A 144,179-nucleotide genomic window follows, 5' to 3' on the forward strand; every position below is an offset into this window, starting at 1 on the left:
GTCACCTGGAGGCCCCGGATTCGATTCCCAGCTGGGTCAGGGGTTTTTAATTGTATATGATTAATATCCCTGGCCTGGGGACTGGGTGTTTGTGTCATCCTTAACATTCCTTCCTCACATTCAACACTTTACACTTCCACCATTTACAAAATACACTCAGGTTCCTCACATATGGTGCAAGTAGGGACAAAAGATCTTTCTAGGTCGACGCCCCAAACAAATAGAAAAAAAAACCTTCTTAAAATAGTTCATAATACTGTTGTACATTTGCGTCACTAGTGCTGAACTCTGCTGATACACAGCAACTATTGCACTCACCGATAATAAAAACAAAGTGTGGCTGGTTCTTAGTTCAAATGTTCTCACTGTATAATAGGATTAATTTATTAAGAGAGTGGAAACAATCTTTTCCTGAGTAGTGTGCATATATGCGATTTTTCTTTCTGATGTTTGGAGAAAGAAATTTGTGCAGAATACTCACGTATATATGGTATATCAATATGCTGTACAGTAGAAAATATACCAATATCCTATGACTTGTTTGTCCCAAAAATGCTTTTATTACATTAACTCTCAAACATATTTTATTGTCTCCCAAACACATCACACTTTGAATTACAATATAATTCACAAAATGTAAACTATGGAAGCATCCATTACCAAGTGTTTTTTCCTCATCTTACACCAGGGCGCATTTCAAGTGCTCCATGTACTCGAAATCTATAGACACATGTATATTCATGGTTCCCATGATTTGAATGAAACTTCACTTCAACATATGGATGAGGAACTTTGGTTTCATGCTGTAAACAAACATTTTAAGAATTGAGTTGTAGGTATAAATGTTTTGAATGATACATCAACATATGAAGTACTTGGTGGAGATAGTTTGAACAGAACTACCTTATAAACAACCCATCCCAAAACTACATGTAAAAGCACTAGACAGTTATTTTACATTATGTGAGAGTTCAAAGTTTAAAATATACAACTATATAACACAAAATATTGGCACTAAAATTAACTGTATTTATCAGAACATGAGAGTTGGAATTGATAAGATTTCTAGAGATATACTAAAGGCAATGGGTTGGTGTACAGCACCATAAGTAGTTACTTGATTACTATTTGCATTAAGGAGCTATGTCTAATGAATGGGAAGTTGCTCTAGAAGCTCCAGTGTACAAAGGAAAGGTGATAAACATCAAGTGGATAATTACAGGTCAGTCAACTCTCATCATCATCATCATCATCATCATCATCATCATCATCATCATCATCATCATCATCATCAACAACAACAACAACAACAACAACAACAACAACAACAACAACAACAACAACAACAACAACAACAACAACAACAACAACAACAACAACAACAACAACAACAACAACAACAACAACAACAACAACAACAACAACAACAACAACAACAACAACAACAACAACAACAACAACAACAACAACAACAACAACAACAACAACAACAACAACAACAACAACAACAACAACAACAACAACAACAACAACAACAACAACAACAACAACAGTTCTGAATTGAGTAAGAGCTAGGCATAGGAGTGGAGGCCCTCAATCCCGATACGGTGTGTCCCAATGACTGATAGATTAAGTTCCTGTAGATATGCAGGACAGATGTGAATAAGGCATAGCCAAATTAGCACCCGTGAATCAACTGAGGTATAGGGAAAATGGTCAATGGCCTTGAAGGCAGAAGACGACCTATCCCAACGGCAGAGAGGACAGAAAAACCAATTCAAATCCACTTCATGTCTGACTTGCAGCAAGCGGCAGAGTGGTCAGTGTCTGATCACCAGAGGTGCGGCTGGAAATTCATGTTCTGGAACTAATCACTCCAGTCCTAAAACTGCATCTTGGTCCAAACATGTGATATTCAAGTACCATGAGGCATGGCAGAAATCAAACTTTTACCCCAGGTGGTAATCAATCCACTAGTATCAAGAACAGTACATCCAGGCTGTTGGATTCTAGGGAGTCTGGACTGACACGTAAATAGAGGGAGTCGGAGACCTCTAGTCAATTTCGCCCAAACAGCAAAACCTTTTTTCTGTCCAAAATGGACAGAGATTAGTTAAAATCTGCAGGATATTCAACCTTAAAATTATGTCAACACACCTCAAAAAGAAACCATCAAAACAAATGACCTGGAGACCACCAAACACACTGATCGGCAAATTCCAAATTGGAAGTAATGAAAATCAATGCAAATCCGTATTGAAAGTATTTCATAATAGGTGGAAGTGAAATAAATTTCTTACATTTATTATAAAATTCCAAATATTTTTTTAAAATTCTAATTTCAAGGTAGCAGGTAGGCAGCCCTGCCCAGGGAGTGGCACCCCTGCCTATGTGAGTCCCAGAGCACACTGACCCGGTGTGTATCATCTGGTAAGGGTCCCAGCTCAGGGTTACGAGTGAAGACCTCAACGGTGAAGGCGGAGATGAAGATCATTGGTATGATGGAACTGGCAGAAGAAGCATCCTTGCTTTTTGGGATAGTAATAAAAAGCATTCACAAAGATAGTCAACAGCTTCAGGAGCAGATGAGAAATTTGGATCCCAACAGTGAAGAAGGTGGAAGAACTATCTTTGAAATGTAAATCCACACGTCTGATCCCGCAGTAGGCGGTGTTGTTGTCAGCATCTGCATCCAGGTCAGGGTCGGCTGTGTAAGCAAGCTCCAGGTCTTACCAATCTGGTTCTAATTTTTGTGGGACCTACGGGTTCCACCCTCATGTGAAATGATTCACACAATCTACCATGATGGTAAAACGCACATCAGAAACTACCCCAGCCGGTAAAATCCGGGGCCAGTTAGAGTCTGGTCTAAACAGGGCATTGGATTCTGGGGGGGCCCTGCACCATCATGTTGGGATCAGTCGGAGGATCCCTCACCCCGCAAGATCAGGACCAAGAAAAAACACTTCTTTGGTACAATGAATGTCAATACCCTCCTAAGAGTTGGTAAACAGATGGAACTTATCAAAGAACTGGAGAGATATCAGATCAAGCTACTTGCTGTACAGGAAACAAGATTCCTATCAAATGAAGTATCTATGATGGACAAGTACAAGATAATAAAGGGATAACCAGTGATCAGGGCATATAAAATGGGTAATAAAAGAAAATCACCTTCAGTTCTAGAAACAGCATTTTTTGTTCACAGTTCAATTATAGATGCAATCATTGATTTTCAATCACCTTCCCCTAGGCTTTCCATCTTAACCTTGAAGAGTGGAAACAAATCATATGCAATCTTCAATGGGCATGCACCTATTAATGTGGACAATGAAAAATCCAGATAAAGTCAAAGAATTCTGGTCTCTCCTGAAGAAAAGAGTTGTTAGAAACTCCAGAACATATGATTAAAATATTGATGGGTGATTTTAATGCTCAAGTTGGCAAGGAAAGAAAATACAGGAAAATAGTTGGCAGTTATCCTGGGCATACAAGAACCAATAAAAATGGGGAAAGGCTTATTGAAGTGTGTGAATCATTCAATCTCAAGTTAATGTCCACCCAATTCAAGAAAGAAAGGAAGAAATTAATGACATGGCATTCACCAAATCCCATGTTAGGGGAGTTCCAAATAGACCATGTAGCCACATCGAACCCGGCAGAGATTTTGAACGTTAAAGTGAAAAAAAGGTGCAAACATAGATTCTGACCACTACCTTGTTAGAGACAAGATAAGGTTTATTCCAAAGTCCTTCAAGAGACCTTAACCCAAAATCAAGAAATATCGAACTGGTGAACTCAAGATAAACCAAGAGATTGTCGAGATCTATCAACAAGAGCTTGAGGTCTTGGAATCTTCAAATTAGGATGAAATGGCAAGGAGGATTCAAGAAGCAGTGGAAAAGACTATAATGATCACCACAAAAAAAGAAACATCCATGGTGGAATGATGATTGTAGCCTTCGGGAAAGGTCTAAAGCATGGAATAAAGAGTATACTAATCACAGGAATTTCGAAGACTTCAAGGAACAATGGAAACACACAGCAAAAATTCTTCAGAATACGAAAAGAAAGTATGAGAAAGAAGAGATGCACAACATAGAAGATTTCAAGAGAAACAACACAAGAGATTTCTATAGAAGGTTTAAAAACAAAATCAAAAAATTCTCCCCTGGTAATCTTTTTGAAAGTGAACAAGGGAAACTCATTATTGGTGACAAGAAGACTTGCGATTATCTGGCCAACTATTTCTAGAATCTTCTTGAATTGCTGTTTGGAGAGCCTCAATTCAAGTTGAAGGATTCATTACCATCAAATAAGGAAGAAATTAGGGACATCATTAAACAACTAAAAAACAACAAAGCTCCTGGGAAGGATTCCATTACTGCAGAGTTATTCAAATTTGCAGGTGAAAATATAGTGGAAAAACTAGAGGAATTATTTGCTTTTATTTGGGAAAAAGAAGAAATACCAAGTGATTGGAAGAATGCACTCATTCATCCTTTACACAAAAAAAGGGACCAAACTAATGCCAACAACTACAGAGGTATCTCCCTTCTTCCTATAGCATACAAAATCCTATCCAAAGCATTGCAGTGGAGGCTTGAAACACATCTAAATAAACAAATTGGTGAATACCAGGCTGGGTTCAGAAAAGGGCATTCATGTGCTGAGCAGATTTATATTCTAAAATCACTTATAAAAATAAGATCAATGAGAAATCAGAAGAGGACAATCATAAACTTCGTCGATTTCAAAAAGGTATATGATTCCATGGATCGTAGAGTGCTCATGAATGTTCTGCAGGAGTTTGGAGTGGATGAGAAATCTCTGGCCATAATTTGACAATCTCTTACAAACACCTTTCCTCAAGTCAAATTTGTGGACGAACTCTTAAATCCGTTTGAGATAAAAATGGGTTTGAGGCAAGGATACAGCCTTTCTCCACTACTCTTTAATTGCATTTTAGAAAAAGTTATTAGGGAATGGAGGTTGAGAATGACTGAAAAAGGAATGAAGAATGGGGTAAAGGTAGGTTGTGGAAAAAATGCGATGATGTTGGACTGCCTTGCCTTCGCAGATGATGATGTTCTTATTACAGACAACCATCAAACAACCAAGAAACAAGTTGAAGAACTACAAAATGTTGCAGTCAAAACAGGGTTATGAATCTCCTTCGAAAAAACAGCATTCATGGATTCTATAAAAAAAGGTGACACGGATAGACTTGTTCCACCATATGGGAATATGCAGCATGTGCAAAAATTTTAAATACCTGTGAGAAATACTCACCCCCAATGGAGATGAAAAGGAGGGATTAAAGGAGAGGGTGAGAAGGATGGAGTTGGCATTCAAACTATGTCATGACACCTATAAGTCCAAGTCCCTCTCAATTCAGGCCAAGCTAAAACATTACTGCACAGTGGTTAGAGTGGAGGTGGTGGTGATTTTTGTTTTAAGAGGAAGTACAACGAGGTAATCATCCTCTCTGAACAAATAAGTGGAAAACAAATTTAAAGTATAAAACAAAATTATTTATTCAACAAAGGAATTTGGAAACGCAGTACGAAATAAAACAAAAAACAATTATAGAACTAGGCCGAAAGGATTACTAACGTATCAAAAGGGAACGTACGTTCCCTGAGTAACAGTGCACTTGTAATTTATATACCCTTGATAAGTCCACTGTCACACATATAAAGCAGATGACGAGATCAGCAGTAGTCGCATCATCGGCTAGTATGCGTTCGAGTGTTTCCTGCAGGCCGAGGCTCCGTCTTAGGCCAGAGAGATCGGCGCACTCTGTGAGGATGTGGGCCATGGTGAAGTCGGCACCACAAGAACACACTGGGGGGGGTCTTCCCTCTTTAGGAGATAAGAGTGCGTGGATCGTAAATGACCTATCCTCAGCCTGCATAGTACTATGGCCTCTCTCCGTGAAGGTCGGAAAGAGGACTGCCACACGGTAGTTGTCTTCTTAATTGTTCTCAGCTTGTTGGGAGTTCGGATATCTAGCCACTCCGATTCCCAGGATGCCAAGATGGTTCGACGTAGCTGAGAACAAATATCCTTAGCAGGTACATTGACTGGTCTTGGAGGTAAAAGTACAGCTTCCTTTGCAGCTTCATCCGCAAGTTCGTTTCCCGCAATCCCAATGTGGCTTGGAAGCCACGCGAAAGTGATTCTGGTGCCAGCATTCCATAACCTGGCTAGAAGGTCATGTATCTGCTGTACCAGTGGGTGTTGCGAGAAACAGGTTTCAATAGACTGCAGAGAGCTTAACGAATCGGTACACATAAGAAAGTGGCTTCTTTTGTCACCCAGTACAAACTGCAGAGCCTCTAAGATGATATAGATGTTGATTCCCATAGGGAATCTGAAATATTTGTCCTGAATGAGCAAATTTATAATACCAATATAAATGGTCCGTTATTGGACATTATAAATTTTCCAGCTAGCTCATTCTTGGTTGCCAGCGTTTTGCCCTCGTGTGCTAGGGTGGGCTCATCAGTTGGTACCTAGCACACCTACCAATACTCTGGCCAGTGCATACCGTGGAGGCCACTGCGTAGGCTAACTGGAGCCACCGGCAGTGCCAATGCACAAAGAGACTTTGTCTCATCACTAAAAATTGATGCCTGCTTGGCCATCAGATGATATAGATGTTGATTCCCATAGGGAATCTGAAATATTTGTCCTGAATGAGCAAATTTATAATACCAATATAAATGGTCCGTTATTGGACATTATAAATTTTCCAGCTAGCTCATTCTTGGTTGCCAGCGTTTCGCCCTCGTGTGCTAGGGTGGGCTCATCAGTTGGTACCTAGCACACCTACCAATACGCTGGCCAGTGCATACCGTGGAGGCCACTGCGTAGGCTAACTGGAGCCACCGGCAGTGCCAATGCACAAAGAGACTTTATCTCATCACTAAAAATTGATGCCTGCTTGGCCATCAGATGATATAGATGTTGATTCCCATAGGGAATCTGAAATATTTGTCCTGAATGAGCAAATTTATAATACCAATATAAATGGTCCGTTATTGGACATTATAAATTTTCCAGCTTTTAGTGATGAGACAAAGTCTCTTTGTGCATTGGCACTGCCGGTGGCTCCAGTTAGCCTACGCAGTGGCCTCCACGGTATGCACTGGCCAGCGTATTGGTAGGTGTGCTAGGTACCAACTGATGAGCCCACCCTAGCACACGAGGGCGAAACGCTGGCAACCAAGAATGAGCTAGCTGGAAAATTTATAATGTCCAATAATGGACCATTTATATTGGTATTATAAATTTGCTCATTCAGGACAAATATTTCAGATTCCCTATGGGAATCAACATCTATATCATCTGATGGCCAAGCAGGCATCAATTTTTAGTGATGAGACAAAGTCTCTTTGTGCATTGGCACTGCCGGTGGCTCCAGTTAGCCTACGCAGTGGCCTCCACGGTATGCACTGGCCAGCGTATTGGTAGGTGTGCTAGGTACCAACTGATGAGCCCACCCTAGCACACGAGGGCGAAACGCTGGCAACCAAGGATGAGCTAGCTGGAAAATTTATAATGTCTGAGCCTCTAAGATGGCGTAAAGCTCTGCAGTATACACGATACATGCTTTAGGGAGCGAGATATTTGTGCTCATATCATCAATGATGAAAGAGCAACCAACATTATCTTCGATTTTAGAACCATCCGTGAAGATAAGTCTCGCAGCCGGATGTTGGTGAACGAAGTCCTGGAAATACCTCCGATAAACGGAGGAATCCGTGTTCACCTTGAGTCCACGGAGCAGATCTAGACGTATATCCGGTCACGGAACCAACCATGGAGGTACCTCGCTAAGCGTTTGTTCAAGACAACCACTGATATTGATATTCAAATCATGACACAAGCTATCAATCCGAAACCCAACAGGCCGTGTGGCATTCGGCCGGTCTTGGCACCTCTGGTGGTATTGGGTACGAAGGATGCATTGATAGCTTGGATGTAGCAGCATTTCACAAATTTTGGCAGCATATGTAAGAAGTAACTGCTGCCTCCTTATCCGTAAAGGTGGAACTCCCGCTTCAGTGAGTAAGCTGGGAATGGGGCTAGTACGGAAAGCTCCCGTTGCCAGCCTTACTCCACTATGGTGAATACTGTCCAAAAGGCTCAGCGTAGATTTTGATGCCGAGCCATAAACCGCACTTCCATAGTCTATTCGGGAGAGTAGCGTTGCCGTGTAAAATCGTAGCAGTACCGCACGGTCAGCCCCCCACGAGGTGCCACTGAGAAACTTAAGCATGTTCAGTCTCTTCGTGCAGGCAACCTTCAACTGATGGATGTGGGGCTGCCACATTAGTCTCTTATCAAAAAGGAGACCCAGGAATCTGCAGGTGTCAACCACTGGTAAGACACTGTTTCGCAAGCGGAGCTCTGGTTCGGGATGCACAGGCCGACGTCGACAGAAGTGTACAACTGAGGTTTTCGCTGCTGAAAATCAAAAACCATGTTGCAGGGCCCAACTGTCGACTCGGTTAATAGCTTGCTGTAGCTGTCTTTCAGCAAACGCCACCCTTCCGGAGCTGTAATGTAGAACTAAGTCGTCTACATACAGCGAAGGAACGACTGCGGGCCCAGCAGCGGCAACTATGCCATTGATGGCAATTGCGAACAGCATGGAGTGCCTTTATGGAGCAGAAACCTTGATGAGGATGGTTGACTGAGTCCTTCAAAAAAGAGAAAGAAGATTCTTACAAAAAATCTTAGGCCCAAGAAAGGCGACGAGTGACCCAAACACATTCCGGTTAAGATTGAATTTGGAGCTCTACAAGACAGTAGAAAGAATCACGACTGTGATGAGGAAAAGGAAACTGACATTTTATGGGCATATTAAAAGAATGAACCCTGAGAAATTGGCCAACAGAATACTTCTTCTGCAGGAAAAGTGGAAAAAACAACCAGGATGGCTTACACAGGTGCACAATGACTTGGCAGAAATAGGTATCAAGGAGGAGGATATAAAAGAAAGGACATAATTTAGGAAGAAGGTTGCGGGAATGAGGGATGCGTTTGAAGAGCAACATGCGAAGCCACGGAACATCTCGGTGGAAGAGCGAGCAAGAAGAAGTCAAAGACTAAAGAATCTTTGGCGAGAGTGTAAAGAAAAGGGTATCAGTGTGTGTGACAGAAGGAAGATTGTGTAAATGTGGCCCACAGATTGCCGTATCGATAAATAAAATAATAAAAAATTCCAAATTGACTAGAAATACTCTCATATGAGCAGGGTAGTTGAACTAGAGCAAACCTTAAATGAACAAGAAGTACATATACTGGCACTCCAAGAAACAAGACTGACTGACGAAAACTCAGTGGATTTCGGGAACTACAGACTCTTCAAATGTAAAACACACAAGCAAATTCTCGAAAATACACCACTGTTAGGAGTTGCTTTCACAGTCAAGAAAAATATACTCAACTCAATAACAAATGTGAAGCCTGTAAACGATAGACTAATGACAGTCACCATAAAGTGTCCAAATAAAACATACACACTAATTAATGCACACATGCCAATCATTGAGGACAATAAAACTGCCAGTAGAAAGGTAGACAATTCCTGGGAAATACTGGAAGAAATAGTATCCAAAATTCCACCAAACCATGTCAAAATCCTACTAGGTAACTTCAATGCACAATTAGGCAAAGAAAGAAAACACAGAAAATCAATTGGAAAATTCCAAGCACATAAATAGACCAACCAAAATGGACAGAGATTAGTTGAAATCTGCAGGATATTCAACCTTAAAATTATGTCAACACACTGAAAAAAGAAACCATCAAAACAAATGACGTGGAGAACACCAAACACACTCATAGGTGAATTCCAAATTGACTATGTAGCAATCTCTTATCCAAAACACAGAGAAATTATAAATGTTCAAGTCAAAAGGGGTGCAAACATAGACTCAGATCAGAATTGAACTACAGTTAAAACCTCAGAGATTCACAAAATAGAAGCCATTAATCCCAAAACTTGACACCACTAGGATCCAAACATCTCTCACAGAAGAATTAGAGATAAAGGAGGCTAAAATTGGCAATAACTCTAAAGCAAGCTAATTACAACAGCATAAACACTAATTACTCTGCAGAAATGGAAGAGGCACCCATGATTGAATGAGGACTGCGAACAAGCAATCCAATCTTGACAGAAGGCATTAGAACAATTGGAACAGCAAAAAGACAGAAAATAACTATTAAACATTCCTGGTAGTGAGGAAAGAGACAACTCAATTGATCAGACTACTAGATTGACTACTAGAAATCAAGGAAGACTTAGAAAGAAACAACACACAAAATTTCTATAAGAACTTCAACACAAAGCTTACAGAATATCAACAACAAAGTCTCTGCTTCAAGAAAGAAAATCGACAGTTGGCACTAAACAACCAAGAAAACTGTGCGGAACTTACCAGTTATTTTAAAGAACTACTGAACTGTATACAGAGTGTAACATAAAAGGATGGCACAAATTGCAGGACACATTCCTCACACGTAGACGAAGAAATGATGTTATATGAACAAGGGTCCGGAAATGCTTTGTTTCCACATTACACCTAATTTTCTCCAACTCATTAATCATAAGAAACACACAAGAGCAGAACATTAGAATCATGGGGAACATGCACTCTTGGTTACATTTGGTTACGGTGTCATTATCATAGTTGCATCGTCAAGGTTTTGTTTTGTATGTCCCTGTTGTCATTGCTTGTTTACATGTAAGAAATGAAATGGTTCAACCTATTCATTACAATTAACTAAGAAATATAGTGTTACATTCTTATTTGACTAAAAGCGGTACTGGTTTCGACTACCAATCTGGGTCATCATCAGCTGATTAAAAATACAAAAACAATGCATAGGAAAACAAGAAATTAAAAGGATAAGTCTTTCAAAAGCAGTTGAAGAGGCAATATAAGACAATAAGGATTAGCACAGTGCAATTCTAAATCATAAAAACCAGAATTTGAAGATCAGTCACTTATATGAAGCACGGCGCAAGCCCTTGAAGAGTAGCACAACACATGCAATGTCCAGCACTGTGCCTCAAAATGTTTACGAGAAGAGGTGAACAGTTCAGTCAACCAGCCTGCATACACTGTCAGGTGTGAAGTCACAACACGATTTAATAAATATGAAGTCCCAAAAATGTGTAGAAGTCGAAGACAAGTCGTTTAAATGAAGTGAGATGCTAGTTCCTTGAAGATCAGCGCAACATAAGCCTACTCAATGTCCAGCACTGTCCTTCTAAACGCCGATGAAACTCGGTGGAAAGCTTAATGGTCAAGACTGCTAATGCTTCAGTTGCAAAAAATATATATAATACAATTTAATATAATTGATGTATGTATCAGTGTTAATAGGATCTTGTAGATTCTTAAGAAATGCGGAACAGTTGACGTTATATCTTTGTTACTCCTAAAGTCTTGGAGAATATTATCAAGAGCTTCAAACCTGCATTTATGACCCATTGTACATTAGCTGCAAATAGTGAGTTTACACTCTTGCAAAACCTCAGCCATGTTAGACTGTTTAGAAATATAATAGATGGGAGTCTCAGTGGGAGTAAGATTAAGAGTTAGCTTGAAGGCTGCGTGTGCTGTTTGACCTCCCTCCAGTAATGTTGCGGTGATCCCAGATGATGCGGCAGCTACAGCAATGTTTCTAGTACTTCTGACTTTTGCCAATAGCAAATTTATAAGGAATGTTTTTCCTGTACCACCTGGAGCATCTAAGATGAAGATTTTTCCACGTTCGGGCTGTATGCTACATAGGATTTTATGATATACTGCAAGATGTTCTGTAGTTAAAGATTTTCCCCTGGTAGTTATCAATTGTTCCAAAGATTGAACATCATAGTTGGTTTCCTTTAAGTATTCTCGATTTTCTTCATTTCCTGATCTTACGGGTTTATGTAAGCCATACTGATTTAAATTCAGTCCTCCTACAGATAACACTTCATCTTCGATTAATAATAGACATTGGTTGTATACTTCACTGTGATTTAGAGTACAATCTTCCACCTGCTTTTCTGTTTGCCATAAGATGTCCTCTGACAAAAAATCTTTGAACTTCTCCCGAAGATTAGCGGGATCAGAAATTTGACAAAATGCTAGAATAACAAGAAAAGTTCACGTACTTTATAAGAAGATTTACTCAAAGCCGCTTCTTCAAGAGTTAACTCCCAATATCTGTAATTTTCTAATAATCCCAGAGCTTTACATGCACCTTGGAATGTAGGATGTAGGACACCATCCACAGTTTTTATTGAAGAAAACAATGATGGTCCTCAAACTTCGTGAAGAAGGAGTCAGAGGTGGTAACATTCAGTATTATTTGGATGAATAGTCTATACCCTTGCTAATGCAGAATCTTTTTTGACTCCTGGCCAACCTTCAACATCATCGCCTCATTTTCTTCTTACGAATTTATTGTTCTATCATACACGGTATGATGGAAGCTCATGGTACAGGGGAGTTTTTGCAAAAGAATCCATATCACATAAATTGAAGAAAGCCAAAAAAGTTATTTCTGGAGGATTTGTGACTTTTTCTGTCAAATTATCCAAAGTGAAACAGACATGTTGCCCGTTCTCAAGATGTATATCAAGATGAACAGCTGTGGGGTGTCTTTCATGAAGAGGAAATCCTAGAATTCGCCACTGCCTCTGAGCTACTAATAGACCTTCCTCTTTCATATAATTTTACCTCATCAATTGCTTCATTTTGCAGTGAAAAATCTGCTTGGTCGCAGCCTTTGTTGATGTACTTGCATGCATATTTAACCGACTTAACAGATCTGCTGTGTTCCACGTTAATGTGAGCTTTTAATAAGCAAGATAAAACAGGATTGAAAGGCACTACCCATCTGTTGTCAAGCTCTACACTGTTGATCTGCTCTGTGAATCCTCCATCTTGTGGAGCAAATCTTTGATACAGCGCATAACCATAAAAGGGGATTGAAAGGCACTACCCATCTGTTGTCAAGCTCTACACTGTTGATCTGCTCTGTGAATCCTCCATCTTGCAGAGCAAATCTTTGATACAGCGCATAACCATTACGGCCAGTTTATGTTTGACAAAGAAGTGGTCGTGGGTATCTCTTACTGCAACGTCCATCTTTCATGCAAGGTGCATTAGGATTCAAACTATTGCAGGGTCCATGAATCACTGTAGACTTGATAATATCATGTAAAATAAGACCTTTATTTGGATCAGGAATTTCGGCAAAATGATGTCATTGACCTTGTTAGACGGCATCCTTTCCACCAACTACAGTAATATATGAATGTGAGGCAACCCATGTTTCTGCCATTCTACTGAGTATGTATAAAAATGCACATTACCGAAAATTCCTGCTGTATTGAAAAGGTCCCTTAGTTTTTCACCTTCAATCAGAATACCCTACAAATGATATCATGACGATTGTAGTGCTTTTGCCCTTTCCAGATTGCTTCCGAAATTTCAATCCATTTGGAATTGCATGTAAATGTAATAAAACAGGACTTCTGTAATGACGTACAAATGTAATTGCATGTATCGAGGTCCTCCGGTAAATAATGAAGGCAGAATTACTCTTTGTCCAAGCTGATCAGCACTTATATCTTGCCTGCTTACTGCATCTCTTAAATGAATATAATTTTCTAATCTGAGCTGCTTTTGATTGCTGTGAATGAAATTTAGCCTCTTAATTTCTTTTTCCATACATATCAACTAAATATTGATTTAACAAAGCACCAAAACATAAGAGTAAATTATCTTCGCCCTCTTGCATCATTGTTTGAAAGGCATAACAGCTCACCGCTGATGCCTTTTTCTTCAAAAAATTATTTTTACGAGTATCACGTTGAGGAATATTTATTGGATAGCCATCTTCACCATAACAAAACATCATAGGATATTGAAGTGCATCTTAAGATGGATGAATTTCACTGATACGTTTGAGATTATCATTGTGGCTCTGAATAACTACAGTATATCTCATTTTTCAAATTGTTCGCCAATGATTACTAAAACAACCTCATTAGATGTTGGAGAATTATATCATCCACTGTGAGCATCAGCTGGCTTTCTGTTTGCATGAATAACTACCTTAAAATCTTGACAACCTGGAGGCACCTTCTCAAAAGCTGTTTTCAAGTTCTTCACATAACAGTTAACATCATGGAGCATTTTTTGCAATTGTTTAACCAAAGCTGGCATAACATCTGGTATCTTAAAACATTGTATTAGTGATTCGCTTTCATCTTCACCAAGAAAGTAAATCTGCAAAACTTTAGGATCTTGATGAGCATTTGGCAATAGACTGCCTATGGAGTGATAAACTTGACCTTTGTACTTTGAAAGTTGGCATAAAGCTATCTTGGATGACTTATTTAGCACCAAAAGATGTCATTTGAAAATAGTGGTTATATTTTCTAATTCAATCCAAAAAATGTCCATGGGCACCCATTAGTAAACTGTACAATGGTTCAGGTGGAGATTGGAGTGGCGGCAGCTGAACTTTGCCAGAATCGCAACACATGCTTGGTGTTTCATCTTTCCACTTGAGAGCATTGCAGAATATTGGCATTTATGGATCATTGTACCAATAGTCATCAAGCTGTTATCTTCGTAATTAATTTAAGGATCGTAAGATATCCCGGAATGAAACTTAATTTTCCATGGACGCAATCGTCTGTCTTTTCATACCCCAGGGTGATGTTGCTCATATCGTGTTTGAATTGTCCTGTGATTTTCGTGATTATTTTGTTGGTACGTAGCTGCCGCTGCTCTATGAACCTCAGGATTATTTTGCTGGTATGTCGATGCTGCTGCTCTATGAAGCTTGGGATTAATCTTCTGGTACGTGTCCGCTGCTGCTCTATGGACTTCGGGATTTTTCTTTTGGTGTTTACTTGCAGAAATGGTATGTGCAGAAGCGTTATTCTGTAAAAATGTGGCTGCTGCTTTTTAAAATTTTATTTTTCTTGTAGCATTTGTGTATCGAGTACAACATTTTTTTGGATACTTATGTAATAATGAATGAAGCTCTTGTTTCTTCGCACAGAAATTCAATAACTTCAAAATGTCCATAGAAAGATTACCAGTAAATTGCAATATTTATGCAGTATTAGGTTCATCACCAAATGTGCAGTATAACTTTTCATCGTGATAAACTTCAAAGCGGAATGGATATATTTTGCCTGCTGCCGTCAACTCACATGTTCCACCATAAGTTGAATCATCTTCTGACATGAAAAGTAGGTACTCTTCTGAGGAGGAATAATTATTACCATGATAATTTTTGGACAAAGTGGAGAGCTCGACCCAATTGTTCACAACATACGAAACAATAGCTTCACAAACTTCTTTATGCTATAACTGAGTAGAATATAAAATGTAAGAAAGAGATCTAAATAGACACGCACCGTCACCTACAATAGAAACAATGTTATATGGCGACACTTCACCATGAATATTTAGATAAGTTACTGCCATTTTTCTGTGCATGTGAAAAGATGTGTTCACATTGCAGTCTGTTGTTTAGCTGTCCACTTGAAATATCACACACCAACACGTTGAATCTTCTGATATGAAAAGTTGGTACTCCTCTGAGAAGGAATAGTTATTACCAAGGACTGCCGAGCCTCAAAGCCTTCTTACTCAAGAGTTGTATCACACTCACTTCATTACTGGTCGACAATATGCAAGTTACAAGTAATAGGTGGACTTACAATATTGTAATAATATTTGAGACAATATGCAAGTTGCCTCAGGTCTCCCCTTCGTCAATACGAGTGACATATCTTTGAATCTTAGACAGCTTTGCTAATGATGCATAAGTGCCGATCATAATGAAGGAAGAACTGGCATTGCTTTTGCCTAGCCTGTTTTACCTGTTTTACGAATGAAATAATTCCTTTAAACTGTAAGCGGCTGCAACTCACTAACAAAACAAAACGGTAATAATTCTCCTTGATATAACATTATGCCTGTATTAAAAAAAGCCGCCAAGAGGCAGATTCGAAGCTACATTCTTGCAGTCTGCAGTCTGTTGACTTAACTGTTGTGCTATCAGTTCCGCGTAAAATAGTTCCTCATTAATTCGTTGACAAACTTCATATATGTAGGCCTATATACTGTCAACTGTATTTTATTGTCATTAAGGACTTAGTTTCTTCTTCTTCTTCTTCTTCTTCTTCTTTTCTAGCCTATTTCAGTCCACTGCTGGATATAGGCCTCTTCCATATGCTTCCGTCGTTTTCGGTCTTGAGCCACTTGGAACCAGCATGTTCCAGCCAACAGCCTTTTGTCATTGAGCCACCTCTTCTGGGGACTTCCAATGCCTCTCTTGTGTTCCCATGGTCCCCAGTGAACAATCCTAGAGGTCCACCTGTTGTAGTCTTGTCGAGCTATGTGTCCATAAACTGTTTGGTTGATTACAGCCTTAAAATACACGGAAGCAGAGTGAATTGGTGCATACGCTTACATGTTGGAAAGTGCCGTGGCCATTTTTGTTTGGCAAGAGCCAAAGATTCATGCACGCAAGAGAAATATTTCATCTTGGAATTCTTGAAAATAAATAAATAAATATATTTCCACTGACTTTTCAAGAAATGCAAGATTCTTCCTGTACTATTGAAACAATCTGGAAGATTGAATGAATATATATGTACAATAATTTTTACAAAAACAAAGATATTGAGCAAAAATATAAAATATGGTAGGAACATATCCTCAAAGGTTCATGCAATTACAGCTATCATCTGTCAATACCTCAAACAGATTTTCTAAATCCAGAATCTATAGATTCAAGTGTAATGACTGCAGTGCCTCTTACGTGGGTCAAACAGGATGCAGCTTCACAACCAGATATTTGGAGCATGTCAACGCAGTAGGATATAACAAGTTTTCTGCTATAGGCCAACATATTCACGACCCTAATCATAAGTTCAATGACAATGAACATGACTTTGAAATACTTCAAATAATGAACGGGTCAGTCATGAACATTATTGAAAATTGTTTTATACATTGCGATCAATATTTCAATCCTAACTATAATTTGAATGAAATTTCTGAGAGACCTAATATTCTTTTTGATCTCTTAATTAAATGGCTAAAAAAAAAAAAAAAAAAAAAATGGCCAACCAGACACCAGTGGGATCCGAACTCACAACCACCCGATTTCGCGTCGGTTGCTCTACCAATTGAGGTATGGTGGCCTAGGCCATCTTTGTTCTGTTGGAAAGGATCTGAGCTACAGGTCTGGTACTACTACCATCACACTGTAGAGTGCGTTCAAGTGTCTGGTTGGCCATTTTTGTTCTGTACTTAACATCTCTTCAACACATACTAAATGTGTGTAACACGACCTAATAGGTTGAAAGTTGGTTTCGATTACAATGCGGTTGTGAAAATTCAATATTGATAAATCTCAATTTGTGAGTTCAATACATTTCTCTATGATAAGACATGAATATTCAAGTTGCATGCTGCTAATTTGTGACCAGGCAAATCATAACCTATTACATTGTCAACCTTAGGTGAGATAGGAAGGATTAGAAGAAATATTTTGACGCAGTCAGTGACCACAATTAGGACCCCACATAAGTTTGTGTATGGGAATGAAAGAGATGCAGAACAGACAATGCTTAAGAGAATTTTGAGGTTTTCAGTTCTCACACGGTGATGCAGAATACAATCAGAAAGTTAGGTTGTACCGGATAATTTTGATGAACGTGATTTGATTGCTGTGAGTAATTATTGTACTTCAGCTATGAAGGAGACAAGAATAAAATTAATATCAGGAAGCAAAACCCATCTTAGCGACTTAACAAAGCTTGTGAAGGAGAAGAAGGAGAAGAGGATGATGTCTATGATGGCGATAATTTAGCGCATTTTAAGAATAGACTTGAAACCAAGGAGAGGCACAAACAGACAGAAGAATCGCAAGGTTATGTGCGCAGATATTCATCTACAGGTAACAAGGATGACTGCAGTTGATTTGATGAACCATGGAGTTTTAGACCTACCTGATCTCACTTGAAACAATCAGATGCCACATTCTCCTTGATATTCAAAGATGTTGAAAGCTGCATATACCGATTTAATGTCAGTGGAGGATATCCTTGTTGGGAAGCGGATTGCAGAATTCAAAGACACAGCCTCACTCTTCAATTGGAACAAGATCCAGATGTCTGTATTTGCAAATAAATCCCTACCAGGTCTCGCAAAGCTGTTCATTCAAGGAGAATGAAGGATATCTTCATGGGGGAGGAAATCAGCTTTTGCACTCAAAGAAGAATTCTTGACTGAAGTTAGCATCAAAGACATCCACTCAAAGAACATGAAGGAATTTAAGGAAAAGCTGGGGATCTCCCAGGACATGAAAAGAGCAAGAAGCATCGTTAAGGAATCCCCTGTAAGAAATGTTCCAACAATGTCATCCAGGAAGACTGAATGAATGCCAAAGAAAGACAACAGACATTCGGTGATACAACTGTGGAACAAAAGGGCATAAATCATCTGAATGCCACTCGAAGAATTTAGGAACAAAATGCTTCAAATGTAACAAGTTCAGGCATCTCGCTAAAGGCTGTGCAAATGAAAAAGCAAATGTACCATACATATCGATGTTTACACACTTATGCAGTGAAAACAAGATGTATAAAGATGTTCACTTATGTGGATCAATCAATCATTCACTGCTGATCTCCATTTAAGGCAGTCGCCCAGGTGGCAGATCCCTATCTGTTGTTTTCCTAGCCTTTTCTTAAATGATTTCAAAGAAATTGGAAATTTATTGAACATCTACCTTGTTAAGTTTTTCCAATACCTAACTCCCCTTCCTATAAAAGAATATTTGCCCCAGTTTGTCCCCTTGAATCCCAACTTTATCTTCATATTGTGCTCTTTCCTACTTTTAAAGACACCACTTAAACTTATTCGTCTACTAAAGTCATTCCACATCATCTCTCCACTGACAGCTTGGAACATACCACTTAGGCACGCAGCTTGTCTCCTTTCTCTTAAGTCTTCCTAGCCCAATCTTTGCAACATTTTTGTAACACTAGTCTTTTGTTGGAAATCACCCAGAAGAAATTGAGCTGCTTTCCTTTGGATTTTTTCCAGTTCTTGAATCAAGTAATGATGAGGCTCCCATATTGGAACTATACCGATTTGTTCTGGGTGATATCCAATAAAAGAGTAGTGTTAGAAAAATGTTGCAAATATTGGGCTAGGAAGACTTGAGAGAAAGGAGACAAGCTGCGTGACTAAGTGGTATGTTCCGAGCTGTCAGCGGAGAGATGACGTGGAATGATATTAGTAGATGAATAAGTTTGAGTGGTGTCTTTAACATCCTGAATCCAAGATATCCACTATATCTTGCTGGTATCCTACAAGTTGAGCTTCAGCGGAATAACCCTTCCTAAACAAGAACTGCCTTCTATTGAACCAGTTATTAATTCTATAATCACTGCCTTACTCAACACAGGAAGCCAAGTTAGTTTATTGAGAACAGACATTATCAAAAAGATCCCTCTTTCTAACCTGAAAGAAAAAACTGTAACACTTTCTGGAATTGGAAAGATTGCGGTTAGGCCTTTGGGTTGCTTTGATACCACACTGAAAGTTGACAAGCAAGAATTTACCCTCATCTTCTACAGTATATAGTCGATGGGAAATCATGACCATGGAATCAGTTTTGGTTGAAGACTTTCTGAATCAAGCAGAACCACACATTGGTCAAGATGGAATGCGTATAACAAAACTACAGACTGTTGCACCTATCATGAGTATCAATGTCATCAATTCTTGTGAAGAAATATATGTAGAGCCTAATGTTCAAGGATACCTGAAAAGAAAACTTGATCATTGAACACTACAAACCAGAGAAGACCAAAACAACTAATCTAGAGTTGAAGATTTTTCTGCAGAATGAACAACCAATTAATCAGAGACCCCGACGTCTACCCTTTGAAGAAAGGGAAATCATTGATGATCAAGTGGAAAAGTGGATACGGAATAATATTGTGGAACCGTGCGCTTCAGACTTCGCCAGTCAAGTAGTCGTCATTCAGAAGAAGGACGGCACACCCAGGGTCTGCATCAATTACACAGAGATCAATAGCCAGACCATTAAGGACAGGTCCCCTCCCACTAATAGCAGATATTCTCGACTGGCTCCAAAGAGCATGTGTATTTAGCACCATAGACTTAAAAAATGGGTTTTTCACATAGAGGTTCATCCAGAAAGTATACAGCATTTGTGATTCACAATGGTCAATTCCAGTTCAAGAAAGTCCCATTCAGATTATGCAATGCCCCAGCAATATTTCAGCGCTTTATCAATTGCGTCTTCTGTCAGTTAATAAATGATGGCATCGCTCAACCTTATATGGACAATGTAATTATCCCAGCAAAAAATGAATAAGAAGTAACTGAAAGGCTGGAGCTTTTGTTGCAGACAGCAAGGAATACGGTTTAGAAAAAACTCCACAAAGTGCCAATGAGTTGAGTTTCTGGGTGATGTCATTGAAAATGGTAGAATCTACCCTTCGAAGGAAAAGATAAAAAAGTTCTTAATTTCCCTGAACCAGTAAACACAAAACAAGTTCAGAGCTTCCTTCGATGAACAGGATACTTCAGAAAAATTATTAAATTCTATTCACTTATAGCAAGACCATTGAGCGATCTATTGAAAGATTAAAGAAACTTCAAGTTTGAAGCAGATGAGAAGAATGCCTTCATGAAGCTAAAACAGGCCTTCTCAGAGGAACCAGATCTGAACATATACAAATAAGGATGTGAAACAGAACTGCATTCAGATGCCAGCTAGGAGGGATGCGGCACCATACTACTACAAAAGTCAAGTGAGGATAGTCATCTTCACCCTCTCTCTTATGCCAGCTGTAAAACTACAGATGCCAAGAAGAAATATACAAGTTACGAATTGGAAGTACTGGTGATTATCAAGGATCTAAAGAAGTTCGACGTGTATGTCAGAGGCAACAAACTCAAAATTATGACAGACTGCCAGGCTTTTCAGAAGACAGTGCAGAAAAAGGACCTTAATACTATAGTCGCAAGATGGGCTCTTCTCTTGGAAAATTATGACTACACATTCGAACATTGCAGGAACCCAAGAATGCATCAGGTGGATGCTCTAAGCCAGTATCCTGTAATGATTTTCTCTCTCTCTCTCTCTCTTAAATGAAATGAAGCATGTCAACATACTACCAATCACAACATGAATTCACATACTCGATTAATGACTTGCACTCACAACTCTTGTTAAAAAACTCTAACTACTACAAGTCCCAAGGCTGCCTCTTTATACACATTCCTTGACGTTGCTGGATGTGCTCTCCTCCTCTTGACCGGATCGTGCTGTGTCGGGGGTCGGTGTCATCTCGCTGCCAGCCTCTTCCTCGGTTGTAGTCCATGCGTTCTCCTCCTCATGACCAGATTCTGCAATGTCATTAGTAGCCCCTCCTCCAGGTGGACCCTTGGCAGTACCAGGCTTACTCTGTATATGCAGCGGTTCAGTGACTCGCTGTTAACTCCGATGTGTGGACCCTGATAGGAGGGTTGGTGTTTAGCATGTAGACCCCATGGCCCAGCTGCTTATCCACCTCGACGGGACCAACTCACGTATGTGCAAGACCTGCGTGAAACCCTCCAATCTTACTACTGACTGGATGGTTATGTCACAGCACTTGTTGGCCTGGTAGGAAGCTCTGGGTCTCTTCGACATCTTGAGCCTCGGCCTGGGTAAGGGATCTCTTCTCGGACAAAGATTGCTTTTCCTTAATGTCCTGCAGCTGCTTATGCTGCCACTCTGTTAGGGAAACAGCTGCATCATCTTGACCAGAAGTGGGTGGTGGATGAATCTCCCAATCTCCGGTGCCGTGTAGCTGTTGACCAAGGAACAGCTCTGCTGGGGAATAGCCATTGACATGGATGATGCTTCGTTGCAGGGCAAAGATTGACTGCGGTATCTGACGGTCCCACAGTCGATGTTCCTTATCTATTAGGTGGACCCGTAACATCCTTTTTAGCTCCTGGTTCCATTGGATTGGCCCTTGAGTTGTAGATAGGGGTGGCCAGTGATTACACCCCATTCAGTCATCATTTGCTGCCACTTCCTTGACGTGAACTGACTCCTGTTGTCTGAGAGAATGCACCGTGGATAACCATAGCTGCTAAATACCTCATCTTGTAGAAGATTGGTGATGCGTCCCGTCGTGGCTTCTGGTATTTTAAAGGCCTGAATCCATCTTGTGAAGAAGTCGGTGATTGCCAGTAGTCCTGTTTTACCCCTTGGTGTTCTAGGGTAAGGACCCATCAAGTCCAGGGCTATGACCTCCCAAGGGCATTGTGACCATCTTTCTCGCTGACTGGAAGCTACCTTCCTGTTGCTCGCCTTGGTGGAGGCGCAGATATAGCACCCTTTCACATAATCAAGGATGTCTTTCTGCATGTTGACCCAGAAGAATCTTCGTCGGATAGACTGATATGTCTCTTCACCTCCTGGATGTCCGGCTTCAGTGCTGTCGTGGAACTTCTCGAGGATGTCTGTCGTGTGCTGTCTAGGGATCACCACAACTGCAGGCGTGTCAGAGAGGTGAGTTCTATACATCAAGAGTCCTCCGTCAACTCGGAAGTTCTTGTAGCAAATCTTGAATTCCCTCAGGATGAGTCAACTATCAGTGTTCTGTCTCCTAATCCACTGCGTCATAGTCCTACAGGGCTTGTCTTGTTCTTGCCATTGCTTGATTACTCCCAGATCAAGTTCCTTCTTGATGTTCATAAGGGCAGTTTCATTGTGTTTGCTCTGGTGATTTTGTGGAAACTCGCAGTTTCATTGTGTTTGCTCTGGTGATTTTGTGGAAACTCCCTCTCCACAACGGTGCTCTTTTAACTTCAGGTTCCATCGCTGGGTGCCTAGATAAACTGTCTACTCCTATGTTTGTCAATCCTGGGATGTGACACACATCAAAATCAAATTCTTCGATTAACAGAGCCCATTGCATCACTTTATATATCGAGCTAAAGACCAAGTTCAACCATTTGAGAGCTGCGTCATCGGTGTACAGTTGGAACTTCCTTCCCTCCAAGTTGCCTCTAAATTTGCCCATGGCCCACACCACGGCTAAGGCTTTCTTCTCGGCAGTAGCGTTGTTCGGTAGGAAATAGCTTTCTGCTGGCATACTCGATGATATCCCTTTTGATATCACTCCTCTCCCGGAATAACACTGCTCCTAGGCCGGAATCGCTGGTGTCCGTCTGCAGGCACATCTTCCGTCGAGGGTCGGGATGGGCTAAACAGGGTGCATTGCATATTGCAGCCTTAATGCCTTGGAATGCTGCCTCTTCTTTGCTGGTCCATTGGAACAGGCAGTTGTTATAAAGTAGATCGGTGAGTGATATTGCCTTCTCTTCAAAGTGTGGCATGAAGCTGCTATACCATCCACACAAGCCAAGGAACTGACGTACTTGACGCTTGGTCCGCGTTCAGCTTCCTTGATAGTTTGATTCTTCTCCAGTTGCCTTCCTAAACCTTCAAATGTTAAGACATGGCCAAGATAATCTACGCAGGACTGGACGAAGTGGTACTTCTCCAGTTGGCAGGTGAGTCCATGAATTTTCGGTTGTTCCAGCACTTTCTTCAGGTGTACAATGTGTTCTTGAAAATTCTTGCTGTGGATTAAGATGTCGTCAAGATATACTTGGCAGAAATATCCAACATATCCTGACAATACCTTATCCATCAGTCACATGAAGGTTGCAGGAGCATTCTTCACTCCAAAAGGCATTGCTGTATACTGGTACAATCCTCTTGGTGTCATGAAGGCGGTCAGTGGCCTAGAACTTTCCTTAACCACTTGCCAGTATCTGGAGTTCATATCCAGCGTGCTGAAAATCCTAGACCCACTTACTTATTTCAGTGTGTCTTTCAGGTCAGTCATAGCATAGGCATCACTATCGATCTTCTCATTCAACTTACGGAAGTCCACACACACTCAATACTCCTCATTCTTCTTTTTCGGCAGGACGATAGGCGAAGCCCAACAGGATGTAGAGGGTTCAATGAGACCTTGCCCTTCCATCTCTTGGATCTTCTGAATGATGAAGTTGCGCTTATCCGGGTTGATTGGTTATGGGTGTTGCTTGATGGGTGAGGAAGTGCTGCATTCAGTGGTATGCGTTACAGTGGTAGTCCAGCCTATTTTATTGGTGATGACTTCTGGAAAGTCCTTTAAGGCATGTCTCAACTCCTCTTCTTCATTTGGTTGAAGATGAGTTAACTGAATATCTCCCAGGTCTACACCGACGTCCACATCCTTGTGAGTTCGGAGATTTCCATCATGCCAGGCGACCCTCAGACGTCTGTCTTTTCCCAGAAAGATTTCATGAGCAGCTAAGTCTATGATCACCTTGTATTCTACCAGAAAATCATAACCTAATATGATGTCAGGTATTAGGTTCTGAATCACTGAAACATTAATTACAATAGGCAGGTCCATGCATTTAGCGGTTAGGTTAGTATGTCCTTGGATGGAATAGGTCACCCCGTCCGCTACTCCCACTACCCTTCTGAGATGGTGAGAGTTCATAGGCAGTAGTAATTTGGCAACAGTCCCATTTACAAATGAATGGCTTGCTTGGCTCTTGAGTATGGCTGAAAAATTCTCGTTGCCTATCCTCAAGATGATAGCTGAGTGAGGATGACCTATTCTGCTCACAATCTGACCAATTCCTTTCCTACTTGACCAGGGTTGCTTGTCTGTCGGGTCTTGAGGCGTATTGCTGTTCCCGGTCCCATCCCTCTCAATCTAGAAATGGCCGGACCTAGTTTTCCGATGCCAAAGTTGGGCATTTGTTCTTCAGGTGTCCCGTTCTACCACCCTGGCAGCATTTCCTAACTGAGCTGGGCTATTCCGTGGCTTTGCTCTTGTGTTCTTTTTCCAACTGGGTGCTGATTCTATGCATATAATCAAAGGATCTCGGTTGTGATACCTTCACTAGGAGGTCTAATCTTATTGTGGAGTAGCTCTACGATGTCTGGTAAGATCTTGTTCTCACTTCCTTCTGGGTGCAGCCACTTGAAGAGCTGGTACTTCTGGAGAACGAATGCGCTAGCTCTCATGCCGTTGGGTTGTGGATCAGTCAGTAGCTTCCTTCACCACTTCGGAATTAAACTTAGCAAGGAATTCCCTCTTAAAATCTGTCCAGTTTAAGTTTAAGCCCTTCAAGTTATTCCACCAAGTAGCGGCTTGCCCTTTTAACCATGGTGTGATGAGTTTAACAAAGATGTCCTCCGGTAGATTAGTCCTTCCTTGTAGACAGACCGATCCCTCGACGAAGCTAGTCGGGTTCTCTTCCAGTCGTCTGAGGAATACTGGAAGCTCTCTATAATCACTTTTGGGTCAAGGTGTCCTGTATTACCAGTTAGGTTTGAGGGGGTTGGAGGTGTGGTAATAGGTCCTGTTCGAGTTAATCTATCTTCTACCGCATGAAGGATGCTTTCTCTCATATGCTGCACATCTACCTTGATTGCTGAAATTCTCCCCTCAACCTGTTGTTTTATGCTGGAAACCTGGGTTTCTACCTCCTCCTTGAGGCTAGAGATGTCCCATTCCAGCTGGCTTACCTTATTATCAATCTGTTCAACCTGTCCCACTTATGACCTGATGTCCGATATCTACTGTGTTAATTGATTGGTGACATCGCTAATTTGGGATTAAATTTTATCATCTATGGTTGAAATTTTTGATTCTAGGCACTGTTCTACTTTGTAAACCTGCATGTACACTTGTGATATTTGTCCGGTTAAAACTGAATTAGCTTGAGAAATTTCGTCTGAAATTTTGTCTGAAAGTTTGTCATTCACTATCAAAATTTGGTCTGTTAAGTTGGAACTGAGTGTCTGTATCATGTTCATTAAGTTGAAATATATTGTAGTCATATTTACCTCCTCTTCTGATGACGAGTCCAGATGTTCATTCACCTCGATAAAAACTTTTGGGGATCCTCGCCGTTTTTGATGAGATCTTCTCGTAACTGCATCTTCAATGATTTCCTATTGCCGTCCCTCGGAAGATTTCTCTTTGCGAGTTCATCTTTAAGTTGTTGTATGGATATATTTTCCAGTATTACTTGCATTTTGTTCTGGTACACTTACACTTGTATCACTACGGAAAGTTATTCTTCAGTCCTTGTCACAGTTGCCAATGTTGTTACTACAAAGATGAACACACGAAATGCTGTCAATTGTGTACAGTTTTATTTACAAATTATATACACACACACAAAATAATAACTGCCCTCTTGAACAAAACACTGCTATGAAGAATAATAATAAGAAGAAGACTGCCACAATGGCATATCAACGTACTACCAATCACAAGATGAATTCACATACTCGTTTAACAACTTGCACTCACAATTCTTGTTAAACAACTCTAACTACTCCAACTGCCAAGACTGCCTCTTTATATACATTGCCTGGCCAGGCTTCTAGAAGTATATGACACATGTTTTCTCGTAATTTTGAGAGCCTCCAATAACCTATTTACAATAAATGGGATTTTCTGTAACTCTCTGGTGCCAAAGACACGTTGTTCTGGACTATTACCGCGTGTTGCACAACATTGCATTGGATTTATACATCATATATAAAGGTAATAATCAATTATATACTATTAATTATGTGTTCTTACATTAAATGAACTCATATTAATATACATACGGTACAGCAGATGTTTCATGACATAACCTCACAAATAATATGATCACGATCTATACCAACGGAAGTTTGTACATAACTACGTAAATAATAATACTAATACTAACAGATGTAAACAACTTCATATGCACACATCACAAGTAATAATAATAATAATAATAATAATAATAATAATAATAATAATAATAATAATAATAATAATAATAATAATAATAATAATAATAACCACCCATGGGTTAGAGAATTGTTTCGAAGTTATACTAGTCCATTACACTTGCATCAAAGTTATATGACAACAGTCAAGAATTGTTGGTCATTCCAAGCGCAATGCAAGGGGAGATAATAAGAAATGCTCATGAAAGGGGACACTTCACTGTAAAGAAAACAGAGGAATTACTCAAGAGGGACTATTTCATTGAAGATATATAAGAGTAATAAGATTGAAAGATGCATACAAAACTGTGTGCCCTGCATCCTAGTCAACAGAAAAAGAGGAAAGAAAGAAGGCTACTTCCATTCTCTACAGAAAGAAGATTCTCCACTACACACACATCACATCGACTGTGTGAGTCCTTTAGAGAGTACGTCCAAGAACTATAAACATGTTATTGTAGATGCCTTTACCAAGTTCACCTTGCTCTATCCAACAAATACAACCACTTCCAGAGAAGTTATTGGGAAACTCTGAAAGCACCAGGATATATTTGGAAACCCGACTGTCACTGTGAATGATAGGGGAATGGTATTTACCTCCCAGGAGTTTGAAGAATTCTGCCAAGAAGAGAAAATCAAGCACTTTAAAATAACAACCTAGAGCAAATAGTCAAGAGGAGAGGATAAATTCAGTCATCCTCCCAGTCCTGTTGAAGTAATCAGTCACCAATCCAGCCCAGTGGTACAAACATAATGGTAAATTACAGCAGATCCTGAATTCCACCTACCAAAGAAGTATCAACACCACCACCACCCCTTTTGAGCTTCTGATGGGGATGAAAATGAAGACAGAAGAGGAAGCAGAAATCCGAGAATTATTAGAGGAAGAATGAGATCTCAGTTATACGCTTCAAGTGATGATCTACGTTGTCAGGCGAAACAGAACATTCTTAAAGTACAACAAGAGTATAAGAAGAGTTTTAATTCCAACAGACGTGAACTATTGAAATACAGGATCAGTGATTTTGTAGCAGTGAAGGGGACACAGATGGGACCCAAGTACCTTGGACCGTACAAAATCGTCAAAGCAAAGGTCAATGACATCTATGATGTTACCAAAGAGAGGTACCACGAGGGACCAGCCTGAACCTCCAACTGTGCAGAGATGAAGAAGCCGTGGACCATCTTCAGCAACGACGATTCATCCGGGGCGTATGTGTAACAGAATAGCCAAGTTGTAGTGTTGGTAGTACAGAAAAAGACACTTAAAAATGTGGGTAAAAATCAAGAAGAAGAAGATGGTGATATAGACTCATTGGATGATGTGTTTGGTGCCTGTGTTTTGTTAATGTTAAATTGTTATTTTTGTATTATTCTTCTATCCAAATATACCTATGTCATTTCCTACATGTATATCCTTATATAATACCTGTTCTTATCTTACCATAACTGAATTTATTCATCACCTGTTAATTTTCTTCCCATTATCATTACTTACCGTAACATTAAAACGCTGCAAAGGTTTTCCACGTATATCATACGTGAATTGACCAAAGAAGAAACCCTCTGTATCGTCTCCCCAAGATAGGCCCTGAGAACAAAAATAAGAAATATAATAATCAGTTCAACTCCATAATTATTGTCAAACAACCATGTTTAAAACACTTCCATTATATAGACAAATTAATGTGATTCTCTGTCACCTGCCATCTGGTCCTTAGAGCTTTCATGCAGTGATCCAGTTGAATCCTGAAGCTTCACAGAAGCAGATGTTGTTGGACAGAATAACCGTTATGTCACTTACTGACTTCAGGTCACCTTGGAGCTCGGAGCTTACCACGATGAAAATGTCATTCCGATTTGATGTTTTTCCTATGATAGAATAACTTATACACTTCTTCAATTTATTTAGCTTTAGGGCCAGTTCATTTGGTTTCTTGGATGCAAGCAATGTTGATGCGTTGGTTCTTCAGGATATCAGCAAGTTCATGGCTGCAACCTGTGAGAGCACTGATGTTGATAGAAACCATTCTGATTTGGTGAACTTGCTTCTTTAGTCCACCCCATCCTTTGGTGGGTAACCCTCACCCATTTCTTGCACAATTTGCACATCACCTGAAGTAGGTAATGCCCTAAAACTTCTTACTCCTGTAAATTTCTTTGAGCCAGGTGCATGAGATGCTACATTAGAATCTTGGCCGACTTATCACAAAATCTTATGCCGAAGTATTTTTTAGCTATTGCCAGCAGGAAAATTTCAGGCCGCGTCATAGAGAATAGATGCTACATTTTCAGTAGCATTTCCTCTACTGAGGGTCCCTTTTCCCACTATAAAAGCTCATTCCACCCTAAGCCATTGGCCTTTGTAGTGGATCAGGTTATCTTCTGCTGCGTGGCACTTGGCATTGAGTTGCTCATTTCTCCATTCCGGTATAAACTTGGCCAGACTTAAACCACTGTAATTGCAGAATTCTAGTTGCCTTTACCATTTATACTGTAACTTCATGTATTCCCACAGTTTTTCAAATGTACATCTTCTTAACTGGCAGTTTCAACTTCTTCGCCTATTCTTTGGAAATTCTACTTTCTTTCATTACAACATACTCTTACCTTTTAGTAAGTCTTGAAGATATTCCTCCATATGCTTTTCTTTTCTGCTGATGTCAACATTACTCCATGTTAGTCTTTCACCAATCTAGTGTTAATATTTTCAAATTTCCTGTTATTTATAATTCCACATACAATTTTCCCCAGTTCAGATTATCTCTTAATACCTGAGAAAACTGTTTCCAAGCTTTTCACACCTATCCTCCACTCTATTTCATCATCACTGAAACTAGATAGTTTTAACACTCCACAAGTTTATTATTTTTTCTTTCATTCTCCAATACTGAATATTTTACTGATACCAAATTACTGTACTTAAATATTTATAAAAATCTTCAGATATTGAAAAAATAATTTTAAACAGGCAAAATGCCAATTTCAATGTTTAATACTCTTTTATACTTAATTGTACACATTGATGCATTTATGAAGACATATCATTTGAGCTTCAATTAAAAATATTTTCTCTATATTTGTGCAATTTATGTTGTCAATGTTCACAACAAAATGTTACCTTGCCAAAGAGAGAGAGCGTCTAGTTTTTAATTTTTTAATTTATTTATTGTTTTGAAAATATTCCACTCTTTGTCCTTTCCTCCCTGGCTGTATTGGGTCAATTCTTCACATCTGAAGAGAGCATTCGATCTGTTTCTGTATCTGGACCACTGCAATGACTTCCTTGCTCAAGGATATTTCAGCTGTTTGGCGCTATGTTGGTCTTGGGCATCCTCAGTCTCTCCTTGGTTCTACAATGGTAAGAGCTTCTGTACTGGATAATATTCATCACACTATTTGACGTGCCCATATGAATCGAGTTCTCCCTCCACCAGTTTCTTACTAACAGTGCCGATACCGAAGGATCCTTGTACAGGATCACTGCGTACTCGATCAGTTCAAGTAATATCCAAAGACCACCACAGAATGTGCAGCGGAGCCATACATCTTGTAGACTTTCGTTTAGACTTTATAGCATCTGTCTCTTGCAAAAGACACCTGTCAGGAATCACCCTTTCATCCAGCCAACAATGATGTGGTGCTTGACATTGTTGTAAATTGTAACGTCGGAAGTAGTTACGGAGTCAAGACACTTAAACCTGTTTGTCATCATGAGTGGTTCGCCAGCAGTGTTGTGTGGCCCCAAGCAGCCTTGGCTTTGTGAAATTGCAGAATATGTATTCTGTTCTCACGGCTGATCCTGAGTCCATTTTTCTTTATCACTCTAAGGGCGCGGGTCCAGTTGCTTTATTAATGAACTTGACCATTTTCGGTTTCTGTTAGATCCGTAATAACTATTAATTATTTAACAACCTGTGAGAAAACAGGGCTAATAAGGCTCTGCTGTCAATACAATTGATTTACACAATAAGTATATGGTGATTATTAATTTAATTAATTTCATTATCATACATGTTTAGATAAAATGATCATTTCTCTTCTTCAGTGATAAGAGAAAAAAAATAGTCAAAACCTCCAAGGAGATGCTTAAAAATTACAATACATAAGGCCAGCCTGATGCTCAGTTGTTATGCATAGTTATTGGTTTTGATACTGATAAGAAGATTCTTTGGGGCTGGCAAAACATAGCATTGACCTTCATTGTATCAGTCTCTTTAAATAAGAAGTTACTTGTACCTAGCAATATACAGGCACTTGTTTTTGGATAAATTTGAATGCATCAATCAATACTTTTAGAATAACACATTCAATACAGCTCAAGAATAGGAATGTTATTTTCAACAAACTGCACTCTGTTTCCACAATGTGACAAGATTTTAATATTTTTCTTCAAGAGAGAATATAAGATAGGTTTTAGACAGTGACATGAAAGAGAATTATTGTAGGTTTTAATGTGGTGTAGGAGTAGCATGCCTTCCTCTTGCCTGGAGGGCCGGGGTTCGATTCCCAGCCAGGTCAGGGATTAATCTCTTGACCTGAGGGCTGGTTCAAGGTCCACTCAGCCTATGTGATTAGAATTTAGGAGCTATCTGATGGTGAGATGGCGGCCCCGGTCTCGAAATCCCAGAATAACGGCCAAGAGGATGCGTTGTGCTGACCACACGACCCCTCATCATCTGCAGGCCTTCGGGATGAGCAGCGGTCACTGGGCAGGCCAAGGCCCTTTCAAGGGCGTTAAGTGCTGTGGGGTTTGGTTTGGTTTGGTTTTGTTAATGTATTGTAATTTTTAAGCATCTCCTTGGAGATTTTGACTCGTTTCTTCTATTATCGCTGAAGAAGAGAAATTATCATTTTCTTAAAACATGTATGATGATGAAATAAATTAAATTACCATATACTAAGTGTGTAAATCAATTGTAATGACAGGTGGACCCTTATTAGCCTTCTTTTCTCACAGGTTGTTAAATCATCAGCTGCTCAGTTGAGTAGTTTAAAAAAAATCAGAATTGGACTCAGTGCTGATCCCTAATACATACTGACTTCAACAGGAAAACTCTCAGAGACACCAGAATCAATTTTTACTTTCCACCATATGGAGAAAACGAATTACAGCTCATCTGCTGTCAATACAATTGATTTACATAGTACAGGGTGCGGCAGAAATACCTGAAGTATTTCAAACGTAAATAACTCGGCAAGGCAACAAGCCATTTAAAGATTTATTGCACAGTTGGAAAGAGTAGTGTTTGTCATTTGCATCACATACACATACACACTAGGTTATGAAAATAAAGTCATCCAAATGCTGACCGTCCTGTTCGATGCACCTCTGAAGCCTCTCCCTGAAGTTCCGCATGACTCCCTTGAGCATGTCTTGTGGTATTGCCTCAATTTCTTCACAGATGGCAGCTTTCAGGTCTTGTAGTGTCCGCGGCTTACCTCAGAAAATGCGATCCTTCAAATATCCCCAGAGAAAGAAATCACACAGGGCGAGGTCAAGGGAACAGGCTGGTCATGGAACGTCACTCCGTAAGGATATGAGACACCCTGGAAACATTTCTCCGAAGAGATCCATCAACGCCCTGGCTGTGTGTGCAGTGGCACCATCTTGTTGGAACCACACAGCAGGATTCACTAAGTCGGTGAGTGTTGGCTGCAGGAGGTTGCGTAACAGCTGTATGTAATGATCCGATGTTACTGTTACAGTTCTGTCCTTCTCTTCAAAAAAGTAAGGGCCTACAATTCCGAAATCAGTGACAGCGTACCAAACAGTAACATGTTTGCTGTGGAGAGGTCGCTCATGGATCTGTTGAGGATTGGTTGCGGACCAGTACCGAAAATTTTGTTTATTAACGTAGCCCGACAAATTAAAGTGTGCTTCATCACTTGCCAGGACACTGGTGTCAGCTGCTAAAGCTTCCAGGATAGTCTCACAACACGCTCTGCAGTTGGCCCAATCATGTTCACTGAGTTTCTGAACACCCACCATTTTGCATGGATGGAACTTTATGTCTGCATGTAAAATCCTCCTTATGCTGCGATCCGAGAGTCCCAGGGCACATGAATGCCTACGCAGCGAACGTTGAGGAGATTGCGTAATGGCGTATCTCACTGTGCGGACGGTCTCTGGTGTTCGGACGCTAAGAGGCCTACCAGGCGACTTCGTTTTCACACTCGAACCACTTTTTCTCAAACTGTTCATGGTGATTACTAATTTAATTCATTTCATCATCGCCGGGCTGAGTGGCTCAGACGGTTAAGGCGCTGGCCTTGGCAGGTTCGATCCTGGCTCAGTCCGGTGATATTTGAAGGTGCTCAAATACGACAGCCCCGTGTCGGTAGATTTACTGGCACTAAAAGAACTCCTGCGGGACTAAATTCCGGCACCTCAGCGTCTCCGAAGACCTTAAAAAGTAGTTAGTGGGACGTAAAGCAAATAACATTATTATCATTTCATCATCATACATGTTTTGATAAAATAATCATTTCTCTTCTTCAGTAATAATAGAAAAAAACAGTCTACATTCTACATTCCGGTTTACTACCACTAAGATCTCTGAAAAGCAACATTTACTACAATTAATTTTCAAATTTTCTTGCTTGGTGTTCATAAGGAAATTTCATAAAACTGCACTTACCCAAACTGAGAATTCTTTGGGGGCAGTACTGACTTCTCCTGTTGGAGATAAAGATTGTGGAATATGTTCCAGAGAAACACTGGAAACTCGTACTTGACCAACGAGCCGAATGACAACAGACCCAGTGCTGCCTTTGAAAGCCCAGCATTCTCCAGGAAGAACACCTGGCTACAAAGAAACATTCATTATTATAAAATAAATAAATAAATAAATAAATAAATAAATAAATAAATAAATAAATAAATAAATAAATAAATAAATAAATCCCAATCAATCAATCAATCAATCAATCAATCAATCAATCAATCAATCAATCAATCAATCAATCAATCAATCAATCAATCAATCAATCAATCAATCAATCAATCAATCAATCAATCAATCAATCAATCAATCAATCAATCAATCAATCAATCAATCAATCAATCAATCAATCAATCAATCAATCAATCAATCAATCAATCAATCAATCAATCAATCAATCAATCAATCAATCAATCAATCAATCAATCAATCAATCAATCAATCGATCGATCGATCGATCAATCAATCAATCAATCAATCAATCAATCAATCAATCAATCAATCAATCAATCAATCAATCAATCAATCAATCAATCAATCAATCAATCAATCAATCAATCAATCAATCTGCAGTTAGGGCAGTCACCCAGGTTGCAGAATCCCTATCAGTTCTTTACCTAGCTTTATCTTAAACATTTTCAAAAAACTTGGAATTTTATAAAAAATAGTCCTATAAATGCATATGTGCCCCAATTTGCCCATATGAATTCCAACTTTATCTCCATATTATGATCTTTCCTACCTTTAAACTTTTGTTTTTAAAAAACTATTTGTTTTATGCCGCGCCAACACAGACAGGTCTTATGGTGACGATGAGATAGGGAAAATCTAGGAATGGGAAGGAAGCGGTTGTGGCATAATTCTGATAAATTGTTCTCCTCTCATCAACTTGATTCAGCATCTCTTTGTTTCTGATCCGATCTATGATATACTCAGCTCACTTTTAACATTCTATGGCAACACCACATCTTAAAAGCTTCTATTCCCTTTCCTTCTGCACCACTAATCAGCCATGTTTCACTTCCATACTGTGAGTACCATGTTCTATAGAAACTTCTTCAGAAACACAGTGTATTTCTAATAAGTATTATGCTCTATTTCTATTCCTAAAGAAGACCTTCCTTGCTGATCTAGAATTGATCTCAAACCAAACTTTCTTCCATAAGCATGAACAAATAACCATTGCAAAGAGAATAATAGGAAGATACAAGGCAAAAGAAGACACATTCTTGGATTGATAACCTGAAAACTTAGTTCAGCTGTTCCACTATTGAGCTGTTTCATGCTGCATCATCTAAAGCAAGATTCTCTATGATGGTAGCCGACGTTCTGAGAGGAGATGGCACTTGAAGAAGAAGAGGAAGAAAAAGAAGAAGAACATGCAGTGGACACAAGAATCGGAGGAGAATGATAGAGAAATCTGTAAAATACCCCTTTAATAAGAAACTCTATAATTTCTTCATTCATGTGACTTGTTTAAAGGAATGACTTATGTTGATTAACTAATTTCAACAATTAAAGTAAAGTAAGTTGTGATCCAAGTTTTTTAATACTTACCTTGTTAAAGTGAATGGGATGCTTAAGTCTACCTCAAATAGTGAAAAGAAGAATACCTCGGGGTAATGTCCTTGGTCCCATATTATTTTCAATGATACTGGGTACCACTGACAACTAACTACAGAAGTTTTCATTTTGTACCCTGAAGGGGTACAGCCCCCTAGAGGATAACACCCTCTCTCAGGCCAGAAGATTTGGAGCAGTCAAGGCGATGCTCAGAGAAGGCGAGAGGATTGGTGGCCATAGCCTATACTAGGAACAGTCTCGTTATTCGCCTTAGTGCAGGAAAATGGAAAATCATCGAAAACTATTCTCTGGACAGCCAACGGTGGGAACCAGCCCCTATCTGTCTCCCGAATGCAGTGGCATAGAGCCATACCACTGAAAATGTAAATATTACATTATATGCAGATGATGTCATATGGAAAATTTAATGGGAAATTGTAAAGCAGATAGCACGAATGACACTGAAAAGAATAAAGAACTGTTTGCATGGCAAAATAAAAAAAATATGCATCTGACATATACACAAACTGAAATTTGTTAGATTCAGTTAAATCTATGGTAGATAACTTCAAACTGAAGACACAGTAGGTTACACTATACAGACTGTATAGAGAAATGAAATTACCCTAACAAAGCAAAAGTATTCTTAAAATATTTCTTTATTAAAAGTTTGCCTGATTCTATAGCTCATTGGTCAGCATCCTGGCCTTCAGTCCTTGGGGTCCTGAGTTTGATTCCCAGCCAGGTTATGAATTGTTCATTCCCCTGGCTATGAGACTGGGTGTTTGTGCTGTTGTCAACATTCCTACATCTTGAAACCTATACCAAACACTACAGTAACACTCAGTTTTCTATACACAACATATGCTGCCTACCCTCATCAGAAGGTATGACTTACAAGGGATGCACCAGGATAATAAGAGCCCCATAAAAGCAAATTTGTGAAAGATATACAAATCTTATGTAGGCTACTAAGTAAAGTTTGTAGAAACATATTTACTAAGATAAATAACTGTATGATCTAGCATTAAAATAATCTGTTTTCACTATTTTTTCCTCCTGTATAAACCTTCTGGAGAATCCAAAATTATTCAAAATATTAAAAATAAAAATTCCATACATAGGTAAAATAGCTTTACAAACCTGAATTATAGCTTGAGGAGCATTAGTTGGGTGACATATTTGCACTCCCAAGATCTTCAAGGGTGGAGCACCAGCTGGATAAGGTTCTGTGTTCCGAATACTTACTATTCTTCCTCCTGGAAGAATGAAGAGAAAGGTTAACAAACAAAGTCTTGTTCTATCATATTTTTAAGAACCAAAATGAAATAAAAATAAAAATAAAAATAAAAATGGGAGATTAAGCTCCTGATAGATGGAGATTTAAAAGAAGAATGTATACTCTTGTTATTAACTTCCCATAATTATAGGCTGTTGGATTGGACAAATAATATAAATATAAATGAAAATGAAACATTACAATTTAAAGTGAATACACAGATCTGTCATAGCTGAAACTGCAGAAAGCAATGCATTTATAGCCAGCAATTGAAACTGCTGGTAGCTCAACATGGTGTTGTCTCTTGTGGCTTGCCATGCAAGAAATAATTATAGATGTAGGTTTTGCTTAAGTATTGCAATAGATCCTTTAATGGCAGCAAGAGCTACATTTTTCATAATACTGCTGGGGATATGAAACCACTGAATGGTGCTTTTCAAGTAAGATGTTATGACTCCCCTTGAGCCAACTTTGAGTCTGATACTTCAATCATTCCTGAGTTTGTATTTTTTGAGGTAACAGGGACCAGTCAGATTGTAACTCCCTTTCTTTTTTTTTTTTTTTCTTTGTCCACTTCCATTGGTTAGTTGGCATGAGATTTAAGGCTGATTGTTGAGTCAATAATTAATGCTGATCCATCAACGTATTTGTATACAATGATATCTAGAAACCATGTGGTTCCTTCATCAGAAAGACCATAGACTTCCTCATGAATGGTACAGCCAATGTCCTTAAGCCTTGTCGCAGTCAGTGAATGGATTCAGTGATGTCTACTGTTCCACAGAGTCTCGCTATATGAGCAATATCCCAAGAGTTTCAATCATGTAGAGGCAGCACCTACAATGGCTATTGTCTTGGGATCTGTCAGGTACAGCTTGCACAGCCATAATTTTCAATCCATCGTGCCACTCATTGCTTGTTATACCCTGATGATTAGAAATACAATTATTTCTTCAAACACAAATTTTAGAAGGGTACATCAATATTCTATGGCAGTCAGGACTTTAATTTAGTATCAGAAAAATAAAGTTTGTAAGTAAGTTGTAAGTCATAAGTAATAGAGGGATACAAGGCCTGTTATTGTCAGTAATTATAGTTCGGCAAGATGGTCATCTCATCTTAGCTCTCATCAAGGCAAAAAAAAAAAAGAGGTTTGATCTCACACCGACCCAGATAGATCTTATGGCAACGATGGGATAGGAAAAGGCTAGGAGTGGAAAGCAATCGGCCGTGGCCTTAATTATGGTACAGCCCCAGCATTTTCCAGCTGTGATAATGGGAAACCACGGAAAACCACCTTCAGGGCTGTTGACAGTGGGGTTCGAACCCGTGCGGTTAGGGGCGCGCAGCTGTGAGCTTGCATCCGGGAGATAGTGGGTTCGAACCCCACTGTTGGCAGCCCTGAAGATGGTTTTCTGTGGTTTCCCATTTTCATACTAAGCAAATGCTGGGGCTGTACTTTAATTGAGGCCATGGTCGCTTCCTTCCCACTTCTAGCCCTTCCCTATCCCATCATCGCCATAAGACCTATCTGCGTCAGTGCGACGTAAAGCAACTAGCAAAAAGAGTACTCAAGCTCAGAGCTGCGTGCCCCTAACCATGTGGCCAACTTGCCTGGCGAAGTTTGATCCACTGAAGAATGAAGGTATCCTCAAAAGATAGTGAGGGCCCATGAAAGTTTTAAAAATGAATTCTCTTGGCACTGCAAGGCTAATACCATTGGGGTCAGAACAGAACTAGACATAATGAAAGGAGGTCAGGTATGAAAGAAAAAAACTAATCATGTGCAAGAATTTTTATTTGATGCTATTTAGGATGCCTGCGTGCCAGGTGCAGCTCCATAATACGATCTGCAGAGCTGCAGAACCACCAGAATAAAAGATATAATATACAGTGATGAGTGGTACCATCCTTCATACTGAGTGTTGATACTGAGCCAAAGATAGATACCCATACATATACTAGTTATCTGGCAACCCTGTTTAGATCTGTAAACAACAGAACATTAGGAGAGCATACTTAACTACAGCTTTCTTCCGATAGGTGGCAAAGAGTCGCCCATAAGTTTCTGTATGAACTGTGTGCCTTGCAGTACGGCTGGCCTATTCGCACGTGTGTCACTGAGACCATAGAGTTAGTAAATAATACACTAGAGGTACCACCAGAGCCAACGTCTGTGAGAGAATCACTGCAGTGAGCGAACAATGAAATCTCAGCTGTTTTGCAAAAAGCTCACCCCCACTGTACTCATCAGTGTAAATAGAGAACTTTTAAAACTGTGTGGATATTGATATGGTTTAAAATTCTTACATGTTAAAATTCTTAGATACTACAGTATAGTTGTGATGCTTCTGTTCAGTAGAAAGAAAGCCCAAATAGCTTTACTTTTTTTTTTTTTTTGCTATTTGTTTTACGTCGCGCCGACAGAGATACGTCTTGTGGCGACGAATTTACTCTTTATGTTAAGTACTTTAAACAATGTACTTTAAGATTGGGGGTATGTATATCTCTCTATCTTTTGTGTAAATGGCCAGGACTTCAGCATAATTCTATCCAATGACCAAAAACATTCTCTCTCATATGAAGCGAATGAGTGAGTTCTTAGGCCTACAAATAAGCTTGAATATGTTTCTTCGTAATGGTAGTGAATTTTTCCGAGTTAGGTAGTCCTGAAATGAAAACAGGAACATTAGTACCATCAGATGATGTTCCCCTCCATTAAGAAAGCCGACTCCCAAAGGTGTATGCACCGAGCAAGTGGCAAGTGGCCGTGCGGTTAGGGTCGCGCAGCTGTGAGCTTACATTCAGGAGATAGTGGGTTCGAACCCCACTGTCGGCAGCCCTGAAGATGGTTTTCCGTGGTTTCCCATTTTCACACCAGGCAAATACTGGCGCTGTACCTTAATGAAGGCCACGCCCGCAACCTTCCCAATCTCCCACCCTTCCGTCGCCAAAAACCTTCGATATGTTAGTGCAACGTTAAACAAATAGCAAAAAAAAAAAAAAAAGGTGTATGCAGGTCTCAGAACCTCTGTAAATATGCGTGTGTGTCGATACTACATCAACTTTTTTCGGTAACTGGAGGAGAGGCTTTATTTTTTGTAACTTTTTAAAATGGACTGCAATGCAATGGAATGCAATGGACTGGGCATCACAGAGCAGAACCACCAACATTATTCAGCGCGAGTCGCCACTGCTGCATGCCAATTTCATGTTCCATTTCACTCTACCCGAGGGCAGAGAAATTGACCTCTATGGGGCAATCTATGGCTGAGTTTTAATTAATTTTGTTAGATAAACACCAAATGTGACACTAGAAACTATGACATCATATGACATGGAGTGCCAAATGGTTTTTCGATTCTTCAAAAATGGTACTACCTCTCAGAGGCATAACATAATGTCACTCTGTACGGAAATGGTCTAGGCGGTTTTGTAGAATCAGTTGAAATAGTTTGTTTCTTACAATTTTTACTTAGAGAAGTTGCTATTTGGTTGTGTCCATCAGCAGTTTATTGTGTTAAATGCAACACATCATAGTTGTAAAATAGACTTGCCCTTGCCATCTCTCGGAGCACCGCCGCACATTTCTCAGCAAAGACCTGCAGCAAATTATTTAAAAATTGTGAAAATTCACACCAAAATATATTACTCATAGTTAGGAAATGATAGAGTCTCCATGGCTCAGGCAGCAGCATGTCGGCCTCTCACCGCTGGGTCCCGTGGTTCAAATCCCGGTCTCTCTATGTGAGATTTGTGTGGACAAAGTGGAGGCGGGACAGGTTTTTCTCCGGGTACTCCAGTTTTCTCTGTCATCATTCCTTCCAGCAACACTCTCCAGTATCATTACATTTCATCTGTCTTGATATTGTTGTTGATTCCCATAGGGAACCTGAAATATTTGTCCCGAATGAGTAAATTTATAATACCAATATAAATGGTCATTAATGGACATTGTAAATTTTCCAGTTAACTCATTCCTGGTTGCCAGCGTTTCGCCCCTGTGTGCTAAGTTGGGCTCATCAGTTGGTACTTAGCACACTCACCAAGACGCATGGCTAGTGCGTACCGTGGAGGCCACTGCGTAGGCTACCTGGAGCCACCGGCGGTGCCAATGCACTATGAGAGACTTTGTCTCATTACCAAAAATTGATGCCTGCTTGGCCATCAGTTTGATTTAGATGTTGATTTCTATAGGGAACCTGAAATATTTGTCCCGAATGAGTAAATTTGTAATACCAATATATAACACTATCCTCCACCACAATAACATGCAGTTACCTACACATGGCACAGCACCCACCAAGATGCATGGCTAGTTCATACCGTGGAGGCCACTGTGTAGGCTACTTGGAGTCACTGGCAGTGCCAATGCACTATGAGAGACTCATTCAGGACAAATATTTCAGGCACCCTATGGAAATCAACATCTATATCATCTGATGGCCAAGCAGGCATCAATTTTTGGTAATGAGACAAAGTCTCTCATAGTGTATTGGCACTGCCAGTGGCTCCAAGTAGCCTATGCAGTGGCCTCCATGGTATGCACTAGCCATGCGTCTTGGTGGGTGTGCTATGTACCAACTGACGAGTCCAACTTAGCGCACGAGGGTGAAACGCTGGCAACCAGGAATGAGTTAGCTGGAAAATTTATGATGTCCAATAATGGACCATTTATATTGGTATTTCATCTGTCATTTATTAATCATCACCCCAGAGGAGTGCGATAGGCTTTGGCAGCTGGCACAGTTCTTATCCTCGCTGCTAGATGGGGCTTCATTCATTCCATCCCTGACCCGGTCAAATGACTGGAAACAGGCTTTAGATTTTCATTTTCAGTTAGGCAATGATACTTTCTTGATGTGTAGTGCACCTGAGATCGTATAATGCATGAAGTTTGCAGAACATTTAACGTTTGTCTCACATTTATTCGACAACAATGTACAGTATAATGCCAATAAGAAGTAAGTGAAGTAACACTCAGTCAACTCAGTTATGAATGAGCTCTCTTTGTGCTAAATTAAAATAGGTTTAGCACTTATGTGGTTTGATATTTCTGAAACTTACATTTGAACAGTTTTTAATTTAATTTTGTGTCTATACTTTTCTCTGTTTTATGGTGATCAAATAAATTATTATAACTGAGACTTTGGTATTGGCTACAACTATAGTTCTATAGTTACTGAAAAAAGAAACCAAATAAAGTTAAGTACAAACATCCAAGTGGTTCATGGTTGGCGGTTCAGCACCTTAGCCGTCAAACCACAGAGGCAGGCAAATAAAACATATTAAATATTATTTTTAATAATCTTACGATAATGAATATTATTTTCAAGAAAGCTTATGATTGCATCCATAGAGAATCTCTGTTTAAAATTTTAAGACACCTTGGACTACACCCCAAATTAATAAACATGATAAAATTGACTCTCACCAATACCAAGTCAAAAGTGAATTTTAGGGGTGAAACATCAGAGACATTTGAAATTAAAACTGGACTACGGCAGGGAGATGGGCTCTCACCACTATTATTTAACTGTGCTCTAGAAATGGTAATGAGGGAATGGTTTAGAAAATGTCCCCCCAAAATAAAGATTGGCCGAAAAATCAAAACACATTGCCTGGGTTTTGCTGACGATTTAGCATTACTAGCAGTGGACATAAAAGAAGCAAAAACCCAGATATCAGAACTTCAAAACATTGCAAATAAAATTGGCCTCAAAATATCATTTGAAAAAACAGAAATTATGCCCCAAAAACCAACACAGCTAAAAGAAGTCACCATAAATGGTAATAAAATCAAAATAGTAACTCAGTTTAAATATCTTGGAGAAGTAATAACACATAACTTAAATGAAAAAATCTCAATCCAAGTAAGAACAAATAGATTAGCTAAAGCACAAAAATTAACATGGGATATCTACAAAAAGAAATGTCTATCAATAAATACAAAAATAAAACACTACAACACAGTTATAAAACCGGAAGCTACATATGCAGCAGAAACACTCTTTTACCTGAATAAACAATCAAAGACTGACAGACTTCAGAAAATTGAAAGGAGGATTGGAAGAACCTGTATCAACAAAAAATATCAGAAAGATGGACAGTGGCGGTTAATACCTAACAAAGTCGTGTACAAAGAGCTAGAACCCATTACAGATACTATGCGTAAGAGGAGACTGGGATTCTTTGGACATATCATGAGGATGCAGGACTCGAGACTTCTGAAACAACTAGTACAACACAATCTCGTCTCAAAAAATACCACAACAGGATGTAAATGGATCAGAGAAGTAAGAGAGGATCTGAAGGAAATAGGCCTTACAACAGAAGACACCAAAAATAAGATAAAATTTAATACAAAACTCAAGAATACAAACCTCCGCTTTACCCTTACACAAAACAAACCAACAACACGCACATTTTCAACTGAGGAAAGGGCACGAAGATCGGAGCGTCTGAAGAAGTACTGGGAGGACCGCAAAGCCCGAACAATCCCTTCAAAGAGACCTGAACGACGGACTGACTAAAGTGATCCTATGTGGTCATAAAAGAAGAAGAAGAAGAAGAATGAATATTCCCTTTTTTCATATAACTTGACAATATATTTCATTACTTCTAACCACTGTAATTAAATGTGTATAAGTTATTCATAAGTCTTACATTGTATTTGAGGAGGCCAGAATTTTTATTTTGGCATGCGGGTGCATATCATATTTGTTACGCTACTGCTACCTCTGTTGTGTTTGAACCTGTGATGTTGGGATCCAGAGGCAAATATTCTACCTATGGTCCACAGAGGGAGGAGCCTGGCACAAGTAAGCAGAGAAATCTTAGATCTTGTTGCAGTACCAAAATTCCTGAGTTGGATGAATAACCGTCTTTGTAATGAGAAAAGAGTGAAAACTTTTTTATACTTCATAAAACTTTCTTCTTAAGCGGTCTCTTAATTTTGTTCCTAAAAGTTCAGTTTTTGGCGCATGATGTAGATCAGTTATGAACATATGTAATTATCATCAATCATGGATTAGATTCTTGAGGCCTGCCTCGGCTTCACATTTCTTCTCACACTTTGGCATCCCACATTATCTTCTGGCTTGCATCTTGTAACATTCATCCAAAGATGATGATCTCTCTATTTCTGTCTATGGCTTCTAATGCACTTAGAGAAAGGATTATTGATGAACTCTCATACATTTCTGCTGTTCAAAGATATAGAATATTGCTTCCAGGAGTCAATGCTCCTGGTTTTTGTTTTATCAGACTGAAATGTACCATCAAGCTGGGTGCAGTATAATACTAAAACCCCATGGCGCAACTGTTCCAAAGCGCCTTAGTGTACTAAGTGGCCCCTGTTCAGCTCAAAGGCCTGCAGATTATGAAGTGTCATGTGGTCAGCACGATGAATCCTCTCGGTCATTGTTCTTGGCTTTCTAGAGCATGCTATCTCACCATCAGATAGCTCCTCAATTGTAATCACGTAGGCTAAGTGGACCTCAGATCCAGGTAAAAAACCCTGACCTGACAGGGAATCAAACCTGGAGCCTCTGGGTAAGAGGCAGGCATGCTACCCCTAAACCGCAGGGCCAGCTGTATTATTGTATTAAAATATTTTATTTATCCACGTTTCAGAAAATTTCCTGTCAAAGTCAGAGCTATGTTCAAGTCTACTTATATTTGCAAATTTTTTTCAATATGGACACATCAAAATCACAAAAAAGTTAGAGAATGAGTAAGTGAAGCATTATCCGATCCTGTAATGATTAGGAGAGTGGTTCTGCAAGGCTGTATTAATGCACCCTTATGTTTGCTTATATATACACAGCAAAAAAAAAAAAAGTTTGGAATATCAAGGATGCAGTGCAATAATAAAGTTACAGAACATTGTTTATTGTATCACAGAAACACAAAACCTGGAAATATAAATTTTTACAAACTCAAATCTTTTTATTCTAGTATCTAATGCAAATATATACTGTAGTAATAATGAAAACTTTACCATTTGTGTTTTTTTAGTGAGTCATCCGGTGTGCTCAGCTGTGAGCTTGCATTCTGGAGATAGCGGGTTCGAACTCGAATGTTAGCAGCCCTGAAGAAGGTTTTCACCGAGTGAGTTGGCTGTGTGGTTAGGGGCATACAGTTGTGAGCTTGTATCTGGAAGATAGTGGGTTCGAGCCCCACTGTCGGCAGCCCTGAAGATGGTTTTCTGTGGTTTCCCATTTTCTCACCAGGCAAATGCTGAAGCTGTACCTTAATTACGGCCATGGCCACTTCCTTCTCCCTCCTAGGCCTTTCCTATTCCATCATCACCATAAGTGAGACATAAAGCAAATTATAAAAAGTAAAAGAAATATTAGTGAAGGTTGTCCCTTCTTTACTCTGCCTAGGTACCATATATAGTCTCCTCTGGCATTGTTCAGGTCTCTGACACACCGTGGCATGCTTGCATTTAGTACAATGACATGCTGGTACCTTCTACCGAGTCCTTTACGTCTGCGTACCCTTTGCCACTGTGCATCTGGCCTAAGTGATATTCGTGTTCCATCTGCAAACATGGCATTATGCCATTCATCCAACCCCCAAATAAGATGTTCCATGGCCCATCTTCTCTTCTTAACACAATGACGATTCTCTAGTGGAACACATCGAACCAGTTGAAGTGACCTCAACTGGACACTATGCAGCCGATTGCATACATTTTGTGCAGATACACGGACTCCAGTTGCCTTGAATAAGTCATCTTATAATTGTCAAGCAGATGAAGTTGGTCTTCTTTGCACTGTTACGCGGATATATCGATCTTGACGTGGCGATGTCACCCTCAGTCTGTCAGTCACATCACTGATCTCATGGTTATTTTGATTTTGAATCAATGTCACAATTTTGGATTATCATTCTGGGAAATACAGATTGCACATGGGACATGAACACTACTCTTCACCCAAAATGGCATAGTTTACCCTAGACTCAACACAGAATGTAGGCTATGACATCTCCTGTCTTGTAAACAAGCATTGAAGTACTTGTGTGAACACAAGTGTTCTGTACCACTTATAAGCACACTCTACTACATAACGTGCCTAATCCCACAATATTTCAAACTTTTTTGAGCTATATATGATACTAGCTGATGTACCCGTGCTTCGCTACGGGATTCTCAGAAAGACTGACTTGGTGGTTTTCCTAACTGAATTCAACATAGGTCATTACAAAAACGTCAGTAGGAATGTAGCGATTGAAAGCAATGTTATCATATAAAATACTCGATCAAATGAAAAACCGCACACTTTCTCACTTTCAACGAACAGTACTATGGTGCTGATCTAAGAGTCCTAAGTTCCAGAGCTGTAACAACCAGGTCGCAGACTGCCATGAACACTCCTCTGTCATTATTCCATTAAATATGCACGCTGCTTATTCCAATCAGTGCCTCAGAGTAGGGATTGAATAGCTCGATGCTATTTTTAATATATTTTTTTTTTTTTGCTATTTGCTTTACGTCGTACCGACACTGATATGTCTCATGGCGACGATGGGTTAGGAAAGGCCTAGGAAGTGGAAGGAAGCAGTCGTGGCCTTAATTAAGGTACAGTCCCGGCATTTGCCTGGTGTGAAAATGGGAAACCACGGAAACCATTTTCAGGGCTGCCGACAGTGGGGCCCGCACCCACTATCTCCCGATTACTGGATACTGGTGAATGCTATATTTGAACCAGTGTGTTACGTACCTGCAGTATCAGAAAATGTGTGAACCAGAGGAATGGCATGCTAAAGAAGAAAGTTTCCCAACTCCCCAGCTATTTCCCGCCAGTGTTCAGTCAGGCTGTTATACTCGGTATGCAGTAGTAATCCCATCTATCAGAGTTGAGCGGCACCATAAGAAACGAAGAACATCACAACAAACAATGGTCAATGTAAAGTAATTGTTGATCAGTGTTAAGCGCTTTGGATATTGTAGGCCTTCCGAAATACCACTCTCATCATAGACGGTACAGTGAAAGTGAATGAAACATAAATGCGTAAATGATCGGAAATTGTACTGTCTATAACTTTTGTTATGTAGTACCGTACTTTTCTATAGCACGAATAACATAGGTACCGGTATTTAAAATTAAATTTTAGGCGCCTTCCCCTAAACTACCATTTCATCTCGGGGAAAATAAAATTATTTACAGCCTAGACTGTAGTTTCTTATCCCCGACTCTATATAGCGGTTTTCATTAAATTCTGTTAACCCATTTTCTCGTGGCTCGGCGTTGATATGGACTTAGCAACAAAAATACAAATTCATTAATATCTGTGTTATCAGAGCCGGTATGGTAAAAATGTAAAAGATATAAATGACTAGAAATTGAATTCTATATAACTTTAGTTATATAGTATTTATCGATAGGACCGCTAATAATATAAATATTCGATAATTAAATTTAAGGCCTTCCCCTAAACTACCATTTCACTCAGCGTGAATAAAATGATTTATAGCCTAGATTGTAGCGGCTCATCCCCCGACTTTACATACCGATTTTCATTAAATTATCTTCAGCCGTTTTCTCGTGATGCGTGTACAGACAGACAGACAGACAGACAGACAGACAGACAGACAGACAGACAGACAGACAGACAGACAGACAGACAGACAGACAGACAGACAGACAGACAGACAGACAGACAGACAGACAGACAGACAGACAGACAGAAATTACGGAAAAGTAAAAAGTACATTTTCTTGTTACTATGGACATGACCGATACAGAAATACCATTCTTTTCAAATTCTGAACAATGTACAGACAAAACTCTTATTTTATATATATAGATAAAGAACTGGAATCAGAGACAAGGCTTTAAGTGGATGATGTTACACTGCATAGAGTAATAAATATGTTACAGGATTGTTGCTGCTTACGATTCAACCTCTAATTTTGACGGTCTAGTAAAATAATAATATTTTCATTCCAGGTACAAAAGAATTGAATTGAATGAATCATTGAACATATGGGAAATCGTTGTAAAGAATAAACAAACTGCATTGTTTTTTTCCTTTCTTCCTTTCTTGGGAATAATGTATGGAGGGATGTTTACAGCCTGCCCTGCAGTGCCACTCCACCCTTCTCCTATTTCCCTCTTTGTGTTGTGTGGAAAGTATTTTCATTATGTTACCAATTCTTGCTGTTTTGTGACAACTGTTCTAAAGTTTCTGAAAGAACAAGTTGCTATTTTGTATGTCTTTAGAAAATCAATCCATCCGTCCATTCGTCCGTCCATCGCTACTGATCTGCATTTATGTCTGTCTCTCAGGTGGCAGATTATGCATCAGTTGTTTATCTAGTCTTTTCTTAAATTATTTCAAAGAAGTTTGAAATCTCTCTAATATTTCCCTTGGAAAATTATTTCAGCCCCTAATATTTCTTCCTATAAACAATTATTTGCCCCAACTTTATCTTCATATTATGATCCTTTCTACTTTTAAAAGCTCCATTCAAGCTTATTTGTCTATTAATGTCATTCTACAACATCTTACAATTGATAGCTTGAAACACTGTTTATTTGAAGAGCTGGTCTCTTTACTCCCAGGTATTCCCAGCCCAAAGTTTGCAATATTTTTGCAACACTGATCCTTTATCGGAAATTACCTAAAACAAATCGTGTTGCATTCCTTTTGATCTCCTCTATTTCCTGAATCACGTAATCCTATTGAGTGTCCCATACAATGGAACCATACTCTAATTGGGTGTCTTACCAGCAGCTTATATACCCTCTAATTTTCATCCTTTCTACAACCATAAATACCCTCATAACCTTATGAAGAGATCTGCCTTTATTTACAATCTTGTTAATGTGATTACCCCAATGAAGATCTTTCCTTATACTAACACCTAAGTACTTATAGTACAGTGATCCCCATTATTTAATTCTCTGTGATTCAATTCAATTTAATTCAATTCCTCATAATTTCAATTTTTTAACATATTGGTCAGCTTATTTTAAGGAATATTAAGCACAAGGTTTTGAGTCTCAAACATAATATGCTTAGTTCTAATAGTAGTAAATGAATAATGGCAAGATATGGAAGTAGGAACGGATACCTGCACTCTCTAAAGCATAATCTGTTAGTGCAATCTTATCAGCTTCGAACACAGAAAGACCATCTTGAACTTCACTGCGAAGTTTAGTGAAGTTGGCAGCAAGCGTTCTCATTAGCACTTGGGTGTGATGACACATTTCTGCCAGAAAAGAGATAAGAGTTAGTCAAGTGCATAGCAATATGAACTGTTATAATATAGTATGTGATCTTTTAAAAATATGCTCACGTTCTGAGATATCATCCCGCATCTTAATGCTAACATTTATCAAAGTTGGTAGTATTTTGGAAATCTCATCAAATTTTTCTCCCAGTTGATGATGTGATGAATGAAGACTCATGACGTTCTTCTGTAAATGAAGATAGCAAGTGTATGAAAACAGCTGCATGAAACTTAATTGGAAACTTTACAGGTAAACTGAAAACAGATAATTAAATTAATTGAAATGGAAATAACATTGTGACAATGAAGGCTGTAAATGCGGGGCCCAGGGGAAAGGCTATAATACCGATGGAGCAGTGACACTGTGGGTAGACCAGTGACGAGTAAAACAAAAGCCATGGCAAATTGTTGAGGCATACAAAAAAGAAGTTTTTCAAAGATGCTGGATGCAGGCTAAAACCGAAGAAGTATCAGAAAGCAGAACCTACTAGATACTTTCTCAGGAATCTTTCATCATTCTATAAGAAGAGGGAAGCTGGGGAGCACCAGTGAGTTGCGAGTGAGCATGAGCAGACACAAGTCAGCAAATCCTGAGTGAGTCATTTGGGAGGCAGTCAGCTTAGGGAAATGACCTTGATCTGTGAGAGGTACAGCTGGAGGATAGGAATTCTATGTGTTAGAGTGCTGTGCATGTGACTGAGCCAATGAGTATCAAGGGTGTGATTTAGAACACCCAAACTCAAGTGCACTTGAACTTCACTGCGAAGTTTAGTGAAGTTGGCAGCAAGTGTTCTAATTAGCACTTGGGTGTGATGACAAATTTCTGCCAGAAAAGAGATAGAGTTAGTCAAGTGCATAGCAATTTGAACTGTTATAACTGTTGAGTGCCTTTGCTGGCAAGATGTAGTGTTTACAGTGCACTATGTCTGCTGGTATGGGCTAGAATAAATTTGCTACTTTCATTGATCTGTCCCAGTCTCATCCTTGGCTTTGACAATATGAAAGTGACCAAGGTATGAGCGATGATAGTAATATCATTCCTTCTGTAGCCAGTCCCTGTTATGAATGGTGTGAAAATGTTGCTCATAGGGTAGGTTGGTGCATGCATTTCAGTGGGCTTGGCAGACTGATATGTAATAGCAACTTCTGGCTCGGTGAGGAAAGCAACGGGAAACTACCTCACGGCTCATTTGCCTCTTCAGTGATGCCTAGGTCATATATGGCAGCTGTTGACAGAGCTGTTGAGGATCAAAACAGCCCTCAGGCTGAATACTCAACATACACATAACTGTTGTAACTCTATATATGAGGGCGGATCAAATATAAACGGGAACTATTTTTTAAAATTTATTGCATCAACCAAAAGAAATACACATATAGAGATTACTTTTCTACTTGGTGTTTTGCCTTCGATACACATTTTCTCCATCGGATTAGTAAGTTTTTGATACTGCCCTGATAGAAAGAAGAGAGACGTGCAAAGCCAGTTGCACATGAATTCTTCTAGACTTGCATCATCATCGAACCGCTGTCCTCCTAGGTCTTGTTTGAGTAGTCCAAACAAATGGTAGTCACAGGGCGATAAATCTGGACTATAATGATGGTGCTCCAGAGGTGTCCAGTAAATTTTCTGCAGTTTTTCCTGTGTTAAAGTGATAGTATGCAGCCTTGCATCGTCATGGAGAAGAATGACGTTTCGGATCGGTTGCCGGCTTCGCTTGTTGTGATACGCAGCTTTTATATCATCCAAAATGCAATAGTAATAGGCTGCATTAATTGTCCTTCGTTTGTGAAGAAAATCCACCAGCAAAATGCCCGTGGAGTCCGAGAAAATGGTTGCAAGTACCTTTCCAGCAGATGGGCGTGTTTTGGCTTTGACCGGACCTGCTTCTTCTCTTTGCTGCCACTCCATGCTTGCTTGCTTTGACTCTGGGGTGTAATGATGCACCAAACTTTCATCACAAGTCACAATATGATGCAAGAAAACCTCTCCTTCCTCCTCGTAGTGACGTAGGAGTCTCTGACAAACTTCCTGGTGTAAAGTTTTTTGTTCCTGGTAGAGGAGACGAGAAACCCACCTGGCAGACAATTTTCTGAAATGAAGCTCATCTCGGATGATGGTTTGAACACTTCTATAACTTATTCCTACGACTAAAACAATTTGAAAAATTTTTATTCGCCGATATCTTCACCAAAAAATATCACGAATGGCAACAATGTTGTTGCGGTGATGCTTGTCTGCGGTCTCCTTTCATGAGGTTCATTTTCCACAGTTTCTCTTCCTGCCACAAATTTTTTAGCCCACTCATACACTCGAGTCTGGAAAAGTGTTTCTTCCCCAAACTGTGCACGGAGCCGTCTCAAAATTTCGGAAGGTTTGGTGCCCTCTTTTTTGCAAGAAATTTGATAATGCTGTGTTGCACAACAGACATGTGCACCTTTTGCTCACTCATGGCGTACTGAAGCAGCCCAGCTCTCTACCGTCATTCGCGTGTGCATACCCCTTCTCCAGACACCCCACCAACATCCTGGCAAAGCCCCACCTCAGAATTATTACTAACTGCAGTGGTACATTCAAATTCCCGTTTATATTTGATTCGCCTTTGTAGTGGTTTAATAAATTTAATGAACAGTAAAACATGCTACCCCTCTTTCTGAGAAGTCCTTTTAGTTTTAACAATCGTGACAATCTGCCACAATAGGAGGAACATTCATATTAATGGCAGAGAAGTGGTAGTCTTAAAGCCAATAGCGGCTCACTCTAAAGGGCAGTGGGGCACGTGCCCCTCCAGCTAAATAACTGTTAATGCACGGTTTTATAAGTACTGGGAATTTGAATAATGATACGTTCAGTTTTGTTATTAGGCACCGCATGGAGCTAGTGTGTCAGTGTTTTCATCAGACACGTACTTTGCTTCCTCCGGCGGGCTCTTCGCTGGCCGGTCATGCTGGACCTGTGCCCTTAGCTGTTGACCCTTTCTTAGGTAATTTTCATTCACATATGCGCAGAACTAACCTTTTTTAATATGCACTGAATGGGAAATAGGGTCATTGCTGAAGCCAGCCTGCTACAATTCCGAAAATAAGCAAAGGCTTATCGTGCCAAACAGAACATCTATTTCCAATTTGTATCCCAAGTCTGCCACCTGCGGTCTGATAAATGTGCTGTATTGGCTAAAGAAATTAATCATTATCCTATCTCGTAGTATTTAGTGTGGTGTCATTAAATGTAATCTGTCGTGTGTTGTGTGCAGATACATAGAATCCCTATGAAGAGTCGCGTAAGGTATATCACACAGGTATGATTAACCTGTAGGCTACGTACAATGAATTCTGTGAGTAATATTTTAAGTGGACCTTTTTCTCAACCGTCCCTAACAGAAAAGATGGAGATAAAGACACTCGGTCAACCAACAACTCATTTACAACTAGAACAACTCGGACAATATAAAGGCGCGAATATTGATGTAGATTCCAGCCCGGGTTATATACAGAATATGAGTGGTTGTGTGGCTGTGATTCAAGGAATGCGTTTTTCTGTTTTCCATGCATGTTATTCGGACATGACCTGATGTGGATGAAAACCAGAGTAACAGATCTCAAACGCTTGAAAGAAAAAATTAAAAAGCACGTAACTTCCTCCATCAATTCATGCATGGTATTAGGTGTGCAAGGGAAAGTTAATACAGTGAATCAACTGGATTCTGCTTATGATGCTTATGATGAGGTTAGGAAAAATAGGCACATTTTATTCAGTGCAAAAATTCTGTGGCATATTTGAAGTGACACTTCATGGCCATGATGAGACAGAAAATTCTCTAAATCCTGGAATTATCATTCCTTTTACAGCTGAAATAGACGTTGCTATGAAAGAACACCTGGCGAAAGCTTCTGTATTTTGTCAAAGACCATTCAGAGCAAGCTTCTTGACTGTATGTTGAATATGTGTAGGGGACAAATTTCTGCAGAAATTGGGGAATCCCAATTCGTTTCATTAGAAGCAGATGAAACAACGGACGTTTCAAATAAATGCCAATTGGTACTTGTTTTTCGATATGCATTAGAGGGTCACGTCCATGAAAGCTTCTGGGGGTTCATGAATCCAACAACAGGACAGTGGATGGATTAATATTAATATTAATCCCATATTAAGGGACACACCACATAAACTTATTTGTCAGAGTTATGATGGAGCCAGCGTAATGAGCGGAAGGACGGGGGGTGTGCAGGCAAAATTGAAAGTACACTACCCTTATGCACATTACATTCACTGCTATGGACACCAACTAAATTTGACAATGCAGAAGGTTTGTTCGTAAAATCCCCAAGTCATCATCAGCATCAGTTTGCCCTTCCAGAGAGCCGGGTAGGGTGTTTGAAAACGAGCGTCTTCCAAAGTTGCCTATTCAAAAACATTTTGTTGTCCAAAACAGATTCCCAATTCCATCCTCTTCTCTCCACGTCTTCCCCCAGTTGGTCCATCCATTTTCTTCTTGGTCTTCCAGCTGGTCTTCTACCTGTTATTCTATTTTCCAAATAAGCACATGGTAACCTTGTGCCATTCATTTGTTTAACATGCCCAAACCATTTAAGTCTAGATGACCTAAGTCTTTCCTCCATCGAATCATTTAGACCTAGGTTAGATCGGATCTCATCATTTTTCACATGATCAAGTCGGGTCTTTAGGAGGGCAGTTCTAAGAAATTTCATTTCACAGGCTTGAATCCTACTACAATCCTTTGATGTTAGTGTGCAGGTTTCCAGAGAATATGTAAGGATGGGAATGAAATATGACTTGTACAGGGTCATTTTTGTTCTTTGTAGGGCCTTCTCATCCCATAGTAGGTGTCTAACGATACTTGGTTACTCTGTTTGTTATTTCTATCTCAGCTCTGTTATTACTAGCCATTACGCTTCCTAAATAACCAAATTGGTGTACTGCTTCAACTTGGTGCGGTGGTCCTATATTTTTATGTTGCACGTCCGATTCGTTGGCTGAATGGTCAGCGTACTGGCCTTCAGTTCAGAGGTTCGATTCCCGGTCGGGTCGGGGATTTTAACCTTCATTGGTTAATTCCAATGGCCCGGGGGCTGGATGTTTGTGCTGTCCCCAACATCCCTGCAACTCACACACCACACACAACACTATCCTCCACCACATTAACACGCAGTTACCTACACATGGCAGATGCCGCCCACCCTCATCGGAGGGTCTGCCTTGCAAGGGCTGCACTCGGCTAGAAATAGCCACACTAAATTATTATATATTATGTTGCATTTTGTATTATGTCTGCTGATTTTCAATGCTACTGTTTTTGATGGGTTCAATTTCATTCCATAATCATCAAACTTCTTACACCATGCATTCAGATTATTTTGCACTCCCTCCTCTGTTTCATCCCATATTGCCACATCATCTGCAAACACCAGAGCCTGAAGATCTTTATTACCTTTTCCTTTTAGCTCCTTTAAAATGGTATCCATAACTGCTATGAATAGAAGAGGTGATAAGGCACTTCCCTCTTGTACTCCTTTGGTTGTATTGAACCATTCAGAATGACCATCTCCAATTCTGACACAGCTTTTACAATTAGTATATAGCATTTGGATCTTCCTACTAAGGTACTCCAGTACACCAAGTTTTCTAAGACTTTTCCAAATAGTTGATCTAGGAACATTATCATACGCCTTTTCAAGGAAAATCCCCAAGTCAAATTAATTTTCTGTAACCTGTCCACAGTTCCAACTTTTTTTTTCAACTTTTCTCACAGAAGTGACCTCTTGAATGAAATAATGAAGAGTAGACTCCCTCGGAACCTGTTCACAGTTCCAACTTTTTTTTTCAACCTTTCTCACAGAAGTGACCTCTTGAATGAAATAATGAAGAGTAGACTCCCTCGGACAATCACTACTAACTGGAACTACAACATTTGTACGGTGAATGTAGTTTATGAGAATAGAGAGAAACTGATTGAGTGCTTTCATAGAATAGAAAAAGAAGGTAAAACGTCTATTAGCGTAAATGAAGCCAGTGGACTGCGATATGCTCTTGGATACCATATTCAAGTTCTGGTGGTCTGTACAATACTGTACAATCAGCTACAAAGACGCAAAACAGATTCAGTCCAAATAAAAAAGGCTATTTCTTACTTCGCAAAGTGTATAACACATCAACGTGAAGGAACAGATAAAATTTCATGTGATCTCATGGACTACAATAATTCCGATAAAAGACATAGAGTAAGTGACACAAGGACCATTGGAGTGAAAGAAGTCTGTGACGTTGTAATGAAACAGGTGCATGATAGATTTGCATTTACTGGGTATACTGAAGCTGCAACACTACTGTACTCCAATTCATTTGACAAATTCTCTATAAGCTTTCCAGAAAATGTATAAAATTCTACTGTATTACATTATCCAATGTTGCAGAAAGAAAGGCTAAAGACGGAATTAGAAGTGATTTATAAACAGACAGATTTCAGGCAAGTCAAAGGAGCTCTACCACTCCTCACTTTTATTTTATAAAATTATCTCAAATAAACATTCAAAGAAATGCTAAAGCTTCTCAGGATAATTGTAACAATACCCATGTCCACAACCGAAGCAGAGCGCTGTTTTTCGACACTGGCTTGTATTAAAGCAATTCTATGCAACACAATGACCGAAGAACAACTGTCTGCTCTGGCAATGATTTCTATTGCGAAATACCTCATTTACGATATGCATGACTTTGACGATAAGTAATTTCTAAGTTTGTGGATTTACGGCATAGAAGAATGGAATTGTTTAAATGAAGAAATAACACTGCCATTGTCGAACAAGGCCCTACTGTATTCTTCATTTGTATGGCCAGGGTGAGTGGACTGTACTTCATTCGTCCTGTAGACTCAGTAGTAGGCCTATCAGTTGGTACAGTAATTTGAATGGACTTAAGGGTTATACGGCCATCCAACAGTATTTCGATAATGTATATAACTATATAACACTGCAAACATATTTCAGATAGACTTCAGTGACAGTAGGTACATTTAAAAAGTTCAAGGTACTTGGATGAGGTGAGAGTCTGGATCGCTGCCTTCTTCGAATGGACACCAATATTTCATTCCATATTTTCTCTTAACATGAAGAAGATGACAGTGAAGTAGGTGAGTAATGATCAAGTATTTAACACTGTATGATGTGTATCTGGGTATGCATTTGTTTATTGTGTGTGTTTAGTAAGAACGTAAATTTGTGAAAAAGTAGCGCCCCTCCGCCAGTCCCCTTCAGCAGCCACTGCTGCTTAAAGCTGATGCAATAATCTCATAACCTCTATTGAAAATGGTTCAAATTGGTGGGGACATAATGACAAAGTCTCCTTGAAAGACACGGCTGGTAAATAAGAATGAAAATCAGATAGAGGTATAAAAATGAAATTTCTGTAGAAGTGTTTTACAGCAGACAAGGAGAAACAGAATGAGAAATGAAGGCAAGCAGAAAAAAAAAAATTGAAACAAAAAGATTGAGAAATAAAGTGGAAGAAAATAGAGTAAGATAGGACATATAAACTGGATGAATATGGGAAGGATGCAAAAATCAATATCTCTCTCTCTCTCTCTCTCTCTCTCCTATGCTACTTAACAATAAAAATTAGTAATGCTTTACTAAATGTAAGTACTACTAAAAAAAAAGGATTACAAGAACAAACAATAAAATATTCAAAACATGGTTGTTTGATATATAACGCAAGAGTACCTGGCCCTTTTTAAATGTCTTGACTTTCAACACACTCTGTAGTTAGCCATTTTAAAAGTTCATCATAAAAACTCACTGCCAGGGATTCTACAAATTTAACTAGTTTCTTAATGTCCTGTATTTTTTTAGTCTGTATTGACACTTTTCCACTGTAGGCTTTGTTTTGCATCATTGCAGGAAAGGCTGTTAATTGAGGTTTTCCTAGAAGGATTGTATGTTTCACATAAGAATCTATGAAAAGTGAAGCTTCTACTACTCCTGGTTTGTCACTGAAATATATGAACTGTTTGAAAGATGCAGGGGAGATGAAGAAAGTCCTCATAAGAAGAACAAAGGAAGCATCGTTCTAGTTTTTGTTACAGCATAATGTGTGGGTCTCCGAGAAGAAAAGTTGTGAGGAGCACGGAAAACACTAGCATTGACACACTGAAAGAAAGATGAAAAGATGTATGGCGCTGAAAGATAAGTTGTCAATGACATAATGCTTTTTTCCACCGCATGCAAAGTTATAAACAAAGATTTCTGGTACAAGGAGAGGCCTGACATACGGTAATCTTTTCTCCACCATTCAATACTTCTCAGTCTTAGATCTCGAATTAAGCAAAAAAATAAGAATGGCATATTTGACATAATGCCTTTTTGCTCTGACCGATTCAATTCCTGACTTTTTTTTTTTGACAAGAGAAGATGAGCCCTGGGCCAATATTACGAGTAATTAACAAATTATGGGCATAAGTCTACAACATATTCTAATACTATGCTGTAATTTATTTTTTTCAGGATATCTGTGGATCAGCGGTAGAGTGTTGGCCTCCGGATCCCAAGATAGCGGGTTCAAACCCGGCAGAGGTAGTCGGATTTTTGAAGGGCGGAAAAAAGTCCATTCGACACTCCATGTCGAACGATGTCGGCATGTAAAAGATCTCTGGTGACACATTTGGTGTTTACCCAACAAAATTCATTAAATCTCAGCCATAGACGCCCAAGAGAGTTTCGGTTTGCTCGTTCTGCCATCTAGTGGGGGCCTAGAGTAAAACGGAACGTCGAAATTGACGAGCAGACAGCCAGATGGCGTCAAATTGAAATGTCTGCACACAGTAGCTGAGGCCATACAATTATTATTATTATTATTATTCAGGATATCTGTCCTATTTTCTTCTACATCTTACTCTAAACATTTCCAAATGCCTACAAATTCAGCAAGAATCAATTAACAAAACTAAACCAAAGTACTTCACAAGAGGAAAACAGTCCCCACATTATAAAACATGTAACAAAAGACAAGGTAAAGCGCAGTACTAGTGCTAGCCAGCAGTCTCTGAGCAGGAAATAGTGACCCATATTTTATGCTATAATTGCTATAATTTCAACATTTCTAATATCTGAAAAAATTTAGGCCTGTAATCTCATAAATATCATTGTGTAATTATTCTAAATAACTAGAATTGTGAAATTTTACCAAGACTAATGTGTGCTGTAACCTGCCAAAACAACTGTTAGTGCAAAGAGCTCAAGAAAGACCAACATTATGGTGAACGGACCTGTTAAGATTACAAAACCAGAAATGGCACATAAATAATGAAATAGAATATACAAGTGATAAATTAAGCCATATATATAAAGACAGGGACATAGCTCCTTCTGTGGATAAGTGATATTTGGATTTTTTAAGGGTAGATAAAAGTCCATTTGATACTCTGTCATGCGATGTCAGCATGTAGAAGATCTCTGGTTGCACCTGCCAAAATTAACAAAACTCAGCCATAGATAGTCCAACAGAGGTCCAGTTAACTCTGCCATCTAGAAAGGGAAAAAGGAATGTCAAAATTGACATGCAGGAACCTAAATGGTGTCAAATTATAAATGCCTGTAAATGGTAGCTGAGGCCACATGATTATGTTATTATCATTATTATCTGCAATAGCATGGAAGGAAAGTCCACCTTCATGTAGCCCTATTATATGGCCTCGTTTAACCGCAGTCAGCTGTTGATACTGGCCTCTTTGTCATCGTAAAGGCATTTTTGACCCACTCGTAGTCATTCTGTCCAATCTCACAGGTAACTTATGCTCTCGCACAGTACAGCCCGTATTTAAAGCAAACCTGATGTGCAAAATCATGGGGCTGCTATTAGCACCAAGAAAAAGCAATTTGTGCGAAATTTGAATCAACATCATCTTTCAGATGTATAAACATGCCTACCAATGTTCGTTAATCTAGCACAACCCCATCTTGGTGTTTGGATATTTCTTTCTGCCAGTGTATTATTACTATTCTTCTTCTTTTTGTTTGTTCATATCAGCTTACTAAGGACCACATTATTTGTCTTCTCGGGGCTTTGATCTTTGCCCACTGCTCCTTCATTTGTTGCTGGTGTTGCTCTTTTCTTTCCTCCGTCCACGTCTTTCCCGTCTTTAACTTTGGCCTTTCTTGAAAACTCTGGTGGTCTTTTAGTTTCCTCCTCAGTGGGTTGCATTCTTGCATATCTTCATAGTGATCCCAAGCTCCTGTAGGTCTCTTTCAACCTCCTTGAACCAAGTTGGCTGGGTCTTCTTATCTTTAAAATAGGTAAAGATCTGGTTCGATAATCGTGTGGGTTTCTTCTTAGCAAGTGGCCATAAAATGCAATTCTCCTTGTCCGCATGAGATCAGAGATCTTCTGGACATTAGTATACAGCTCATGGTTATGCCGACATCTATATTCATCTTTGTCTTTAATTGGGCCAATAATTTTTCTTAAGATCATTCTTTCTTTCTTTCTTTAATTTCTAGTTTATCTATCAGGCTTTTCTTGTTCATAGCAAGGCATTCCACTGCATACAAGGCCTCTGGTCTTATGACTAGTGACGGGAATTTGCCTATTTGCCTATTTTATTCCTGTGTTCAGAAATGTAGGCTTTTGAGATATAAATCCATTTTAGGGTCTTTTTAGCTATATTTCATTGGTTTTATTGTGCCTATAAATGCCTATTTCAGGGGTTTGTGCCTATTTGGAGTATAATTGCCTATTTGATACCTTTTGACTGTATTTTTTAAAAAAGCCAATTTTCTTCCAGTGCATTATATTGTAGCTAGCGTGCTCGACAGAATTATCTTTGCTTTTCTCAATATCTGTTTAACCCACGAACAAAAATGGGAATTCTCAGAAGTCACCAGAAATAATTCTAGGGAAATTTCCATCAGGAGAAGCAAGGAAAAATTTGACCTCGAATCCTTCAACCCCTCCAATCCCCTAAGACATATGCGAGAACCAGTCAATGTCGAACTATGTTGCACAACCCATATGCCCTGTACCTCCCTTTCGACGCGAACTGTTGTACGCGTACGCTTTACATTCAGAAGGTGTTGTGATTTATTGTTAAGTGGAAGAAGAAGAAGAAGTGTGTTTACAGCAATGCCCAAAGAAAAATCATCGAAGTCCTACTAGCTGAAGCAGTGGATTAGTAGTCTGTCAAGCTTGCTGTAAGGAGGTAAGTTCGTTTGTTCTTTTTACCTTTCTTGTGATTGAGAACTATGATCGCATTTCACTGTAGCATATATATGCCTATTAATTGATGTATTGTGGCAAGTTGTTTTGTTGCAATGCTGTATTAGTCGTGGACTTTCCATAATGTATATTGCTAAAATGTTAATAATCATTAAATTACTGAAAAAGGAGTTAGAACGCCGGTGGTCTCTTGTCACAGAATGGATGAAAATTAAATCAGTATTTTGAACTGTGATTCATTTCCTGTGAAAATAGAGATTTAAAACTGAAATGCAATTTTTAAAACTCCCTTTAAAAATCGTGAATTCTAATACACTTCTGATAAGTTTTCGCGAAACACAGGTTGCGGATCCAATGTAGCCCGGCTAGGACGATGTCACAGCCTGTTTTACAAGGTTGCCAAAACTATATTTGCAAGACCAGGCCAGTGAAAAGACTGTTGGTCTGGATTGGTGAGGTCCGGTTAGTAACCGTTGTGCTGGGGGGTGGGGGTGGGCGAGCAAAGAGAGTCTGCGGGACGTAAGCACCCAGGTTAACAAGCCTCTAGCATCCCCTATAGAGTCTTGCTAAATTGTGACGAAAATTAGGTTTTTTTCTGCTATTGGCCTTATGTCGCACCGACACAGGCAGGTCTTATGGCGACGATGGGATAGGAAATGGCTAGGGGTGGGAAGGAAGCACCTGTGGCCTTAATTAATGTACAGCCCCAGCATTTGCCTGGTAGGCTGGTATGAAAATAGGAAACCATGGAAAAACCATATTCAGGGCTGCTGACAGTGGCATTTGAACCCACTATCTCCTGGATGCAAGCTTATAGCTGCACACCCGTAACCGTATGGCCAACTCGCCCGGTAAAATAAGATTATGGGCGCATGTCAAGAAATTTCGAACTACGCGATTTTTAATTTTCAACGAGTGTGGCGGTCTTGTGGGCACACATTATGCAGGATCTATTGCAGGCAACAGAAAATAGTCTCCATGAGAGCTGACCCGGCTGACCAAAGCCGGCGAATAGAAACAAATAAAATGTTCACGAATCTTAAATCTATAGTGCCTCCGTTTTCATTCTCCTATGTAAGAATACTGCTTGGGCCAGCTTGGTGGGTTCTTGGCAAGCATAAAGAACGGATCTCTCCTCTATGCTACTCTAGTTTCGTTTCACGTCTCTTTTATTAGTATATTTTTCACCCAGTGAGCTCAACATGATACTGCCAAATTATAACTGAAAATCCTTGGGGACATATTTCCTTGTAAATTCCTAATTCCCTTGATCCTGCTTTAAAGTTTTGTACTTCTAGAAACATCATCTCTAATAGTCTTTTTTTTTTATGAAACAAATGTATGATATATACTAAGCATTATTGCCAATTAGCCCAACTGTTGAAATTTAAGATATAGGGACAATGTAATTTACGTCAATTTTTTTATTTTTCAGATCAAATGTGAGAAAAATACGACATAGATCAACTTAGAAATACTGCGATGCATCTGATACGAGTACAGAAATCTGTATCAAAGCAGCCTTTCTACCAATCAACTTTGGGCAGCGGCCAACAACCATTATCTTCAGACCTTTGCACTGCAATGTTGGGAGGTAATATGACCCTTTATAAACCGGAGCATCTTCAAATTTCGACATGCTGCCGGGAGCAATCACCAAGTTGGAGAAGAGTGGCATGCCCCTAGTGGAGTCGTTTAGGATTGTGGAAGAAGTCAGAGGAAGTTTTGACTAAACCTCTGGGAAGGCAGCCGCTGTCAGCAAAATAAAATGAGATGAAGGGACTTCTTTGAAGTTTTGTCCAATCACTTCATGTGATGTTGAGAGATCTTTCTCTTAGTACAAAAACATTATGCATGATAGCAGAACAAGATTGTTACCGGAAAACATTGAAACGTTGCTTGTAAATTCCTTTTATAACAACTGAGTGTGTTATTAAATTATAAGTAATTTTTTCATGCCTATTTTGTGACCTATTTTACATGTTAGTGCCTATTTAAATGCCTATTTTGGCTCATTTAGGAGCCTATATGCCTGCCTATTTTAACTGTTTTTAGTGCCTATTCTCGTCTCTACTTATGACAGTGCAATAATGTTCGATGATGATGATGATGATGATGATGCTTGTTGTTTAAAGGGGCCTAACATCGAAGGTCATCGGCCCAATAATGTTCGAGTTTTGTGTTCAAGGATATGGATTTTTTGTTGTAAACGTCTTTGGTCAGCTGAAAAGCCATTTCCACTTTATACATGCGCATAACAAAAGCTTATTTTTCAGAGATGTTTGGTTCTATCCACTCGTCAAGATATTTAAACTTATCTGTCCGTTTGATTGCCCGCTGGTTTACTTTTAGCTCTCTTGGTACTGGCTTGATGTTAGTTATGAATGGTGTTTTTTCCAAAGAGATCTGGAGGCCTGCTTTTTCTGCCTGTGTCCTGAGGTGATTAATTTGCTTTGTAGCCATGTCTAAAGAACCAGAGAAAACTGCTAGATCATCTGCAAAATCTAGGCAATCAATTGTAAGGTTTATGTTCTTGTAACCTATTCTCACACCATTTTGGAGCCCATCATTGTTAATTTCTTTGCGCCACTCACGGATGACTTTTTCAAGGATGCAATTTCTCCCTGCCTAACTCCTTTATCTTGAAAGCATCTGAAATTTCTCCTATGAACTTAACTCTGGAGGTTGTGTTAGCTAGGGTCTGTTCAATGATTGGCTTGATTTTGTCATCCAAGCCAAATTCCTTTAGGACTTGAATAAGGGTGATTCTATCAATTGAGTCAAATTACTTGTTCCTTAGTTGCAGATATGAGAGGATAGATTTCAGATTCCTAATTTGCTCAGCACACGAGTGCTCTTTCCTGAACCTTCCTTGGTACTCTCCCAGTTGTGGATCTGGTTGTTGTTTGAGGGAATTTTGTAAGATACCAATACGAGGGAAATGCCACGGTAATTGTTGACCTCCATTTTGTCCCCTTTCTTTTGCAGTGGGTGAATCCAGCAGAAGTCCAGTCATGTGGAAGTTTCTTGATTTACCAAATCTTGTTGATGATGTCAGTCAATTTATCAATCATGGTCTTCATGATCATTAAGGCTATACATAGTCTGACACTATGGTTAACCCGTTCAAGTCCTGTTGGTCAAAACATTTTCACCATCAGAATGCTGTGGCAGGGTAGGAGAGGTGTGGTATACAATTTCTAATCACTAGATCATGTGCCAAAAGCCTGGATTACATTCCAAATCTTGCCACAATGCTCATGTGGAGTGAGGACATATGATGCTGTTGGTGGTGATTTGTCTGTTGAATTGGATGTTAATCCTTCAGCAGACCCCTTGGTGCTATTCGACATGAGTAGACTACATGCTGGCAATGGGTTTTACCCTCTCCCTTCTTACTATCATATCACATCATTCGTTTCATCTCATGAAATCTTTTGATGAGGAAGAGTATCTGGTCATGAAAACTTGCTACGAAGATTGATCTCACTTCATACCCGACCGTATAGAGAAACGGAACAAGGGATGGGCATACATACATACATTTATTATTCATTCATTCAACTTTGCTAATCGGCCAACTAGGGACCACGATAAGCCTCACTTTACATTCTGGCATTTGTCCATTTTTCGCTTGATCCACATCATCTTCATTAGCTCACTGTGTTTAGCACGATGTTCTTCTGTCCATTTCACACCAGTGGCCCGTTTTTCATCGCAGAAAGTCCCAAAAGTCTTGATGGCTGCTCTGAAAAGATTTCGGTCTTGTGCATCTTCTACTTGTATGCCCAGTTCTTAGATCATCTTGACATTAACGTACCATGGCATTGCTGTTTTTGGTTTTGAGTCAAATATACTGAAGATAAGTTTCGTCCATCGAGAGTCGATCATCCATCGTATATGACCGTGTACTAGATGTTAAGGTGAAAGGTAAATAAATAAATAGTATTGACTAGGCGGACCATCTTCCAACATATTTACTGTTACTAAGTCAATACGGATCCAATCCCGACCATGATGGTCAAGATTATTAATAATGATTATGCCAGTCAGGCTAGAAAAATGATAAACAAATTTAAGAACACCAAGGTTAAAATTCTTAGTATTTCAAAAGACCTGAACTTTCTTAAGAAATGTATTAAAAGTAACGTTATATCTAAACATTTGAATTCCGTACAAAAGAGAGGTAGATTGCTGCGTCATGAAATGAGAACACAGCGGAAAGTAAATATTGTGTTTTTAATTTGTACTTGACCAAATGGGATTTTAATTCTATGGTTGTACTATCCAAATTTTTAAGTGTTACATTGTAATACTCATTGTTTTGAATTTTTAATGGGGGCCCCCCCTATTTTAGTCAGGTCTTATTGTATACTGAATTTTAATCCACTAGCTGAGGAAGAGAATGCATAATATTCTCGAAACATGTACTAGATGTTAAGGTGAAAGGTAAATAAATAAATAGTATTGACTAGGCAGACCATCTTCCAACATATTTACCAACATATTTACTATGACCGTAGAAGCGAACTCTGCCTTTACGCATTGTGACCGTGATCTTCTCTATCTTTAGAGTATACTTCTTGCCTGGATTTTCTAATATAGATGCCATTTTTGTAGTTTGGGCCAAGTATGGTGTGTAGGATCTTTCTTTCCTCTCTAAATCCACAAGCAAACATTTCTCGGACAAGATAAGGCATTCAGATTCATACAGCAATACTGGTTTGATGACAGTGTTGTAGTGACGAATTTTTGTGTTTAAAGGAAAGCACTTTTTGCTGTATATGTTGTGGGTGGTTTGGAAAGTGACTTCCATTTTCTTGATTCTTGCTGCTATGGCCTCTTTGTCAAGTCCATTTTGCTGGATCCATTCCTCAAGGTATTTAAATTTATTAAATTGGAAGGAAGATGATGATGATAATGATGAACACGGTTTATTGTTCCATATTTGGTGTTTAGTCGTGCTGTATCATCTTTGATGTTCGACATTACTTCTGTCTTTTGAAAAGAAATTTGTAAACCTGTTTGTTCTGCTACTTCCTTCAACACATTGATCTGTTCACTTTTGGAATTTTCTGTCATCAGGGCTATATCATCAGTGAATGCTAAGCAATCTATTTCCACTCCGTGTTTCTTTGTCCCAATCCTTAAGGGTTTGTAAAGGTTTCTTTCTTTTAACATCTTTCATCACTCCTGTATTATTTTCTCAAGTACGCAGTTGAACAAATGAGGTGACAGCCTATCTCCCTGTCGAATGTCTGTCTTGATCTCAAAGGGTTCAGAGAGACATCCTTGGAATTTTACTTTGGATTTGGCATTAGCTGGTGTTGCCCGTATTATCGCCAGCAGTTTCTCATCGACTTCCATTTCTGCAAGTATGTTAAGCAACACATCACGTTCGATGGAGTCTTATGCTTTCCTGAAGTCTACAAATGTTGATACTGAACCCTCTCTGGCCTGGGATACGAAGCCGCAGTGAAAGCAAAATTCAAGTATTCATGACAACCAATGTGGCAATGCCGAGGGCCTGTGCAGGATTCGAACACACTTCTCCGCACCCTTGATCTTAACAACTGGGTCTCCTGGGGTGGTTTGTCCGGATCTATAAATTTATATCTAGCTTACAGGCTTAAGGGTGTGGAGGAAATTCAGGACACACTATACTACGGCAAAATGAAATTCTTCCAATAGGTACAAACTGAATTTTAATGTCCTTGGCAAAATAAAATCAAATTTTAAGATAATATAATATACAAGTCTTTGGAACCATGCCAGCGATTACATTTGACTACGAACTACATAAATTAACAAAATAATATTAATTTCCCAGACAAGATAATTGTTAGCCATGGTTACTCAGATAAATGCATGCCCAATATAGTATCCAACAAGTTACTGTAATTACGAATGCGTCAGCGTAACCTATATGACATTCCCTTCGACTCAGGGAACCAAGTTACAACTAAACAAGAAAACACTTGAAACTGGTTGAGTGGTTAATCCCCCTCCCTTACAATTAATAAACACAAAAAAATGAAATGAAATTATAGACATAATAGAGTGGTCCCCTACTCGCGACAGAGAAATACGAACCCAACATCATTACGTGAGTAAAGTCAGAATTTACTCTTAATACATAATCAAATCACTTGTATAAGCAGTCAAGAAACACAAAGAAAAACAATTAAAAGAAAAATACACATTCAAACACTGGCTGTATGAATATATCTGTCCAGGTCAAAGGAACCCAAACGATTCCACGCTGGATGTGCCGGGATTCGAATCATGGGTCTTCTGGTATCGTAGCGGGTTGCTGAAAGAAAAAACCCTATCTATTTTATTTGCAAAGGGATCCTATCAGCTAAATTCATTAAATAATTACCTGGTCCTATGGCTGAACAATTTCATTGTATACTAGCAAGATACCCGTGCTTCGCTACGGTATTATACTGAAATTTGTAATTGAATGCTTATTGTTTTAGATATATAATCCACCGAAATTTGCGATCTGACTCGTTTTCTGCGAGAATCCGCGAAAATTCGCGATCTGACTCGTTTTCTAATAGATTTCGGCAAGTTTCCTCCCATTTTTCAATCTTTCTTTCCAGCTATCGATTTCGTACTTCCCCGGCTAGGTCCAGGTATTCCACCCAATTAGTTGGGTCCCTAAATCTTTGCCATCTTTTCCTATAAGCATTTTTAATATGGATCAAATCCTTCAGGGGATCTGTCGTGGTGTCGTCTTGGGTGCCTTGGCGGTAGCCTACTGAACCCGCGGCCGGACTGCATTCTTAGTCATTAGCCGTCCAGGACCCGTTTCCAGCGTGGTCCGCACATGTGACGACGGTCCAGAACATTATTATTATTATTATTATTATTATTATTATTATATGTTCTGGACCCCACAGCAATATGCAAGACCGCTACTTGGCGGTAAATTACATCTGCTGACATTGTCATTGTTGACAATGTGACCAGCACCATTGTCGCGCGTAGGCAAGTGTGCGGGATTTCTGGTGATACGAATGACATACCTCCGTGTGTTACTGACCTTATTATAGAGGTGAAAAATTTGACGGCCAATCTCATTCCTATCGTTTATTTCAAATGTGTTTAAATTTTTATTTATATGCCAGGAGAATCTACTGTAATCTAAGAACGTTCTCCGAAGGAAAAGATGGCTGTTGAAAAAGAACCCAGGAAAGATTAAAAATGATCGGTTTATGATCAGAATAAGTACATCGAATGTCTACAGCCTGTTTCCTATCATTCGACAGGATCAGGGATGGAATGAATAAAGCCCCATCTAGCGGCGACAATAGGAATTGTGCCGGCTGCCGAAGCTCCCCTCTCGGGCAATGATCGATGAGTGACAAATGGAATGAAATATTGGACAGTGTTGGTGGAATGAATGATGACAGGGAAAGCTGGAGTATCCGGAGAAACACCTGTCCCGCCTCCATTTTGTCCAGCACGAATGTCACATGGAGTGACCAGGATTTAAAACACGGAACCCAGCTGTGAGAGGCCGGCGCGCTGCCACCTGAGCAACGGAGGCTCCTTATAAGTACATTATGAACAGTAAAATCAAATTGGTCTCACCTCCTTTTACACACCACCGCCGTTAAGTTTATTTACCCCCACACCCCCAAAAAATAAAAGAAGGCGTGTTTCTTTATGTTTAAAGGAGATTCCAAACACCAATGTTCACGTTTATTACCTTCAGTTTTGAGATATAAGTATCCCCTTAAAAATAATTCACTTTTTTAACTTCCTTTCACACTCCCCCCCCCCCACCTCACAAAGTGATATTAAGGCAAAAAATACTTGTTCCTTTAATAGTAAAGGATCTTCTAAATACCAATTATCACCACTCTAACCTCTTCAGTTTTTTATTTATGTGTCCTCATGAAAGGAATTCAACTCCTTTTCACTCCCGCCAACCCAAGATTGTTTCCCCCCCAAAACATGCTTTTCTTTGCTTTTAAAGGAGATCAAAATACCAATTTTCACGTCTGTAACAACTTTAGTTTTCATTAGATGTATGTATTTTCATACAATTAAGTCAATTAATTTTTTCAATCCTTTAACCCCCCAAACCCCCTTCATTGGATTTTTCCGAGAATACGTGTTTGTTTACTTTTAAAGCAGATTCCAAAAATCAAATTTCACGTGTGTAACATCTACATTTTTGAGATATCAGTACCCTAATTAAAAGAATTCAACACCATTTTCAGTCACTTTATCCCCCCACTACCCAAGTGATATTTCCGAAAACTAAAAATACACGTTTCTTTATTTTTAATAGAATTAAAAAAATACCATTTTACATTTCTGTAACATGTTAAGTTTTTTGAGATATACTGTAGAAATTCTCATTTTAAAATTTCACCCGTTTTTAGTTCCCCTTAAGTGGAGTTTCCAAAGACAAATCACCTATGTTTCTTTACACTTACAGGAGATTCCAAATACCCACTTTTACGTCTGTAACATTTTACGCTTCTCAGATATTCTGTAGATATAGTCCTTCAAAAGCTTCACCCCAATTTGCCACTCCTGTTTAACCACCATTAATTGAATTTTCCAAAAGCAAAAATATACATGTTTCTTTATTTTTAAAGGAGATCCCATTTACGAATTTTCAGTTCTGTAATATCTTCAGTTTCTGAGATATATGTATCCTCATTAAAGGCATTCAACCCATTATTCACCCTTGTACACCCCTCTTATTGGGATTTAGAGAAAACAAAGAAATACGTGTTCCTTTATTTTTAAGGGAGATTCTAAACACCAATTTTTACATCTGTAAACGTTTAAAGTTTTAAGATGTAGACACACTTTTTTAAAAAATTCACCCCCCTTTTCACCCCCCCCCATTATTTGGATTTTCCAAAAACGAAAAAATACCTGTTACCTTATTTTTAAAGTAGATCCCAAATACCAATTTTCAGGTCTGTAATATCTTCAGGTTCTGAAATATAAGTAGCCTCATTAAAGGCATTCAACCACTTTTTCACCCTTTTCCACCCTTCCTATTAGGATTTTCCGAAAACAAAAAAATACGTGTTTCTTTATTTTTAAAGGAGATTCTAAATACCAATTTTTACATCTCAAAACTTTAAAACTTTTGAGATATAGATGCACTCATTTTAAAAATTCACCCCCCTTTTCACCCTCGCATTAATTGGATTTTCCAAAAACAAACAAATATGTGTTTCTTTATTTTTGAAAGCGATCAAAAGTACAAATTTTGAGGTCTGTAATATCTTCAGTTTCTGAGATATAAGTATTCTCTTTAAAGTCATTCAACCCATTTTTCACCCCTTTTCACCCCTCCTATTGGGATTTTCCAAAAACAAAAAAATACGTGTTCCTTTATTTTTAATGAAGATTCTAAATACCAATTTTTACATCTCTAAACTTTAAAACTTTTGAGATATAGATGCACTCATTTTAAAAATTCACCCCCCCTTTCACCATCGCATTAATTGGATTTTCTAAAAACAAAAAAATATGTGTTTCTTTATTTTTGACAGCGATCAAAAGTACCAATTTTGAGGTCTGTAATATCTTCAGTTTCTGAGATATAAGTAGTGGTATCCTGATTAAAGGCATTCAACCACTTTTTCACCCTTTTTCACCCCTCCTATTGGGATTGTCTGAAAACAAAAAAATACGTGTTTCCTTATTTTTAAAGAAGATTCTAAATACCAGTTTTCACATCTGTAAACTTTTAAAGTTTTGAGATATAGACACACTCATTTTAAAATTTCACTCCCCTTTTCACCCCCTTAGCGACGGAATATCCAAAAATCCTCTCTTAGCAAGCACCTACATCTTAATATGAATATATCCCCAAAATTTCATTTCTTTATGTCCAGTAGTTTTTGCTCGGCGATGATGAATCAGTCAGTCAGTCAGTCAGTCAGTCAGGACAAGCTACTTTATATATATAGATAAAACAAACAGAACGGATTTACAACTCCCTTGTGAAGAGAAATACGATTTTTGGTCAAGGGTCTCTATTTTACCATAACACTGTTCTCCTCTCAGCCATTCATTTCAAATTGATAGCCGCAACAGATGGGTCACCCCGCCCATCGGCCTTCTCTCGCTAACAACTTCCTTCTTTAAAATACCTGTGTGAGCTTACACACTATTCTAAACTTCTCATTCTCTTGAAACAAATCACCTGCTTTTTAATTTCTCGTATATGTATAAACCATATCAGTGGCCTTTGGTAAAACATCAAGTCACAACTTTAAATAATTAGATCATTAACAGTGATCTTCATACTATTTAACTCACACTGACACAGACTCAAGAAATACAGACCCGGGTTCGTGACCTGGGCACGCCGAAGAATAACAAAGAAACAATGTTTTTAAACTCGATAATTAGGCATAAAAGAAACATTACACTTCTTTGCAATGCAGGGGAATAGTAGAATTAACATAAAATGCTTCCTTCCAGAAACCCCTATCTAAAATGGAGGTTGTTGATTCGAATTCCAGCGTTGTTCATCATACATCATACAGCATATCTGTATCCAAAGACCTTATGCTATAAATCTACTACTAATTTGATATTTAAAGGAAAATGTATTGAGTGCATACCTACTTCTAGAGAAAATACATGCATTAATTATACTATATTTACATGTAGTGACTATAGGCCTATGATATATATTTCACCATCTTAATCTTTAACCTAATGCACTCATAAAGTAAATCTTAAAAAGCGTCTATTCAAAAATAATAAAAACTGTACAACTAACCTGCTCCCAAAATGAATTGCACGATTACTGTAACTCAATGGTGAAAGTGGATTAATTGCACCGATTCCACCATGATTTTTAGCAAATCAATAACATTAACTCACTCAACAAGCTTCCTACATAAGCCCTGAAATATAATTTTATTTTTAAAATACATCCTACTCTACTATTAACTTATTTACAAGATTCACATTCATAATTACTAAAAATGGAATGCACTTAGCTGGATACTTCATGACGCCTTGTATTCGAGCCGCAGGGTGGGCCCATGCTAGAAGACTTTAGCCCTCCATATCAGCAATGAACATCACTGGTATACCAAGGGTCCAGAGCTGGGTAGCTGTTTCTTGGAACATGGTTGAATCTCTCGTTCTCCACTGAAGACAATGTTACACCAATACAGAATATTATCCACTCATGAACTTAATGTTACAATCACCCTTTATAGTGATATCTGGGCTACCGTCACACACAGAAGTTATGCCCTATTATCTATTAACAATAGTCACAATTCGTTTAAAATGTTATAGAACTTATTCCACATTTGATCGTTCTCAAACACATACATTTGTGAACTGTTTTCCGCATACAAGCTTATATCTGAACAATTTCTTTGTATAAAGGAGCGGATTCCGGTGACGAGTGACGTGAAGTAGGCTCCAAGACTAGTTCCAGACTGACCTGGGGTGCGCCTGCTGCTGGCCTATTTATTTACACTGGTACAAAATGGCTGACCCTAGACTCCTCCCGGAGAGGATATCAATCTGTTCCATTGATATTGTGAATATTAGTGAGGCAGTGCACTCGAGAGGTAGCTAAACGTATTCCATGAACCTTTATTGTATGCGGAAACTGATCCATTCGTAAACTATCTTGCAATATCTATAGCATCATCCCTGCCTCTTAAGCAATTGCGGGACTCCCTGCGACAGGCCACGTGTTCAGTGTATCACGTGGGGATGCTTTCTTTATGTGACAGAGTCACTACTGCGTAATTTAAATTCCACGGGATATTTAGCATACCCCTTCCGGACAATCTCTCTACATAATTCCAAAGATGCATGTGGTGTCATTTGTTCTCTTAATCATAGTATAATTTGAGATGATAATTTAATCTCTCCTCGCCTTTTCATCCCGTTAAGCTGGTTTCCTACATAAAATTTATCTGCGGAATGTTGGCCATCCGCGATTTTTGCCCCCACTGTATTATCACGTGGTACGGGATTGAGGCCTGCCCTCTTCTGTTTTTGTCACACAGATATCTCCATTGCATTCGCCCCTTGGATAGAACTTACCCTGGCTTTCAATGCTCACGCGTTTCCCCTCTCGTATCCGCGCACGCCAAATGCAGAACATGTTTAATAAAATTTTGAATGTATGTGCCTGGATCACTAATTCATGGCTCTGATACGGCACAATACATAGGTTCGACCTCTCAGCATATGGTATCTTATTATGGTTTTTAGGTTAAGTATTTGTTCTGCGCTTGATTGGCCTTTCCGAAAACCTGCTTGGTATTCCCCGAGTTTGTGTTCAACTTGCTGTTCTAGTCTTTTAAGGATGGATAGTGACAGGATCTTGTAGGCTATTGACAGGAGAGAAAATACCATGGTAATTATTCATATTTCTTATATTTCCTTTCTTGTGTAAAGGATGGATCAAAGCTAGCTTCCAGTCCTCTGGTAGTTGTTCTTTTTTTTCCATATATATACAATGGTTTAGTGTAGGATGTCAATTGCTTCTTCTGGGGCATGTTTCCACAGTTCTGCAATCATGGAGTCTTCACCAGGAGCCTTGTAATTTTTCAGTCCCTTTATGTGGTATTTGATTTCATCACGATTTGGTGGAGAAGATGGCAGGTTTTGGCTCACTGGTTTATTTGTTTTGACGGGGTTGGCAGGTTTTTCACAGTTTAGAAGGTCGTTAAAATACTTAGCAAAGATTTAGTAGTTTTTTTCGTTAGACATTGCAAGAGTTCCATCTTTCCTTAGAAAGCAAAGGGAAGGTGCCTTGTATCCTTGTACCTTCTTTTTTAAAATCCTCAAGTATTCAGGGGTTTCACCTCTATGAAAATCTTATTCAGTCTAGTCTATTAGTTTCTTTTCATACTTGCGTTTCTCACTGCGTATTATTTTTGCTGTTCATGCTGCTTGTGTTTTATACATCTTCCAATCTTCTTCTTTTTTTAAGGTGTAATACTTTTTCCAGACATTCAGATGATCCCCTAAGGTCTTCTTGCAGTTATCATTCCACCACATGTGCTTCTTCCTCTTCTTGATTTCGGCCACTCCTTTTCAGCTTGTATCATCTGCTTTCTTGTGTTGTTGAAGTCTTTCTCCACTGGTTGGGCAAGTTCTTTGAATTCATTCTCTCTTCCTCTGAGATTTTTTGTGTCAAAGCGTCTTGTTCGGTTTTCTTTTTGTTGAGAAGGATTGGCCAAAACTTTATTACTGATACGTAGTGATCTGAGTGTACGTTTATTCCCTTTTTTATGGTAACGTTAATGATTTCTGGACTGTATCTTCGAGATATAGCAACATGGTCTATTTGGAATTCTCCTATTGTTTTGTTCGGGCATATCCATGTCGTCTGTTTTCTAGGTAAGCGATGAAAGTGTGCTGACATCAGTTGGAGGTTATTGTTATCACATATAGTAGTTCAATGAAGCATTCTCCATTCTTGTTGGTTATTTTGTGTGTTGGGTAGAGCCCAACAACTTTCATGTGTTTCCGTTCACATCCTACCTATCCATTAAAATCGCCCATTAGGATCTTGACGTGCAGTTTCGTGATTTTTGCTAATCTGGCATCCAGGAGTTTCCAGAATCTAGCTGTGTCTTCCAGGTCTTTTTTGTTTTGTTTATTAGTTGGAGCATGTGCACTGATTAGTGTACATGTTTTGTTTGCACAACACAGGGATAGTAGGTGTAACCTATCATTAACAGCTTCAAAATTTGAGACTGACCTAAGGATTCTGGTGTTGATAGCAAAAGATGTACCGAAAATAGGGGTGTTTTTCATTACTCTCTTAAGGGATTTGCTCTTGAAGCACCGATACCCTTCAGACTCAAACATATCTTCATCAGTGAAGCAAGTTTCTTGCAGAGCCATTACTGTGATTTTATTTTCGTGGAGGGCATTGGTCAGCTGTTTCATCTTACCAGTTTGTATTAGACTGTTTATGTTGAACGTTGCCAAAAAAGTCTTAGATATGGGTTTCAGCTTTCGTGACTGTTCAGGATTTCCAAGACGCTTCGACTCATCCTTAGCATGATGTTGCATCCCACCCAGAATCCAAATGGGATGCGTGCATCGCTTGTCAGTGACGGTGGATTTCTTTGAAAAGTTGCCACCTGGGGTATTAACTTCATGTATTTGTTTTACCATCATGCTTGAGAAGCTTTAGCTTAGCTTGTAGCAAATTGCTCATTCTAAATACAACCAAGGTTGTTAGCCCTGGAGGGCCTCAAGATGTTCTCCGGCTGTGGGCAGGCAATTCCTCCTAACCCGAATAGTTGTGTTTTTTTCGCCAATACTCAGGTGGCTGATTGCAGTGGTTTCCCACTGGACGATTGGTTTGCCACATCCCTACGCCAAAATACATTTATTATTATTATTATTATTATTATTATTATTATGATTACTATTATATAGGAACATTAATAAGAACACATAATAGGATAACCACAATGACAGGTGAAGGTGGTGGTGGTGATTACTGTTTTAAGAGGTAGTACATCCTCTATATTATAATATTAATCAGAGAGAAAACATGGAAGGGATCCAGCACTTTGAAACATGAAGGTATCATTTAAAAAAAGACAAGGGCCATGAAAGGCATGAAAATGAAAGACTATCTAGGCCACGTAACCTAATACCGTTGGGGTCATAATAGAACAAGAGTTGACCAAGGGAGTTCGGATAGAATAGTTGAAAGTGAGGAGCCTGGCACAAGTAAGTGGAAGCAATGCCAGGACTCAGCTAAGGGGCCCATGGTTGCCAACCCATGCTCCCAATTTCAGAGCCCCTGGGACCCTTTTAGTGGCCTCTTACATCAGGTAGGGGACACCTTGGGTGTTATTCTATTGCCCCCACCCACAGGGAGAGCAACTAAAAAGAGGGGACAAGGATATACACAAAACCATAAAAGGACAAGGACAATCTTTTGAAGCTTTGTACAGTGTTGTCTTCACATAGGTAACATCATAAAGGATGGTGTTGAAGGAACTGATGGAAATATTGCATGGTATTGTTCAAATCTGCAGACATCATACTGGCTCATAGCTGTCTATTTTCATTTCTTTGATTGTTACCAGTCCTTTAAAGAATGAACTACTGACCAAGCAAGTGGCTGCGTGGTTTGGGTCATGTAGCTGTCAGCTTGCATTCAGGAGATAGTGGGTTCAAGTCCAAATGTCAGCAGCCCTGAAGATTGTTATTTGTGGTTTCCCATTTTCACACCAGGCTAATGCTGGGGTTGTAGTTTAATTAAAGGCCATGGTCACTTCCTTCCCGATCCTAGCCCTTTCCTATCCCCATGGTCTGTATCACTGCAACGTAAAGCAACTTAAAAAAAGAAAAGAAAGAACTACTCTTGGATTAAAAAAAAAGTATGGATCTCAAAACTAATCACTCTTTCTGCATTCAAGATGGTACTTACACAGATTTTAGTTTTTGCATCTTCAGTGATTTAGTTACTTTAATTGGAGTGTAAAAATAACCTTTTTCTGCCAACTACAGACAAACATTAATTTAAATAATTTCTAAAATAAAAACCTGACATCTGATCATAGATACACTTATTACAGTATGTAATAGTTCCAAGTGTTCTTAAAAAGTTTCCAAAATTACAGACTACACCCATCATTGCTTAAAATATTGTTATCAGTTTAACGTTGAATGGATTCTTCTGTACTATGAAGCTGCACAAAATTGTGCTTAACATTGTTATGAATTGTGGTGAGAAGAGGAGGGAATTGGGAGTCAGTGGTGAGAGAGAAGTTATTTCTGGAGAGACAACGATGGCGAACACTCGTTCAACACCACCGTACCTGGCACGCTGGAGGGGTTCTTCGTGATGATGATGATAATGATCATCATCATTTTGAACGCCATAATTGCTGTTTTCATTTACAGAATATTTACAGAAAATGTACTTCTATTTATTCAATTTTACTGTTTTTTATTTAAAGGTTATTGTTTTAAGAGGAAGTACAACGGGGCAACCATCCTCTATTAACCTAATCAGGGGAAAAATTGGAAGGGGTCCAACACTTTGAAAAATTAAGTTATCCACCAGAGACAGGCAAGGGTCACAAAATGCGTGAAAATGAAAGACTCCCTAGGCCTTGAATGCTCTAATACTGTAGAGGTCAGAAAAGAAAAAGAGTTGACAATGAAAGGTCGGATAGAGTAAATGAAAATGAGAAGCCTGGCACAAGCAAGTACAGGCAGGGTATACCATGAATGTATTTTACCGCTACCACACACAGGCGGGATGTTCTTAGAGAAGTGGGGAATGACATTGACTCTCATTCCTGGTATACAATTGCTATAATGACAAATATGTATTCAGTTTGTAACACAGCATTTTCTCTTTCTCACAGGGGAGCCAGTGACATGGAACAACATCGTGTCGATGGTTCTACATAATGATAATGCCATCAAAATGATGATGTTTCTTTTAAAAGTGGACATATCAATGGATGAACATGCCAGAGGTGGAGGGAATTAAGAAATGTTCTGTAGTGCACCCTTTAAAACCTAGCAACTGTAATTGTTACCCTGACTGTAACTTTGATAACTAACAGAAACAATGCACAAGAAAATGATGACTTCTAAAATAATATTCATTATAATTACTTTACTTACTTTGAGCAACATAAGACTATGTTTTGAAGCTTGAAGTTCTGTCAGGATGTTACGAACGGAATCTGATGGCAAGAAACGTCCACAGAACTGGGATACTGCCATAGCTGAAAAATAAAACCTTTAAATTTAATAACTCAATCCCTGGACTGAATAGTATTTCCAAGCTTTGATGCCAAATAACAAATCACCATCATTGGTATCATCTGTGATTTGTTTTTGTTGTTGAAGTGCCTTTTGCAAGAGTTAGCCTAGTTGGAGGTCTTCGATTTAGTTGTCCACGGAGTACCAGCAGTTGCTGCTTAAGATAAAGACACATTTGAAGGTGTATATAAAAACAATGCACTTATGAAGATCACTTGCTTGCTGGTGGGTTGTTTATAGATCTAAAGAAGGCCTTTGATACAGTAGACCATGAAAGACTGTTAGCTAAATTAGAGAGAGCAGGAGTTCGTGGTGTTGCATTGAAGTGGTTTGATAATTATCTGTCCGATAGAAAACAGTATGTAGTGCTGAAGAACTGTAGGAGCTCAGCTATTAGGGTAACCCATGGCGTTCCACAGGGGTCAGTATTAGGGCCGATTCTCTTCCTAGTCTACATCAATGATATTGCAATTTGCCGCTTGAAAGGACGTATCACACTGTATGCCGACGACACAAACTTGTTCTATACTGGTAGTAATATAGACTCCATTGTTAAGGATATGCAGGAAGACCTCAATACTCTGTGCTTTTGGTTTCAAGCAAATAAATTAACTATTAATGTGCAAAAGACTAATTATATGATAATGACAAAACAAGGTCAGAATGAAATCCCACACAGTAAAATATATATGCAGAATACTGAAATAAAACTAGTTAGAACTGTCAAATATCTTGGGTTGGTGATTGATAGGAACTTGAACTGGACAGACCATGTTGAATACATTACTAAAAGGATCACACCTGTTGCAGGAATTTTAAAGAAACTTAGTTATCTTATCCCACAACATCTTCTAAAACACATCTACTACTCTTTAATTCATAGTCACCTACAATATTTGAATGTAATCTGGATGCGCTGTAAGAAGTCCGACTTGAATGAGCTAATGGTAGTACAAAATAGAGCTGTTAGAAATATACTTAATCTTCCCTACTTAACTCCAATAAAATATCTATACCTAAGTGCTAAAATACCACCCCTAAGCATGAGTGCAGAATTCAATACAGCTGTACTCATGTATAAAATAAAACATAAATTTATACAACACAACACTACATATACTCTGAATTCTGACAACCATCCATATAGTACTAGGCATGCAAATGACTTTGCCTTATACAATGTTTGCTCTTATAAATATGGTATAAACAGCTTGAAGTTCTCTGCGATCCAGTTATTTAATAACATCCCTGTGGAGATAAAAACAGCACCAACTTTGGCAAAATTCAAACAAAGAGTCAAGCATTATTTTTGGGAAAGGTACAGTGCTGTTTAAATCAAAATATCAGATGTCATTGAAGGCATTCTCCCAAACAATCCTGCAAACTGTCCGGAACTATTCTTGTACCTCTACAACTTTTATGTTATGTAAATGTAAATACTCTGTAATCTGTTCTTGTACCTCTGCAACTCTGTGTTATGTATATATACTGTAAATACTCTGTAATCAATTCCTGTACGTCTGCAACTGTTGTGTTATGTAATTATAAATAATCTGAAATCTATTCTTGTACTTCAGCAACTCTTATGTAAATGAAAATACTCCATAATTCATTCTTGTACCTTTGCAACTTTCATGTTACGTAAATGTAAATACAGTCAGAAATAATTCTCTGTAATCCTCATATTGATGATGTACATATTTTATATATTGTATGTGTTTATATGTTCAACCATTTACTAATTATCTTATATACTCAAACTATATTTTGATGTGTAAGTGCCCGCCAGTATGTAATGTCCTGTACAATTCCTATGTATGAGCCTGCAGGCTCGTTGGAATTAATTGAAATAAATGAATGAATGAATGAATGAATGAATGTACCCAAGTTGAAATGAGAGGTCATCTCTGGGAGAAATAATGATGGGTACAAGACATGTTGGAAGTGTCTCCCTCCTCCTGGAGACACATTCTTGCCCGCTTCACCATGTTTTCAGATACATGGCTGAGCGTGTTGTGGTTTGTTTCTGTAGACTCTTTCCTTGAGATGGCCCCACAGAAAATAAATCTGCTGATATCAAGTCTAGTGATCTTGGAGGCCAAAAATCTTTAGAGATAACACGGTTCTTGAAGAAGCTGCTGATGTGTGCCATGGATTCATTGCAAGTGTGGCATGTGGCACCATCTTGTTGGAAATTTCCCAGCGTAAGTTTGATGTCATCTAGCTACTCCACAAATTCTGAGAAAATGTTCTTACACACATCTGTATTAACAGTTTCATCAAATAAAATAGGTCCAATGACCCTGTGACCAGATATTGCATACCACACTCCAACTTTTCCAGATGAAGTGATGTTTTGTGGAACACATAAGGATTTCTGATGCCCATATCCTTGTGTTTTGAGCATTTAATATCTTGAGAAATGAAACCATGCTTCATAGTAAACCACGTCATTTTCAATTTGTTTTGGTTTCTTTACACAAAGTTGAAGAACCAATTGCAGTATTGCACATGCTTCATTTTGTCAGGTTCTTTCAGCTCCTGTATTGCTGTCACTTTGTATGGCCAGAGTTTTGCATATTTTGCTGCTCTTTGGCACATTGCTACCGAGTTACTGAGTAGCTGGTATCTTGTGACAGACAACATTAAAGATTTTTGAGGGGAGCGAAACAATCACTGACAAACATTTACAGAGTGCTGTGGCACTACTGATGGCAGATTATGCCTCCTGTTTTCACTCACTAATGAATCGGTTCATTCCAGCTTCTCCACTAACCTTACAATTGTCTTTTGATCAGGAACATCATGAACATGGTAATCCCATCGGTGAGCTCTTTGTGTGGTGGTAACAGAATTGGTGAGCCAATAATTCTTCACAATAAATACATGCTGTTGATTGTGTACTCCATTTTAAAGCTTTATGTGACAACAACAACAACAGGATACATCGATATTTGTCCATGGCCCCAGTGACGTTGTGATATGTGTTGATATATTGAATGCAATCTGCTATCTGCCAGCATCCACTGAAACTCCTGACTTCATACATCATTGCAATGTACGTACAATTTAAATCATGTAAGGATGTGAAGTTATAGCTAATTAAAAAGTGGGATATCCCACTGAAACACTGTACAAAAACAACAACAACAATAATAATAATCGTCATCATCATAATCATTAACCTGCTGGCAAGTACAATGAGGTCTTCTGAGTGCATCAAGGTCATTAGTGTTATCCCACACAATTGATTCACTGCCTAATTTCCCAAGCCATGAATTCTGTCTCCAGACCCCACCAAGCGACCAAACCCAGTGCCCTTCATAAACACATATCATCCTGGTTTATACAAAATAATCATATTTTAAAACAAGTATTCAGGCTCCTCTCATCCTCACCCCTAGTGGTGGTAAAAACCCATAACATGTTCCTTCTTTACTTGTACTTTTATTTCCTTTACTTCTTCATACATGTTTATACTTTGCACATTGCTACTCCAGCCACTATTTTTTTCTTTGAATTACTTGTAGACGTAAGTTGACTGTTGAACATTTTACAGTGGGGAGTTATTTTAATGATCTATATTAAACTTGTGAATTATGGTCATTTTGAATGATAAATATTTACTAGTAACATTTATTTAACAAGAGGACACAGCAGGAGCGTATTTTCCATGCAAGGAAGGTGTTCATTGCATGCGTTATAACAGCACAGAGGACCGTCTGAAGTATAATTTTAGGTTGTTTCAAGGCAAATATTATTAATTTCATTTCTCAGAAGTTCAAAAGTTCCACACAACTACACTAGTTCCGTTGCTTGACTTCATGTGGCACTGGTGTAGTCTCGCTACCTAATCCACTGTAGAAAGAAAGAGACAGCAAATGGAGGAGTTAAGGATGTAATGCATTCAATCATAAAATTGCATTCAGTGGTAGACATAGTTCTGAAACCTTCCGTATGATGTCACTGCACTTGACTCTTTGTCACCATTTGGAGAAAGTTGGAATGTCCAAGGTATAAAGGTAACGGTCGAGCGGCAAGCACAAATTACCCCCTGGCGATGAGCTCTCTTCGGTACGGATCCCATGCAGCTGCATTTTCCAAGAGTGGCCTTACGACGATAGCCAACCGAAAGTTTTGTGGAGGATTTTCAAAATTTATACTCTATTGCTGTTAATCCATTCCAATATTTACCAGTATTTCTCTACCTTGTTCTAATGCAGAGGCAGAAGGTCCTTTCAGACAACTGAACTTGGTGAAAATAAAGATGCATACCAGACTCCACGCCAGAACTGCTTCACGTCAAAAACGCACTTACAAGTGTTAGGAAGACTTGTTACACATAATTATGAATTCTCTGAAAGTGCCTTGCATAAGACAGGAACCTCAGCTGCATATTTATATTCCAATTGCAACTACACCAGAAGAGAAACCTGAGTCTTCTCATTTATTAGGTATGTTGTAGTTATTCATTCATTCAATGTTTCAATATTCCCCTCGTGTAGACCTAGTTCACAAAATTTCATGTAGTGACATTTTAACCCAATTAGTGATTTCATGATAATTGGCAACACTGAATCTAGCAGCTACCCAAATTGAGTAAAGACTACCCAACCTACACTTAAACTGAGCAAACAGATCAATTCAATTTACAGTAGTATTTGCTTTCTTGCATACACAAATAAGAAAATAATACAAATATTAATATCACCCTACTCTTAAGAGTGTTAATGTGGAGAAAAAAATCATTTCATTTGACTGAACACAATTTATAGGCTAATCTAATAGAAAAGTTAGGGCATATAAGGTGGAATAAAAACATTTAAACCAGGCGAGTTGGCTGGGCGGTTAGGGGCATGCAGCTGTGAGCTTGCATCCGGGAGATAGTGGGTTCGAGCCCCACTGTCAGCAGCCCTGAAGATAATTTTCTGTAGTTTTCCATTTTCACAACAGGCAAATGCTGGGGTTGTACCTTAATTAATGCCACAGCCAATTCCTTCCAACTCCTAGCTCTTTCCTATCCCATCGTCACCATAAGACCTATCTGTTTTGGTGTGATGTAAAGCAAGTTGTAAAATAAAAATTAAAAAACTTAACGCAGGATGTCATTTCATCAGATAAAAAAGGCATTTTTCATATTCCTGAAATCACGCCAAATAAAATAAACTTGAAAATATATAACAGGCTATATAGCCATTGCGCTTGAAAATATTGCTATGTGACAATGTTTTCAAAGTACTGACACGCAGTACATATATAATTATGATGATGAACGATAATTCTTTGATAGAAATTCGCACAATATTGAACCTTAAATACAGAGTTCTAAGCTGAAATATTTCACACTTTTTTCTGGGCACCACACAATGATTGCAAGAAATGTTCATTTTTGGTGATTTTCCTAAAACACAAATCAGTAAATTGGTCGAAGTCTATGGAAAATATTTGGACTTAAATTTGAAATGAGAGCAATGTTCACTTCTGAACACTTCAAAGATGAGACTGTGGCGCAAATACAGAAGTTCCTATTGACCAGTGGTCTCCATAGTGGTCTTTGTGACCTTTATACATTGTGTACATTGGCCCTTCTGCCCACAATTCTTAAAGTCAAAGTCATCTCTCTCTGCATTAGGAATGTTGTCTATAGTGGGGATGGAGGCACATTCGTGCATGTGGGGCTATGCCCTTTCTCCATTCACCATTCTTGAACTGTATCTACAATTTGAGGAAAATAAATAATAATAATAATAATAATAATAATAATAATAATAATAATAATAATAATAATAATAATAATAATAATAATAATAATAATAATAATAATAATAATCTAATCACTGGAAATGAACAGAATTGCCAACACCTTGCAAATTATTTCCAGAAACAACTGAACTGTAAAAGACCTGAGGAAACTCTAATGTTTGAGAAACCCAAGAACCAGACACCGGACTCAGAACCACCTAATAAATAAGAAATCAGGGGAATAATAACAGGACTGAAGAACAATAAGACGTCAGGTGAAGATTCAATAGTTGCAGAGTTATTGAAATATGCTGGAGAACACTTAGTGACTCAGCTAGAAGCACTGTTTGAGGAGATTTGGCAGACAGAGAGCATCCCAAAGGAATGGAAGACATCATTAATACACCCGCTGCACAAAAAGGGAGACAGAACAAACGTTAACAATTACAGAGGAATATCATTGCCACCAGTTGCCTCTAAAATTCTATCCAAGGCACTACAAAACAGGACTGAAGGGATAATAGAAAAAGAACTTGGTGAATACCAGGCAGGATTCCGGAAAGGGAGATCATGCAGCGAGCAAATTTTCAACCTAATCTCCATAATACAACTACGTGCACTCACAGCCAAAAATCTAGTGATTGTATTTGTGGATTTTAAGAAAGCCTATGATTCAGTCGACAGAGCAACCTTGATAAGCATGTTAGAAGAGTTTGGGATAGATAAAAAAACTAGAAATTTAATCAAGGAAACCATCACTGACACTACATCACAGGTTAAGTTTATGGGTATGTTGTCAAAACCATTCAAGATCGAAACAGGTGTCCGACAAGGGGACGGAATGTCACCACTCCTGTTTAATGTTATACTTGAAAAAGTGGTCAGAGAGTGGAGGAAGAGACTGACGGAATTAGGGGTGGAAAATGGAATATCACTGGGAAGATCTGGAGTCAAAATTGACTGTCTAGCATTCGCAGATGATATGGCAATACTGGCAGAAGACACTGAAACAGCCAAGGTACAAATTGAAACACTTCAAGAGACTGCTGTAAAGATGGGACTTCAGATATCCTTCGAAAAGACGGAACTAATGATTCAGGACAAAAAGGATCCGACACAAAATATTGTCACCAAATATGGAACAATTAAAAGAGTACAGAAGTTTAAATATCTAGGGGAATGGATAACCCCAACAGGGCTACCAGGAATAGCATTACAGGAAAGGGCAAAAGATGGAAGCAGCATACCAGTTATGTCGAAATGTCTACAATAAAAAATCAGTTTCATACACTGCAAAAATCAGGCATTACAACACTGTCATCAAACCAGAAAGTCTATATGCGATCGAAAGTATTCCACTGAACAGGAAGGGCTTACTAGAAAACATTGAAAAGACAGAAAGGAAGATCTTGAGGAAGATACTAGGGCCCAGGAAAGTGGGTCAAGAATTTAGACTGCGACCAAATGAGGAACTATACAAAAGGACCGAAAAAATCACAACATCCTTCAAGAAGAGAAGACTCTGCTTCTACGGACACATTAAAAGAATGCCACCAGAGAGAACAGCCAAGCGAATTCTGGAATACATGGAGAACAGGAAGACACAAACTAGCTGGCTTAAAGGGGTCAAGGAGGATATGGAGGAAAATAATATATCACAGCAGGTAGTATACAACAGACAGGAATACAGAAAAATCATCAACAAAATTAAGGGATTCCAAGATCAAAGTAGCAAAAAACGGACCGGCAACAACTGGTCACGAGAACGTAAAGAAGCCCACTCCGAAAGGATGAAGAAGTACTGGGCCGATCGAAAGAGGAAGAACCGTAAATGAATGATGCTTAACGTGGTCCATAGTAGACCCATTCAAAAACAACAACAACAACAACAATAATAATAATAATAATAATAATAATAATAATAATAATAATAATAATAATAATAATAATAATATTTTTATGTATTATTATTAATTATGAATTTTCTCAGATCTACAGTAACAATACCCATTTGATCTGTTAAACAAAAAAAATAACAATGTCCAGCCTAAGCCAAAATTCACACTCCATGTACTGTACAGAAAAAGAAAGTAAATAATACATGCAATGAACAGAAAATGAATAGAACAGTTTAGTAAAATAATGATACTCCTTGGGCATGGTATGAATCCCCTCGGATACTCCGGAAACGTGACCCCCCAAATGAGGGTCACCACGGTAGTCATCCTCAGCTGCTCCATGTCACGTCCAACTTCTCTCCTGAATATTTCTATTGTCTTCCCCGGATATGCAATTTAAGCGGTATTATGAATGTCACAGACCTTCATGCCCCTGCTGAGTATACACGCAAACTTTTGCACATTCCATTCCTCCTACATTTCCTCTACTTGACTCCCTCGGGGTTGCTGATTCCATACTTCCGTTGCACTCACGTTCTGCTACTATGTATTCTGCTCACGTTGCAACTTTATCACTGCACTACTTATCTGTTCCTGCTCGTCTTATTCAATCATGCTTAATCTAATTTAAATAATCATCTACAACCAATTTTGCTTACCGATCCACCATTAACTAATAAATCACTTACCAATACCATTTAAACTGCGCTACCTCTCTTATCATCCATCCATCATCACCTTTGATACTTGAATAAATACCATCTAAACTTCGCTACCTCTCTTATCATCCATCTATCAAACTCCACAATTCATCCATCTTATAAAGACACCATCACTTGAATAAATACCATACAATTACAATACACTTAAAAACACCTTATCACCTTGCTACCTCTCTTATCTTTCATCCATCATAACACTTCTATTCCAGGCCACATTTGCTTTAACCATTACTGGTTCATGCGTTCATGAACGTACCATTTGATGATAATTTTTGCTGTTTTTGGTACCTTTCATATTTCTCTAAATTTAAGTTACATGCTGTTCTTACCTTAATTTTTTTTTTTTTTTTGATCTGGCTACTTTTCGTTGATTGCTTACAAGTTTCCTTCGACGTGCACTCATGTTACTGGTTAAACAAGCTCTGTGCACATATTTTCCTTCACTTTGCGCTGCCCTACGTCATTCCTTCTTGGTTTCTGATTGGTTGCAGCACCTTAACATGACTGCTTACGTCACTGGCAACTTTTCTCTTTATTGGTGCCGAAAGTGTATCCTTCCGCGCTTTCTTGTTCTTTTATTGGTTCTTTTCGTTATTTGCATTTAGTATTTATTATATTTATAAATTGTAAATTTTAAGGATATTCTTTCTGGGTTCCCCTTTTCTTATTGTTTGGTTATTTTTTGTTAAGATTTCCATGCACAGTTTGTAAATTACTTTTGTTAGTTTTCCAGTACTATGTTGCGTCGCATCTGGAATCTTCCTTTGTGCTATTTAAGTGACATGCCTGCCTGTATGCTTCGCCTTATCATTCCGGATTTGGCCGGAATCGCCGCCTGGTGTTCTGCAGCAGTTACTATGCTGTACCTTCTTGGGAAACATATTCGCTGCACGCATATGTAATAGCAACTTCTCTTCAGCGTGCATCTTTGCTACAGTCAACTCGAGGTTGTTTACCTCGCCTTCATCGCTCAGGTCTGGTTTGCTCTAAGCATGTTAGCCAGCCAGCTGCACCGACGTGGCCTTGTCGGCCTCGTACTTTACATTTGAACATGATAACAACACCGGCTTAGGCTTGGTCTTCGCACCAGTATCTATTGAATTATTTTTTAATGACTGGTTTTACCTAATTTGTGTCTATGGGCATGTTTTACCCAGATGTTGGCTGGTTCTTCTGCAAACTCATTTACTACAGTTCTTAAATGAATAATGAAGATACTGGACAAAAGGTCCCCTTTTTCTTGAACTTATTACTCCCCAGTGGAGACTTGTGTGTTAAGACTCAATTTCAGTACTGTTGTGCTACACCGTAAATTTTTTCAAAATTCCTATCTTTAACCTTGTTGTTTTGATAGCTTTACTTTTCAAGTATTTATAATTATTCCACTTATTTGGTCTGGTTTTTTAACCAGCCTTCAACGTAAATTAATTATTTGGAGATTGTAATCTCATTTTACAGCTATCGTAAGATACAGTCTTACCTATTTGTTCTTGTTCGCACAGCCTGTGGCAACTTTTAGCTCAAGGCCAAGTGCTGAAATATAATATATTAATCATTGTTAGAATTTTCCTAAATTTTCTTGTTATTTCTACATTATTTGTTTAATAAACATTGTAACTGCTGATTTCCTTTCTTATTTCCCGAGAAACCCTGGAAACACCCCTCCGGCTTTCCACTGTTTTCTACAATTACAATGCACATACAAACACCATCACTTGAATAAATACCATCTAAACTTCACTACCTCTCTTATCACCAATACCATTTAAACTTCGCTACCTCTCTTATCATCTATCCCTCATCATCACCTTTCATTCTTAACACTTCAATTCCAGTCCTCATTTACTTTCATCACCTTTCATACTTACAATTACAATACACTTAAAAACACCTTATCACCTCGCTACCTCTCTTATCCTTCACCCAAACAGAAATGGTGAAAGACTGATAGATGTATGTGAATCATTTGGCATGAAAATAATGTCCACTCAATTCAAGAGAGCTCCCAAGTGAATGATGACATGGTGATCACCTAACTCCATGTTACGAGAATTCCAAATTGACCATGTAGCGACCAACAGCCTGAAGGTTGATACTCCTCCCGTTCCTCCTTCCTCATCACTTGCAAAATGAGGCCCCGGGCTTGCGACCGGCATTGGCAGAGTTATTATTATTATTTATTTATTTATTTATTTATTTTCCTCAAATTGGTCTGTATGGAAATATCCACCAAATAGAATTATTTGGCCTCCATAAGGGAGATTATTATTCACGGTATCATTTAAAAGTCGATCGACGATGCTTAGCGTGTCTTTCGGAACTATTGAAATCTTGTCCCAAATGATGAGGTCTGAGTCACAAAGAAGTTGTGCATCCTTGGTGTGAGTGTGAATGCGACTGGTAAAATAACCTTGTTTTCACCTTGTAAAATGTGGCACAATGTTTTATTTCTTACTGCATGTAAGACTTTCTCAGCTATTACTTTCTGTTCTATGTTTAGCTTTTCATAAGCTCTCTTGCCGTTCGTACACTGTAAGCTTCTGTTCTATGTTCTATGTTTGCGATGGTCACAACATAGCTTGCTAGCTTGAATTGTTGGCAAGATTTGCCATGATATTTAAAATTATTCTCCAATTCTCGCAGTGTGAAGTTGTAGGGTTCAGGTAGTGTGTGCTGTCTCTGAAAATCTTCTGAAACTGCATCCTGAAATAATGTCCACAGCTAAGGAATATTGGCACGAGAACAGAATATGCAGATGATAGCAAAAAGCCGTCTTAATTGCTTTGGCATTTTGTGCTAGAGCATTGTTAAATTGTCCAATATTTTCTAGGTAGTTCTTATTGTAGTCCAACATTCTGTTCTATGAGGTTTTGAAGCACTTCATGAATGTTAATAGGTTCTAAAGTAACCTTTCCCTTGCGCCAACACATCATAGCTGAATTGTCACTGGACTCCCCTGCAAACAACCTTGCAGAGCAATGTATGCACTTTTTGTCCATATCACCAACACTGTGTTTGCACTTCATTGTCTTTAGGAAAAAGACGAGCAGAACAATATGCTTTTGGAAGTTTATGTAGTTGCTTCTTGCACTGATGTTTTTTGATGGAGGTGAAGCTGGTAAGTTGATGACACAAAGTTTGAAGTTGTCTTTTCTGCAATTGTGCTGAGCTTCTCTATCTTTCTGAAGTCGAAGTTGTCTTTGTTCATCACTTCTGGAATTTCTTCTTCTTCCACTGGTGTGGAATGCCCTGTGGTTGGAGATGCCCCTTTCGGTCTGCTCTTTATGCCCCTTGGCATCATGGAAATAATTGGCAGATCAATGTTATTGAGGTTAGGAACAATAATAGTATACAGTACTTACTTGATTTAAAAATAGAAAATAGATTGTAAATAAATGGCACCTTCCTCTTCTACCACTTTTCCCACACCTTGTGGGGTCGCGGGTGTGAACTGCGTTGCACATGTGCATTCGGCCCTGTTTTACAGACGGATGCTCTTCTTGATGCCAACCCTATGTGGACGAATGTAATCACTATTGAATGTTTCTGTGGTGGTTGGTAGTGTGGTGTGTTGTGTGAATATGAAGAGGAGAGTGTTGGGACAAACACAAACTCCCCGTCCCCAAGCCAGAAGAATTAATCATAAATGATTAAAATCCCTGACCTGGCTGGGAATCAAACCCAGAACCCTCTGAACTGAACGCCTCGACGCTGATCATTCAGCCAAGGAGTTGCACAGATCCTTCTGCATTCTTTAAACAATGTAAACAACTTCAACCGACAGCTGTCGTGCATGTTAGTTAAACATATTGTCAACAGATGGTGCCTTCTAAATTCCTTATGCAAATAAAGTTTATAAATAAAGTTTTTTAACTAAAACATTAATTTAAAACTCTTTTTTAATTTTTTGTCATTAGCAGGGAACCTAATCTTCAAAATGATGTCTCAATCATTAATTTTGATAAAGTAGTAAGGAAGATACGGTGTAGCGACAAGAAAACACCTTTGAGAAATAACATATATGATAAATCCCTGAAGTAAGGCATCTTAATTTATTTTTTGACAATTCCTCTGATTCTTAATGATACATACCAAGTACAATTGAAGCTCCTAGAAGAGCGACAGTTTTTGAAAATTTGACAGCAAATGATGGGTGCTTTGGGATAGTACTACACTGAGATACACTCTGACCAAAGGGATTACAGCCACCACCTGCACAGCTACTCATCATTGAATAGTGTACCCAAACTTCATTTCCTGAAAATAAGAATTGTAGATGTTATCAGAAAATGAAATGTTATAGTCATAACTTCAGAGGTGGTAGTGGTGGTGATTATTGTTTTAAGAGGAAGTACAACTAGGTAACCATCCTCTATATAACACTAATCAGAGAGAAAAAATGGAAGGGATCCGACACTTCAAAAAATGGTGTGGACCAAAGAAAGACAAGGGTTACAAAGGGCGTGAAAATGAAAGACTCCCTAGCCCTCGCAAACCTAATAGCGTCGGGGTTGGAAAAGAACTAGAGTTGACCAAGGAAGGTCGAATAGGATAGATGAAAGTTAGGAGCCTGGCACAAGTAAGTGGAAGCAATACCAGGACTCAGCTAAGGGCCCTGTGGTCTCCAACCCACGCTCAAAAGTTCAGAGCCCCTGGGGCCCCTATTAGTCACCTCTTACGACAGGCAGGGGATAACGTGTGTGTTTTTCTACCGCCCCCACCCACAGGGGGGCATAACTTCAGAACCTTCAACATAAAAGATAATGCTTTGAATTGGAGAGTCAGTAGTGGAACCTGAGATGGTGGTGGTGGTGGTGATTTTTGTTTTAATAAGAAGTGGTGGTGGTTATTGTTTTAAGAGGAAGTACAACTGGACAAACATTCTTTATATAACACTAATCAGAGAGGAAAAAATGAACGGATCCAACACTTTGAAGAATGAAGATATTGGCCAAAGAAAGACAAGGGCGACAAAGAGCATGAAAATGAAAGACTCCCCAGCTCTCGAATGCTAATTTACTCATTTGGAACAAATATTTCAGGTTTCCTATGGGAATCAAAATCTATATCATGCTCTAATAGTGTTGGAGTCAGAAAAGAACAAGAGTTGACCAAGGGAGGTCAGATAGGATAGATGAAAGTGAGAAGTCTGGCACAAATAAGTGCAAGCGATGCCAGATTCAGCTAAGAGCCCCGTGGTTGTCAACTCATGCTCCCAAGTTGAGAGCCCCTGGGGTCCCTTATAGTTGCCTCTTACGACAGGCACGTGATACCGCGGGAGGATTTTAAGAGGATGTACAACTAGGTAATCATCTTCTCTGAACAAATTAAATGGAAACAAAAATTAGCATAAAATAAATCTACAATTCAATGGAGGAATTTGTAACTGAATGAAGGATGTTGGACACATTGGTTCATGAGCCCCATTAAGTTTCTTCTTTGCTTTCCCTTTCAGAAGCTATCTTCAACAATCCATATTGGCACAATTCACAAATTTATATACAGTTTATGTGGTTCTGCAAATGTCAATTAACCACACCTCGTTTTCAAATTTCTGGAAAACAATAGAAGTTTACAAATTAAACACAGGCAATCAACTGAACTGAAGCTCTCTCAAAAGAAAAGAGGCAATTTTTCCTCAGCATCATCTTATTACCCAATTTGTGGATTTCAACTGAGAGCACTCATGTGACATTCATGGTTATAGTGAATGTTGAAATTCTCATAGATGTACTTTCCACACACTCAACTAACCAAATGGGATGAATTTGGCATTCATCAAAAGTAATTTTAATTTCAAGAATTTATACCTGTTGTGATGTCACCAGATGCAAAAAACAAAAACAAACAAAAAAAAAAACACAACACACACATGCACAATCCAATGCTTTGTCAATTTTAGTGGCTGAGGATGATCATTATATGATTGAAACTAGTCCCACAATGTGATATACGAAGGCAGATCAAATATAAATGGGAATTTGAATGTACTGTTGCTGTTAGTAATAATTCTGGTGGAAAAGAACCTCAAGAAAGGAGACTGTAGACAAGCATCACTGCAGACAACATTGTAGCCATTCATGACATTGGTGAAGATCGGCAAATAAAAATTTCGCAGATTGTTTTAGCCGTAGGAATAAGTTATGGAAGTATTCAAGTCATCATCTGAGATGAACTCCATTTCAGAAAATTGTCTGCCAGGTGGGTTCCTCGTCTCCTCAACCAGGAATAAGAAACTTTACGCCAGGAAGTTTGTCAGAGACTCCTGAATCTCTACGAGGAGGAAGAAGAGGATTTCTTGCATTGTATTGTGACTTGTGATGAAACTTCAGTGCACCATTACACAAATTAAAAAAAAACCACCATTCCAATACTTGACAGTCTTTAAGTTTAAGATACAAATATTACATATATGTTAAAATGGGACATGTTTCGCTTAGGCTTTGTAAGCATCTTCAGCCATACTTAATCTAAAGCTAAGTCAGGGCTCTGAACTGGGTTCCTTATTAAATTATAATACATGCTTTAATACAAGATAAAACAGTCATAAAAATCTAGTCTATGGACAAAGCGATGCTTAAATGCAACTAAATTTCAATAATGAACTTGTCATAGTATTATATGTACATGGAATGAATACTAGTGTTTGTCTAACAAAGTACAAGTTGGTTATTTGTAGAATGAGACATAGTCATAATGATCTGACATACATTTGGATTGTACAGATTATTTGATATTAATGAAGCGTGGATTAATTAAAATATAAAAAAATAAATCTTCGAACGTTGTTGATTGAGAATCAGGTACGTAGAATTACAGTAGAGTTGTTAATGAGACTCATAACATGTAATGTAAGCACCATTACACCCCAGGGTCAAAGCAAGCAAGCATAGAATGGCGGTGAAGAGATGAAGCAAGTACGGTCAAGGCCAAAACACGCCCATCTGCTGGAAAGGGACTTGCAACTGTTTTCTGGGACTCTGCGGGCATTTTGGTGGTGGATTTTCTTCACGAACAAAGGACAATTAATGCAGCCTATTACTCTTGCCTTTTGGATGAAGCAAAAGCTGTGTATCACAACAAGCAACGCCGGCAACAGATCCGAAACGTCATTCTTCTCCACGACAATTCAAGGCTGCATACTGCCACTTTAACCCAGGAAAAACTGGAGGAAATTCACTGGACACCTCTGGAATACCCTCCATACAGTCCAGATTTATCGCCCTGCAACTACCATTTGTTTGGACCACTCAAACAAGATCCAGGACAGCGGTTCGATGATGATGCAAGTGTAGAAAAGTTCGTGTGCAACTGGCTCCTCACATGTCCCTCTTCTTTCTATCAGGACAACATCAAAAACTTACCAAGCCAATGGATAAAATGTGTATCGAAGGCAGGGCACTATGTAGAAAAGTGATCTCTACATGTTTATTTTCTTTGGTTGATACAATAAGTTTAAAAAAAGTAATTCGCATTTATATCTAATCCGCCCTCTTATTTAAATAGTCACATATAATAAGTATTTACTGATTAGGTGGAATCCTTATTTCTACTTACAGTACTGTAATTGTATCAGTACAGACCAATAGGAAGATAAATGCATTCAGTTTCCTGAGTAACAGAACATTTGAAATGTATACACCTTTGATTAATCCACTCTTACACATAAAGTGAATAACAACATCAGTGTATTCTCATCACTAGCTAGCATGAGTTTGAGTATCTCCTGCAGCCTGAGGTTCTGTCTTAGGCCAGAGAGATCAGCACAGTCTATGAGGATGTAGGCCTTGATGAAGTCAGCAACACAAAAACAGACTGGAGGAGGGGGGGTCTTCCCTCGTTAGGAGATAAGAGTGTGTAGATCGTCCATGATCTATCCTCAGTCTACACAAAACTACGGTCTCACTCTGTGAAGGCCAGAAAGAGGACCATCACATGGTAGTTGTCTTCTTAATTGCTCTCAGCTTGTTGGGAGTTCAGATAGTTAGCCACCCCTATTCCCAGGATGCCAAAATGGTTCGGCATAGCTGAGAACAAATACTACTAGCAGGTACATTCACAGGTCTTGGAGGTAAAAGTACCACTTCCTTTTCAGCTTCATCCACAAGTTCATTTCCCATAATCCCATCGTGGTTTGGAAGCCACACGAAAGTGATTCTGGTGCCAACATCACACAACTTGGCTAAAGGGTCATACTGCTGTACCAATGGGTTTTGCAGAGCTTAGGATGGCGAAGAGCTCCTCAGTATGCATGTTACAGACACCAGCTTATGCTAATATTATCGGAGATGAAAGAGCATCCAATAATTTTTCCTATCTGGGAACTGTCTGTGGAGACGTTGTGCATCCGGATGCTGGTGAACAAAGTACTGGAAATACCTCCGATGAACAGAGACATCTGTGTTCACGCTGGACCCTTGGAATAGATCTAGCCATATATCCAGTCTCAGAACTCATCACAGAGGTACCTTGGTATGGGTCTGCTCAAGGCAACCACCGATAGCCACATCCAACTCACAACACAAGCTATCAATTTGAATCCCAGCTGGTCATGTGGCATTGTGGTACTGAGTACTAAGCAGGCATTGATAGCTTGGATTTTGCAGCATTTCATGAATTTTGACTCCATGCTGGACCATAAGTCCAGTGTGACACTTAGTTTTTTACCATGTAAAAAAGTAGCAGCACCACAATGTCAGCCCCCACAAAGTGCTGCTGAGAAACTTAAGCATGTTAAGTCTCTTCATGCAAGTAATCTTTAACTGACAGATGTGGGGCTCTCACATTAGTCTTTTATCAAAATGGAGACCAAGAAACCTACAGGTGTCTACCGCCGGTAGACACTGTTTTGTATGCAGAGCTCTGGTTCAGGATGCACAATCCGGCATTGAAAGAAGTGTACAACTGAGGTTTTCACTGCTAAAAATTGAAAACCGTGTTGCAGGGCTCATCAGATGACTTGGTTAATAGCTTGCTGTAACTGTCTCTCAGCAATCGCCATCCTTTCGGGGCTGAAATGTAGAGCTAAATCATCTTTATACAGAGAGAGAATTACTGCTGGCCCAGCAGAAGCAACTATGCCGTTGATGAAGATTGTGAACAGTGTGACACTCAATACAGATCCCTGCGCTGCATCATTTTCTTGAACATAATATTGAGAAAAAACATTGCCTACTCAAACTCAAAAGAGTCAGAGGGACTTGAAGTTCTCAATAAATGTAGGTAAACTTTTCCAAAATCCTCACTGGTGTAGTGTATAGATAATCCCATACCACCAAATAGTGTCATAAGCCTTTTTCAGGTCAGAAAACATGCCACTAGGTGTTCCTTCTGGAGAAAGGCGTCCTGAATGGCACTGTCCAGTCTGACCAGATGATCGGTGGCAGAATGATGAGAGCAAAATCCACACTGGCAGTTAGTCAGAAGACATCTCTCTTACAAAGCCCACAGAAGTTGACGGTTAAGCATCCTTTCAAATAGCTTACAGAGGCAATTTGTAAGGCCTATTGGCCTATAACTCTCTGGAAACTGCATCTTGACTTGGCTTCAGAATTGGTATTACAATTCCCTCACTCCACGGAGATGGAAACGCTCCCTCACTCCATATCTTTTTGAAGATGGTGAAGATATTGCTGAGATATCGGTCATTCAAATGTTCAAGCATTTGATTATGGATTTTGTCTGGGCCAGCAGCCGGGTCCCTGTGTGAGTGCACTCCGCAATTCCCACACCATGAAAGGCATGTTATAGGAATATGAGGCAATAGAGGTGAAAGAGAGATGGTGTGCCTCTATCTCTCGCCTAACAGGTAGAAATGCAGAGTTGCCTCTCCCAGAGTTAGACGTATCTGAGAAATGTGACGCGATGTGTTCTGCATTGAATGAAGGAATCGCAACTATATCTCCAGTAATAGAGATTCTGGGGACGGAGGGCATGTTCTGGACTCCGACAATACGGCAGAGTTTCGTCCACACTTACGATGAACGAATATGCGCCATCAGGGAAGGCACATAGAGTATTTTTTCAAGTAGGTTTCTTACTCTCTCAAATCAAGGAACAGGCCTAAGCATGGAGGCGCTTAAATGCAACAGGGTTCGTTATCATAGGATTCAGATGATAATGCTTAAAAACCTATCGATGATCATGTATGGCTTCTGCAATTTCGTCAGTCCACCATGGGACTTGCTTCTGGCGAGGGATACCAGAAAAGGGAGGTATTGGTTTCCCCTGCTGCAGCTATAATTCCAGTTGTAATGGAAGAAACATGGTTGTCCACTGACCTAAGCATCTAATCGGCCATTGCTGTGCGTTTTGAAAACTCTGGCCAATTTGCCCACCGAAGTAACCAGCACTTCGGTACCTCAGACTGTTGTTGCAGCAGGATTGTTTTTTGTTGCTAGTGGCTTAGTTACTTCTAACCAACTGTTGCCAACTGTGACACCCCAGCACCATATGTATATTTTAAAAGAAATTTTTTTGTATGCTATATGAATGTATTGCCACTGATTTTTTATGGCATGTATGCCAAGCACAGTGAGGTAAAAGGCATCACACTATGTTTATGTCACACAATTTATTATATTGGGTTATAAAAGAATCTCTAAGGGCGGGTTGGTTGGTCCTTAGCATTAAACACTTCACTCTCCTACAAGTAATACATGGTCCGATTTTCTACAAAGATACAATTTATGTTGCAGTTCCTTTTTTTGAAATTTCACCACAGAATTCCTTAGAGGTAGGTAATATAAATTTATAGCCTGTACATTCTTCGGTCTGGTGGCTGGTTAGATCTTTATATGGCACTGTCAAAGGTTATAATGAAACCTCAAAAGATGATAGTGGTGCTATAACAAGTTGTTCATGGTACGATGAGTGACGTAAGGAAGAAATTCATTATTGTCCCTCAGGAGAGTGTGCTGCACTGAGGACGGAGGGCAGTGCTCTCTTGTTGTTAGTGGCTACTTCACTTGATCTTGACAATGCTATCAACATTTCAGGTAAATTCTGGAAGAGTGTGAGGCACTCTTTCTTCCTCTATTGGTCTGCCCATCTCCTGGCTAGAGACAAAAGCTAGTGGTTTAACATGTCAGGGGTGCCTAGCAAAGAGTTTCATAAAAGGAGTGTGCTGTTTCGTAACAGCCTATTGATCTAAATAATAAGATGAAATACGGGGACATCAGGCGAGTAGAAAAATTTAAGTACCTAGGCGAGATCACCATTAAAAATGGACTCGAAAAGTACTTAGGGAACAAATACGCAAACTTGAAGTCATTACTCTTTGGTAATATGAAATGGTGGCAATTTTAAATGTAAAGACTTATTAGCAACTTTTTCTGTACATTGTTAAGGTAGTGGTGGTGGTGATCATTGTTTTAACAGGAAGTAGAATTAGGCAACCATCACCTATATAACACTAATCAAATAGAAGAAATGGAAGGGATCCGACACTTCAAAAAATGAAGGCATTGGCCAAAGGAAGACAAGGGCCATGAAGGGCATAAAAGTGAAAGACTCCCTAGGATTCACAAACCTAATACCGTTGGCGTTGGAAAAGAACAAGAGTTGACGAAGGAAGGTCGGACAGGACAGATGAAACTGAGGAGCTTGGCACAAGTAAGTGGAAGCAATGCCAGGACTCAGCTAAGGGCCCTGTGTTCGCCAACCTATGCTCCCAAGCTGAGAGCCCCTGTGGCCCCTTTCAGTCACCTCTTATGATAAGCAGGGGATACCAAGGGTGTTATTATACCGCCCCCACCCACAGGGGATTACATTGTTAAAGACACAGTTACAGGTGAAGGACTTCTCAAATAATGTGGGTGTTTATTCTGGGATACACTCTTTATTCCTTTTATTTTTTATTTTGCTAGTTCTTTTACGTCGCACCGACACAGATAGGTCTTACGGTGACGATGGGACAGGGAAGGGCTAGGAGTGGGAAGGAAGCAGCCGTGGCCTTAATTACAGCCCCAGCATTTGCCTGGTGTGAAAATGGGAAACCACGGAAAACCATCCTCAGGGCTGCCGACTCTTTATTCCTTAGTAGAGTACTCTTTGTCATACATAATCTTTGCTCATTGCCTTGATAATGGCCTCCCTTCTTCACTGCTCGATGACTAGCACTTGTATTTAATAGTACGGGCTATATCACTTAAAATGTCAATGAGAATAGCACAATATGGACCTAAACCCATGCAGGACATTATCATCTGTCAAAGGGAAAGCAACACTACCTTACAAACATACATAAAACAATTCAACACCCCACCCGCTTATCATTCAGAAGGAGAGGTCTATGAGCGTGATAATGCTTGGAGCAGAACAGCTTAGGAAGGTAGAGAGTTTCAAATACTTGGGAGGTATCGTAGAGTAAAGTGGAAGAAATGGTAAGAACATAATCATCGAGTGTGGAAGACAAGGAGGAGCGCTCCTGAAAAGTGTCAGAAGCCTGGTTTGGAGCAAGGATGTCCTTCAGAGAAGCAGAAGATTGATATACAGGATGTAGGTCTACTATGTAGCCTAACTATTCTGGTGTATGCAGCATAAACTTGGGTAATGAGGCAGAAAGCTGTGACTAGGATACAGGCAAGTAAAATTAAATTTCTTAGAAGCAGGATAGGAGTGACAAGAATGGATAAGATGATAAATGAAATGTCGTATGGCTTTTAGTGCTGGGATATCCCAGGACGGGTTCGGCTCGCCAGGTGCAGATCTTTCTATTTGACACCAGTAGGCGACCTGCGCGTCGTGATGAGGATGAAATGATGATGAAGACAACACATACACCCAGCCCCCGTGCCATTGGAATTAACCAATTAAGGTTAAAATCCCTGACCCGGCCGGGAATCGAACCCGGGACCTTCTGAACCGAACGCCAGCATGCTGACCGTTCAGCCAACGAGTCGGACAGATGATAAATGAGAAGGTTAGAGGTATAGTAAAAGAAGAGCCACTACAGAACAGGATAGAGGCAGCTAGACTTAGATGGTATTGATACATGAGGAGAATGACAGAGGAAAGGATATCCAGGAGGATGCACGAAATGGAGATAACAGGAAAACGACCAAGAGATAGATGGATGAAAGGAGTGGAAGAGGGTGTGCAGAGAAGAGGAGAGCACTGAGCAAGAGTGAAAAGGGGGAAGTGGTGGGAAGACAAGAGGGGATGGAGCGGCTTATGTTCCAAGCAGGGCTGGCCAACAGCTGGAAACTGCATATGATGATGATGATGATGATGATGATGATGATGATGATGATGATGATGATGATGATGATTGAGCTCTTTGATAATATCACAACTTAATTTCATTACATACCATTAAATTAAGCCTAGTTCAAACAATGCAGTAAAGAATTTGGCATCTACTGTATCTGAATTTTAAAGCAACTGTGTTTAGTTACAAAGGAAAGAAACCTCACACTACCTAGTTTTCACATTTTCAAACACCTACTCACTTATAGTTTTAGAAAGCTATCCTGCAACTTTCTATAATTTCATTTTAATTGTTGACATCTGGAGAAATGAATATTGGTATAATTAGTAGATCATTTTCAGCTTCCAATACTCAAACAGCAGTTTGTTAGATACTTAGAGAGATCTTGGTACTGAGCATCCATTAACCTTGTCTTAAAAATACATAGGTACTGTATATATAGTTTCTTACTACAAGCCAGTACCACACCTCAAGTTTAATAAACTGCTTTCATGAAGTACAAAATAAAATGCAAAATAAAATGAAAAACTCAAAAACATAAATACATAACAGAAACAAACTGAAGTAACAAATGACTATCTGAATGTCTTCACATTCATTTCTCTTTTCTCTCATAGTACAGCTTAAAGCTCTTTGATCATATCCTCACTTGATATTCTTTGCCTATCATCACATTACAAGCCAAGTATGATACCAATAGAGAGCAATATAATGCTCAAATAAGGAAAATAAGTTTTATTACTGAAAATATAAATATTACTCTGCAGACATATTTTAGATACCGGTACTGTATACCACATTCATTCTCAGTTAGGAAATTCTTATGAGTGTTTTCTGGCACACAGTAGAGTTCCATAATCATTCATACTAAATACTAGCTATCGTGTACCTCCTGCTGATGAGTGAATTTTTAAACTGTAGCAGTAATGCCTTCTATCAGACATGAATGGCAAGCAGAGACATAGCACACCTCAGCTAACAACAATAATCAATTAGTGTAACAATACTATTGGTAAGGAACCTGGGAAATTGTACATCATATTTTCTTTTCTTCTGGCTTGGTGACATTGGAACATTCAACCTCCCTCTTCCCCTCATTCTTTGAGTGATCATTTTTTCACCATTTTCTCCTGGTTCTGATAGTCATCATTATCGTCCTCATCAATGGAAGCTAATGATCACACGGTTTTGCAATTTATAAAACACAGCAACATCTACCACCATCACCAGTTTTCTACTTTCAGAAAAGGACAGTTGTCCCTTTTGAAAATGTTATCCAAGAGGTAAAAACAAAAACAAACTGACTTACGGAAATTGGACAGCTGAAGTAGGGGACTGCCTGTAGGGGTGAAGTACAGTGGGGACTTCGAGGGCCCTGGGACTGCTATGGTAGCAGTGAAGGCCCTTCAGGAACTCTGAAAAGCAGTGGCAAAAGGGCGCTGGTTAAGACGCAGCATGTCGTTATGCTTGTTAGGTACCAAAATGGGTAAAAAATATAAAAAATGAAATTTTAATCTTATAGCAGTTGTATAGTATTATTTGATGTAACTACACATACGTATATGAGCTGATTATGTTTGTTAGTACAGAAGATATTCATCATCATCATCATCATCTTCATCATCATTATTTCTGTTTATCCAGCTGTAGCCGGATAGGGGGAAGTATGGTTCCTCTCCACTTTCTTTGGTTTTTCCACTACGTTGGATTGTGTCCTTTCATCTCGTTAGTGGTCGTCCCCGACCTCTCCTTCCTTGCATTTGCATTTCCATCATCTTTTTTTGGCATTCTTTCATCACTCATTCACTTTATGTGTCCAAACCATCTTAATCGGTTCTTCTCTATTCTATCATTCATTTTTTCCACTCCAATTTCTTCCTATGCCTTTGCTGGCAGGACGTTGTGTTTACGGTGCACTATGTCTTCTGGTATGGGCTAGAGCAATATTGTTACTTTCATTGATCTGTCTCAGATTTATCCTTGGCTTTGACAAGATGAAAGTGACTGAGGTATGAGTGATGCTAGTAATGCCATTCCTAATGCAGCCAGTCCCTGCTATGAATGGTACGAAAATGTTGCTCATAGGGTCAGTTGGTGCATGCATTTCAGTGGGCTTGACAGACTGATATGTAATAGCAACTTCTGACTCGGTGAGGAAAGCAAAAGGAAACTACCTCACTCCTTATTTCCCTAGTATGCCTCTTCAGTGATGCCTAGGCCATTTATGACAGCTGATGGCAGAGCTGTTGAGGATCCAACCAGCCTTCGGTCTGAGGACTAAACATACAATTTCTTCCTGAACTTTCTCATTCCTTATTTTGTCTCTTCTGCTCTTCTATATCATACTCCTCAAGAACTTAATTTCGGCTGCCTCTATTCGACTCTCATCCTTCCTTGTACATTGCCATGATCATTTTTATTAATCCCTGTCCAGTTCCTTTTTTCACCAGACTGTCCCAAACTTTATTCCTGGGGATACTGTCATATGCCTTTTCAATGTTAATGAATGTATTCACCATATCATTCCCATACTCCCATTGCTTTTCCATTAGTTGTCTCATAATGAAAATGGGCTCTATTGTTGACCTTCCACTTCTGAAACCAAACTGATTTTCCTGTGTCTGATTTTCAACCTCCTACCGAGCTCGATAGCTGCAGTCGCTTAAGTGCGGCCAGTATCCAGTATTCAGGAGATAGTAGGTTCGAACCCCACTGTTGGCAGCCCTGAAGATGGTTTTCCGTGGTTTCCCATTTTCACACCAGGCAAATGCTGGAGCTGTACCTTAATTAAGGCCACGGCCACTTCCTTCCCACTCCTAGCCCTTCCCTGTTCCATCGTCACCATAAGACCTATCTGAGTTGGTGCGACGTAAAGCAGCTAGCGATTTTCAACCCTCAACCTTATCCTACTTTCCAGTATCCTCTCCATTATCTTAGTAACATGGGATATCAGAGTAATTCTCCTGTAGTTCTTCAATACTTTCTTCTCGCCTTTCTTGAAAATTGGGATGATTATTCCTTTTTGTCAATCCTCAGGGACCTCCTTATTCTCCCAGACAATCCTGAGAACTTGGTGTGTCTGCTGCAGACTTACAGCTCCAGCTGCCTTTATCATCTCCACTGAAATTTCATCTATTCCAGCAGTTTTTCCATTCTTAATCTTTCTTACTGCCATTTCAATTTCATTCATTGTAATTCCTTTATCCATTTCTTCATCAACTAATTGCCTTTCCTGGTTGTCCATTGAATGACTGTCATTAGATCTCATGTTCAGCAACTTCTGAAAATACTCTCTCCATCTATTTCTTATTTCTTCAGGTTCTGTTAATATTATGCCACCTTCATCCTTCACAAATCTGGTGTTTACTTCATCTCTCTTTTTGTTTCTTTAAATGCCAAATAGTAGTTTCTTGCTGCCCTGCATATCATCTCTTAGTTTTTGTGTGAATAAGGCCCAGCTTTTTCTCTCTTCTTCCGCCACTACTTTCTTGGTCAAATTCTTTTGCCTCCTCATATTTTCTTCTACTTCAGTCTTAGATGTTTTCTATGTTTTCTATGCCATTTTCTTTTCCTTCACTTAAAACTTTACCCTGTCATTCCACCAGTGTGTCTCTTTGTCTTCCACATTTCCTGATGTTCTACCACGTACCTTTTCTGCACATCCAACCAATGCTTCCTTAAATCTTTTCCATTCATCTTCAACATTCCCCATCTCCATCCTGGGTATCAAGACATTATTTCCCTTTGAAATTCTTCTTGTATGCTATTTTCCTTCAACTTCCATACTTTAATTCTTTTATCTCTTCTTAATGGAGATTTTTCAATCTTTCCCACTTTCAATTTTCCTATCACAACTGTATGATCTCCATCAAACGCTTCTTCAGGCATGACTGTAACATCCAAAAGGTTCTTCAGGTGTTCTTTCTCTATGATTATATAGTCAATCAGGGTCTTTGTTTGTCTGTCTCCCCAACCATACTTTGTAATCTTCTGACTGTTCTTCCTGAACCAGGTGTTTCCAAGAATCATTTGGTTCCTCATGCAAAAATCCACCAACAACTCGCATTCTGGATTTACATTTCCATATCCAAAGGGCCCTACAACATCTTCTTTTCCTTATCTTTCCATTCCAACTTTTGCATTTAGATTTAAGTATGATGGCCACTCAATTTTTTGCCGCAGATCCTCTGCTGTAATACAGCCTGTATTCTTCATTCAGAGGAATCTTTCCCGTACCCCTCTTCTTGGTCTCACACAGTCCAAGTATGGCTATATCTTTCTCCTTCATGAAGTCAACCAGTTCTTCTGTCTTTCCTGTCAGTGTCAGGACATTTACTGTCACAATCATGAGTAGAATTTTGTAAATAATATAAATTTATTAAGGATAAACTGAGTGTTTAATAGAGAAATTGTTAGTGTAAATTGTATAATACTGTATTTTAGGATAATGTCTTCTTCTCTTGTTAATTTAAAATTTAGTGCTGCATAATAATGTACTTATGTGTACCATTTGCCACCAAGGTAGACACCTCATTTGCAAATAAAGTAATTTTGATTGATTTTGAAGAATGGGTAGCTTGGGGTTTCTCTTCATGAAGGCATGAAACTAATCATTTCCTGTTTTGTCATCCTTCCCAAAATAGTGGGGTATTTCATTACAAATTGCAAATTGAAGTACTGGAGCACAAATCACTCATCCCAGGAAAACAAAACAGATAAGTCATTTTTTTTTTTCTTTTTTCGTTTTTTGCAATAACTTACTATATTCAATGCTCTCTATACTTTGACACTGACAAAAGAATTCATTTTGTCATAAAACTGAAGAAATAGCCAAATTTTACTTCCATATTATACAAGAATACAGAACAGTCCCCTGTAAGATCCAAATAAGTTGAGTTATCTTCTTAATATTCTGAATATTGTTAATATAAGTGGTTACAATCAGATAAGTCAGTTTGTCTTATGTGTAATACATTTTCTGTGATTATTGGGGACGTGAACATTATTACTTGTATCTTGTAAATGAATTATTGGCGGTGAATTTACACAGCTGCCTCTGTTAAAGAGAACTATTAAATCTTGCTAGGTAACGATACACAAATGTGACTTACACACTGTTTGTTTTTATTCGTCTACATAAGAAAATAATGTCTACTCAATATAGGACAGGTCAGTTCCATTCACAATCCAAAGCAGATACTTCATTCATTTTTTGAATTAAACAAAATCCAACCAAAACCATTATTTAAAAATCTGTTTCATAGAACGCAGAATGGTTTGACAACATTTGGTGTATTGGTGATTTCTTATTGCTTAAAATTGAAAAAATACTTCCCCTGAGAACTTTAATTTTTTGACTTGTCTAGTTATTCCCTGGGATGTGTGAAATGTCCTTTCTGATGAGCCCATAGGACACGGTCTCCATTTGAATAAGGTAATTAAAAAAAAAAGAAGAAAAAAAAGCTTCTGATTGAGGATAGTTGATGCTAATAATTTCGTGTGACTATTTCTAGTCAAGTGCAGCCCTTGTAAGACAGAGCCTCCGATAAGGGTTGGTGGCATCTGCCATGTGTAGGTAATTGCGTGTAATTGTGGTGGAGGATAGTGTTATGTGTGGTGTGTGAGTTGCAAGGATGTTGAGGACAGCACAAACACCCAGTCATTGGAATTAACCAATGAAGGTTAAAATCCCTGACCTGGCCGGGAATTGAACCCGGGACCTTCTGAACCGAAGGCCAGTACGCTGACCATTCAGCCAACGAGTTGGACCGGTTGATGCTGTTACCTTAGCATCTTGCTCCTCACTGTTGACAAGGTGAAAGAGAGAAACTCTGGATACTTGGACACCTTCAGGTAGCATATTTTCTTCTCATGAAGAGCAGCGACAGCTCTTACCATCTTCACAGCATTCCAAAGTTTCCTCTTCTTCCCATCATCTTCCTTCTACTTCATCATCATATCTGAAACAAAACATGGTTATTAGTATATCTTTTAGAAAGCAAGTGGTAAATTTTATTTAGTTTGAATAGCCTATAGCAGGATTTTCCAAAATCTTTCTGTCTGAGGTCCCCTAAGCAATTTGCATTCATGTCCAAGAACCCCCTATAAAACAGAACTCAGAATTCAGTGGGGAAAAAAATCAACAGAATATTGCAATGTTACCATGTTTGATTGTGTTAGTGTAATTTAGGACTAATATTTACTTTCCTTTAAATTTAAATTTCTTATTTTACATAAAAATACTTTATAATGAGGGTGGATATATGGAATGTGACGTGCTCAACAGGAAATAATTGGACGAAGGAAGTCAGGGAGGATTGGAAGGCTATTGGCATAATGGATAAATATCCACTAATGACTGTGCAGGATGAACCTGTTTACAAAAAGCTAGTCGAAAGTCACAAATGGATCAATACTAGGATGATCCAAATCATAGAAGCGGAGAGAAATAGGAGGAGTGAAAGAATGAAGGCCGGCCACATGGTGTAGGGGTAGCATGCGTGCCTCTTACCTGGAGGCCCCAGGTTCGATTCCCGGCCAGGTCAGAGATTTTTACCTGGATCTGAGGGCTGGTTCGAGGTCCACTTGGCCTACGTGATTAGAATTGAGGAGCTATCTGATGGTGAGCTAGTGGCCCCGGTCTAGAAAGCCAAGAATAATGCCAGAGAGGATTCTTTGTGCTGACCATACGACACCTCTTAAACTGCAGGCCTTCAGGCTGAGCATCAGTTGCTTGGTAGGCCAAGGCCTTCAGAGCTGTAGTGTCATGGGGTAGTTTAGGTTAGGTTAGCAAGAATGAAGAGGTATTGGGAAGAATGTAGACATGCTGAACAAGTCATTCGAATCCTAAGGGTCAAAAATAAAATAAATAAATAAATAAATAAATAAATAAATAAATAAATAAATAAATAAATAAATAAATAAATAAATAAATAAATAAATAAACTTTATATGTGCATAAAAATTATACTGGTAAAACAATGTAACACTTCGCTAATAAATACAACAGTCTGGATCTGAAAAGTTACTTGAGAAAATTAGCTTGGTACAGTTGGATCAATGGGAGGGATGGTGCTGTTTTCCAAAGACCAAGAGTTTTACAAGCGTTGTCACCTGAACTGAAGATCAGCCTCTACATTAATTCCATTTCTGTATTTTATTTTCATTTGTGTGGGCGCAGAAAGGGTACACTCATAGAGGTATGTTGTCAAGAAAGGCATTAAGTGCACTGTTTCCTTTCTAGAAATTGTAGGGAATAGGGGATGTCATGGGCCCAAAAGTTAATCAAAGATGTGGAGTTGTGATACAAGGTCTTCAAAAGATACTGCCAACTTGTGCCATTTATCAACCAAGAATTCCATATACCGGTACTGTATGTAAGTTATACAACAGTGAAGACATATTTCCTAAATTTAGAATAGTGATCTATGAATTGCATGCAGTGATGTAGTTGGAACAAAATATTTACAGGAACTCACCTTATTAATTCAGCAATTTCCAAATGGACTAGTATTAGGTGTCAAAATCTGCGGCCTTATGTTTCCGACAAGTTGTTTCATCAGCTGAACGTTTCCCCTTTCGTAGCCATGACTTGACGTATGGTTGTGGGTTAAATATATGCACAGGGGTCCAACGCTGCTTATGAAAATAAGTCCGCTTGATCTTGCAACCAGCAGCCTATTTCTCTTTTCGGCGTGGATCTTATTGTACACCCATGACGTCTCAGCACTATGTATAGATTATAAGATGTTCTTACTGAATGTAAAAATGTTACGTCATTCTAAAGCGGCAAAATATTTTCCGGAACGGCGTTCCGACCCGTTCCGGTCCAACTAAACCACTGATTGCATGTGTACAATAAAATATAGCTCTTCAAATGCTTACAACTTACATAATTTTTGCAGACCCATTGGATTATCGTCCTGCTGCTTCCTCCCCCATAGAATAAAAAAAGCTATATATATTTTAAAATTATATCTATTGAAAATATTTCTTCTTCTTATTCTTCTGCTTTTCCCACAACTGTGGGTTCGCGGGTGTGAACTGTGTAGCACATGTGGACTTGGCCCTGTTTTACGACCGGATGCCCTTCCCGACACCAACCCTATATGTACGGATGTAATTACTATTGCGTGTTTCTGTGTTGGTTTGTGGTGTAGTGTGTTGTCTGAATATGATGTTAAAGTGTTGGGACAAACACAAACACCCAGTCCCCGAGCCAGAAGAATGAATCGGACGCGATTAAAATCCCCGACCCGGCCGGGAATCACTCAACGCTGACCATTAAATCAATGAGTCGGACATCTAATGAAAGTAGGTATTTAAAATCAGTAAATATTTTGCATTGTTTTATGGAAAATTATTTTATATTGGGTGGTAACTCAAAATGCAATCTGAAAAACTGCTACTCTTTGAGTGTACATTTTGCTTAATTTCAATGTAGGTACTGCTGCTGCTTAAGACATACCCCGGGTGTCCACAATTAAAGTTATAGTATTCAGCGCGGTACAGCACGGGCTGTTATGATCGTAGGAGTCTGAAATTTCGTAGATATGCTAACTAAGCAATGCGCTCCCACAGAACACCGAATTATGCCCAGGGTTGCCACCGGGAAAAATATTTTCGTACTAAATCTTCCCCTAAAAATATTAGATTATGGTAAAGATACTAAATATTTATTAACAATGGAATATGGTTATTCATAAAGGCAGTAAGTTATAGAAATCAAAGTATATTTATCAAAAATACACATTTATTAAATGAGAACAGAACTTACCGGTTTTCATCTTCATATTTTACTCTTCTCTTAATCCTTGGAAAACAATGCCAAAGCAATAAACTGGTTTGAAATGTGAAAATTAGGTATGTTTTAGTTTCTCATTTGTCAGAAGGAGCCCATTCATCATACAGGATTGGAGTTTGTTTCTCAACTTGGTGTTATTGGTAGTAACGGCAGAAAAATAACCGTTCGGTTGCAGCAGAAGAATGTAGTAAACAGAACACTGCCTTCACAAAATTCGTTAAATTTTGAAAGGTGTAGTCGCCTACAGGATTTTTAATTTCAAAAACACCGGGCGAGTTGGCTGTGCGGTTAGAGCTTGCATCCGGAAAATAGAGGGTTCGAACGCCATTGTCGGCAGCCATGAAGATGGTTTTCCGTGGTTTCCCACTTTCACACCAGGCTGAAAATCTTTTAAATTTCTGTGGACTTCGCTTACCACTATTTCCCATCTAATTTCATTTAACACTTTCTGTAATTACAGCCGGAAAATATATAGCTAATGGGATTATACTGATGAAACTGCCACCTCATGAGTAATTTTCCAGGTTCGCCATGGACAGATTTCTTAAAACAGGATCACAAAAATCCACCGTCCAAAAAAATCTGTTTACAAACTTCAACATGGCTCTGAAGCTTCTTATCAATTTCTTTCTTGTTCTTTTGCTGCACTAGAAGAGTTTATACTCTACCCCCGTGAAAGGTACTAGATTTCCATAAAAAGAACTAACGTACTAAAAATGATCATGACGTACTAGATCTAGTACTAAAGTACTAGAGGTGGCAACCCTGATTATGCCACTAAAACACAGCCGTGCACCAAAACACGGCCGACTGGATACCTCGCTGCGCTCCTTATACCGGCCTTGACAATCGCTTGTGAAGCCCAGCATAAAGCTGTAACGTTGCCTACGAGATATACAAGGCCGGGACATAGCTACTAATTTGACGCTGAAAAAGCGGCCCGACCGTGTTCATGGTTTGGCCGCTAGATGTCAGGTTTCCGTTCTGTTCTTGGCGGACTTCAACATTGTGATATCCGGAGTAATTGTGATGCTGTGTTGATTTTGTACAATTTATTGCTAATATTGTTGCAGTCGGTGAATGTCTGTGAGGTTGAGAAAAAGGTGCACTGTTGTGTACCTCTCTGTATTTCGGATGACACTAAAAAAAGCATGAAAATTGACGTTCCATAGTTTCCCTTCCGAGTGCGGTTTAAGGGAGAAATGGAAGAAAAAACTATTTCTAGGCAAGGTGATATAGTAGGATCTCTTTAGGTACCTAGCAATTCTTCTCATAAAACAGATTTCAGTGTAAGCACATCAATCACACTTCCTTCTGTTTTCATTGTATATCCTGTTCACAAACAGGAAAATGTCAAACGCAGGAAGTGTCCAGCTTCCAAAAATGATGTATTGCCAAGTTTTACGGTATCTGAACTTGACCAAAAAGCAAACCATATTGAAAAGCATCCTAAAATTGTTCATTTAGGAGCTTTATTCCTGTTAGAACGAATTTAATTTTCTTCTTCTTTCTACATCCGTTTGCCCTCCAGGGTCGGTTTTTCCCTCGGCCGCAACGAGGGATCCCACCTCTACCGCCTCAAGTGTAGTGTCCTGGAGCGCCAGACTTTGGGTCGGAGGATACAGCTGGGGAGGATGACCAGTACTTCGCCCAGGCAGCCTCACTTGCTATGCTGAACAGAGGCCTTGTGGAGGGATGGGAAGATTGGAAAGGGCAGGCAGGGAAGAGGGAAGGAAGCGGCCGTGGACATAAGTTAGGTACTATCCCGGCATTTGCCTGGAGAAGTGGGAAACCACTTCGAGGATGGCTGAAGTGGGAATCGAACCCACCTCTACTCAGGTGACCTCTCGTGGCTGAGTGGACCCGGTCCCAGCCCTCGTACCACTTTTCAAATTTCGTTACAGGGCTGGGAATCGAACCCGGACCTCCGGGGGTGACAGGTAATCACACTAACCACTATACCACAGAGGCGAACACAAATTTAATTTTACGGGAAGAAAAAAGAGAAATACGGTGAAACGACGCTAAATATTTGCGTCCTCTGGCACAGGAAAGCACTTACCAGTTACAGATTTCTGTGATCCTTGCACTGCCTAACTACCGTATCAGAAGACGCTAAAAAATTACATAGGATTTTCTAATGTCGAAACGGGCATAACATCGCTCACCAAACAGCGGCTTCAATACGAATTTCAAAACATCAGATGTGCGGAGGAAAGGATTGGATCGCTGATAATTGGTGAAAGGGCGATTAAACCCAAAGTTATTTATGACCGCAATCTCGATCCGCTTATCGGATACTATGAGGCACAATTAAAGGAATCGGTAATGTGCCTATCCGGGGCTTCAGTGCACAATAATAATAATAATAATTCGTGAGGGCATCAGCCGAATGGAAAATACGTGATGAGATCTTCGGCGAATGGCCCTAGAATCGAATTCTCATCATCATCCCTACTTCATAATAACCACGGCTATAATATTAGAGCATTCAGGTCAATGGTACGTTCGGACTAAAAGGCATTATTAAATTATTTATAAGTAGGGATCTCAATATAGAAGAGGAATACAATGTCACTACAAATCAGAAGAATGATGTTTTAAAGTTTTATGAATATCTGATTTATTATCACTGAGAAAGAACATCCATAATTAAAACGAAATGTGCCATATAATATTTGATCATAAAATTAAAAAAAGAAGAAAAAAAGCGGGATTCATATTAATGAAATTATTATTTAATTGTCTTGTGGAATTAATATTCCACACCGATAATCCCGATATTTAGAGGCCTTTCACTTGTTACTACCTCTATTATTCACAACATTGTTAGTCATTAATTAATTAATTAATTAATCAATTAATTAATTATACATAATAATCGGCACTATAATGATCACCCTTTTGATATCATCCCAGCTTTCTATACATAAACTGGAGTTTTGAAATATTATAATTTCTTGTGATCATATTATTACACGATCAAGGATTAAGACAGTATGTTAATTATGACAAGCACATTCCAAGATATCTGAAAGTCATGTTCAGCCCTAATAACTAACTTCATTATTATTTACAAAGGTATAACAAATCGCATAGGCATGTTTCGCCGGGATTAAAATAAAATACCATTTGATCAATTAACATATAATAATACTGGGCTTATGGATGACGCGTGAACAATAACACGACATTTTACTTGTAATAATACACTCAACTACTACCAAACACATAATATGACCCTTTATCATATATACAAGATTATATGGAGGGAATGGTCCTTCCATTACCAAAAATAATATCAATGATACACGTTGCTCTGGATGGGGGTCGAACTCATAGTCTTCTCACTGCAGGATGCATGTTTTAAATTTCTAGATCGGATGGAATGAACAAAATAAATTGGGAGGAAGTCTATTGTTTCTACTATATTAATTCAGTCGCGGTGACAATTAGCTACTCTATGCGTAAATGTCCGTCGGATATTGTTAGAAAGTAAATGGCCATCGAACACTCCACAGTCAAGGCTTTTAACGTGCTCACAGCTTGCTTAGCCTTTGTATCCATCTGTCACTTTCTCTAGTGTAACGGTACTTCCGCACGCCTCCCTTTCATACAGTCGGGGAATTAATAAACTGCCTCGATATAAATTCGGGCCGACTCGGCTTCTCCAAGCTCAACGCTAACATTTTAATTCTCACATGGTTCTATTCAACCTAATCTCAATATAACTGGCGTGGTACACTTCTTCACGCTTTGCATAAATTATCTCTGGCACATATTTATATCGCCTTGATTATCAATTGATAGATATTCACCAACCATCACTTCCAACTCAATACCACGAACACTCACATATAATTACATAAGGGATATTAATTCATGCCACTCTATAAAACAAATTTACATATTAAATTCACGATCTAGAAATTATACTCGCATCTAAAAACATCATTTGAACTCCTCATATGCTCCGTCTTATACATGACATACAAGTCATCCTCGTATTCTTTTGAAGAGGCAGAGCATCTCATCTTATCATAAGATCTGGGGTTACCTAGATGGATACCACTTCCATCCATCATAACACTTCTTGAAGACAAAATAAATCATTACAGGAATCTTATAACTAACATGCATTACTTTCCAAGGGGTTTAAATAAACTGCTGGTCATCATTGCCAGTACAAACTTCCTACTACGCAAGCCAAAAATTTTAATCCCTTCGAACAGCCCGCGATCATCATTCACATTTTTAATCTACTTGACATGCTAATCCTAACTATTTACAGGAGGGAAAATGACTTTCAAACATAGTAAACTTGAAAATGCACTTATCTTAGGGTGATCATTCTCGTCCGAGGCAGCACACTCATAACAGCTTAAGCCATCATCTTGCTGCCTTTGATGTCGTGAGGTCCTTGGTTCGTTTCCGGGATGAACTCCATCTTGTAGACTTCACCACGCATAATAATCCTGGATGTATCCAACACAATGAGATGTTGGGTAGGTGAGTGACTCGTGTATCCTCTTCCCAGACCAGCGATCACTCGTTCCAATATGCAAAAGGGGAAAACACTATGGTTATAATTGGGTCACTTTGTAACACGCACTACATTCAGGCATGGTTAAATTTATCCCGAATATTGCTGAACTATCACGTATTCACTTGCACTGTAATCCAACGTTAAGGGTAACTAACTTGCTTATTTCACATCCCCTCACAATGTAAGACAACTCACATCCACGTTTGTACTTTCAGCAGACGCTGCCCAAATTATTATTATTATTATTATTATTATTATTATTATTATTATTATGCGTGAGTCGCAATTTCGTGAACAAATTCACTTTTTCAACGTTCTAATTGTAATTTCAATTGTGCTCTCACAACACTTCACTGTATTTGACTAGTAATGGATTAATCTAGCCACACACGAATCCATCGAGCATATATTACAGTAGCTTGAATGCTATGCAGCTCTTAACAGGTAGATTATTCCTCGTTCACTATCCTCATTGATTACACCATGATACAAAATGTTATAAATACACGAAATTTACACAATAAGTGCACGTCAATAATCACTGCGCTTAAATAATGATTTATGCAGTACTTCTGCTAGTTAAATCTCACAATTGCAGTACTTCATCACTTGATGACAGTATTACACAATATCACAGGTCGTGCAAAATAGCAACACGTCCGAACAACACGGAAACACAGTAGATAATGGGTAAGTAGTCTCCTGTCCGATTCCTTTTGTAAAACAGAGGAAAAAATCAAGAGTGGGGGTTAACTCCGCCTTCATGTCGGGGGCCGCTTCCGTAAAAAGCCGTTTGTCGGCGTTGATTTGCATATCAAAAGATAGCTCCGACCTTCCATATTTTACTGATCGAATCTTATTCTCTTAGGATCGGCGGTTTAATTATAATCGCCAAAGCGTCATCTACAACTTGTGCAATGATTGACTTACGTCTTGCCAAACTCCAGGATAGGCTCACTTCGCCAGACCTGTGACGACGTTCTGTAATTCTCTGCACCGATTCAGATCACGTTAAGTTGAATAACTGGAAGATGTTTCGTTGTCATCTTTAACTAAATAATTCCTTGATCACGGCAAGCTCTTATTTATGAATATTAGATGCGTAAGTCAATAGTCACATGATTCTTATTATTGTTATTAATACCGAAAATTTTGAAACAAATGAAGGTTTTGGTTGGTACCACTAAAATCACCAACAAATATTTAGGGAGTTACTTCTCCCCAAGTTAACCCGACTTATTAAGCATGACCGGCGGGCTGTCACATGACCTTCTACTCCTTCCAACTCACTCGCACAGGAGAAAGAAACATCCTAATTGCTGGCTAGCGTATGACTCGCCCTCGTCATTACGCGCACAGAGCCCCTTGTCCTCTAAAGTAGCAGCGCATCGTTCGTATACCGTGCAGCGCTGTGGCCTGCTAACTTTGCGGCAAAACGTCGTAGAATGACGCGGAAAACGGCATATTATTGATATGGGATGTCACGATATGGTATCTAAAGTACCGTGAACGGTCACAGTAAGAAGTGACATTAGCTATCAGGTTTCTCTGCTTCTTTCGTGAATTACTTGTTTCGTTTAAGCATATTGTAAGAAATACGTTGTAGAAAATAAGTCAAACAATTGCTCTTGGTCTATATTTGATCTCATATCTGTTTGCTGCCTTCTGAAATGACTAGTTTATATCTACATTCCACTTACGCAACAGACAGTCTAATTACAAACCAACAGTCAGATTCCGAGGTGAAGTGTTGCCGTTCTGCAGTACACCAAAATACTTGGGAATAACACTTGATAGAACTTTGACTTTCAAGCAACATCTTTCAAATGTAGCTGCTAAAGTAAAAACTAGAAATAATATTCTTCAGAAACTTGCTGGTACATCATGGGGAGCCAATACTCATGTTCTAAGATCAACAGCATTAGCCTTATCATATTCTGTTGCTGAATACTGCTGCTCCTCTTGGATCAATAGTGTTCACACAAAGAAGATCGATGTACAACTCAATCAGGAAATGCGCATAATCTCGGGTTGCATTCGCAGCACGAACACACTATGGCTTCCTGTTCTCAGCAATATTGCACCTCCAGCCCTAAGACGATCAGAAGCTCTCCTAAAGGTTTGGAAGAACATTCAGCAGAACACCCAACTACCCATCCATCAAGATATTACGCACACTGAACATCAACGACTGAAATCAAGGAAACCACCCTGGCGTACAGCAATGGATATTGAAAGAACCTCTTTTCATGTTAACAGTTCCTGGAAAGCCCAGTGGGATCAGTCTTCGGTAGTGAACAAACATCTGGTTGAGAATCCTTCTAAACGAGTACAAGGATTTGATCTTCCAAGACGACAGTGGAGAATCATCAATCGGATAAGAACAGGACAAGGCAGATGTGGTTATCTGTTGTGCAAATGGGGTTGGACTAAGTGTGCAGATTGTGATTGTGGTGCATCTTCTCAGTCAATCCACCACATTGTTACTGACTGCCTAATTCGAGCTTTCAAAGGAACGCTGATGGACATTCACCGCACATCGGATGAAGCAGTTGATTGGGTCAAAATGCTAGACCTAGAGTTATAGTATTGTACGGACTTGTGACTACGCACATTTACCCTGAACTATATACATAGATTCATCATACGATAAATAATAAATAATGATTTTTTAAAATAGTTTTTCATATTCGAACGTATTGCAATGAGCGGGCGAGACAGAACAGTAAAGAGTACTCTAGCGGCGCTTGTCGAAAGTATCTCGAGGACGAGTCTAGTGTGCTGTATTTCCAGGCCTTGTATATCTCGTAGGCAACGGCTGTAATTGGAAAGTTTCACCATAATGCCGCTGAAGCGCTGGCCTACTATCCACTGACAGGAAGCTGTATACCGCAAATTGCCGCATTTCCAGTTTTATTTTTTGGTTTTGCTGTCGTAAATGTTGGCAATGTGTTCGCAATGAGGTGCTTGTTGGCTTGATAATGAAATCTGATAGTTATGCGCTGGTGAGTTTATTTTTTATTGTGTAGTGTGGTGATTATATTTTTTAAATTGTGTTTACAAATCTTGGAATTTGAGACATTCTTGTGCACCTTTTCGTACTTCGAGCAGAAATTATATGGAAACAAGAACAAAGTGATTTCTCGCTGTAACTTTGTCCTGAACAAGGATTTTAATTTATGTGCTAATTCGTTTTTTAATGGTGTGTTGATTTGCTTTTCTTTAACTGTGTTAGGAAATATTCGAATATATATTGCTGTGTGCCTTTTTTGTATTCCGAACAGGAAAAAAAAGCAAAGGGACACTATCATTTCACGAATTCTCTGTAGACCAGGACAAAACTACGGAGTGGCTAAAAGCAGGTAACACTCTCGTCTTAGTTTTCCGTTTCTATGTCGGGTATTTACCTTCGTTCTTTCTTTCTCTTTTCTTACTCTGTTTACCCCTCCAGCGTTGGCTTTTCTCTCGGACTCAGTGAGGGATCCCACCTCTACCACCTCAAGGGTAGTATCCTGGAGCGTGAGACTGCGGGTCGGGGGATACAACTGGGAAGGATGACCAGAACCTCGCCCAGGCGGCCGCAACTTCTATGTTGAACAGGGGCCTTGTGTCGGGGATGGGAAGATTGGAAGGCATATCCAAGGAAGAGGGAAGGAAGCAGCCGTGGCCTTAAGTTAGTTACCATCCCGGCATTTGCTTGGAGGAGAAGTGGGAAACTATGGAAAACCACTTCGAGGATGTCTGAGGTTGGAATCGATACCACCCTCTACACAGTTGACCTCCCAAGGCTGAGTGGATCCCGTTCCAGCCTTCGTACCACTTTTGAAATTTCGTGGCAGGGCCAGGAATCGAACCCGGGCCTCCGTGAGTGGCCGCTAATCACGCTAATCAGGTATATTTACCCATGAATTTTCTATCATAGAATAATCCTTTAGGCGGTGTCGTATTTGCCATGTGACAGCAACACAACACATTTTTGTTCAAGATAATCTGAACTTTAACATTTAAACATTGACAAGTAAGAATCACTACTGCTATGACGGTAAGGCCAGCGTATGAAGTGTTGTTACCTGAGCAATGGGGCCGATGACCTAGATGTTAGGCCCCTTTAGACAACAAGCATCATCATCGAGCAGAGAACAGTTTACATTTTATTTACTCAAAATACTTTTCTCTCACTGAATTTTTATTTAAAATTGTTCTTCTTTCGCTATTTGTTTTACGTCGCACCGACACAGATAGGTCTTATGACGCCGGTGGAATAGGAAAGGGCTAGCAGTGAGAAGGAATCGGCCGTGGCCTTAATTGAGTTACAGCCTGATGTGAAAATGGGAAACCACGGAAAACCATCTCCAGAGCTGCCGACAGTGGGGTTCGAACCCACTATCTCCCGGATGCAAGCTCACAGCTCCACGCCGCGCGGCCAACTTGTTCCACCCTACTGCATTTCAAGTAAAATTTATTTTCTGAATTTAGCATGGCCAGCTTGCCCGGTATTTAATATTCTAGTGAAAGGTATGAATGAAATGTAATCTGAAACTATATATATTGAAATTAACATTTACACATGTTTGAGTCAAAATATTTATATTCTGCATACAACGAATATGGAAAAAGTAAGACTCTTATGTTTTATCCAGCCCCCTTCCTGAGAGCAGCGCTTGAAGAATTTTAAAACTCTAATTGAACAATGACTCTTAATCTCAATATTAACATCAGAAGACAAAAGCATTGTGGTAAGTTCTGCTATGTATCTAAATGCCATGATAATAAAAACTATTATTATTATTCCTCACAATTAAGGAACGTCAGTTGGAGTACTCCATCCTCCGCAGTTTCATTTCACGACGTTGTTTTGGCACTTACTGAACCCTTTTGGTCCATATTTAGGGATACCTACCTTCTTTACCTATCAGCAAAGTTCATGAGATCTGTCTCTTGGGTCGTATCGGGTTCTTCGTCACTTGCTGAGGTAAAGGTAGGGTTCAGTAATTCTAATCTATCTACTTGAATGAAAGGTTTGTTTAAGAGATTTCTATTTATTCAGGAAATTTTGAAACATTCTGATATGTCAACGGTATCATAGAAGTCAATTGTGTCCACTGGACACCACAATCATTTTACATAAAGGTCAGAACACTGGTGTGAGACTTTGACGTAACTGCCTGATGGGCATTCTTACTAGCAACCATTGTCTCAATTATTAATAATTTAAGAAAGGAAAGTCTGGAAATCTTTAAATTCGGCTTCCATGTGAGACCACATGTACCATCATAGTGATTCGTTATGGTCCAGCCCTCGTAACACGAACTCTGGACTCTGGGTATAATTAAGGCCGTCCAATCGGTGTGCCACACAGTGGTTATACAACATGGACCCTTAATTGAATCGATGTGACCTGCGTCTATGTCATGGACCGACATCTAAACTTCTAAGTTACTTTAAAGTCATTGTGGATGATGACCGCAAGGAAAATGATGCTACAGTGGCATATGGCCCTAATCTGAGTCACTGAGGTTGATGACCCCCTGACCATCCAATTTTCTAGGCTGAAGGCTAAACACAATTAAGTTACATCGGTTGATGACCACAGTTTCCACTTTACTCTACCCAGCACATTCACTGCTTAATCAATCAAAGTTCAATAATTACAACAATAGTAATGCTCACAAACTTTGTGGCAGTAAAATCCATTTCCTTCGGATATGTCCCCTTAATCATTTGCTTTACCATTTAAATATTCCCCAGAAAACAAACTAAGATTTCCAGAATGCATCTCCAAGTTATTCGCTTGATTAAAGTTATTTCAAAATGCGGTTTCACTGAATTTAATAATTAAATAAATTTAAATGATTTAACGAAATGTTAAAGAACGACAATGTCTATCTCCGCGGACTCTGGTTTCTTCACAAATTCCTACGCAGCTGTGATGTAAATTCAATCATGTGATGTTTATCTGGCTGGAAAAGAATTGTTACATAATTAATGTCCAGTTATATATCTTGTCTCATGATCTCACACTTTAAATCTAATCTAGTCCTAAAAGTCAAAGCAAAGCAAAGTCATCTCCCTACAGGCCATGAAGGCCCTTGGAGGGGTGGAAGGTAAAGGCTTCCACTATCCGTAACCTCGGCACTTGATGGGGTAGAGTGGTTAGCTCTACGCCCGGCCGCCTTTGCCCCCAGGAATTACCCTGGTATTCATTTTTGGTGTAGGCTGAGTGAACCTCAGGGCCATATGCACCTCCGGAAGTGGAAATCTTATTTCTTAAATTGTACGACTTCCTGACGGGGATTCGAACCCACGTCCTTCCGGGCGAGCCGTAATCTAGTCCTAGCCATTATTAACACTTGGATATCCTAATAATCTACGTACAAACCAAACAACTCGCCATATAATTATGATGTCATATCTCGTCATACCATTTATAAATTTTGCGCACCCCTCACAGACAAACCAATCATCACTAACATCGCTCTATATTTTGGACAACCCTGAATTTGGTTACTCTTGTTCCTTATACTCGAAGTTTGTGGTTTCAAATGTTCATCACGTCCCCAATTAAACAAATTTTACAGTATTCCACAATACTCAGGTTATTACCGGCTATGAATTTCAACTAAATTCAAGTTTTAAAGCTCTCCCCGGCCGAGAATACAATCTCAATTCCACGTGTGTCCCGTTATCTTACGGTGAAACCCTCTCAGCTGAGGCCTCTCGTCCCCAAGTTCGCTTGGCAGTAACATGAAACACCTGGTTTGTTCTACTTGACTGGCTTCTCAAAATGCTCCCTTTTAAACTCTGCCGACATAATTAAACAAATACGACATTCTAACCAACAAAATGCACAGATTATGCTTCAAGATGCCCACACTAAATATATGCGTCGCAAATTAATACCGCCATGGATTTCTATATATTTATTTCCATTCCCAACATTATAAAATATTCCTCGGGCTTCCATGTCCCGGCTTCAATGACAGGACTCTAACCTGATTCGCACATCTCATTTCGACTCACACGACAACCAACCTCTGTTCCCTACTCACAGCTATCACCAACAAAAGAACTGGAATAAAATCCTTACTAGAAATCTCGACGTCTAATATCGCACAATGCATTAATCATGAATAACTTCGCATAAAATGATATCGTATTTAATAACTTGATTTTCACGATAAATGATTGAAAATTTCTACTAGATCTTTTATTGTCAGTCAGACACAGTTTAAAATGGGCCTAGGAAAACGTTTCACTCCGTGACCAAATTCATCACACTAGACTCTCACCCGACAGCGTGCTTCCACTCGATTGAAAATGAGTAACCATGGATTTCAAAATTATTTACGTCAAAATTACAGACAGAAAAAATTTACGTCGAATGAACATCTTAATTTGACACCACAAAATATAGGCAATACACACACACGGGAATGGCGATCTACATTGGACATGATATCACTTCGAAACCCTATTCAATAATTTTTTACAACATTATACGGCACTCGCAAGACTTCAAAATTTTATCCAAGTGGAAAATAAAACGAATGACTCTTTTAGTCGTATTCTCACATTTACAAAACTTAATAGGGGTGACCACTGCGTCGTATATCCCCATTCAAATACACTTTTAGAGATCATGAAACAAGATATAATAGGTAGTAAGATGGAAAGTCACATTACCTTATGTAGTCACACCATTGTTCGTCATAGGGCTCACCTGCGACCCTGGCATTTTATTTAGCCATTTTTACATTCATGGCTTTACAGATCATTATTATATTTCTTCAGGTTTCCTGGAATAAAGCATAAAAAAAAGAAATGCCCTTCACTTTTTTTTTGATCGCACACGATGGATTGTAATTTCTTTCCGCACACGAATTACTTTCTTCACAAATTTACTCGGTACCTTAACCGTCCTATCTGATACAATTATTTCACTCAAGAAAACTATCTCCTCATGGAGTCAAGACCCCAGCCACAATGGCTAAAATCTGCAGTTGAACTCAGTCTACTTTTGTTGTTTGATTTCGCAGAGCAGCTCAACAGTTTTTCGTCCGCTTTGTATCACAAATGCCGGAGAAGGAGTCTTCGTCATGGCGTCCCTTCATATTTATAGCAGTTACCCCCTCTCTTCGGGCATCTCCCTTTGTCGCCAAGAAAATTTCTATAAATTTTCTGACTTAAGTAAACTGTAATTACAAGAGTTTTGAAAGTGACTACATACTTGCTACATTTCTGGCGGTAGTGTTCATGGACATTTAAAATTTATACGGGTTCGATTTGTGGGATAAATGACCTCCTTTGATAGGCACTATATTTTTTTGACTTGGCTTGGGTCACGCCATGTACACGCGCTTTGAAATAGTTAGCAAAACTGACTTAAGATTCTTCCGCCGTTAACACGTGCGGCTGACGTCACGTATCCCAGAGCGTGGGACCGAAGGTAATCACCCCATCGTCACGTGTCAAATCCATGCTATCAAGAATCCAACTTTTAATTTAATTGTCAATTTATGCATAATGTTCTTAGGACACAAAGGTCATGGGTTCATTATCAATGAAAGTAGCCTTTAGGATTAATCATTTAACAATATTAGTCAATGTAACATACTATTTTATTCCCTAAATTAAGATACATCGGCAATCAGAGTCAATATCAGAACGTCAGCTGGACTAAGTCATCTCCCCGCAATTTCAATTTACGACATCATTTTGGCAAATATCAACGAAAGTAACCTTTAAGATTAATCAGTTTAACGGTATTAACCCATGTAATATTCTCCATAGCTCTAAATTACGATAAATCGGCAACTAAAGTCAATATATTTTCCATAAAGAAGTATGCATTTCTACCGCAAATAGGTCGGCCGCGAGCGCCACGTGTGGAGTTGTGTAACTACTACGATTACTGTGCGTGGACCCTATTGTCAAGGCCGGTAAGGAGCTAGCTAGAGTGACGCATCATGTCGGCCGTGACCAAAATATATTAGTTTCAAGTTTTGCCACCAGGCGAAAATATAGTGCTCTGACCAAGATCAAAGTATATTGCATTCTTTCATCATTAACAACCTAAGATAGAATCAGCTATCAGTAACTTAAATATATGCATGTGTGATGAAATTAATTACAAACTAGCTATTTCATGTCCGTATCAATATGACAATCTAACAATCAAAGAAATATTTATCCATCTGATAAATGCCCTACATTTATTTGCTTTTGGCAATTTTCTAAAATCATTAATAGTACGGTACATGTTTCGACCACTTTGCAGTCATCATCAGCTGTATTTACATCAGTTTTTAGAGGATTTGGTTTTTCGTGTGACGTATTTGGAGAACTTTCAGATCTTTCACTTCAGCTCAAAAACAGGCATTGTACAGTGGTGACTAACTCATTCATGGAACATTTGTCGTTGAATCTATGGTAAACATTTTATTTTGCTGGAGAGCACACAAAGACAGCAGAGAAGGCAGTTTCTGATTGAAACTTCAGAAGTTTAATTTTAAAGAATTATAAATTAACGAACTGTGATTTATGTCAAGTGTACCGGTAATTAAAAATCTTAGGTGAAGATGTTTCACTACATGGTCTTTCAATGTAAACAGAAAGGCTTTAATGATGAAAGCAACAAAGATACATATTCACAATTCTTGAATGATATAGACATCTTAAATCCTAATAGTTTACCGAGTGATGTGAACATGCTATATGGGAGAGAGACTGTTTCTACGCTTACTCATAGATTCAAACTAATTGAAGAGTCCCCATTAGGTTACCACCAAGCCTGTATAGATGCCCTGCACTATTATTATTAAATTAACATTTTGAATTTTACAGCATTACCAGCAGTCGTACTCATCGTTCACTGGTGTATTAGCTTCCTCGGGAGATCAGTGGTGGTGTCCGACCCGTGATTACAGGTTCGATTCCAATCAACCAAAGAGAACTTGAACCTGAAAGATTGCATTTTATTTCAGCAAATCTACCTATGAAAAGAAAACTGTATTACTTCTATAACAGTACCTAGCCTTGCAGTGTCTTTCTACAAGGATATGGAAGCAAAATGGAGTGAAATACCAGCACTCTGTTATCTGTATAATTGTCAGAAGTATGAGGTGAGGAAGTATATACGATGAGAAACGCATGTGTCAGTCAATTCGGAAACTTCCTGAGAACTTCGAGTCTTTGAGCTACGGTATCTCTTCTTCGTTAGCAGTGGCGATCTGACGGACCGAAAAGCACACTTATCCCTCCGGTCCTCGCACCTTTCAGGCATTCAGTAGCAAGTCATGCGAGGTGTGGCGAGGGGAGAGGGACGCAATGCCTGGGCTGCAATATCTTTCTCTGGTGTCTTGCACTCAGAAATACGAGCAACGTTTTATCTCATTGCGGTCATATTTTGTAAATGGAACAATGTGCTAGATGCTTACATTATAATGTGCCTCAGATTTCCATCGTTCTCATTTGGGGTTAGGGCTTCACCGATAGCCTTGGTAGCCGTCAAAATATGACACTGTTTACTTTCTATTACTGTAATTGTATTCCATTTGTTCTTACACCAACATTCTTTGCCCTGTACCTGGCAGCCATGCTCTACAAGAAATCGTCTGAGAATAACACATGTGTGGAACTAAGTATAGGTTTGATGGAGGGCTATTTAATCAGACCAGACTCCAATGAGAAAGACTATCTCACCCATGTAACTGAACTACATCTAAGATACTCACACAGCCAGCTCCTGGAACTGCCTTTCCAGATGTCAGTATGTATATCTCCAGTATACCTCTAGAACAAGTAGATCGTTTCCTCTATCAAGGAAGGATTCTCTCTAGTGACTGCTCAATGAAGAACGTAGAGAACAGAATGCGTGCTGACGTAAGCTCAGATATATTATGAAATATGAAAAGTGATACGAAGGCTGGAACGGGATCCACTCATCCTTGGGAGGTCAACTGAGTAGAGGGGTGTTCGATCCCTACCTCAGCCATCCTTGAAGTGGTTTTCTGTGATTTCCCACTTCTCACCTAACTTAAGGCCACGGCCGCTTCCTTCCTTCTTCCTTGTCTATCCCTCACAAACGTCCCATCCCTCCACAAGGCCCCTGTGCAGCACAGCAGGTGAGGCCGCCGGGACAAGGTACTGGCCCTCATCCCCAATTGTACCCCCGACCCAAAGTCTTACACTCCAGGACACTGCCCTTGAGGTAGTAGAGGTGGTCCCTGGGATCTCTTGCTGAGTCCGAGGGGAAAACTAAGCCTGGACGGTAAAGGGAGTAAGAAAGAATGAAGGCTAAATGCTATCTTTGCATCAAGATAAAAGGACCATTCCACGAATATGATGTTTATTGCGTTTATATATGCAGATATATAAAATAACTTGTCCTGACTGATTCATAATCGCCGAGCCAAAACTACTGGACATAAATAAATGAAGTTTTGGGGATAATTTATATTACAGTGTAAGTGCTCACTAAGAAGGATTTTCGGATATTCCGTCGCTAAAGGGGTCGAAAGGGTGGTGAACTCTTAAAATGAGTATACAACTCAATTACTCAACAATTTAAGGAAGTGAAAATTAGTATTTGGAATCTCCTTTAGAAAAAAGAAACGTATTTCGAAAACACACTAAAGAGGGGTGAACATGAGTGACAAAGGGGGTTAATTTTTAAAATGAGTATAACTACAGTATATCTCAAAAACGCAACAAGTTACAGACGTGCAAATGGGTATTTGAAATCTCCTGTAAAAGTAAAGGAACAGGCATAATTTATTTTCGGAAAATCCACTTAAGGGGAAGTGAGAAAGGGCGTGAATGTTTAAAATGAGCATATCTACAGTATACCTCAAAAACTTAAATACAGACGTGCAAATTAGCATTTGATGTCTCCTTTAAGAACAAAGAAGCATATTATTTTTTTGTTTTCGAAAAATTCACCTTTGTGGGGGGAGGGAGGGGGTGATATGAAAGAATTGAAAAATGAGTTGAATTCTTTGTATGAGGATACTTATGTCTGAAAAACGAAAGATATTACGAACGTAAAAATTGGTACCTGGAATCTTCGTTAAAAATAAAGGAGCACGTACATTTTTGGGGAAAAATCAACTTAACGCGGTTAAAATGGAGTTGAATTCTTTTTATGAGGATGCTTATATCTCAAAAACTGAAGATGATGCAGACGTGAAAATTGATATTAAGAATCTCCTTTAAAATAAAGAAATACGTATACTTTTGTTTTTGGAAAATCCACTTAAGGGGGTGGGTGAAAAGAAGTGAAAATGAGTTGAATTCTTTTTATGATCTCAAAACTGAAGATGCTACAGACGTGAAAACTGATACTGGAATCTCCCTTTAAGATAAAAAACACGTACATTTTTGTTTTCGCAAGATCCACTTGGGGCGGGGGGAGTGAAAAAAGAACTGAACTATTTTTATGAGGATACTTACTGTATATCTCAAAAACTGAAGATGTCAAGGACATGAAGATTGGTATTTGGAATCTCTTTTAAAAATAAAGAAACACACATTTTTTGTTTTCGGAAAATCCACTTAATGGGGAGGGGATGAAAAAAACGGAAATAGGGGTTGAAATATATATATATATTTTTTTTGCTATGGGCTTTACGTCGCACCGACACAGATAGGTCTTATGGCGACGATGGGATAGGAAAGGCCTAGGAGTTGGAAGGAAGCGGCCGTGGCCTTAATTAAGGTACAGCCCCAGCATTTGCCTGGTGTGAAAATGGGAAACCACGGAAAACCATTTTCAGGGCTGCCGACAGTGGGATTCGAACCTACTATCTCCCGGATGCAAGCTCACAGCCGCGCGCCTCTACGCGCACGGCCAACTCGCCCGGTGAAATATTTTTATTATAATACTTATCTATATACAGTATATATAAGGCAATGTCCTCATTGATTGTATATCAACGCCCAGGCAAAACTACTTTACAGTAACAGATGAAATTTGGGGGATGCATTGCTATTACAACATAGGCACCCAATAAGGGAGAATTAAAAAAAAATCCACATCTAAGGGGATGAAACGGGGGTAAAAAACCGTTTTCCGAACAAAATTGAAATGTCACTCAATGATTGCTCATTTAAGAACTAGATGTTAATTGACACAAGTTTAGAAACAAAATTCAGTGGGGTTAATTTCCGAACACAAAAATATCTTATTCTGAAACCGTTTGACTGAAACAGAGGTTGAACTTTCACACGATGATTTCTCCTATATGTCTTAAATTCTGAATAAAACGTGGTCTTATATAATCCCCTCCTAAGGGGTTTCAACTGGGAGGGGTGGCTGATGACATAGCTATTCATTTCTCTCAAACCGTTTGGCACACGGGTTTGAAATTTTACATGACGGTTGCTCTTGTATGTCTTAGATTTTAAACAGAAAGTGGTCTTAAAATAATATACCCCTAAGGGGTTTTCACCGGGAGGGTCTATGAAACCGATTGAGGTATGAGATTGAAATTTCACATTAATGTTGCCATTATATGAAATATATGAAACCGACTGACGTATGAGATTGAAATTTCACATTATGGTTGCCATTATATGGAATAGATTTGAAATAAGAAGTGATCTTAGAAGAATAGAACCCCAAGGGGTTGTGACTGGAGGGGGATAGCTGACGACATAAATATTCATTTCTCTCAAACTGTTTGACATATGAGGTTGAAATTCCATATGATGGTTGCTCCTGTATGTAACAGATTTTAATAAAAGTTGGTCTTAAAACAATGCACCCCTAAGAGGTTTTGACTGGGGGTGGGAGTGAGGCCCGACGATGAAAATATCAATTTCTCTGAAATCGCTTGACATGCGAGGTTGAAATTTCACACGGTGGTTACTCTTCAAAGTCTTCAATTTTAAATGAAGAGGTCTTCAAAAATACACCTTTAAGGGGGTTTTGACTGGTGGCGGGTTGATATCCGATGACAGATGTATTTATTTATCTCAAACCGTTTGACATACGAGGCTGAAATTCCACATGATTGTTGCTTCTATACAGTTTATCTTAGATTTTAAATAAGAAATGGTCTTGAAACAATATGTTCCTAAGTGGTTTCGACCGGGGTTTGCCGCCTCATTACAAAAATATTCATTTCTCTGAAACCTTTTGACGTACGAGGTTGAAACTTCACATGATGATTGCTTCTACATGTCTTACATTTCAAGTAAGAAGGTGTCTCAGAACAATACACAGCTATGGGATTTTTGCTGGGAGATGAAGACTTATGACAAAATTATTCAAGAACTTCGGATGTCGTAGGTGTCAAATATGATGTGTATGTATGTATGTTTAGTCCTCAGCCCGTAGGCTGGTTGGATCCTCAACAGTTCCGCCATCAGCTGTCATAGATGGCCTAGGCATCACTGAAGAGGCGTACTAGGGAAATGAGGAGTGAGGTAGTTTCCCGTTGCTTTCTTCACCGAGGCAGAAGTTGCTATTACATATCAGTCTGCCAAGCCCACTGAAATGCATGCACCAACTGACCCTATGAGCAATATTTTCACACCATTCATAGCAGGGACTGGCTGCAGAAGGAATGGCATTACTAGCATCACTCATACCTCAGTCACTTTCATTTTGTCAAAGCCAAGGATAAAGCTCAGATCAATGAAAGTAACACAATTGCTCTATCCCATACCAGAAGACATAGTGCACTGTAAACACTAGGTCCCACCAGCAAAGGCACAGTCAAATATGATATAATTCAAAATATTTCGCGTATATAAGGATTGGGATCATGTAGAAGGTGCTGAAGTTCTAAAACTAAGTCTTCGCAACAGCCAAGGTACTCGACCGAATTTTATATTTCTCTTCTTTATTGTCAAAAAAATATATATGTGAAACTCAGGGGTTTAACTGAAACTATCTTAAACTTATAAAACGACTGGAGGAACATGTTTTTGAGACTGTATACGATTAATGATACCTACATTAAATATCTACATTTAAAAGATTTAAACTTCTCAAATTATTAATTAAATTCCACAAACTTAATACATAAACCAGGCCTATGCATGTTTCATCTCGACTTTTTATCAGAGATCATTGTTGTCCTTTATACACATGAAATTCTGTCTTAGATTTTAAATAAGAAGTAGTCTTAAAACAATTCACACCTAAGGAGTTTTGATTGGGGGGAAGATGAGGAATCATGACAAAAATATGCAGTGACCGTTTGAATTACGTAGTACACATTTCAAATTCTATCCTAGGTGTTAAATAACAGAAGGTTAAGCCTTTGAAATGTAGAGCTGGCGTAGAAAGCTACGTGTGCCTTGGACCGCGAGAACAACCAATTCGTCCATTCTTCAGGAGATTCTCGTATCCGTGAAAGAATACTGCCGTGCACTGGACACATTACGAGATACCTGGATAAAATTTAGGTAATTTAATCATGGAAGGGAAGGTTGAGGGCGGTAGACCACCGGGAACGACTGCAACCAGATGGGCAGGACAAGTGAAGACTACCACCAGTTTATCTTTTCAATGTGCCATGAGGAAAACCGGAGATTGTCCGGGATGGCGAAGATAGAGCAGAGATGTGACCAGCAAAGCCAGTGAGGTCACGACACTCAGAAATGAGTAAATCGATTTGTGATGATGATGATGATGATGATGATGACGATGATTAAACATTGTGGTGCAACACCCAGTTTCAGATACCACCAGCCGCCACTGATCAAATAGCCCTGCTGGTAAAATACCGGCTAGTTCGCAACCTCATGCAAGGGGGCGTCATGCCCTGCTACGTGTGCAGAGCCAACGTTTGAATATAACGCCATCCCGACCTTGTTCTTGAAAGAATGTCGTCTTTAACATTCATCAGCACGTTGTAATTTATCTTCGGTACCATAATTCTTCAGTCTAGGTGACATATTTTTGTTACGGCGACAGCATGGAAATGTCTAATTTTTCACGGAGGAGATCTCAGACTGTAATTAAGTAATCTTGAAGGAGATGAGTTTACAATCAACTCACGTCCGCGACATCCCACGTCGAGCTTCCTTATTAAATTTGGCCAGTCTTAATTGACGACAAACTAGCTGCTATATTAAATCCTATAATTACTGCCTTAAAAACAGGCTCTCCCGTTTCTATAATTTGTTTTAATGAGATGGGGTTTATCCAGCTATAAATATGCGATCCATTTATTAATTTGATGCACAATTATTCTCTCCTCAAGAATGACGTACCCATCATTAAAACGGTGAAGTCAAGGTTTTATCCTATATTTAGAAGGTAGCTTCGGTAAATAATTTTCTTCTAATCTACCTTTTGAAAATGAGCTCATTTATGTCCGGATGGTCTCTTACTTCAAGTTATAGGAAGTCTGAATGGTTTACATTGTAGTACTCAGATGGGTTTCAACAGGAGAGGCATGGTCTTATGGCTACGATAGTACGGGGAAGGGCTGGGAGTGGAAGGGAAGGGACCGTGGCCTTAATTAACGGCGTTTAACGTTCAAGTTTGGTTTTTCCTTCGGACTCAGTGAGGGATCCCACCTCTACTGCCTCAAGGGCAGTGTTCTGGAGCGTGAGACTTCGGGTCTTGATTAAAAATGGGGAGGAGAACCAGTACTTCGCTCAGGCGCGCCCTCACCTGCTATGCCGAACAGGAGCCTTTTGTGTGTTTATTGGGGGGTGGGGATTGGAAGGTATAGACAAGGAAGCGGTCGCGAAAAGTTACGTACCATCCTGGCATTTGTTTGGAGGGGAAGTGCAATTTACGTGGTGTGAAAATGGGTAACCACGGAAAACCATCTTCAGGGCTGCCGAAAGTGGGGGTTCGAACCGAATGTGAGCTGATAGCTACGTGACCCAAACCATACGGCTACTCGTTCGCTCGAGGCATGATTAATATCAAATGGTGGAGGTGGTTGTTATTTGAAGGAAAAGAAAAGACAACGAGATCATCAGACCTGAAGGAGAAAAAGGAAGAGTTTCGACCCCTCAAGGAATTCAGTGAAAGGACACTCAGAAAGACAGTGTCCTGGAGTTTCAGACTTTGAGTCGGGGGATACAACTGGGGAGTATCACCAGTACCTCGCCCAGGCGACCTCACCTGCTATGCTAAACAGGGACCTTGCGGGGGGATAGGAAGATTGGAAGGGTTAGACAAGGAAAAGGAATGGAAGCGGCCGTGGCCTTAAGTTACGCACCATCCCGGCATTTGTCTGGAGGAGAAGTGGGAAACCACGGAAAACCACTTCCAGGATGGCTGAGGTGGGAATCGAACCCACCTCTACTCAGTTGACCTCCCGAGGCTGAGTGGACCCCGTTCCAGCCCTCGTACCACTTTTCAAATTTCGTGGCAGAGCCGCGAATGGAACCCGGGCCTCCGGGGGTGGCAGCTAATCACACTAACCACTAAACCACAGAGGCGGACCCACACAACATTGAAAAATAAATACTGAAAGACAAGAATATCTATCCTTTTAAAAGTCCACCATTTCGTACGTTAGAGCGAGTATAGTCTTTCAAGTATGTTGGAAGTGTTGTAACATGGAATGGAAACTATACAGGAAAGATAAAGAGCAGGCTCTATGGTTAAATGGTTAGCGTTCTGGCCTGTGATCCAGCGGATCCCGGGTTCGATTCCCGGCTGGGTCGGGGTATTAACCTTAATTGATTAGTTCGTCTGGCTCGGGGCTGGGCGTGTGTGCCGTCTTCATCATTAGAAATCAAAGTAGAGACTTATCCTCACAGACATGCAGGTCTCCTAGAGACCGTCTACTAGAAAAAGATCTGCACCAGGCCTCTCCGGAAGCCATACACCACGATTATGCTCACTTCTTGCTACGGAAAAGGTTTGGTAAATGTTTTGTATGGAGCGTTGTGTTATGTGGTGCAAAACGTGGACGCTGATAAAGAAAGAAGAAAAATGTCTCGAAAGATTTTCGAAATGTGGTTATGGCGAAGGATGGAGGTAATAAAATTGACAGATAAGGCAAGAAGTGAGGAAGTTCTGAAGAGAGTTAACGAAGAAAGAGGCACTTTGAAAACAATAAAAAGGAGAGCTAGTTGGATAGCACACATATCGAGAAGATAATGTATAAAAAATCCTATGTAGAGGGGCAGAGAAGTTGAAAGAGTAGACGAAGACGAAGACGAATTGGAATTATAATCGATTTAAAGAGGGGTCAAATGTATGCTATATTGAAAGAAAGCGCTCAAGATATATTGAAAAAGAAAAAAAAAAAAAAAAAAAAAAAGGTTTTATTGCGTGCCCTCATGGCGTGTAACGGGCCGCTAGCGTACTGAAGTTAAAGGAGAGCTCCCATTCAAGATTGCGGAAGGATGGCCCGTTCCAGGTAAAGGCTGACAGACTGGAGACCTGCTTTGAGGACTAGAAATGTTGATATACGGTCGAAATTCTTAAATACTTAAATATCGATATTTTTGTGGTATCGAGAATATAATAGGCAATCAAAAAGTTTCCGTCCGACGGCCGTACAGTCCTGAATCGGGATACCAATCAGACAAAATCGCCGTGAGCAGTGAGGCGCTCATCTCACCGACCATTGAGGTTGAATATCCTCGTTTGGTAAAAGTTGTGTCCGTAACCGTCTGCTGCGGGAAGCGTCGATCCTTCAAGGTCGTTTTGAGAGGACCGATGGGGTGATAATCGCTTGGGAGAGATCAGGGCTATAGGGCCTCATCGCCTCATCTACCGCCCGCATTTTGTTATCCGTAATGGATGAGGCTGGCCTCCGAGATCGACCCGCGTCTTGTGTCGAAACGCGACCCGCACGGAACTTGGTGCACCATTCCACAACGGTGGTTTTCGACAGACATGCTGCCCCATACGTTGTCTCCATTCTCTGATGAAAGTCGACCGGTATTTGTCCTTTGGCAGCCAGGAGCAGAATAACAGCATTTTGGTCCTGTTTGGACGCATTTGGTAATAACTCGCCATAGTTTATGTGGCCGCATTTAACGCAAGCACCTCGGCACGACACGGCTGCCACCCTTTTCCTACATGTCCGTGCTTATATACCTGCATTGGAGTCGCGCTACGTTGCATGAATACTGCAACAACGCCCTCAAGCGGAAATTTTTGATCACGCCTTATATTTAATGATATTAGTGGTATCGAAAAGATCGTTAGGAATGATTAAGCAATAGTGGTATTAATCGAACGATGGATAGAAAATGATAATTAAGAGTAAAATTCGTGAATAGCCTATGACCCTGGAAGAAAGCAACGAAGTATTTTAATACAAATAAAGTCATGACCGATGACAGGGAAATTTGTCCTTATATTGTTGGTTATCCATTCAGTTACCTGTGCTCTACGTGTATACAGCTGCAGTTGGCCGGCTGCATGTTGTTGACATTTCTGACTTTGCTAGTAAATCTGAATTATTCTTCGCATATAATATTTCTGCTTTGGTGGTTTCTCGTAAAAATACTTTCAATTACGGAAATAGCCCCACCACCTAGTACAGTGTGGATGTACTGTAATTGACAAAATGGACAGTTAATTGGTACAGGGTAATAAACAATGTTCTAAACATGTCACATTCATTGGAAATATAACAAACGTTTGATCATGATTTTACACACACGTTATAGGTGCATTAAATATAAAGCGGAATTAAAATTAGCGGCTCTGGTAGCGAACGGCAATGGGCGGAAGTTTGAGAGGATGTTTGTGGGGATGCCCGGAGTAGGGGTCTTGATACGTCACACAACACAGAGCGACCACTCGCTTCAGTACGCCATGAGCGAGCATGGGGTACACAGGTCTATTGCCCACTGTATCATCATAAATTTTCTGGCGAGAGAAGGCCCCAAAGCGTCGGAAATTTCGAGAAAGCTCCGTGCACAATTTGTGGACGCAACCCTTTCAAAGAGCCAGGTGCATGAATGGCGCAAACACTTTTTAGCAGGATGGGAAGAAGAGGAAAATGAGCCCCACCAAAGACGACCACGGACAAGCATCACTTATTGAAGAAGATCGGCGCATAAACATTTCTGTAATTGCTTCACTCGTAGGAATAAGCTTTGGAAGTTTTCAAGCCATCATCAATGATGAACTTGACCTTTGGGAATTGTCTGCCTTTTGAGTTCCTCCTCTCTTCACCCAGCAACAAAAACATTCCGCCAGGATATTTGTCGAAGGCATTTGAATCGTTACGAGGAGGAAGGATATGCTATTTTGCATCGCATTGTGACTTCTGATGAAACTTGGGTTCATCATTACACCCCGGAGTCAAACAAGCAAGCACGGAGTGGTGGGAATAAGGTACAGCTGGGCCAGTTAAGGCCAAAACACGCCTTTGTGCTGGAAAGGTGCTTGCAATGTCTTTTTTTTTGGGACTATACGGGAATTTTGCTTGTGGATTTCCTGTACAAACGAAGGACAGTGAATTCAGCCAATTACTGCCGTCTTTTGGTTGAGGCAAAAGCTGCATATCGCAACAAATATCACCGGCAACCGATCCGAGATGTACTCTTTCTGCACGACAACGCAAGGCTACACACTACTAATGTAACACAGGAAATGCTTGAGGAAATGCTTTGGACACCTCTGGAACATCCTCCTTACATTCCATATTTGTCACCTTATGACGGCTACTTGTTTGGATCATTGAAAGAAGAACAGGGAGGAAAGCGAGTTCATGACGAAGCGGTGATAGAGGAGTACATTCACAACTGGTTGCACACACATTCTTCTTCTTTTCTCGAGGATGGCATCAGAAAGTTGCCAATTAGGTGGAAAAAATGTGTGTCAAATTCGGTAGACTATGTAGAAAAGAAAGGTACTTGTTGTGTATTTGTTGGTGGATTCAATAAAATTGTAGAAAATAATTCTGGTTTATATTTGTTTCACCTAGTATTTGATTGTCTTAATTAACAGGTTTTTCTTGGAACAGCCGTGATCCCAAATTTAAACAACAATATAATTTCAAATCCTTGTATTTTGTGAAAAGAAAATGATAGAGAGAGATATCATGAGAGAATAAGGGAGATAATGGAGGAAGAGACAACATGATGGAATGATAAAGTAAAGGAAAATGAAAAAAACTTGGAAGGAATGGAAAACACAAAAGACTCTGGTAACGAACGGAAATGGGTGGAGCTTTGAGAGGATGCTTGTGGGGATATCCGGAGTGGGGGGGTCTTGATGCATCACAAACACAGAACGACCACTCGCTTCAGTACGCTTCAGGAGCGAAAAGAGTTTTCAAAAAAGGAGTAGGCGAAGAAGAGTTGGGAAACTTTCACCCCAGATCTAAAGAAAGATTGGAATTGTGGGGAAAAGAAAATGATGTAGAATTATAAGAAACTCTAAGAATGAAACGGTGCACATAGGGTGTGTGATCAATAAAGAAGATATACTACTGACAAAACTGGAAGAGATAACGAATGGATGGAAAGATTATTTTAGTGAACTGCTAAATGTGAGAAACCAGACATGTGGGGAAGGTATTCTGGCAGCAGGAATCAGATATTACAATGGCAGAGGTGGAATGGAGTTTAAAAAATGGAAAAATCTCTGGGAATAGATGAAGTAGCCATAGAAATGATCAAGGCTGCAGGACCAGCGGGACTCCACTGGATTAATAGAATACTCAACTGTGTATGGAGAGAGATAAAAGTGCCCGAGATATGGGAGAAGGGGGTTATAATAGCAATATGCAAGAATGGAGATATGAAGACATGCGGTAACTACCGAGGAATCACCACCATTTCCCATAGCCAAGATAATGGAAAGGATATTGGAAAGAAAGAGAAAAGTTGGATTCAGAAGTGCAAGTTCAACTGTGGAAGCAATTTTAATTCTGAGACAGATCAAGAAAAAGAGCTAAGAATATGAGAAAGATACAGTAATGGATTTTATAGACTTAAGCATACGACAGCATTCCCAGAACAAAAGTTTGGGAAAGCCTGACACACAGGGGCATTGGCAAGAAACTAATAACAATGATAAGAGCATTAGACGATAACTGTTACTGATGTGTGAAGACAACAGTGGGTAGATCAGGATGGTTTGGAATTAGCAATGGGCTAAAACAAGAGAGCGTGTTGTCATCTTTACTGTTCATAATGTAGATGGATGACATCGCAAAGGCAGCAAGGGAAGATTATAGAGGAAAAGAATGAATGTAATGATGTTTGCAAATAATGATATGATCTCGGAAGAAGATGATGAGGAAGTACAACAGCAGCTGAATGTACTAAATAGAACAACTTTGGGGGAACTGCGAATCATTGTGGAGAAGAGCAAGGCAATGGTTATAAGTAGCGGAAGAAAAGAAGGAAAAGAAACTATCAAAATTGGAGACAAGGAACTGGAAACAGTAGAACACTTCAAATACTTGGGAAGTGAAGTGTCAGAAAATGGAAGACTGGATGTGAAAATTGGTAGAAGGATACAAATGACGAGTACCTTTAACCGCCAGGTGTGGAGATTTAATACGGAGTAAAGAAGTACCAATGAAGGATAAAGAAGTAATGTACAAGGGATGTTTCTTACCTACAATGACGTATGCAGCAGAAATCTGGAAAATGACTCAGAGAGATGATAGTATTGTACAGGCAGCTGAAATGAGATTCCTGAGAATAATAATAATAATAATAATAATAATAATAATAATAATAATAATAATAATATGGCCTCAGCTACCGTGTGCAGACATTTCGATTTGACGCCATCTGCTGTCTGCTCGTCAATTTTGACGTTAGGTCTACTATATGGCAGACCGAGTAAACCGAAATGGCTGAGATTTAATGAATTTTGTTGAGTAAACATTAAATGTGTCACCAGGGATCTTTTACATGCCGACATCGTACGACATGGAGTGTCGAATGGACTTTTTTTTTCCGCCCTTCAAAAATCGGACTACCTCAGCCGGGTTTGAACCTGCTATCTTGGGATCCGGAGGCCGACACTTTACCACTGCTCCACAGAGGCAGCTAGTCCTGAGGAGAATGGTACAGAAAACAAGAAGGGATAGAGTGAGAAACGAAGACATACGAAAGGAGCGAAATATGCAAAAACGAAATGACAAACTGGAACAGAAAATACTGAGGTGGTTTGGACATATCAAGCAAATGAAAGAAGAAAGACTGCCAAGATAATCACTGGAAAGGCAGATGTCTGGGAAGAGAGGATGAGGAAGACCATGATTGCGGTAGATGGACTCCGTGAAGAACAGCATAAGACAACAGAACCTGGCCTGGGACATGGTGTTGGATGAGAAATGGTGGAGAGGCAGGATGAAGTGAAGAGGAACCATATTTGCCCTATCCGGTGGCTGCTGAAAAAGGGGAAGTGATGATCATGATGATGATACGTCCGTCAGGTCATCAGGCCAGAAGCTGGTTGGATCCTCAAATAGCGCCACCAAAGGCTATGCATTTATAGGAAAACCACAAAAACTGATGGCAGCACCAAAATGAGGCGTACTAGGAAAGAAAGATGAGGAGTGAGGTAGTTTGCCATTGCTTTCCTCACTGAGACGGAAAGTGCTATTGTAGCACGACTAACCGTATGAGCAACACCTTTCATAACACTCAGATACACTGATCGTGCTCTGAATGTCATCACTCAGCCCACTCATACCCCAGCAGCTTCACAACCATGGATGAGGCTGGGACTTCGGAGAGGCCTGGTGCAGGTCTTTCGATTTGACACCTTATAGGCGACCTGCGCGCCTGTGTGGCTGTGTGGATGGGGCCCTACCTAGGATGATTTTTAATGCTTAAGACAAAACACATACACCCAGCCCCCGATCCATCGGAATTAACCAATTAAGGTTAAAATCCCCGATCCTGCCGGGAATCGAACCAGGGACTCCTTGGACCAAAAGCCAGCATGCTAAGCATATAGCCATGGAGTCGGACGAGACTTCCGTGGAAGCTACATTTTGGTCTGGCCTGTGTTGTGTCAAGAGATGGATGAAAAAGTGCTGTATCCATCAAGAAAAAAAAAACAGCAGGCAGTATGATGATATATCGATATTTCATTTTGATATCGATACCTTAAGTTTCGATATAGAATGAAATATCGATGTTTTAGTATATCGGAACATCCCTAGTGAGGACTGAAGCCACTAGTTACCGAACTTTTGCCATCATTTTCAAGTATAGTTGTGTGTGTACCAATTGGGTCATCCTACATTAAATCAATAAAACAGGCTGTTTTATTCGTAACAATAAAAATAATTACTGAGTTTTATGTGAAACTTGAGGACGTGTGCTAAATTGATTTATTTATGTCACCCTTGTTCCCACATCAGATTTGTTTTACTATTGTTTACTCCATTAAACATTTGATATAGCTTGGAATTACCGTGAGCATACAAGTCATTTCAGCTATTGTGTTCGTTAACTGAAATTTGTTGGAGGGAATTGAGTAACACCCGTGCGCTTGAGAATATAAACAGAATTCCAAGAGGGCGCTTATTGAACGTAGTTATTCGTAATAATTGGAATGGCATTCAATGAGCTCTGCTTCAATCGTTGTTCGGCTTTCTGAAGACGTGGCTTGAGGTAAGGAATTTGTGCGTACATTACTATTAAATGGAGAAGGAACTAGGAGTCCATGCATTTACTAGGCTCCATTTACATTCCTATGAAACAAACAACACTGGTTTAACTAGATCTCATTGACAACTATTACAGGTATTCATTTGTTTTACGTAATTATCGTGTAGGAATAATTCCGGTAACTTGGTGAATGGGTTCTCGCTTCCATCTTCGACAGATGTGACAAACTCAACGCAGCACACAAACTGTCACTAAAGCCATTACAACAAGAAGTGCATTTCGAAGAACTCCAAAATATACCATTACAAAATTGTTGTCAGATATGTTGCGGAGGCCTTACTGATGAACAGGTAAAAGTCAAAAGACGTGTCCTCCGGAAAATGTATGGGTCAAGATGCTCCCGGATGGAACCTGTCGACTGAAAGCGAACTCGTGAACTGTACCAACAGTTGGAAACGGCCAACACTAGGATGCGACGTAGGCGGCTGAAGTTTTACGGGAACCTCCTCAGCATGGAGAAGGCAGGTTTTCGATTTAAAAAAACAACAACTAAAAACAAAACCTTCTCACTCATCAAAGGCGACAAGACTGGAATCATGTGGCTCAATGACGTAAAAATGAACTTCCGCTGGGATTTCTCATAATGATGTCTCAGAGCACTCCAAATTTTGTAAAATGGTGAACTCCTGGTCTCCTCCACCAAAGGTTGTTGAATATCGCAAACCTCTTTCTCAGGAAGGGAATGAAAAACTAACAGCAGGGCTCAAGAGGTATTGGGAACGAAGCAGAACATCCAAAAAAGAACTAATTTTATGTCCTCCCTAGTGGGCTTAAATCAATAAGTCATCATCTTGATGGCTTCTACCACAGTCAGATGAGAAGACAGTCGAATGCCGGAAATGGTAGACATTCTTCTAACTTTGGTTTCTTCTTGAGATTTTCAGAAACTAGCTCCAGATCTGAGAAGCTTATTTCCAAAATGTACCAAATCCAAAATTCAAATTTAGAGGAGAGAAAAAGCCACTCAGAGTGAATAATTTTAACTAAAAATTCATTTTAAAACTTTTGTTATGCTCAGATACAATAAGTGCATTATTATACAAAGTATTTCTGTTAAAACGTTTGCAGTTTAAGACATAATAAAGGAAAAGGATGAATTTAGTACTTTTTTACACTAAAAATCTAAATACTTCAATTTGAATGTTCTAAATTTTACTGTAGTCATCAGGACGCTGACTGTATTTAAATATACAATGACTAAAATTAATTTACAGTGAAGGCACAGGTTAGTTAAATAATATTAAATGAAATCATCGACCACAACAATGTAAATTAAACAAAGTGTTCTGCTGTTGCCTGTCACATGTTCTGGAAATGCCTTTTCAATGGCTGCATGGATACATCATATTTTGGCCAATTCATCCCGTGGAAACTGGTACTTATTGGCATCAAACTTGATTTTCAATGCCCCATTTGGCAAGGATTTGGTCCGTTTTGACAGTTTATTTTTCTTTCTTATTATGGAGCTTCCTATCAATGTATATTTTCCGTTATCATAACAATTTTGAAATTTTTGGACTTGGTATCTTTTGGAAAAAAAGCTTCTCATTTATCTCGGTATGATATCTTACTTAAAGTCATAGGAAGTCTAGAAGTATGTGTGAGCCGGCCCAGATATCTATGTCATGTACCTAGAAAATCGTTTTCAGACTTCTTATTTATCTCTTACAATCAACTAAAGGCACTGCCTTATCTGTGACACTATACTGATCTATTCAGAGCGGACCTATCGTTCGGGAGCAGAACATCTCAGGCAGGGACGAATTCAGAATTTACTTTTTGTGAGGGCTGAATTAAATACACATCCACACTCAGAGCACAATATAAATGTACTGTTTTGGGTAGCAATAATTTAAGGCATTGCAAACATTATAAGAAAACACGTTTTTATGAAATAAATTTCATGAATTTACAGTACATACAAAATATGAATCCACTAAATTTTAAAACGCTTGATCTAAACTAAATCCCATTTTGTGAGTAACGTAAAATTCAAAGATTAAGCCGTACAGAAAGTCACTCATATACCATATTTGAAGCACGGAATCCAGACTTCTAGGATCTTTTTCTTGAAGAAAATTTGATTAAAAAATTATGCCATACAGAACGTCACTCTCATATACAACATTTGAAGCACAAAATTCAGTCTTCTCGCACTTTTTCTTGAAGGAAAATTGATTCTTTAGAATTGACTACAGTATCGTTGTTGATATTGGGATTTATAAGTCCACATAATCTGATTTAGCCTATTATGTTCCTAAAATAAATCTTGATCTGCACTACTAGTAGATACAGGAGGAATACACCTTACTTTAATTAATATGAAAACATTTGGGCATTTATTTAGGCCATCAGTACCAGATAGCTGCGTCACAGTTTCAGAATTACAAGCTTGATATCATTGTAAAATTTCAGCTGCTAATACTTTGGATCTTAAAATGACCAAATCCTCTTTCTAGAGTTCTGCCAGTTTTATAGACTGCGTCATATCTTTTTCTGTGTCAGTTTCTGACGAAGGAAAAGTACACATCTATTACGTTAAAATCCCACCATATTTCTGAAAGCTCTCTGAAATACCATTTACTGAATTATCAAGCTAAGACAATTATTCTTCTACAGTAAAACTTGGGACATTTGACCTTTTAGACCTATGTTTAACCATTCTAGGAATATTTAGTTTCACATCTAAATATTATGCCAATTCAAAGACGTTCTTGAAGTTAGCATTTGCATTCTCTTCTTCACTCATTAAGAAATATCTGAGATTATCAGGAAATGTAACTGCCGATATAATTAATTTGAAGCTCTTCAGTAAGGCTAGGTGAGATGTCCCTGCGTGATAGTAGAAATGTAATGAACTCCATTTGCTGTATTGTGAGCAATAGAATGTTCGTATTTGATGAAGAGTTCTTGTCATTTCAAATTTTTATATCTTACAAAGCTTAAGCAATTGGGAGCGGAAGCTGGACTATCTTAAAAGACTGAATCATGTCTCTATACCCATTTACTCTAGCATACAGAAGTTGTTTCAGTTTCCTTCTATGTTTTCTGAGAAGGCATACTACTTAAGTAGTTCAGTAAAACGAGCAGACACTGGAGTGTTGAAGAACTGCCTAACTTACTGAATATTGTAACAAATTCTACTGATAGTGGGATGTACATGAAGCATTTAAAACTGCCAAGTTTAAATAGTAAGAAACACAGTGGATATACAGTGAATACGGAAGGCTTTCAAGAACGAGTTATTGGATCCCATTGAATTTGCCAATCATACCAGCCACAGTTACAATTACAGTTTGCTAGTCCATCTGAAATACGTTGTGCTAAACTTTCACCTCACAGATTTTCTAGAGATAAAACTGGTACCATTTGTTCATATACTGTACCCTTCTAAGCCATTATAGATTTACGAGCAATTGAATTCGAGGTAGCTGCCGTTCTGAGGAAATCTACCAACTTATCTCTGGTTGCCTAAGACCTGTAGAAAAAGTTTTACTGCTTAGCCGAAATTTCTCCACCAGATGTCAGGCACGAAGTCGCAGTCAGAATTGAAAGAACAAAGGCAGACAACTTGCTGTGGCAAAATACTGGTCACCAAGTAATATTTAATGCAGGTTCTCTCTGTAGAGTTTTTATAACATATAATTGACGGTCGTGATGTGATTGTTGATAGTACCAATAAATATTCACCTTTTATAGCGTAATTATTATGTTAATCTTATGCCTGTTGCTCACGGTAAAATTTTCTGTCAAATTTATTGTGCATTAATTTAAGTTGATAACATTTCTGTTGCTCACGGTCAAATTTAAGTTTTATAAAACTTTTCATAAAATAGGACATGTTCTATTCCGTAAAATTAATTTTACAAGACAAGCCGATCAGCGAAGCTGACATCACGATGATGATGGCGCTACGTCGTGAGAAGATTGTGAAGCTCGATTGTAAACAACACCGCCGTCTCGATCCTCTTATCCTGCCTGCTCTATGCCACTAGTTTAACACAAGAAGGCGCAACTACCAATAGTTCCCCAAGTTGCCGTAAGAGTGCAGCAGTAGACGTACAATCTTCGCTGTCAGTGTGGGTGTAGCACTGTGCTTAGCCTACAAGGAATACAAAGCCTGCCCAATAGCCACTCATAGCTGTCCGCCCTGTGGATGCTATATTTGCCGCTAGAGGGGCTGCAATTCAACCTCACATGAACACCTCGATTGGCGGGGTTTCTACACGTTGCATGCTTACTGGTGACGTTTACTACGAAAGTTGAATGCTAATATTGATAGAAATAATGAAACTCAATAATGATTTTGTTTTGTCCGAATTCTTGGCTGAATGGTTAGCGTTGAGGCCTTCGGTTCAGAAGGTCCCGGATTCGATTGCCGGCCGGATGGGTGATTATAATCACGTCTAATTAATTCTTCTGGCTTGAGAACTGGTGTTTGTGTTTGTTACAACACTTTTCCTTTCATATTCAGACAACACACTACACTTCCAACCACCACACGAATTTGACAAGTGATTACTAGACCTCGGATTTTTAGGTGCTAAAATGTTATTTTGGCTGCCTAAAACAGACTCTCAAATAGGCTCTACAATATTTTTTTTGGCAGCTGCAGTTTTACGTATCTTAATATGCATTATTTAAAACACCGTGTTGATTTTGCTAAATCGCCGGGCTGAGTGGCTCAGACGGTTAAGGCGCTGGCCTTCTAACCCCAACTTGGCAGGTTCGATCCTGGCTCAGTCCGGTGGTATTTGAAGGTGCTCAAATACGACAGCCCCGTGTCGGTAGATTTACTGGCACGTAAAAGAACTCTGCGGGACTAAATTCCGGCACCTCGGCGTCTCCGAAGACCTTAAAAAGTAGTTAGTGGGACGTAAAACAAATAACATTATTATTATTATTTTGCTAAATTGATTATAATTCGTTAAGGGGAAATATAAAACAAGTTTCACTCACCTCTTTGCTGCAAACGCCGCAGAATATGATTTTACCCTCCGATGTGAAATGGATAAACTCTTGTAAATTGAGGATGAATTGGAATCTGGCACTTTCGGCTTAATTTACACACTGACCAAATGGGAAAAGAGTATTGTTAAAATACGTCAATCATATTACAATGGTGTACAATTGTGTTGCGTACCGTGTTGTAAACAAGGCTCTAGAAATAAAGTTCCTGGAACTAGTTTCCATGAATTCCCTTGCCAAGAGCCAACTAGGGAATTATGGATTAAAGCAATAAGCAGACGAGGTATGGTACAGGAAATACGCAGACCATGTGACGGCAAAAATTAAGTTACTTATTATTATTGCTCCTGTTCTGATGATAATAATTTCCTTATTCTGTTGTGTAAGTGATACCAAGGATAAGTTACGGAACCCTAGTGACCGCTCCTTCGAGTGCTAAAATGGCATATATTGGAGGGTATTTGGTAAGAGTTGTCGAAGACCACATGCCATATCAAGAGCGTGTTGATAAAATTAATAGTATCCAGAGCCCATCTCCACTAAGGTCATTAATAAAAATCAAAGACAGAGGTGGTCTCACGTCCCAGGTATCCAAAACCAAGTTTTGTTTCACTGCTGAAGAAACTGGGGCAAGTAAGAGACGAAATGTTGTCGGTAACGCTGAGCAGTCCAAAAAATAGAACAAACATTAATCGAAATACTGTTGCCACGTGTTGCTAAAAATCCTATTCTACAGTGTGGGAAAAGTGATCATCCTAAGGAACTAAGCAGAATAATACTGTACAAGTTTCTGCACCCCTCTGTCACTAACTACTCTAATAGCATGACAGATGAGTGAGTATCGCCGAGAATACTTCTCGAGAAGTAAAACAATTTATGAGAAGAAAATATCAAGGGGCCGATGACCTTCGATGTTAGGCCCCTTAACACAACAAGCATCATCATCATCATCAAGCAGAAAATATCAAGGAAAATAGTTAAAGTAGTTCCTTTTCTCTGAAAATCTACGGTGCGGTAGTAAAAATATCTAGTGCAGACCTTATATCCTTTTAAATGCCAGACATAAATTTCGACAGTTATATTTGTTATCTGAAATGAAAATCCACAACTGAATTGAACTCCTAGGGGTAAAAGGTGAACATTTATTATTTTCTACTTCATTCTGCTCACTAACGTATATAATATACAGGAAGTATAGTGTAGAGGTAAATTTGTGCAGGTTTTATCTCCCGTTAACAATGCTACTGAGTGCTGATGCGAGGTGATATACTAGCGCTGCAGTGGTCAAGACGCGCACTGCTAGGCGGACACTGTTTCTGAAGAGAGCACTGTGAGTGAGCAGGCTTTGTATTCCTTGTAGGCTAAGCACTGTGTTATTGGTGCATGAATGTGTGTGAAAACCTAAGTTATTTCGCACAATGAGTAAAAGTGTCCTGTCTTTTCCGTTCGTACAAGAGATATCGTGCAAAGAACTGTGAAATGAATTAATCGTGCTATGTTTATATATATTTCAAAAGTGATTTTAAGGTGTTGGTACTTGTTTCTTTCCGTTCGTGCAAGGTATATTTTTCGTAGAACTGAAACTTCAGATTCTTTCCCCGAAATATTCAACTGTTGTGTACCATTTTGCCAATCTCGGCAAGGTGGTTCGCAGTCAGAAAAGGTATGACTCAATGAAATACCGTCTAGAAGGGAATTAAGAGAAAAGCGGCTGTCGGCTTTATCTAGGCAAGGACCTAATAAAGTAAGTAATTGGATATCCTCAGATTTCTCTCGCATCTGTGCCTTTACACATTATTTCAGAAGGTGATGGAGCCTCCGCGGCTCAGGCGGCAGCGCGCCGGCCTCTCACCGCTGGGTTCTGTGGTTCAAATCCCGGTCACTCCATGTGAGATTTGTGCTGGACAAAGCGGTGGCGGGACAGGTTATCCTCCGGATACTCCGGTTTTCCCTGACATCTCTCATTCCACTAACACTCTCCAATATAATTTAATTTCACCTGTCATTCATAAACATTGCCCCGGAGGAGTGCGACAGGCTTCGGCAGCCGGCACAATTCCTATCCTCGCTGCTAGATGGGGGCTTCATTCATTCCATTTCTGACCCGGTCGAATGACTGGAAACAGACTGCGGATTTTTTCCAGAAGGTGATTAAAGCCGTGGAGGAGAGTGGATTCCTTGTGATAAGATTGGTGACGGACAATCACAAAACAAAACGTCTTCATGTTTAGACAGTTTGGACAACCTCAGATATCTAGACGATAATATTCCAATCAAACTAGGAACAGGAAATCAAATCCTAATTTGCGGGTACTAGGTTCGTGTTGTTGAAGAGAGGATGGAGTGTGACATTTGTGTCAGCAACATCTCACTGCCTAAAGCTTCGACACCGCTAAATGGAACTGATTATGCATCAGGACAGAGGAGGAGTTCGATACCCAAAACCTTGTTTTGTTGCTCTGGTGAAGCATCTGCAGGAGTTAAGGTGCTGTGCCCTATTGTCGAAGACCTTCAAACGTACGAGCGTAATACGAGGACTTCCGACGTCTTCCCTTTCAGAATACCGGGCGAGTTGGCCGTGCGGTTAGGAGCGCGTAGCTGTGAGCTTGGATCCGGGAGATAGTGGGTTCGAATCCCACTGTCGGCAGACCTGAAGATGGTATTCCTTGGTTTCCCATTTTCACACCAGGAAAATGCTGGGGCTGTACCTTAATTAAGGTCACGGCCGCTTCCTTCCCATTCCTAGGCCTTTCCTATTCCATCGTCGTCATAAGACCCATCTGTGTCGGTGCGACGTAAAACAAATAGCAAAAAAAACAAAAACAAGAAAGAAATCTCCAGAATGTGTTTTGTTACAGTGTGAGGTCAAAGAACATCAGCAAACTGTTAGTGATATTATCCTAACCAAGTTCGTAAGATCTCTATTATTTGATATTGCGTTG

The 144,179-nt window shown here is 39.3% G+C and overlaps 1 protein-coding gene across 1 annotated transcript; it reads right to left on the minus strand.

The window, feature by feature from the left end:
- Positions 1-599: 599 nt before the first annotated feature.
- Positions 600-58,961, minus strand: LOC136875449 (klaroid protein-like). Its single transcript, XM_068228220.1, has 6 exons — positions 58,793-58,961; positions 48,590-48,727; positions 36,366-36,481; positions 33,576-33,743; positions 28,433-28,525; positions 600-803 (listed from the first exon to the last, which is right to left on the minus strand). Exons 1-6 carry the CDS (start codon positions 58,959-58,961, stop codon positions 675-677), a joined length of 813 nt encoding a protein of 270 aa, XP_068084321.1. The 3' UTR covers positions 600-674.
- Between the last annotated feature and the right edge of the window lie 85,218 nt (positions 58,962-144,179).

Source organism: Anabrus simplex, chromosome 6, assembly GCF_040414725.1.
Source record: "Anabrus simplex isolate iqAnaSimp1 chromosome 6, ASM4041472v1, whole genome shotgun sequence".
Lineage (NCBI taxonomy): Eukaryota > Metazoa > Arthropoda > Insecta > Orthoptera > Tettigoniidae > Anabrus > Anabrus simplex.

What these genes read in the sequence shown, in the direction of transcription:
- LOC136875449 (XM_068228220.1), bottom strand. Translation starts at nt 58,961, where the DNA reads ATGCAACCCACTGAGGAGGAAACTAAAAGACCACCAGAGTTTTCAAGA. An exon ending in CCAAAGAATTCTCAGTTTGG is followed by an intron (nt 28,526 to 33,575) that starts GTAAGTGCAGTT and finishes TTTTGTTCTCAG; the next exon opens with GGCCTATCTTGGGGAGACGA. An exon ending in TGCAGCGTTTTAATGTTACG is followed by an intron (nt 804 to 28,432) that starts GTAAGTAATGAT and finishes GTTTGTTTACAG; the next exon opens with CATGAAACCAAAGTTCCTCA.